The sequence below is a fragment of the Molothrus aeneus genome, chromosome 14, assembly GCF_037042795.1.
Source record: "Molothrus aeneus isolate 106 chromosome 14, BPBGC_Maene_1.0, whole genome shotgun sequence".
Taxonomy (NCBI): domain Eukaryota; kingdom Metazoa; phylum Chordata; class Aves; order Passeriformes; family Icteridae; genus Molothrus; species Molothrus aeneus.
In genome coordinates, this window is record NC_089659.1 from 13617336 (window position 1) to 13744406 (window position 127071).

The 127071-nt window shown below is 52.4% G+C and overlaps 3 protein-coding genes across 4 annotated transcripts; 2 read left to right on the forward strand and 1 right to left on the reverse strand.

The window, feature by feature from the left end:
* The first annotated feature begins 14415 nt into the window (after positions 1-14415).
* Positions 14416-55672, forward strand: AR (androgen receptor). The gene is made up of 8 exons (XM_066559343.1): positions 14416-15332; positions 32173-32324; positions 39324-39440; positions 45495-45782; positions 47883-48027; positions 48731-48861; positions 49047-49204; positions 49474-55672. Exons 1-8 carry the CDS (start codon positions 14422-14424, stop codon positions 49627-49629), a joined length of 2058 nt encoding a protein of 685 aa, XP_066415440.1. The 5' UTR covers positions 14416-14421; the 3' UTR covers positions 49630-55672.
* Positions 55673-59492: 3820 nt separating this feature from the next.
* On the reverse strand, positions 59493-111857 carry OPHN1 (oligophrenin 1). Of its 2 annotated transcripts, none has more exons than XM_066559816.1 (24): positions 111661-111857; positions 96107-96202; positions 92155-92216; positions 90669-90740; positions 83204-83305; positions 82191-82301; positions 81473-81577; positions 80418-80547; positions 78981-79081; positions 77343-77434; positions 77146-77224; positions 76476-76509; positions 75122-75184; positions 74020-74094; positions 72314-72398; positions 71927-71985; positions 70459-70564; positions 69574-69733; positions 65830-65977; positions 64573-64866; positions 63749-63914; positions 62770-62820; positions 62008-62058; positions 59493-61821 (listed from the first exon to the last, which is right to left on the reverse strand). In XM_066559816.1, the coding sequence occupies exons 1-23, from the start codon at positions 111812-111814 to the stop codon at positions 62016-62018; spliced, it is 2388 nt and encodes a 795-aa protein (XP_066415913.1). In that variant the 5' UTR covers positions 111815-111857; the 3' UTR covers positions 59493-61821; positions 62008-62015. The 2 variants fall into 2 exon arrangements, with proteins under 2 accessions (XP_066415913.1, XP_066415912.1); XM_066559815.1 differs by having other exon boundaries at positions 64573-64869.
* Positions 111858-112276: 419 nt separating this feature from the next.
* On the forward strand, positions 112277-118624 carry YIPF6 (Yip1 domain family member 6). Its single transcript, XM_066559817.1, has 7 exons — positions 112277-112344; positions 113152-113280; positions 113783-113861; positions 114193-114235; positions 114918-115043; positions 115146-115303; positions 115985-118624. Exons 1-7 carry the CDS (start codon positions 112306-112308, stop codon positions 116101-116103), a joined length of 693 nt encoding a protein of 230 aa, XP_066415914.1. The 5' UTR covers positions 112277-112305; the 3' UTR covers positions 116104-118624.
* The last annotated feature ends 8447 nt before the right edge of the window (positions 118625-127071 follow it).

The following is a 127071-nucleotide window of genomic DNA, read 5'->3' on the forward strand; positions in this document are numbered from 1 at the left end:
AGAGAAACTTCCAGAGTGGATAAAACCTAAAACTATTGAAAATGGAAGCAGATAATTGCTAACCACTCTGGTATTCGTTACCCTCCCTCCATACAAACACAACACTCACTGCTTCCTCCATTCGCTCGTGTCCTTGAGCAGAATTTCAGTTGCATCTGCTAATTTTTTTAAGCACCAAAAAAAAACCAGTTTTAAACCTTTTTGTAAGTGTCTGAATGTTGTGTTTTACACACACACAGCAGTTTCTGCATTCACACCACAAAGGAGCCAAAAGGCAGACGGAAACGAGCTGGAATAACAAGAGCTGATATCCTTGCTGTCTGCTGGATGCCGGCCATAAAAGCCAAAGCCACCCACCACAGGCTGTGAGGAATGAGAATTGCTGCTGCAGCAGCGCTGGGGAGGCTGAGCCCCCCCTGCTCTGCCTCTGTCTGTGCACCAGGGTCACCCCCTCCAGCCCAGCCAAAATACGGGCAGGCAGCAGATGCTTCGTGCAGATCCTGCAGTCTAAGGAGGGGAAAGTTCCACCTCTCTCAGCTCCCTTCTAACTAGGATGAATCCTCATTTGAACTGAAAGCTCTTTTGAAAATGTGGGAGTTTGGTTCTGGGAAAAACTGACCCAGACCAGGGAGCTGAGGCACTGCAGAACTGAAATTCAAACAGCATCTGTGTCAATGTCTGAGCTGTTGCCAGTGGTGCTGGTTCTGCTGACTGACACCTCACCCCAGTGAAAGTGTGTGCTCTGGGCAGGACACTGATGGCACTTGCCTCATTCCACCATTACTGGCCTCATGACTAATATCCTTTAATTATTTCCCAACCTGGGGGCATCAAGCCTGGAAGAGAGGACCACAGCAGAGCTTAGGTACAAACCTTGCTGGTTATACGTAAAAGGGAACAGCTCCCACTGTTCCTGCTGGCTTCTTTTCCTAGAAATGGATGCAAGACTTGGAGAGAAAACAAACCCTGTTGATAGTCTCAAGGACAGGAGCACAGCTGAGTTCACAGGGCCCAGGATTCTGGCCCTGGTTCCACTGCTGTTCAGGAATTCTCTTCAGTAACAATTGAATAAACCTCAGACTCCTCCTTGCTCTATTTTCTGCTACTTTGGCTAATTCTCCATTTTTAAATGATCCAAATGACTCCCAAGTTTCATTATATGCCTTTTGATATTTTACTTTGCCACAGTTATGATCTTTTATTGCCACAGATTCCCTGAGCTCGGGGGTCCCTGGGAGCTGCTCCCACAGGCTCAGTGATGCCTGTTTGTCCATGGGAACATGCAGTCAGTGATTTGGCTGATGAATTAAAACCCTCATGCACTGCTTTGCTTTTTTTTTTACAGTTTTGGGTACAAAGTGGAAACTTTGGGTTTATTTTGGTATGTGCTTTTAAAACTTGACTGAAAATCTGTAGCATTCTAAATTATTCATTAACTTAAAATTTATGTTTTTCTAAAGAAGAGGCAGAGGTATGATGGAGGAAAACAAAAGAGCACTCTTCAGGTTATTCCCTGAGTAAGAATGAGTCAACTAAATAATTTGATATTTAGACAAGGATTTTCAGTGCATCATCTGAATTGTTCAGTACAAAAGAAAAAGTGAAGGAAAAAACTCTGTTGGGAGGATGAATTCTTTGTGGTGCAGCAGACTCAAGCTCTGCCCTAAACACCGTCCTCACTGATGGGCAGTTGCACATTGGTGGTCTGAATTCTTTGAGAGAATTCCAGAACTAGAATTGCATCTGTGATAAGACTACCTCTCTAAGGCCCCTTAAAACACCAGCTCTTTACAAATGCATTTCATTTCACAGAATCACAGAATCACCAAGGCTGGGGAAGACCTCCAAGGTGATCCAATCCAACCTGTGCCCCATCCCCACCTTGTCACCAGCTCAGTGCCATGACCAGGCACTCCTTGGACACCTCCAGGGATGGGAACCAGCTCCCTGGAAAGCCCTTTCCAATACTTTACAGCCCTTTCTGTGAAAAAAATTCTTGCTGAAATTCACCTGATTTCCTAATTTTTGAGTAGCACTGTTGGGCTCTAGTCCTTTTCCTCCATAAATGTGACAAATGTCATGGGGTTGGGTGTTCTGGCAAAGTTTCACAAACACCCCAAGCCTTGATGGAAATGGAGAGGGAGGAGAGGAGCAGAGCAGATCAGAGATAGATAAATTAACAGCAGAAAAATGAGAACAACTGAGGCTTGCAAGTTTACTGAAAAACCTCCAAAGACCTGGAGAAGGAAGAGGGATGGGTGTGGACACGTGCTGGCAGGGTTGGGCAGGAGAGCCTGTGAAGTTTCAGGGGTGAGGGGCTGCTCCATCCCCTCAGGGCCCAGCAGCACACCCAGGCTGGGGGCTCAGTTACCCACACTCACTCTGAGCCAGCAGCCTGGGCTTGCAGGCAACAAATCCTTCTTGTAAGGAGTGTGTTCCTGGGATGATAGATCATTCACAAGCTTCATTTTGTGCCTGCTTCATAAGGCAGAACATGCTCCCTCTATATTCTCCAGGGTTCTGGTATTGATCTCCACCAAAGCAGCCCCAGAAGAATGAAAGTGCAATCACAGCAGTGCTGGAGAGAGTTACAGCCCAGGACCTGTGGCACTTTAATAGACCTGCCATAAATGAACGGCAAGGCAAAAACAATGTGCTGTGGGAACCATAAATATGTGATTATGAAATAACAAAGCAGGATTCCCAAAGTGCTAACAACCTCCTGGCATTCCATTTAATAACTATAAATCTGCCATGGCTTCAGTTAAGTGAATTCCCCATAGCTTATTAAACTCTCTGTTTACAAGGAGAGTAATTACTGTGACTTTTAATGCAGAAAGGAGATGCCCAGTCCAGAGCATGTAAAATCGAACATGGATCTCACACTAAGCTGAAAGGCTCCCTCTGACATTTTGGAGGAAACTCCCTGAACTGTTCTCAGGCAGGAGGATGTGTCTGTACCCATCCCTGCACAACCTGCAGCCTTTCTGCAGGTCTATTAAACCTGCAGCCTTTCCTGTGGCGGGAGCAGGAAGGGGTTAAAGTCTCATGGCAGTGTGATGTGGGCAGGGATGGATTGCAATGTGCAATGTGCCAGCTGCAAACTGAATGGGGAGGTTTCCGCGGGAGCAGCAAGGTCAGATCCAGCAACAGGAGCTGAGGATTTCTGGGTTTAACCTCAGTTCTGGATTTGGCTGCTTCATCAGTTTGGAGAAACCAGAGGACTTCAGCATGGAGAGATGGAGGATCAGAAAGCTCAGCCACCTTACAAGGAAGTTTGGCAGGTTAATTAGGGTGTATTTCCTAGTGCTCTGCATGTGAAATGTGCCAGGACATACAGCTGATAACATTTACAAATGGCCACAGATAAACTGAGAATGCTTTAAAATGTTTGTTACAAATTCAGTGGGAGCAACAGGAATGGTTCAGATACAGGAAAGGAATGGGAATGGTGCAGAAAACCAACCAAATACCATCTCTCAGGCCATGAGGCTGTCGAGGAGTGAGAGCCTTGACTCACTTCCACCATGGAGAGTGAGAATTCCTGAGGGTGACAGGCAATTACCAAATGGACTCTCAAGGACACTGGGCAGCCACTGCCCAATCCTGGAATCTGGATTGAAACTGAGCAGCAGGGAATGACCTGGATTATGCCTCAGGGAGGAGTGAAGGATGAGAATAAGACTGACGTCAACCCAGTGGTCCTCGGAAGCAGTCACTGAATGGATGTTTGGGTAAGAAAACAAACTGGATAATGAAAGTAGCCTCATACACAGTGGCACGGGATAGATACTGGAGTCACAGAGTCACATACAGAATGAGGAACTCCTCAGCTGGTTTATGCTAACCCTTCCTGGAATTCTTCTGAAACAGAGGTTGCTCAGATCCTATCAGGTTCCTAAGTTGTGATCCCTGATGGGGATGAGAGGGTGGAGGAAGCAGAAGAGTCCTGTCCTTTTCCCTTTCCCGTGCACATCACGCTCAGATTCCTTTGCTCCATCAGTGCAAGATGCCCGCAGTGGCCTGAAGGTTGTGCAGAGGCACAGACCTGCCTGGGACCATGCTGAGAGTCCTGACCAAGAGCTGTGCTGGGTCCCTGCAGCAGCACAGGAGGGTCCAGCACACACTGCACCTCTCACAGGTGAGTTGGAATGATGGCAAAACCCTGGAAGAAATCAGAGACCAAACTGGTTTACCTTGGACTTTTTCCTTATCTGAGTGCCCTAAGAGCACCATTCTTACTTTATACCCAATCCTAATAATGATTAAGCTTAATATTCCCCTTTGCTATTCCCAAAACTTCCTTCCTGTGAGATCAGTTCAAATGTGGCTTTTCAAACCCTCTCTTTCAGGGAACCCAACAGACCCAACAAATGTGTTTGGGGGTGTTTTTATTGAACACAATCTGCAAAAATATATCTTACCTTGTTTCCTCACCATGGCTGCACGTGGGCTGTGAGCTGCTCCCACACGTGGGAAATGGGAAATGGATGAGCAAGGAAAGCCATGGATGCCCTCCAGTTCCAGCAGCAGCACAGAAGTGATTGGAGGAGTAAAAGAATAAACAAATACATAAAGCAGCATTGAAGAAAGGTGAGGCATGGGGAAGGGCTGGCCCACGCAGAGGGACAGATTCACAGAGGGAATTCTCTCTTTCATGCCAGTAGCCTTACACAAAGGAAAAGGAGTTTTCTTTCTCCTTGAAAAACAGCTTTTCCAATAGAGCAGCCCACGAACCATCCTAAGGAAAGGGAGAGTTGACATGAAAGGTGATTCTTTCCTCAACATCTTTTTACTTTATTTACCATTATATAGTAGCCTATGCAGCTGCTGGTCCTCCATTTTCCCCTCAAAATTGACAATTCTTCCAAAAGCAGTAAGGTCCCACCCTTAAAGTGATTGGAAGCATTCCATGAGACTGATTGCATGCAAAACCTTCTTTCACAGCTGAGAGGAAGATAGAGCTGGATAAGGAACTGTATTTCACTTTGCCAAATTAGTCAACACAATGCAGGCAGCAATCACTCAGTAAACACAAGGCAGGACCTGGCACCCTCTTGCAGATGGACAGGCAGATAAGGCAGCACAGGGGCAGCACATCCCAGCTACCCAAAGGGCAGCACTGAAATTACTGAGGGCTGGAACCAGAGCAGAGAATCTGTTGAAAGTCCCTTTCTCCGCAGAGAAAAGGACAAATTGGAAATACAATCAATTGGCCCACTCCACACCTCTGAGACACTCTGGAGCTTTTCGATAGAACTTTAAATATTTGCTCTTGCACTGGTAAAAACAGATTCCTTTCACGTTACTGTTTTTCTGAGTTCTTAAATATTTTTTCCAAGAAGATTATGAATAAGACTCCAACCCTCTCTGCAGCATTGCAACACAGTCTGTTCTCTCCTTTGAATCAGTTCTCTGATTCTTCTGGAATTCCTCGTCCCTTGTTAGATTCCACCAAAAACTGCAGATATCTTGGATTCTACATTAACATCAGGGCCCAAAAGATTGTGGATCTCAACCACATGCAGAAATCCCATTCTCAGATCCCCTCCCTGGCCTCTGTGGCCTCTCTGGTTACACTGGGGTGTGAAACAGCCAACTCACATTTCCTTGCTGTTTGCCTTGTGGCTTACTGACCCAATGCTCAATGTGTTTGTGTTCCAGGTCTAACAGAATTATTTATACATAAACCAGACCCATTCTTGTTTGTTCAAATCAGTTTTCTCATTGCATTGTTGTCCTATGACAGACAACTCAGTCCCAGGACTGGAGGATCTTCCAAGCCCCACTGGACACAGCAGAGGATGATGCACATCTGTGGCTGGGGACAAAGGCACCTGCCACGTGTGAGACAGGGACAGCAGCTGGGCTGCTGGCACCAGGAGAGCTCTGCAGGACTCACTGGGCTTAAAAAAACCACAGAGGTATTGAGGGGTCGCTGTCCTACTGCAGAGCTGTAGGAAGATCAAAAAGGGAAAGGAAGGATCAACTGCCACGAAAAGAAGGAGGCAGAGAATCCTCTCCTGATGGTCTAACTCATTGTTCTTTAGCTGCCAAAAATTCTACAGCCTTTGCCTTTCCCTTGCCCTGTGGTAAATTCATGAATATTAATGGCGAAATTATTTCTTGGCTCTACTGTGGTCTTTGGGACATGCACATTTTGCATTTCTTCTAAACTCGTTTTTCTTGGGCTGAAAATGCTAAAACCATTTTGGCTGGGTGGTGGTTGTTGTTGCTGTTGTGTTTTTTCAGGTGAAAAGCAGCTCAGCTCAGGTCCTGTTCAGCAGACAGAAGAGATTTAAGGTGCCCAAAGATCTGTTGTGAGGCAGGACCCAAGCAGTGGCAGTGGATTTGAAATAGACTGCTCAAGATTTGTTTGCCTTTGTTTTGGTAACATCAAACAAGACTTTGTCTAATAGCACAGAAACGATGAGCTGATATGAGTTGGTGTGAGCAGCACTAGTAAAGAGGAATGAAGCACTAAATAATTGGTTGAAACCCTTGGCTTGCCAGAAAATAGGCTAAACAAGGTTGGCAGACACCTCACAGAGACTGCGATGCAAGGGAATGCCATTTCAGGCTGTGCTCTCTCTAACTCAGATGATTTTCCCAGGTTTTGCTGCAGATTTACAAACACAGTGCTCATACCCCAGCAGACAAGAGAGAAATCCTTCTCCCCTTTCTAAATCCAGGGAGACAGTTCACATTTTATCACAGCCAGAAGCCTCCTGCCTTTGCAGAAGTGATGGGCACTGCAGAGCGTGTCCTTAAGGGACCACAGAATGTGCCAGCCTGAGGGAAATGCTGGGTGTGTGTGGATGTGCTGGACCAGCTCTGTAATCCACCTGGGCTGGGCTGTGCTGCAGCACGGAACACCATCCAACAGTGGTTTATATTCTCAGTGGCAGATGCCTGTTTGGTGCCAGCAAGCCCAGAAAGTTGATGCTTTGGGCTGGCTCTAGGTTAGAACCTGATGCTGCACCAGGCTGTTTTTGCAGGGTTACAACTGTGTCTAAATGGAATTGAAAAAAGAAAAGAAAAGAAATAAAATTCATCAAAACAAGCAAAATAAAGCTCTGCAGGAACTGACTGAGGCATGGCTTAACTCCCCTCCTTTTCCTGCCAGCTGTGGCTGATGTGGTCTCAGGCTCAGGAGAGGAGACCAGGAATGAGATGTGGTGCTTGGCTTCCAGCTGCAGAGGCACATGCAGCCATCCCTCAGGCCTCCCTCAGGCAGGAAGGAGCCAGCAGCTCTCTGCATCTGCAGGGAGAGGGACAGCAAAGTGCCTGGGGGATCACAGCGGGGGCAATTAGTGACCTGGTAATGAGCTGGGCTTTCTGGGCAGGATGGACACCAGGCCAGCCTGGGGATCTGTCAGGATTGCAAAACCTGACAGCACAGAAATGGCATTTCTAGTGTCTGTTTCAAAGAAGGGCTGGGTATCAGGGGGATGGATTCCTTGGGGGCAAGGCTAAACAATAAAATACAAATATGCACAGGAATTGCAGACCTCTGTGATTAACAGGGAGCTACGTAACAACAAGAAAAATGTTCTCCCTTATTTTTCTGTTAGTACAGCTGCCAGTTTCTTGATGAGACATCTGCTGATGATTTACAGCCACGGAGACTTCCCAAGGAAACAAGCAACAACAGTTTATGGAAGTACCCAGAGAGCATCGCATGAAAAACAATAATGAGCTCTACAAAGGAGGCTTTGGGCAATAGGGTTCCAGATACAAATTAAAATTTTTAAAGTCAATACATGTAAGTTATTGGTTGAGCAAAGCCCAGACCAACACTCAGTTTGGGAGCATGTCTGGTCTCTGTCCAGTGCCCTGAAGTGGCAGAGAAGAGTTGCAAGCACTGGTGTAAACTCTGTTCCCAGTATGGGACCAGACTGAGGTGTGTGCACACTCTTCTGTGTGTGCTGCTGAGGCTGAAATTGGAGCAGCAAAGGTAAAACCTAAGGAATGAACCCCCCATGTCACTGCCCACAGCAGCAGCATTACAGAAATTAAACCTCTGCCCAAGGTGCAGAGAGCTGGGAGTCTCTATGGCCTCCTCAGGCCCTGGAATGATGTCACTAACAGGTTTTTACACTGTAAGTCAAAAATTTTCAATACTAATTGAAAGGCAGCAGGAGATAAATCACTGAGAACCTGTTCCACCAGCAGGTTAATTTTGTGCTGCGGGAGAACACGTGGGGAACACAAACCCATTTGGCCTCTCTGGGTTCTCTGTAAATTATTCTCACCTATGTGTTAGAGCTGTCCTGGTGACTTCAGACTCCTGTGCTTAAAGGTTTATTTGTTTTGATTCACTGGAGGCACTTTGGAGACACTACACTACCCATATTTATGACTTTTTTCCAGGTCATCTAAGAGAGGCATGCTGTGATGAATACTTCATCTCTACTGGCTCCCTTGGGGGATGCACTATTCTAGTTTTTCCTTTATTTTACTACCAAGCACACTTCCTCCTTGTACCAGAGGGGCAGGGAAGTGCTTCAGAAAGTGCAAGAAGCAGTGAACACCAGCCAGGCCTGGATTTACCTCTCCAGGGGTGAGCCCAAGGACACCCCTGATGCATCTTTCAGGTTATCCTGGGGTGCTGTGCAGTCTCCAGTGGGGAAAGCAGTGGCAGCATCTCAGGACCTGCCTCCCAGTGAGTGCCCCAGTGTGTGTGTTGTGCAGGAAAGGAGCCACACAGAGAGGAGAACATGGAAACTCTCCCTTTCAGAAGCTTGGCTGGCTCTAAAGGCTATAAAATGCTTGTCACACCAGCCCATGCAGGAAGAGCTCCATGCTCAGTGGAGGGAGGCAAGGAGTTCAGAGTCAGCAGATGGGGAGAATGCAGACAGAAGTCAAGGCACAAGAGGAATGAGTTAAAAAGGCATGGGATGTTTTCCTGATGAAAGAATGGACACCTCAGAATCCAAGTACCAGTAAAAATATGCCTATGAAGTAAATTATGCAGTGTTTCACTTCTAGGACATTGCATCAGAGTTTTTGTGAGCTGTGCTGTAGCACCATGAAAGAGGTGTGTTGTTTTATTGAAGTTTCCAATGGGCAATTTTCTTCCCACAGCAGCTTTTACATTTGATCAACACAACATCAACACAACCTCAACCTCTCAGTCCCTCTCAGCTGAACCCTGGCACACACCTTTCCTCTCTGATATTCTTTAGATGTGTTTAAACAGCAGTGTTGGAAACTGGAGTGTACAGTGACCTCTGAGGTGTGCTGGGGAAGGGCTGTGCCTGGTGAGCACAGCAGCATTTGGAACTGTAGATAAAGGAAAACATTCTGACACTTCTTGAAGTCCTCAAGGTATTCAAACACACAGCAACAACCAAACACAGCTCCACACTGAAGCTTGCATGAATTCTGACCTGCTGAGGGCAGCCCAAAGTGCCCACAGACTTCAGTGAAGCCACTGAACCTTCATCAGCCTCTGGCATCTACTTTAGGTGGGCATCCCTGCCAAGCAATGGAAGTGGGCTTATCCCAGGCTTCTCCCAGCTGCAGGCTGGGAAAATGGATCTGCCACTGTTGTTGCCTTGGACCAGATTTCATACTGGAACTCATCACAAACTTGTGTATCACCTCCCTGGCTCCTGAGAAACTCCAAACTCTGCCTAAAAGGCAATTGTGTAAGACATGGGAAACAGTTCAAATGTGTGTTTCATTAGGAGTGAAGATTTGTCTTGTTCTCAGCACTGCAAGGATTGATCAACTGGACCAAGCACTTCAGTCATCTCACTAAGGTGCATGAACAGGCTGTTCTGAAAATCAGCCTCCAAGCTGTCAGAGAAGGAAAACATGCTAGTGATTCTCTGGAGGTAACAGGGATGAATTTGGGCAAAGAGAAGAAAAACACTTCAGGTGGCTGTAACTGTTCCAGAAGCATTACCTAAGACATTGCTTAGCCCTGTATTTAAAGCAGGATTTGTTCCAAGATGCAAACAAAAGCGTTTGAGAGGCACTGTGCAGGTCTGCCTCCCTCTGATGCTGCTGGGCTGATGCCACCCCTGGGCAGGGTTCAGCCAGGGAGTCCTGCTGGGAGCCAGGTCTTTGTCAAACTCTTCTTCTCCTGGGTTTTGAGAGGTGACAATGCTCAATCAACCCCCCCTGCTGAGAGAAGGCTTGCAGGGTGACACGAGCACAGCACAGCAGGATCCTCTCACTGATCTGTCCCAAATGCTTGATCAAAACTCACTGAGGGCAGCAGTGAGGGGCAGATGATTCCTGCTCCAGGGGCACCTGAGCTTTGGGCTTTGTTGGCTAAAAGCAGCATCAGTGTTGGCCACTAAGGACAGGTGCAAGGAAGAGTTAAGCAACCTGTGCCCTAAATCAGAAAGGTGCAGGCTATGAGAGATGTGAGACATTATTAATGTTCAGAATTAAAATAGATGAAAATAAAAACATTGTCTGCACCTTCATGCAAGGGCAAAAGTTAAAGACTCTTAACCCAGCCATGTGAACTCACATACCTGTCTGATGAGACAAGGCAGTCAGCAGTCCAGCATTGACACAAATGGCTAAACTATTTAAAATCTTAAGAAAACTGTATTGTTGTATAGCTCTAAGCAGCTTAAGAATAATAGAGTGCACAGGATAATGAGGAAAGGTGTGGGAGGCAGCATTAATGAGCCTGGTGTTCTGCAGGCTCCTGCCTGGTTGCTGTCCTCAGGTGTGGGTGGTGGAAAGCTGGGCTGGCTGCTCCTGCAGCCCTAATGGGCTCCCACCCTGGCCACAGCATCCAGGGGAGTACAAGCCAGTCTCCCTCACCTGTCTGTGCTGCTTTCCCCTAAATCACTGTGTCTCCCATGCTGAGAGGCAATTAATGAAAGCAGATCCCAACCTGCACAGGCACCACTGAGGCTCAGAGTGCCTCTGGCTCATCCAGCTGCCTCTGCCCTGGTGGGAGTGGGACACAGCACTCGTGCTTGTGATGCTTTCTGAATCTCTGCCATTATTTTCAATGCTCCACAGAAACGATTCCTCCTTTTATATGCAGCTGGAAAAAAACTCCATGAGTTCACCATTTAGGGGATGTTGGCAGGGCAGGTTCAGAGACAGGTTCACAGCTGTTGACATCTGCTCACAGCTGGGATGGTACAAAAGGAGGAGTGTAATCAGAGTAATTCAGTAAGTGATGGCTAATGGGTTATGCCTGCAACTGGCTTCAAGGAATGGAAGCAAAACTGTCAGACTCTGTGTTACTGGCCTCATTTTACTAAAGATTAATGGTGAAAAATGATTGATTCTGTTCCTGGCAAGTTCTGTGGAACTGTCCTGATAACATTTGAGCTCTCTGTGGCTGTAGATTTGAGTTCCTAGAGAATCATCTGGTTTTAAATGTTTTTTCAGGCAACAAAACAAAGGACCACCTGTTACTCTTGGGTCTAGAGGGAAATTTTTCATGGAATGGTCCCTATCTCTGAAAAACGTTGTTTGCTGCAGTTCTGAGCAGTCACACAGGACATTCTGAGCCAAAGGATTTTATCAGAAAAAGTTTTTTCTTGGTGTCCAATGTTTTTGACAGCACTTTGTAAATAATCACCTTGGTACTGATCCAGCAAAGCACTTAAGGGAATCCTTAACCTTAAGCACAGGAGTATTTCCTAGATTTCATTGGGACTATTTATACACTTCAAGACAAAGATGTGTCAAAGTGTTTTGCTGGATTGGGTTTCCTCAGCATCTCCCCCTGCCCAAGCTGGAGCTCACTCTGCTTTCTATGAGGCCAGGCAAAGTGCCTGTTCTATGACACACAGTCGAGTCCACCATCTTTGATTTTTTTAACTCCTTGTGCATTTAAATTGACTTTGAACTGAAAGACCAAACTGTTGGTGACATACACAGCTCAAACCTCAGCCTGTGCAGAAAGTCTTATTACCTGTATGGGATATTAAATTCACACTTTAATAACACATTTTCACAATTCACAATAACACAAAATCATATTTACAGATATAAATTACCTGAATATGTGTTGCTGGGAGAATGGGAAAGTATAATTGAAATCCATATCAAATTCAAGCTGAGAAAAGGACATCTCTAGAACACTGTGTGATGACTTTGGCAACCAAGTACAAAGATTAAAATTCACAGAGCCTTTAAGCCTAGCATATGCAGTCGTGCACATATACAGCCAGAAAATCCACTAACATTTCATCAATTTTAAATGAAACGTGAGGACCAAGTTAAAAAAAAAATCTTGGAACATGCCTGTTCAAGAAATAAATTAAAAACATCTTTACCACAGATCATCAGTCAGAACTGAAGTGTTGGCTCTGCAGGCTGAAGTACACAAACCATTTTGCAGTCTCGCTTTCTGCACCTCTGCAGTGATCAACATTCCAAAAACCCCAAGCAACATTCAGGCAGGGGAAAATCCAGGGCCCTGGATGCTGCAGAGAGGGGAAAGGGCAAGGCAACACAAACAGCACCACAGCCAAAGCTCCAGGCCAGGAGCTGAGGCCCCAACAGGTCCCATCCCAGACAGGATGGTTGTTTGAACATCAAAAGTCTGAACTGTGGTGCTGAGGTCTTTGCAGGTTGTGGTGTTTCAGGGTGTACAAGCTGAGGATGTTTCCTCCTCGTGGGAACAGTGGGGTCAAGCAAAGCTCTCTGGTCACAACCCATGTCTCATTTGAGGCATAGAGGCCCTCGTTCCTGCACTGATCCCACGCTGCAGCCCCAGCCCTCAGCCCTTCTCAATACAGTTCTTGAGGCTGACAGTGAGAATCGTCCCGTAGGTGTTTTCCACAGTCTGTATGTTTCACTCCAGGAGCCTGTCAACTCTGAGAGGCTGGAACAACAAAAACACTGGAACCCACATCCACCGGGCAGCAGATATCTTACAGCATCTCCCTTGGTTTTTACCATCTCAGGTGTTAGCTGAGCTGCCTTCAGTGCTTTAGGGGCTGTGGGACTTGGCAGCAGAGCCCAGCCTGGCGTTTCACCCATATGCCAGAGCTGATGAGGTTTCTCTGCAAATGCTCTTCCTCACTGGGGGCCAGGGAGAGCAGGGCACAGTCCTGGGCTCCCCACGGCGCGGGGAGTGGCAGCCCCTGCCCGCAGCCGTGCTGGGCTGCAGCAGGCACCGGCAGTGACCCCGTCCCCACGGCGCACATCCCTCCTCCTCCTCCTCGCCCGGCTGCTCTGATCCCCCAGGCAGGATGGAGGACATTGCCAAATTTTGCTTGGCTGGACTTCGATTTTTATTTTTATCTTCCGCAGCTTGTAAAAAGGCTTTTAAAAGATGGGATATGTCTCTCTGTTTTCCCCACGGGCTCCGCTTATTTATGACATTTTTCCCTTTGTCTTCAAAGGGGCTCAAAGTAACGGGCTTGTTTTAAGCTCCCTCGAATGAAAATGATTCCATTCCCAGGTTTCCTGGGGATGGTGCCTCCCAGAAGTTGCTTTAGGATTGCTATTCCAGGACCAGTAAGGGGAGCTCAAGCCTTGTTTACGGTAGGTCCCGCACTAATTCTCTCTGCTAGCGAGGTGTTTTTCATCCCAGTGCGTGACCCGGGCGGGGATGCCCCCGGGACGGTTCGTGCTTTGCCAGGCGGGGGCTGTGGCACGACGCGGGGCACTGGGAGGTGGAAGCGGGCGGCCGGTCCTCACGCAGGAACCGAACCAAGAGGTGCGGGGATCGCCTCGGGCCCAGCCGAGGGTGGGGAGCTGCTGAGCGCCGGCACGCCAGCGCCAAAAGGAGCATTTTTCTGACCAAGTCCGCCCAGCTGCGCCAGCTGTCAGCCGGGGGGAGAGCGGGGGAGCAGCCGAGCCGGCCTGGGGCGGGTGGCCCGCACGCACCCGCTCCATCGGCAGCTCAGCTGGGAGCCCGGGCGGCCGCCGCCCCCATCCCCGCCCCGTCCCGCCCAGCCGGGGCGCGGGGGCCGGGCGGGCGCTCACCCGGGGCCCGCGGTGCCGGGCGATGTCCCCAGCGAGCCGGGCCGGGCCGGGCACGCTCACCCAGCTCCGAGCCGCCCGCCGAGGCGCCAAGCCCGGACACTGCGGCGGGGCTGCGGCTCGGCGTCCGCGCTGCTCCGGGGCCGCCGCTGGGGCCGCGCCGAGCCCGGGGCCGGCCGGGCGCCGCTGCCGCCGCGGCGGTCACAGAGTTAATCGCGGCGGAGCCCGGAGCGGGGCGGTCTCCCCGCCGCGCCTCCCTCCCCGCGGCCGTCCCCGCCCGCCCCTCGCTCCGCCGCCGCACCTGCCCGCGCCCCCGCCGACAACTTTCCCTGCCTGTTGCGCGCACCGAGCTCCGAGCCCGGCGGGCACTGCCATGGGCGCCGCGGAGCAGCGCCACGGGTAGGCGGCCCGCGGGGGTCGGGCCGGGAGCGCTGCCAAGGCTCTCCGCCCTCGCCTCGCTCCGCCGCCGCAGCGATCGCTGCCCCGCGCTCGGCGAGCATGGAGGTGCAGCTGGGGGTCGGTCGCGTCTACCCGCGACCGGCGGGCAGGACCTTCCGCGGGGCTTTTCAGAGCTTTTTCCAGAGCGTCTGCGACGCTTTCCAGCCGCCGCGAGAGGAACCGGGCGGCGCCGGGCAGCCGCCGCCAAGCGCGCCCTGCCCGCCGAGTCCCCGAGCGCCGCCGGACTCCCCCGCCTGCCTGCCGCCCCCGCCGAGCTGCCTGCCGCCCCCCGAGCCCCGCGCCCCCGGTAAGGCGCTGCCGCCCGCCGGCCCCGCCATGGGCTCGTCCTTCCCCTGCGCCGGAGAGCTGAGGGAGCTGCTGGGCGAGGCGGGTGCGATTCCGATGCTGCCGCCGCCCGAGACCGCGCCGGCGGACAAGGAAGATCCGCTGGGCGACAGTGCCCGGCAGCTGTGCCGCGCCGTGTCCGCCTCCATGGGGCTGGCGCTGGAGGCGCTGGAGACTCCGGCCGAGCAGCTGCCCCGCGAGGACTGCATGTTCGCCGTGCCCGCCGGGCCGCCCCGCGCCCCGCGCCCGCCTGCCCGCGACCCCTCTCCCGTCTTCGAGGCCGCCCTGGCCGCAGAGCCGCCCGCCGGCCCGGGGCTGCCCCGCGGCTTCGGCCGCGTCAAGCTGGAGAGCGCGGCGGGGCCGGCCCCGGGAGGCGGCTGGGGCGGCCCGTGTCGCTTCGGGGCTGAGCTGGTCCCGCCGGGCCCCGCGCCCCCCTGGCCCACCTTCTTCGCCGAGGAGGGGCAGCTCTACGGGCCGTGCCCCGAGCCGCCCGCCGGGCCCGCCGACTGCCCGGCCGATGCCTGGTACCCACCGGGCCGGGCGCCTTTCGCCGCCCCCGCCCCCGGCATCAAGAGCGAGCTGGAGCCCTGGGTCGAGGGCTACGCCGGCGCTTACGGCGATCTCCGGTGAGTACCCGCGTCCCGCAGCCCACCGGCAAGCGCACCCTGCACCGTGCTTCCCGCCGGCATCCTGCATCCCGCCAGTACCGGCATCCCGTGCCCGCATCCCTCTGCCACCTTCTGCACCCCGCGCCGCCCCAGCCTCCCCGCCGCGCTCACCGCGGGTCCCACCCGCTATGTCCTGGCTGTTCCCGCTTTGGTCTCCGCTGCCGAATCTTCCCTTTTGCCACGATGCTCTCCTTTGGGACTGACTAGGCGAGATCGCGCCAGGAACGCCGCGGTGCACGCCTGGTGTCCCCGCCGTCCTGTGAGGCCGTTGTGTTTATCTCGTTTCCTCACGCATCTGTTATCCCGCTGCTCCTGCCGCTGGGAGCGGGCGAGATCGGGAAGCCCCGAAGCACGGACGGATGTTGACATCGAGTTAAAATCCTCCCAGCAACTTGTCCCAGCAACTTGTCCCGCCGAGAGCTGCCTGCCGGGAATGCACTGTGCAGAGCAGGAAACCCCGAATGTAGTGGCAGAGAAACATCACCTGTGCTTCGGGGCTGTTTTAAGTACAGGTAGAAAATGTGTTTTAAAGTAGAGCTAGAACAGGTTTTGGGAACAAACCAGGGGAGAGGAGATTTTTTTTTTTTTGAGAAGTAGGATTCAATCAAGAATAATTTTTCTTGGTGGATTAACTTAAAAAAAAGTACATGAGCCATCTCTGTAAAATACCTGTACAGCATTTAAAGCAGTGGGCACCTGCATTCTCACGTGTCAGCACAACAGAATGTGGCCAAGTTGATGGAAATGGGAGAAAGGGCTGCCCAAGGGATTTTCTGCTGGCTCGGAGGCAGCCCCATCCAGGAGTATGTGGGGCCTCAGCTGGGGTTTGCATTGTGGGAGTCCTGCATCCACACACTCACCCTGTGATGCTTGGGATGCTGGGATTAAAGGCTGAAATGAACAATTAGATTTTACCTCTAAATTAGCACCAGGCGAGTCCACTGCCTCTGGGCTTGTTTCTGTTTTAAATACCCAGAGCTTCATTTGGGTACCAGGGCAATTTCCATCCACACGCTGATTTACTGGGGGATTGTACAGAGATGTCAAGGGCTTGGCAAAAGAAAAAAGAATAAAAGTAATGACAGGTCAGGAAGAGTGCAGCTGGGAGCATCATCCAGCTGTGAGCTTCGTACGTGGCAGGCGCTATGCAAGCTCTGGGTGTGTCTCTGGAGTATGCATAAATCTCTGCTGGAATCAGTGCAGAGGAGGCAGGGAGGAATCAAGTTGGGAAAGTTCAGCATTGGGGTGCTGCTGATGGCGGTGCAGGTTTGCTCCGTGCGGCAGCTCTGCCTGCGGAGCAGGGGGATCCTGCACAGACAGAGAATGTCACACTGAGGAGAGCAGGTGTGACTCCCATGCAGGTCTGCAGGCAGTCTTGGAGGCTGGACTAGGCAGCAGCAGGTACATTTTGCCCGGGTCTTGCCTTAGAGATAAGCACCATCTCCCTCATTCCTGTGGGAAGTGCTGTGTACTCCTTTTCCTTGCAGCTCTGTTGGGTGTGCTGTGCCTTAGCAGACTTCTGTGGGATCAGCAGGGTTGGAGCTGGCACAGCAACCTTTACAGCACCAGTGTCTTGTCCTTTGAACTCCAAGGCTTGCACAGCACTGCCCTGCTGCTGCAAAGGTGTAATGGAGGGACATTGTCTCTCTGTGCTCAGATGCAATTTCCAAACGCCGTAAGGAAAGCGGAACACTCGGCGTGGTCTGGCTCAAGCCATGTGTGTTAATCGCTGCTAGGTTTACATTTTATCCTAGCAAAGTCTCCATTAGCTTTACAGCGTGCTGCTGGCCCATTCCTGCAGCTTTGCATTTTCTCCTGGCTCTGTGGGTGCCAGCACAGGATCAGCCTCTGCTGCTCTGGAGCGGGGGATCGTGTACCAGCATCCCAGACAGCAGGGCCTGGGGGAAGAAAGGTTTGTGGGAGCTGAGAGGCTCTGTAGTAAAATTCCCTGATGGAAGGATGACTGGTGTTTGGACCTGCACCCTGTGCTTTCTGGTGCAAGGTCTGATCTCCTGCCCTACTTGACCTTGCACATAAAGTTTTCCCCTTGTACCCTCAGAGGATGTAGCCTCAGCATTCTGTGGGGACAGTGAGGGCACTTCTGGGGCTGTAGAGGAGCAATGGGCACCTCAGAGCCCTGTCCCTCAGGGTGCTGCTGGGAGCAGAGGCACACACAGGCCCTCTTGCTTTGGAGAATAAGGAGCATTTCAAGGTGTGCTGCTCCTACTTTCTTTCCTCTCTGGATGGTCCTGCTGTCTGCCAGCAGGATCATGGCTCTTCCCTCACAGATGGAGTTCTCCCAAGCCCCAGTTCTACCCTGCTGCAGTTGGGATCAGGTATGGGTAGGTATTTTTTGAGTTAAACACCCTTCATACAACACTAAAGCATGAGCACATCTCAGAAACACAATTAAGAACCACAATGTGGTTACTAACACAATTGGGTTTAATTTAAAGCTTTTGGTAGAGTGTCCCTGACTGTGCCAGTCAGGCTTGCATGTAATTAGCAAATTAATTGGATGTTTTGTTACTCTGGACTTGGAGCTGTTTATTTTTTTGCTCTGGTTGTTGCATCATTACTACCAGCAGTATTTGAGGTGACAAAATAACCTGTTTCAGGAGCAAGATGGAGCATTGTCAGAATAAATCCAAGGCTCTGCCACCAGAAGACAAATTACAGTGGCGGATTGGAGGGGGTGGCCTCCAGTTTAAAATGAAATGGAATCAGAGAAGGAGCTGTTACTGAAGCAATGGAATCAAAGGGGAGAAAAGGATTTAAGGGGCTTTTGGCTCAGGAAGATCTGCTGTCCACGTAGCTTCAGACGTTTTTAAGTGGCATTTGCTATCACTGCTGTTACCTGGTGCTGATACTGGTTGGAATCCTGGTGTTTGCTGCTTACATCTGCCTTTGGTTCCCTTCCCTAGTCTGGCTGTGGTCAGTTTGGGCCAGTGCCACGTGTTCATTCATCACCTGGCTCGATGGCTCTGTAATTGTTTCTGCTCTGTAACTGTGATAGGCTTACAGATAAAACCTGCAGTAATTCCTTCCTATGGAGGGAGGAGATAAGACTGGCAAAGAGATGAAGGAGTGAAGGGCAGCTGTTACAGTGAGAGATGGAATGAGGCAGGAGGTCGTTCTCAGGGTTGCTCTCACTCCCAGGCTGTGCCCGGCAGCAGCTGCTCTGGCATCCCAGCCCCAGGAGAGCTCTGGGGACCCCCAGCACTGCACTGGCAGAACTCCAAAGCCCTTGGGAAGGGGCTGACCCTCCTGTCTGCTGTTGTCAGTGTGACCTTTCTGCTCTGGCAATTGGCCATAGGATGCAAATATGTCTTTGAAGACAAGAGGAGCATGGCAGAACATCACGTGGGCAGCCAGTCCTTTTGGCCCCTATGGATACATGGACAGGGAGCCTCTGGTGGCCAGGGGAGTTGGGGATGTGCTAAAGCTTGCTGTCAGTTCCTGATAAATGGGGAAGAGAAAAGATAAACAAATTTCTTCCTCAACACCTCTCACCCTTTCCTTGCTCACAGGACAACTATGATAATCCAGCTGGAGCTGGAATAGAGAACTCAGGGCTTGGCGAATGATAGCAGGCTGTGCAGGGTGCATGTCTGTCATGGCTGGAGCTGAGGTTGTGAAATAGGTGATACTCTGGGGCTGGGTAACTGGAGCTGCAGGGATGTTGGAGCTGTGCTCAGCATGGAGAACCCCTCAGGACTGGGGGAGCAGCCAAGGACTGGGCACTGACCTGGAGCACGGCACTGGTGTCTCCTTTTTCTCACTCCTGAGCAAATATCAAATCTCATAAAATGGTCTCCTCATTTTCCCCTCCCTCCTCTGTCTGTCTGTCCCTCTCTCCCCTGCTCTCCTGGGCTCCAGCTCTCCCTTACTGCTGGGAAGAGGAGATGGATCACCTGTCCAGGGCTGGGCTGTGGAGGGCAGACATGTAGGGTGTCCCTGCCCAGCTGCTCTGAGGGTACACAGCATCTCTTTGCCTCTTCACTGCTCAAAGGCAGACTTTGCCCCATCCTCCTCTAAGCTTTCCCATCCTATTTTCCAAATGTCTTGAGCTTTTGAGCTCTTACACCCTCTGGAAGCTGCTTCCACAGTCTTGTGCTTGGTATCGGCAGTGAGTATTCCACCCTGGTTCCTCTCAAGTGCTGGTTGCAGTGGAAGGACAGGCTTTATGTGGCACTTGGTATTGGAAGCAGCAGCTGCAAATCAGAAAATTTTGCCAAAGAAACAATCCACAAAAAGCTTTCAGAGTGTTGGTGGGTCGCAGTCACACAGGTATTTTGTGTGTTTTCCCGAGGCTTCAGGGCTGGAAGCTGCACAGGATCTGCTCATGGCAGCTCTTCTGCTTATGCAGCTTTTACATTCTTCCTGCTCTTTACAGATTCCCTATTGCACAAGTGTTTATCCATTGAACAGATGAGCACCACTCCTGGAGCCAGTCTGGCATAACCATTGGTTTTCCTCATGGGAGAACTCCATTCCAGACTGAGAGCCAGTTAACTATGGGAAGTGCTTTGGTGCTGCTTCTGAGGACAGAAGAGCATGTCAAAGTATTGATTTGGAACAGGAGAGTGTGTTTTGTAGCCTGGGGGACAGGAGTCAGGATTCCCTCTGCAGAAATGGGTTTTTCCCCCAGGACAGGATCCCTACCATGGGCACAGGTGCCAGCCCCTGGGCTGGGCATCAGTGGGTGCTGGATTGGGATCGTGTCCCCGAGGCACAGAGCCCACAATTCCTGGAAGTCGCTGCCTCTGTGCGGTTTCTCAGAGCGAGGAAGGTGTGGGACAGTCCCGGGAAGAATGAGAGCAGAAACACTGTAGCGAGGCAGCCGGAGCGAGCGGCGGGAGCGGCGTCCCAGGGGCGAGGCCAGCTCTCCCCCCGCAGCAGCAGGACCCTGCAAGGCCACGCTGGCTCCAGCAGAGACAAGAGCCCGCTCTGTGTCCGTGCCAGGCGTCACCTCCGGGTCCCCACGGGCGCAGATTGCCCACGGGCAGGGGCAGGAACGGGCTCAGATCAGGAGTCAGTCTCTGCATGGCGAGGGGGGCATGCTCCTGAGCTGGGAGGAAGGCTGGAAACACTGCCATATATTGCAGGAAGAAGTCACAAAATTCCCTAAAATATTGGAAATCTCGTAGTCATGTTTTGGTGTAATGAAAACAATTTCATTAGACGGCGTTGAGAACAATTTGTAGTAGAGAGCAGTAGCTCAGTTCTTTGTGTTTTTCTGTCATTCCTATGAATTCCACTCTTGGCACGGACCTTCATTCATATTTTATAAATTGCTGTTTGAAGGTGGCTGTCCCAGTTTGCCAGTTCTCCATTGCCAGTTGCTGTCTAGACTTGGAGCACTCACTGGAGCCTGCTGGGTTGGTGTTTGCAGTGGATACTTTCTGCTAGTGATTGTGGACTAAAATTACAAAAGAAAGAAATTGTATTTATTTTATCGTCCTGTGAACATTTAAAATTTATCAAATGAGTGTTTGCTGAAAGAAAACTATTCAGTGGGAGACTTTCTATGACTTCTAGTAAAAACTGTTTGTTTCTGAGAGCTGCCCTGGTAGATCCCAGAGATCTGTGCATCTGTGGATGGCTCTGGAACATTGAAAATATATAGGAAAAATGAAGAATCCTCCTTGCACAGCTCCTCAGCCTCATTACTGTGTGCAAGTTAATTTTCTTTTTGGAAGATTTTCTGCAAAAGGCACGTCTGCACCTCAGACTGATGCAAAGCAAGTGCCACAAAGCCATCACGGACAGCCTGGGCCAGCTGGGGAGGGCGGCTTGGTGCCACCACATGCACGTAGTGATGTGGCACAGGGGGCACAGGCAGGTCCTGTTGGGGTCATCATTGGGTCACACATGGGCATTGACCAGAGTGATCTGCTCTCACCTTGGATGAGCCCAGCTCTGCACCGTGTTCATAGGAAAACAGCGATGGCAACACTTCCTGTGGGGGTACTGGATCCTTTCCAGCTCTTTCTTTTCCTCCAGAGATCCAGCATGCACAGGAGGCAGATCTCCCATCTCCTGTTGTAGCAGAGCTTTTATGCCTGGTAAACAATTAGGAGGCAGATTTGGTCACATCAGCCCTTAGTGGGTGGCTGTGCAGGCATGCCCAGTGGTGGCCCTGGCGGTGGCTGGTGGCCCTGGTATCGAGCGTTGCTGCACACTGTGGGGACCAGAGCCAGCCCTGTTTGTTAACAGTGCTATGAGGGAGCTCATTGAAATGAAAAGGAACTGGCCCAGTTGTCATGGCAAAGACTTGTGACGGAGGTTCTCCATCCATATTCTCTCGCTGTTACCAGTGCTGCCTGCCTTCCCTGATCTGCCTGTGCTGCTCATCCACGTCCAATCACCCTTAATCCCCTGCCTGCTCCAGGTGAGGGGCAGAGGGGGAGGGATGAGCCTCTCTGGGGAAACCTCCTGGTGGAGGGAGTCCAGCTCACCCTGGCCAGGTACCTGCAGTGGGCAGTGCCTGTGCTTTGTTCTGCTTTAAATCCAGCCATTGCACCCTGATTCTTCTCACCAGCGTTTTCAGGTGAGATTCAAAGTATCCTCTAACAGTAATAAAAACACTCCCAGCAGTAGAACTTCACTGCTGAAGCGCTCAGGAGCAGCGATTCATTCAGCCTCCAGGCAGCTGTGGACATGGGAATTGTCCCTTTTCTGGGGGCCGAGGTCCGACAGCAGCCCCAGGTGTGTGAGTGCCGCAGCCCTGGCTGGGTGCTGGGGTCCCGGGGGGCTGTGCTGGCTTTGTGCTGGCTCCTGGGGACCGTCCTGCCGCAGCCTGCTGGACCTTGCACCCCTGCAGGGGCCCGCTCACCTCCGCTGGCCCCGGTGTCCCTGTGCAGCTCCGGGGCCGTGTTTGCAGGAGCCGGGTTACGGGAGTGCAGCATCGCGCAGGAGCCGCCGCTCCCTGGGGACCTGTGCGGAACGGGGCAGGCTCGGTTTGCCTGGGGTCAGCTTGGCTCAGCTGCTCTCAGGGCGCTGCTCGCTCCCCGCTCAGTCTGATCAGAGGCCAGGAAGAGCAAGGTCACCCGCTGCGCCCTGGCTCGGAGCTCCCCAGCCCCCGCCCGGGGATGCCGCTGCAAATAGTGACAGAGAAGTCAGGTGCTGACACGTCCTCAGGAGTGGTGGGATTGGTCTGTAGGGATGTGGACCTCAGATTAAGTGATTTGCAGTAATAGAAATAATCTGAAAAGTACATGCCAGTTCCCCAGGTATTTATAGATTCTGCCCTTTTCCCAGGCCACCCGGCCCCAGGCAGCTCGGGTGTCCACAGGGCTGGATTACACCCGTGCTTTCCACAGGTGTCCTGGTGCCTTCCCTGTGCCATCCAAAGGAGAAGAGAGCCCATCCTAATAAGTAAATAATGATTCCTGGGCTGAGCCCCTGGTTCTGCTGAGGGGGCCAGTCTGTCGTGGTGCCTGGCAAGGCAGCTGTCACTTCCCAAACAACTCTAGGGGCAAAAGAGATGGCTTAACTCAGGATGGGAGAGTCAGTGCAGAGCCACCAATGCTGGGACAATGACAGGGCTGGCCTGGGACACCCTTGGTGTGGGGAGGGAGTGCTGTGAGCAGCCTTAGCTGGGGCAAGCAGCTGGGCACAGGAACATTTGCCATTTGGTGTGTCTGTCCTGAGATCTGTGTGCTCCTGAGACACACTTGAGGTGTGCCTGGGCTGGCAGAGCCCTGCTTGGGCTGTGCAAAGCAGGAGAGCTGTTTGAGAGCTCCATGCAGAGCTCCAGCCACCCCTCCTGCACTGGGCATGGCAGCAGTCCTGAGGATTTACCTTTCATGTCTGTAGCCAGGTGTCTGTGACAGGCACTGCTGGGGGGATGTCCTGGCTGCTGGCTGCCTGATCCAGCTCCTGCTGGAGCCTGGGGAGTCTGGTCATAGACTCAGGGAATGGGTTTTTTGGAAGAGGCATTAAAGCCCATTTCACTGCACTCCCTCTGTGGCAGGGACATCTCCCCTAGACCATGTTGCTCCAAGTCGTGTCCTGCCTGGCTTTGTCACCTAAGGATGGGTGGTGCATTCTGTGAGTGACCTCTCTCTCTGCACCAATATGCTCCAGCAGGGACTGGACATGGGCTGGCTGTAGCCAGTGGCTTTGGGAAGAACCTCGGGGCAAATCCTTCTGTGTTACAGCTGCATCTTCACCTTCCAGACCCCCATCCCACGGACAGCTTCTGGAATTGCTGCCAGCAGGAACAGTCCCTACAAATGCCAGAGGGGAGGCTGCAGATCTCCAGAATACATTTTACAGAGGATGTGTTCAGTCCCTGGGATGAGGTGGGAAAACCCCAGGGTTTGCTTCCTCCCCCTTGTGCTCTCTGTGCCTGGGGGTAGATGGAGGGGGATTCTTGTCTCTCCCAAAATGACACGACACTTCTGTCTCTGCTGCTTTCACCAGCCCTCAGCATTTTGGCTGCTCTTACAGATTTTAGCTGTGTTTGCTTCTTTGCCGGTTAGAAATGGCAGAAAAAAAAACCGCTTTGACCTTGGCCTGTGTGCTGAGAACAGAGCCCAGGCACAAGTCTCTGTATCACAAATTTCCTGGTGAAGGCTCCTGCCTCCTCCCCCTCGCGCCGATCCCGCACATCTCCCGACCTGCTCCTGGGAGGGCTGGGACAGGATATCTCGGCAGCTCCACTTTCCTCTTGAAAGAGAAATACAGGGAAGGAATTCTTGTGCTGATTGGGTTGATAGCTTTCATCTGGGAAGCAATGGGGTGCGTCAACTGGAAAATGAAATCCCCCTGCAAAGAGAGCTGGGGTGATTTACTGTTTCTATTGAATCGTGTGTTTGCCTGTGCACATTGTGGATGTTCATAATCTTCCCGTGAACACCACACACAGATTATGTGTGTGTTCTCTGTGCTGTGAGGAGCATCCCCACCGCTCACCCTGGAGCCTGCAGCGTTCCCTCTGCACACATGTCCCTGGAGGGCAGGCACTGTGCCATGTGCTGCCCGCAGGAAGGAGAGGTGGCTGGAGCCCTGGGAGCCTCTGCAGGCAGCACAGGGCTTGGTGTGGGACCGGCATTGCTGCTTCTCCCTGCTCAGACACTGAGAACCAGCCCCCAGCTCAGCCCCACTCCCTCTCCTGCTGCCTGGCAGTGCTCTGGGAGCAGGGCAGGGCTGGGGGACGTGTCTGGAGCCATGGGTCCAGTGGGGACTGTGATCCCCGTGGGCTGGCTCTGGGCATTGTCCCTGTGCATGCTCCTGTGCTCCAGAACATGTGACATCGTCCTGATGAACTCAGCCTGTTCACATGGATTTCGTTTTTCTGGCTCTCCGTAATTGGCTTTGTTTTCACGTGTTCCCTGTGGTTAAAAAGTCTTTTCCCTGATAATAGGATCTTCCCCTTACAAAGAAATCTATTACTTCCCCGTCTGCTCCCCAGTCCCCTGGAGCATCTTTAAATGCTTAGAAAAACAATAGCAGGACAGAGACTTTTCCCCTTTCTTGTTTACAGCACAGCCTGTGCCAAGTGCCGGGTCCTTGATTCGGCGCTGTGTTGGGGGTGGTTTGAAAAGGGAGCAGAGCACAGTGCTGGGAAGCCTGCAGGACAGAAATCCCACTGGGGCTGTGCTGAGGGCTCGGCAGAGCTGAGCTGAGATGGGAGCTAAGGTTCCAGGGGACAGCTGTCCTCTTCTTGTTCAGTTCTCCTTCCCTTTTGCCACGTGGGTGCTTAAAACCTTGGATTGCGGCCTGAGTTGAAGCAGTTGTCATGTCCATCAGGAAGAAAGTGGCAGCCCGGGGTTAGCAGGGTGGCTGGCCAGTCCCTCTGCCCTCGACTGCAGTTAGTGGAGGGGGCTCAGTGTGTCGTGCAGGATCCCCTGTGGGGATCTGTTAACTCCAGGCCATACTGTGCCCTCCTGCTCTGCCCTTGCCCCCCTGTGCAGAGCTGGGGTCAAGGCGGGTGCGCAGCCACCGCGGCTGCGGCGTGTCCTGAGATGACTATCTCACTGCTTGCTCACACAGACTCAGGAGAACACTCTCAAGGCTGGGAGGCCTAAAATTAGATGTGGCATCTGTGTTTTGGTTTGCAGGCGGGCTTGAAAGAAAATGATTTTTGGCTGCTTTCATTCCTCGCCTTCTTGGAAGAGCACGGGCAAGGGGTAGTGGGCAGGGCTTTGGTCCCTGGTGTGCCATGGCTTTCTCTGGACATGGCTGTCCAGCAGGGCCAGTCAAAGCTCCAGCATGGATCCCTGATAGCAGGAGGACCACCCATGCCCACAGGTCCCTGGAGGCAGCCGGGTGCAGGGCTGCAGGGCTCTGCTCTCCGTGTTTTCCTGGGAATGCTCTCAGCCTCCAAAACAGCAGGTGTAGCTGCCTCTGCCATATGTCACTAAAAGTGCAAACTGGCATCAAAGCACTGTTTCCCAGCCCATGCCTGTCTAGATACAGTGGGTTGTAGGTATGTGCTGCTGGAGTTGGTACTGGTGCAGCCATCCATCCATCCATCCATCCATCCATCCATCCATCCATCCATCCATCCATCCATCCATCTTCCATCCATCCATCCATCCATCCATCCATCCATCCATCCATCCATCCATCCATCCATCCATCCATCCATCCATCCTCCATCCATCCATCCACCCATCCCCACCATCCTTCCCTGCTCCTGTCCCAGTCCTGCCCTGCTCCTGCCCCAATCCATGTGCAGGTGTGGGCAGCTGTGAGCAGCGGGCATGCCACGAAGGCCGGGATGGGGAGCAGGAGGGATTGGTGGGTGTCAACCAATGGCTGTGAGTTGCTGGGGAATTTGCTTCTCTGTTGCCTGTTCTGCTGAGACTGGGGCTAAGAGTTGCAGGGAGACCTGGCACTAAATATGTGAAACCTTCATTTATAATTAGTGTGTTTATGTCGGGGATGAGTCACAGCACGATCCGCTTGGAGGACGCGGCGGGAGGATGATGGTGTTGCACAAGTCGTGAAGTCTCCTTTAGAAACTCTGCTTTGCCAGCAGAGCTGAAGGGAAGTTCTGCAGATAGCGCTTGTATCCACTCCCAGACATAATAAGGCAAAGGATTTTTATGCCTCTGCAGTTGTGTCTCTGCAAAGGTTTGGTCTTGATAGAAATGTGCCTAAAAATAACCCAGTGCTGCTGGTGAGTGGTGGGACCAGCGCTGCAGTGCTGCTGCAGTGATCCCCACTGCAGGAGGGGTGCAGGGGGCTGCTCCCCGAGATGGGGGGCTCTGCTGATTGCTGCCGTGCCCGTCCATGCCAGGGCTCTGTGCTGTGCCCGGGGGAGGGTGCTGGCTCGGGCCTTGTGCCTCCCCAGCTGGGTGCCAAATTCGTGGTATTTGCGGTCTCCTCATGTTTCCATGCCGGGTCCTGCCCTTCTTGCTGACTGGTTTTGCCTTGTGCTTCCTACAGTGGAGAAATAAAAATGCAGAATTTGCAGCATTGGTTTCCTTAGCAATAATTCCACTGCCAAAGGAAGAGGGGAAAATATTTTGTGTTTTAAATATCTGAGTCTGGGAATGAATCCTGGCATCCTTCAGCAGCCCAGCTGGGAGCTGACCACTGACCTCAGGCCATCAGCACAAGTTGATCCTTGTTGCCAAATTAAATCCCAAATTCATTTGGAGTTCTGTGAGACTGATTGGAATCCTTCTGCCTGGGGTTTCCCTTGGTAGCCCTGTACCAGAATCTGTGGTTAGCTGGGGTGCTGGGGGACCATGGTGGCCTTGGGGGTCACAGAACACACAGAACACACTGGTACTGTGTTCTGTTTCTCTGGAGATCTGCCTGGCACACCAGCTGTGAGAAAAGGCACTGAGAACTCGCATCCCCTCTTCCAGAGCATTTTGTAAGCATCAGCGCACTTGATTTTGGAAGAGGGAAAGGTGGAAGTTCTCCTGTAGGTGAAGATGTTGGTATGTGGCACCACAAGTCTGTACCCTGGATGCTTTCCTGGGAGCTGTAAGCCTGTACCTGCATATGGCATGATAGCAGTGTCTCTTGGAGCATGAAATATATGTATCAACTATCTCATTATTTGTGATTTTCTTTACAGGCACATTTTCTTTTTGTGAGCAGAAGAGATGGATTTGAAAAACGGAAGATTATGGTGTAGCTTAAACTAACTGCATAAATATCAGTGAGGACAGAGTGTTTCCTTGGAAAATAAGTAGGGTTCTCTGTGCAACAAGGATGCCAAGGTCCTGTCCTTGGTGACTCAGGTGGTTCTGCAGTCACTAGGAGGACACAGTGTAGGGCTCTGATGACCTCGGGAGTGCTCCTCAGGGCTGCGGCCTGCCTGCAGCCTTGCTGCTCCTTGTTTGCTTTTTTGTCCCCTTTTGGCTTCATAATCAGGTGAGTTCCCATCTGAAGGGACCTTGCACTGTCCTCGTGCCATCTCTTTTCATAGGTACGTGCTCTGTCTGGGGGATCAAGTGTTCCATCTTCTCTGAGCTGATTTATTTAAGCTGCTCCCTGAGCCTCTGGATGGACATCAGGCTCTGAGGCAGAAGTTTTGGTGTGAGCTGCACCAAATGTGGGCAGCAGCCTCTGCTGTGGCCACTGGTGAGGTGCAAAGGCTGCAGGGTGGCTTCTCCCAGGCTTTGCATTCCAGGTGTAGCAAACCTGCTACCTTTCACCTTTGCAAGCTTATTTTCTGCTTCTTCCTTGTGGAAGATTGAATGAAAGGTGGGAGCCCAGGATGGCCATTAAATGAGGAGACTCCCTGGCAGGCTGGGTTATGTGCACTGTCTCAGCCAGTCAGGACAGCTGGGGCTGTCCCCTGAGTGCAGGGACAAGCAGTGGCTGTGTCCATGCAGCTCCAGGCCTGGGACAGCCTTCATGCACCACAGAGGAGCACAGGAGAGAAAAGGGCTGGGAGCGGTGGAACTTCAGCTGCAGGGGGGATGCGCTGTATGAAAAATAAACTGTCAAAACAAGGAAACAGAGTGTTTGAAAACAAAAACCCAGAGTTTAATTTGGGGATTTGAGAAGGGATTTGTGCAGCTGTGCCTGTGGAAGCTATTTGTGCCCCTTGGGCCCGGAGGCAGTGCCAGGGCTGGAGAGCCAAGCCTGCTCCTGTGAGTTGCTGGTGGGAGGACATTTGCTTTCTCTGAGGTCTGCTCCTCCTGCCAGCCTGCCCTGCTGGGATGCTTGGAAAGCCCATTGTCATCTGCTAATAATTATTTAAATCTGGTGAGGATCCTGTTCCTGTGTGTGTTTACCAGGCCTGGGGCTCATGCTGCACCCTGCTCTGCTCTCAGATGCTGTCGTGCCTCTGCTGCCATTGCACACAAAAACAAGGCATGAGCAGACTGGAAAATACTCAAGGCTATTTAGCAGAAAGGACATGAATTCAGTGTACAAAGCTGCATGTTTATAGATTAAATGGCTGAAAGCATTTTAACAGAAGAATGCTTTAAAGTTTCTATGCAGGTCTTTTTATCTGGATGAGTGTGGTCTGGTGGCTGTGAATGCAGGCTTGGCTCAGCTCTGGCTGGAACCAGCAGCAGCCAAATGACAGTGCAAGGGGACACGAGGATGTGCCCAAAGTGGGCAGTCATGCCCTTTGCTGAGCATGGGTCTCGCCTTTTGGTGGGAGTCATAGAACTTCATCCAGGCAGGTGCACCACAGCTGCACTGAGGGGAAGCCAATTAAACTTAATATTGCATTAGAAAATGTCATGCACAGGTAATGCTGTTTTAAAGGCAGAGATCCCCCCTGATAACATCAGAGGGTCTCAGAAATGACAATACTTGAAATGGCTGGGGAGGGTTCTGGGTCACCTATGAGTGCTGGCTCAGTTCTGGTCTCAACACCCTCCTGAGCATCACAGACGTGCAGATTTTGGACAGAGCATCATGAAGATGCAAACTCCCTTTCTTCAGGGAGTAAGGGACCAGAGCTCTGGGGCTCCTGTGTGGGATGAGCTGGGGGTGTGTGGCAGCTGCCATCATTGTGTCCTGGTCTGCCTTAGGGCAGTTGCGCCATGGCTCCTTTCAAGCAACCTGTGGCAGCTTTTTCTGAGATGGAAACTTCCTTTGTGGACAGGGAGAAGTGGTTGGCTCCTCTTTCACCAGTGCCTTCTCTTGGCTTTCTGGGGATGTTGTGAAATGTGGCTGTTTGGTGAAATTTAACTAATGACAAACAAATGCTTCATCACATGATAGTTCCTACTCCCCAGAAATATTTGCGTGTGCGGGGAGCTCAGCAAATCCTCAATTTCCTTATAGAACCCTTCTGAAACGAGAGTAAAACTCATCTTAGAGCTGTAGAAGAGATACCGAGGTTGTTTTTCCCTGCCCCCAAAAGCCACCAAGCTGCTCTGTGACAGCCACGACCTTGGCCTTGGGGGCAGCTCTGTCTCCGTCGTCGCCGTCGCCGTCCCAGTTGTGTCTGCCCCGGCCGCTATCGCCCTGCTTGGGGCTCTGCACCAGGGCTGACACTTGCCACACTTTGTGCCAACTGCGAGCCCCCTGCAGTTGTTTTGGTCTGACCTGAGCACTCTTGTGGCTCTGAGGGCCAGCACAGCCCCACAGAGTACAAACTTCCAGCCAGAGTCCCTCCTGTGGCCTCAGCGGTGGCGAGAGGCTGTGGCACTGCTGTGCACTGGCACCTTGGGGCAGGTGGCACCTGGGGCTTTGCCCAGAGTGCTGCCAGCCCTGCAGCTTCTCCAGGCACCTCTTTGGCTCATTGGCCTGTGTTGTGTATTACCTGCACGTCTTGAGAACACCCTGTAAATGTCCCTAGGAAACTGGGAAATGGATTGTTAAGGGAACCATTAGCATAGCTCATTCTGAGTTGCTAGAACATTTTCACATTATGTTTTTCTTGCAATTCTCTCTCTAAAAATAAAAAAGAAAAGGCAAACTGGTGCTGTTTTGAAATCAAGGGCATTCCTGGGCAGATGCTTCGGCTCTGGGCAGTGGCTGCTGGCAGGGAACCGCGTTGGTGCTGCAGGGCCTGTGGTAGAACCACTCCCCACCTGCCTAAACACCATCTCCTGCCCCTTGGGGTGTGGGGCTGTGCACACCCTGCCAAGCCTTGCCCCAGGAGGAGCCTGTCCCATGGCCAGGACTCACCTTCCATGTCAGCCAGTGTCCTGCAGTCTCCATCTGTTGGTGGCAGTGGGGACAAGGGTGGCTGAGCATGGAGGGGTGTGCAGGGAGCCCTGCCCAGCCTCGTCCCTGGCAGGGGCACATGCATGGAGTATTCTGGATGCACACCTGCTGGAAGGTATTTCTGCATTTGCACAAATCTCCCCATACATGAGCAGCTCTTTAAAAGCTGTTTCAGAAGCCACTCAATTGCAAACCTGCTTTGCAGTTTCAGAGAATTAATCCTCAAAAACATCCCAGGGTCCTCTGGGAGTCACATGTCTATTGTCACGACACCTGCTGCTCATGGCACACAGTGCAGAGCGTGGGGGAGACACAGGGGAAGCCTGATGGAAACAGGGAAATGAGCACTGTTGGATTTCTGACTGCACAGAGAGGAGAAAAGAGGTGTTGGGCCATTAGCAGGAAAGCCTGTTATGTGTGAACCTAAAACACACTGGATAAATAAGACATTTTTAGCCAGGCTTTTCTATGTGCTGCTGGTATTCCTCAGCAGGGCCTGCTCTCCAGCAGCCCCTCTCACCCAGTGCCAGGGCTCTGGAGCACATGGGGGGATGTGGGAGCACCAGGAGGGCAGGTGGGATGCCATGTAAGACAAGAAAGGAACATGTATTTTGCAACAGGATTTGACTATGGCAGGCACGGTGCAGCCAACTGTGTCTCCTCCATTTAATCAGTAATTCCAGAAAAGCCTTGGAAATGGAGATGGCTGGGGAAGGCTGGTTGAGCTGCATCTACACATAAGTCACTGATTGCTCCTGTTAAAGAGATGAGAAATCACTCAGAAGGTTTCTGCCATAAGAACTGAGGATTAAATTGCTGTTCCAGTTATTGAGGTGGGATCTGCACAGCTCCCAGGTGAGGGACAGGCAAGGACAGTGGGGCTTTTTTGGATATAAAGGTTTTTTCAAGAAGTCCCATCTTTGTCACACTGTTGATGTAACCTGATTTCTCAGAGCTCACCTACAAGCAATAAACAATGCCAAAAATTAAAGGGGATCTAATTTTATGAAAAAGTTGCTGTGACTTGGAGACTGTTAAAATCTAATTGCCTCATTCAGTGGTTGCAGATAAATGAGTTCTGGTAATTAACTCAACGTGCTGGTGCTTCCCAAACTGCCTGGACATGTTGGCTCCTGATTTGGATAAGCCCCTCTCCTCCTACCATGCCCTCTGGAAAAGCAGTTTCTCCAAGGATCTGATCAAACAGATCAGATCAGGCTGGGGAGGGGACAGTACCAGCTGAGAGAGGAGAATCTGGGTGTGTGGAATGGTGAGGTGTTGGAGAAGGGGAGTGCGGTGCTGGGACATTTTGGCATGGTGGTTAACGTGGCATCGAGTGGTTGGCAGTGTCGTGCTCTGCCTTGTTTGGTGCATGAGCTTCATTACTGAAGCCAAAATTCCATGAGCACTGCAACAGCCAGTCTCAGTCACCTTCTGTCCCTAGGCTGTGCTGTCACTGTGGGTCACTGTCACTGTACTTTGTCACACTTTGTCACACACTGCACGCAGTGGGCAGGGTCTCTGCATGGTCAGGGCCAGGCTTGGCTCAGTTGTTGCTTTGCTCACCCTCTTGCTGCTCAGTGCTTGGCTGATCCATCCCTGCAGTTCTGCCATGACCCTGCTCCCCTCAGCTTGCCCTGAGCACATTTGCTGACCCTTCTCTTGTCCTCTCTGCTTTATGCTGCAGGTTGGAGCCGGGCCGTGACCATGTCCTGCCCATTGATTATTATTTCCCACCTCAGAAGACCTGTCTGATCTGTGGAGATGAAGCATCTGGGTGCCACTACGGAGCCCTGACGTGTGGGAGCTGCAAAGTGTTCTTCAAACGGGCAGCTGAAGGTAATGGGGACAGGAAAGGGAAGGTCACTGCCCCACTGTGGTGGCATTCTAAGATTTCTTAAACCAGGAAGGGAGAAAAATCAAAGATAAATTGATTTTCCTCTCTGGCGTTTGTAATTTCATTTCACAGATTGTTCTCAAAAAGTAGCCAAACCGGTTTGCCAAAATATAATTCTTTCCAGTGGCATTGATCAACCTCATCTCTGAGAAGGTGTCCCTGCCATGGCAGGGATGTGGCCCAAGATGGTCTTTAAGGTCCCTTCCAACCCAAATGTTTCTGTGATTCCATGATTATCTTAGTGACCTGGTGAGAGCCTGGAGCAGTCAGTTCCTGCTGCTCTTCTTGACTCCCCAGAGTGCTTTAAGCTCCCATCAGCCCACCTATGGTCTCAGATGCACAGGGGAGGCTTTTCCTCTCCTGCAGCCCTTCCAGAGGGTCCCTTCTGTGAGTGCCCACAAAACAGCACAACCCTGTGTCCACCAGGAGCCCTGCTCTGACCTTGGGCTCTGTGATCCTTCTCCCCAGCCCATGAGAAAGCAACTCCTCCTTCATGTCCAGCTCCATAGTGTCAGGGTCTCCAGGGATAAATGTGAGCCCAAATGTTCCCTCTCAACAGCAAGGTCTTTGCAACACCTTTCCTGGGGAATGAACAAGCAGAAGCTCCCAGCCCAGCTGTTTCCTCAGGCTGTGCCTCAGCAGTGGCTGGTTCCTACCTGCAGTTCAGAGTTGTGGTTCTTGGGCAGCAGGGAGAGCCTCTGGTGTGGAAGATGAACTGTCCAACAGTGTAACGTGCCTGTGGTCACTCATCAGCCTTGCTGTCGGAGAGATGAGCCAACACAAGCCATCATCTTTCCTTCTTGCTGATACAATTTATGTGGGCAGCTGTTGTCACTGGCTGTGGTGTCCTCTGGAGAGGGCGGGCAGCAAAAAGAGGACGGAGCTTCTGTCTCACCATGGCCTTCCCCTGTGCCCAACCTCTCCTGCCCATGAGCAGAGGTCCCAGGCTAGGGGTGCTCACCTGCTGTTGTCAGAATGTTGCTTCTGCATCAATTAGATCAATTAGCATTATCCTGCCTCTTGTTGGAGTCGTGTTTCCCTCATTCCTCTGTGCCAGGAGCCAACTTGTCAGTGCTGGTTCAGGGAAGAATAGGGGCTGTGCCACAGGGGACATCAGTGTTGCCAAAAAGAGCAGTCAAACAATTAAATAGTTAACAAATTTTGCATATTTCTCCCAAGTAAATCATTTGCAGATCTGTCTCTGCTGCACACCAGCTCTGTGTCAAGCCAAGTGGGTTGGCTTGTGCAGCCAGAGTAAATAACAGATGCTTGTTTAAGTCAGCAAGTTATTGTTGATTTATAGTAAGTGGAGGCTTGGCTCTCAGTCAGATGAAATGCTGCTGGAGTGCCTGTGTCTGCGGGTGTCTGTGGGAGCTGTGCTCCCCTGGCACCAGGGTGGGTCACAGGGACCAGAGGTGCCCACGGGCAGAGGGGCAGCCTGGGCTGCTCTGAGGCATGTGCTGTGGGGTTGTTCCCTCTCCTGGTGGTGTTATATCATTAATTTAAATGTTACTTTTGGTCGTGTTTGGATTGGGCAACAGCCCTTTGTCTTTCCTGAGGAGCCATATGTGTGTGCAGGGGGCTGCCAAATTGTCAGGTTTCATCTTATGCTACCCTGAGGTACATGGCTAAGTCTTTATTTTAGGGAAGTGACAATAAATTTGCTCCTTTATAGGTACTGAATGCAGAGATGGCAGGTGGTGATTTCTGTTCTAACTTTTGGTGAGTTTCCAGACAGATCTCTTCCTTCTTCAAGCTGAGCAGCATTACTGAAAGCTGATATTTCAGCGCATTCTCATGTTTTAAAGTCCATAAAATGCCTCTCAGAAAACCTCCAAGTCTCGCCCTTGGAGACTTTACAGCAGTAGATCAAAATGCTTCCCCATGAGAAAAGAAACCTGTTACCTTCCTGGTGCTGGTGTCAAGCCACAGCCTTCAGTGGAGGGAGCAGCAGAGGCTGTGACTGGAGCAGCACAAACAGCATCTTGGAGGGGAGGGAAATAGCTGGGCACATCATTTCCTTTTTATTATATTCTTCTGAGATAGTAGTGAGCTTATCTGGCAGGGATTCAGGGGTATTTAAGGAGGTTTTATAGACATGCACTGGCTTCTAAGGGGTGAGAAAGGAAAAAAGATTAAAAAAAAAAGGTTGTGACACTGATTCTTCTTCCCTTTGGACACACTGAGAGTTTTATGGGCAGGAGCAGGTCACCCCTGCTTTAATGGGATATTTGACAGATTTGAGGGGTTTCACAAGTTCAGTTTCAACTGCTTTTCCCAGAAAAATGCTGAAGAGTTAATAGAAAAGGCAGGAATGTTGTCTTGTCTCGTTTTGCTGGCTCTTGTGATTCACAGACTCTCTCAGGATGTCCAGGCTGTGTCCAGGCCAGCCCTGAAGCACACCCCACAGATTGGTGGGGACTGCCTCACCTGCAGGGTCACCAGGCTCGATTGGTGACCAAGCCCAGCTCTCCCTTGCAGTCACCAGCCCCAGAGTCCCAGCAGGGAGAGTCCAGAGGGCTGGGAGGCTGCCCTGTCACCAGGGCGCTGCTCCCCTGCTGCCACAAAGGAGGGCTCCCCCTCCTCATCTGCTGAGCAAAAAGTTCATCCAGCTCAGCACAGGTGTTGTTTTTCCCTTCAGGCAGGACACCTCTGGGTGTGGTGAGCATGGCTGGCGTGGGTTGAAGACATGGGAGTTCAGTCCTTGTGATGCCGCCCTGGTCCCTGAAACAGAAAAATGCTTCAAACAAGGCAGCTCCTGTGTCAGTGAGCAGCCCAGGGGTTCCTGCTCTCCCATTCTGTCCAGGAGGGGGATCATCCTTCCTTGCAGACCTTCCTTGTCCCTCTGAGGTTTCTGAGATCTGCTGGTGACTTTAGCCAGCCCAGAGCTGCCCACACAACATTCCTGGCAGTGTAGGACTGGGATGCTTTGGGCTGTGCTCCTGATGGGGCTGTCTTTAAATAGCAGAGAGCTAAATGAAAAAAATAACACAGTATTTGGCAATTTTCCTAGCAGGCACCCGGCCAGGCTGCTGTGCAGGCTGCTCTGAGTGCCTCCATCATTCTCCATATGGATTAGTGTTCTATGTTCTGACCTGCTGAGGATTAGCCTTACACCAGAGAGATGTCTCTGGGCCAACTCAACAGTTTCTTGCCAGATTTAAAGATGACACCAAGTTAAAGTAAACGTTTGCAAAGATCCTTGCTATGCTATAAAAAACTCTCTCCTCCTTCCCAGGCTGATGTGACATGCAAAGAAATTGAGTCTGCAGAAGATTCAGTGGTGCTGCAGCATCATGATGCTCCAGTGGTGGGTTTCTCATGACTGTTTGGGTGTTATTTGCCTTAAAATGTCATGGGGAGAGCAAAAGATGGGACGACCAGAGCACAGGGAAAGCTCTGTGTGCTTTCCCTGTGCTCACTGGTAAATACAGAGGGCTATTCAGGAAACAACTTTGCACAGGTACTTCCTCAGAATGGCTCAGTGCTGGCTCCTGGGAGCTTTGTGGCTGAGCCCTCCTGAGTTATTAATAGGAGCATCACGTGGGAAGGTGCCAGCACCAAACACCAAACCCCCAGGCTCAGTTCTGGGCATGGCCCTGCTGGGGCCCCTCAAATCTGACAGCCCCAAGGAGCAGAGGCTTTCCAGGGGAGCTCTGGAGCCTCCCTGGTTCCATGAGACCCAGGGGAATTGCTTTCGCAGAAAGCTTGGCCTTATCCCCCAGCTGTTAAAATTCAGTTTATGTCCTGAAATATGAGGATCTCTGTCTTCCAAAAGGCATTTACTGGTTTGTCACATTTACGGTCGTATATCTTGCTCCAGATGTTTGCAGAGATTACTTTGTTCTCTGGAGGAGAAAGTTAGTCTGGGCACAACAGCTCGTATGGCAACAGGCTGTTAGATGATTCCTCTGGATTGAGCAACTCACCTCCATAAATCATTATTTTTATCAAGAAGACCTGGAGAGCAGCTCTTCCCCTTGGCTCCCAGTGTGTGCTGTGGTCCCAGGAGATGAGTGGCAGGGCTCAGAGGTGGTGGAAGAGTCCTTCTGCCTGGTGTGAGGGGGCCCAGGAGGGGGCCAAGGGGGGGGACGTTCCAAGCAGAGGGGACACAGGCACTGCAGTGTGTTCATGGTGGGGGCTGCTGCAAAGATGCTCTCTTGGGGTGCCTGTGCTGGTCTGGAAGGCAGAGAGTGCTGGGTGTGACTTCCCCCCTCGCCTGTGCACATGTCAGATAGGACCTGTGGGCAGGGGAGGATGTGGGGCTTCTCTGGGTGACATCTGCAGTGTCCTCAGCTGGGCAGTGGTCTATAGGGGAAGGACAGGCTGGGTGATGGGCCTTGCAAAGAGTGGGAATGCTGGGGAACAGAGTGGGTGTGAGGTTTGGACCTGTAGGCACAGGTTTGCAAAGCAAGAGCCTCTGCCTTGGAGTGGCAGGAGAAAACACCTCTGTTGTTTGCAGGGGGGAAAAGAAAACAAAGAAGTAGTTTCAGTGTTAAACTCTAGAAAGGAAAAACCAGCACATTTATCTTTAAATAAAGAGCAGCTGATTGCAAATATCTCACCTTGCTCTGGAATGAAGAGAGTGAATTACCCTGAAATTAGAAACAGGTCTCTGTGTGTGAGAAGGGAAGGAACTTCCCTCCACTTCAGAGGGAAGGAACTCATCTGCTTACCAGCCACCCTTCTCTGTTCTCCTTCCTTTTAGAGCTGGTGGTTCCTCTCCTGGTGGTTAAGGGGAAATCTCTGCATCCCCAGGAATTAGGGTGAGGTGAGCTCAGCTCATTCTCACACCCAGCAGCAGCAGCACCATGACCTGCTGTGGCTGTTGGGTTCTCTTTTTGTTACTGGAGAACAGCATAAAGTAAACAGGGCTCACTTGTGCAGGCCCAGACAACAGAGAGCAGGTTCCTGCCCCAGAGAGCCTGTCCATGAACCATGAGGCTGGCCTGGCCATGTCAGCAGTCTCACTGTACCGTGACCGTGGGGAGAGCTGTGGCTGCAGCTCACAGCCTGTGCTGCCCTCTCTGGGGTGGCACTGCCATCCTGCAGCCTCCTCCAGCATGCTCTGTTTGTCCTCTGGGCCCCTCTGCCTGCTCCTGGCTCGTGGGAGAGGCTCCCTCTCCATGTCCCTGCTCAGCAGTTCTGGAGCTGGGAGGTGCTGCTGAGGGGCAGATGGGAAACAGCACAGTGGAGCAAGGTTTGGACTCCACTATCAAACCTCATGTGTGCTCCCTCCCCTGGGGACAGAGCAGGGTGGGGATGAGCCCACGTGTTGGGGTCTGTCCAGATCCTGGGGGTGAGCCTGGGGCTGTGGGGTGCTGCTCCTGACACAGCTGTGCCTGATCCTGGAACACTCTTGGGGGGCTCAGGCAGCCAGATCTGCTTCCAGCTCTCCATTCCCCAGAAAGTAGGGCACCCGTTTGTGAGTACCTAAGAAGGTTGAGTGGAGCGAGTGTGGCCTCAGCTCTCAGTGCCCCTGGCACAAAAATAACTGCAAGTAACCCAGTTTCAGCTGAAGTTCTTTGTTACTCATCCTCCTCCTCAATGAGCTGCTGAAAGGGAGGATGGTGTTTGCGCTCCCCTTAGGGTCCTTAGGTTGTCATCCTTTAGGTGTCATCCAGGCTTGCCTCAGTATCCCTCCCATGGGAAATGAGCCAGCGAGAAGGTGAGAAGAGCTGTTCTGAGGAGAGTGTTAAAATGATTTAACAGGTGTGAGATGTGGTGAGTAATGCAGGTGATGGCTGAGGCACAGGGGTGCGTGATGATCCACTTCGAAGAGGGCAGTTCTGAGAAAGTCAAACATGGGGTGTTTGTGCAGCCCCTGAGTGCTGTGGGAGGAGTGGGCTGGGTGCTGAGCCCTGCCAGGGGGGGTCTGTGGGGGTGACAGTGGCAGCTGGTCCTGCCAAAACTGTGGCCAGGCACGAGTGGGGGGACCCAGGAGCCCCAGTGAAAGCCTCAGGCAGTGGTAGTGAGGGCAGCAATGGGGGGGGGGTGTGGGGGTTGTAAAATCTGTGCACCAAAATTGGTGCATCTCATGTCAAAACTGGCACATTAATAGGTTGGATTCAGCCTCACCTTATTCATAGACTTCTGATGACTCCAGAGGGCTGTTCCTACAGGAATGCCGAAAGTAACCCCTTGCAGGACAATAAATAAAGGCCATTGGCTGGTTTCCCCTGTGGGCTGCTTGTGGGTCTATAAGCTGCACCTCTCTGTGGTGTGCTGAGTCCAGTTTGGTTTGGAGCAGCCTGAAGAACATCAGATAAATCCTGATCCAGTAAATGTGTTCAAACTTGACAAGAAAAGTGATGATTCTTGGCTTGTCTGGCAAATGGGGCAGTGAAAAAAAGCTGTGGCCTGGAGCTGCACGAGCTGCTCTCTGAGCGAGTGCAGGCTGAGTCTGAGGTATGGCTGACTCTCACCATAAGGAACTTCTGAATTTCCTGCACCTCCCCAAAACCCACAGCTGCACAAGGTCCTCTGTATAGGGAGTTGCTGGTCCCAGTTCCCTCCAGGCTGACTGCAGATACATCCCAGGGGACAGGGTGGCATCAGACTCACCTGTGGAGCAGCAGCTCCCCAACCCCAATATCTGTAGATACAACAGACCCAACTGGTACCAATGGGTTGCACAAAAAATAATTCAGCCCCAAAAAAATCTGTAGAGCATCGTGGTTCTGAGGGGACTGATAGGTGAGTATTGTGGCAGAAGGATCAAACTGTGGGGTTTGTTCTGGGAGAAAACCCCCAAAAGCCCTGCAATGGCTGATGGATGGGTGACGTTGGATGACATTGGACGGATGGATGACACGGATAGATGGATGACATTTAAAAAACAAGAACCAAACTCTCCAGGCTGCCCTTGGTGATCCCAAAAGAGCCCAGCCTGTCTCTCTGCTGGCACCCAGCACCCATGCTGTGTCTCTCTGGTGTTTTAGGTAAACAGAAGTACCTCTGTGCCAGCCGCAACGACTGCACCATCGACAAGTTCCGGCGGAAAAACTGCCCCTCGTGCCGCCTGCGCAAGTGCTACGAGGCCGGGATGACGCTCGGAGGTACGGCCAGGGTCCCCCCTGGGGCCCTCTGTGTCACCTGGGGGATGAACAGTCAGTAAGGGGCTGGAAAATGAGGCTGATGGATACACCCTCAGCAAATGTTTTCAGGGTTCTACTAGCAAAATGGGGAATTTCAATAGCTTTTATTTGTGTTTCAGGAAAAGTTATTTTTCCCTCATTTCAAACCTTGTGAAGCTAAAAGAATTAAACAGCAGGATGAGTTGGTTCTGGCTCCTGGAGCCTCAGAGCAGAGCACTCCCCTCTTTTGATGGGATTATTCCAAGGCAGAAAGGAGCAATTTCTTGGTGAAATTACAAGCTCAGTGTTTTCTTTTGCAGGATGGAAGCTGCTCCTGTGTCCCTGATCCTTGTTACAATTTTTCTCTGTTCCCAAACCTGTAGCCCTACTAAAACTAACAGGGTGCTGATATCCAAAATCTGAGGTATTCTGCTCATAGTCTATAAGCTAGTGTTGATCACTGGGTGTCTCCTTGTGGAGTACATTTGGTGAAATTCTTCCCTGTGTGGTGAGGCCCTGGCACAGGGTGCCCAGGGAAGCTGTGGCTGCCCCATCCCTGGAAGTTCCCAAGGCCTTGTAAACTTGGACAGGGCTTGGAGCAAGCTGGGATAGTGGAAGGGGTCACTGCCCATGGCAGGGGGTGGAACTGGATGATCTTTAAGGTCCCTTCCAAACCTAAATCACACTGTGATTCTGTGAGGAGGAAAAAATCCTGGAAAAGGGCGCTGAAAGACCTGCCCTGGCTGGGAAGCCCTGGATTGAGGGAGCTTCTGGGGCTGCAGAGAGGAGCCCTGGCAGTGCCAGGCACAGCACAGGGGGACAGAGGGAGCCCAGACTGCTTGGGTGTGTCAGCATTTTTGGGTTAAATCCTGACCCCATTGCTGGGATGGGCTGAGCCTCCAGACCTGCTGGGCTGCAACAACACTGTCTTGAAGGACTTGTTCCTGAAGTGGCTCTGATTTGTGACTCACCAAGGAGCAGAGGGTTTCGTTTGATTTCTCCCCAAAGATCCCAAAAGGCAGTGCAGTCCTCCCTCCCTTTCCTTAGCTTATTTTAAGTGCTTTTTTCTGGTGAAGTTTCCATAAGTAGGAGAAGACATACATCAGTGTAACCCTCTTCTGCAGGACACACTGACAAAATTAATGCTAATATGGATACCCCGCTCCCTTCTTTTTTTCTTCAGCTCTTTGGGTCACCCTGACCTGTTCTGCCTGGTCTATTTTACATTTGGTTTGGATGTCGGTGTAAAGGCAATTGTTACAAACAGGCAAGCTTGTGGTTGCCCACAGTAACCTCTCCCACAGCGGAGGCAGGGCGTTTGAAATCACTCCCAAGCTCCAACCAGTTGCTTTTAACTGGTGGTTAATTACAGTCACTGATGGGGTACATCCCTGGTGCTCTGGTGGGGGAGGAGGAGGAGGAGAAGGAGGAGAAGGGGGAGGTGGCACACTGAATGCCTCCTGCAGGCTCTGCTCTGGAACAGGATGGCAATGTGTTGAAGCACTTCATTATTGATTGAGATCACAGTGACCTGCAAGCTGGTATCCACTAAGTAGGATCTTCTCTCTATAGAGAGGGAAAAGATACTGTAGAGAGGGAAAAGGGAAAAAAAAAAGAGCAAAAAGCCAGTGATAATGCTGTTTTAGTGTATTGGGTCCTAGTGGTGTGCTGGCCTGTGCCCACCATCCCACTGCACCTGTGCCTGCTGCTGGGGAAGATGCTGCAGGGATCCTGCCAGCCCTGAGCTCAGGAAATGTCCTGGAATGGGCACAGCTGCAGGGACTCTGCCAGCCCTGAGCTCAGGAAATGTCCTGGAATGGGCACAGCTGCAGGGATTCTGCCAGCCCTGAGCTCAGGAAATGTCCTGGAATGGGCACAGCTGCAGGGACTCTGCCAGCCCTGAGCTCAGGAAATGTCCTGGAATGGGCACAGCTGCAGGGACTCTGCCAGCCCTGAGCCCAGGAAATGTCCTGGAATGGGCACAGCTGCAGGGATCCTGCCAGCCCTGAGCTCAGGAAATGTCCTGGAATGGGCACAGCTGCAGGGATCCTGCCAGCCCTGAGCTCAGGAAATGTCCTGGAATGGGCACAGCTGCAGGGATTCTGCCAGCCCTGAGCCCCCCAGGAAATGTCCTGGAATGGGCACAGCTGCAGGGATTCTGCCAGCCCTGAGCCCCCCAGGAAATGTCCTGGAATGGGCACAGCTGCAGGGATCCTGCCAGCCCTGAGCTCAGGAAATGTCCTGGAATGGGCACAGCTGCAGGGACTCTGCCAGCCCTGAGCCCAGGAAATGTCCTGGAATGGGCACAGCTGCAGGGATCCTGCCAGCCCTGAGCCCAGGAAATGTCCTGGAATGGGCACAGCTGCAGGGATCCTGCCAGCCCTGAGCTCAGGAAATGTCCTGGAATGGGCACAGCTGCAGGGATTCTGCCAGCCATGAGCCCAGGAAATGTCCTGGAATGGGCACAGCTGCAGGGATTCTGCCAGCCCTGAGCCCAGGAAATGTCCTGGAATGGGCACAGCTGCAGGGATTCTGCCAGCCATGAGCCCAGGAAATGTCCTGGAATGGGCACAGCTGCAGGGATTCTGCCAGCCCTGAGCCCAGGAAATGTCCTGGAATGGGCACAGCTGCAGGGATTCTGCCAGCCCTGAGCCCAGGGAGCATGAGAGGTGCCAGGGGCTATTCCTGTGGGCACTTCAAGCTCCTGTGCCCGCAGCCAGAGCTGGCAGCCACCCGTGCTGCAACCATGTGGGTCCTGGCTGGAGCAAAAACACAAAACATGTGTAATTCCTTTCATTTTGTTTAGAGTAGGGTTAGAAATCTTCTGTAGTAACAGCCAAAAGCTTGTGAAAGTCCAGGCTTGAGGCATAGGTGCGTTAATTCAGTCCTAATTCAGGTGCAGCTGCTGGGGGCAGAGCAGAGGTGGTGTCTCACCACACAGTGGGTATTGATTCCAGCCAGGGGGAATTTCACACAATTTTTGCAGAGCCATTGCATTAGTTACAATCAGTGTTACAATCAGGCTGTACCTGATTTTTCATCTGGTCAGCTCTTGATTTACAGCAATTGGATCTTTATTACAACTTGGTTTGCTTGATTAAAACCCCTAATTTTATTGATTTTCTGGCCCTGCAGCGGGTATTTATCACCCGTGACTCAATAACCCTTTTGCCTCGTACACAGCCACCAAAGTGACATTCCTTACCTCCTTGCTCCAAGATGTGTTGTCAAATCTTCAGTGTCCTCATGGCTTCTGCAGCTTGCCAACACCTATCAGCCCTTGTCTGCTGACCTCAGCCCATCTGTTCTTAATGTTCATCCCCATTTTCCCATCCATACATTGCCATATGGGCTGGTTGAGTGAAAATGGTTAAGTCTGGTTTTGGGGTGAATGAGCCACCCTTGTAAGAAACAAACCTGTCTGATGTTGTTTCAACACATTAATTGCCTTGAGATGTATCACTAGGGAATTTGCAATAATTCAGGAGCACTATCTGCTATTACATCCTTCAAGTTCTTTTCAGTCATGTAGACCTGATTGACTCAGATCTCTTAAATGTGTCTGCCACAACCAGTAATTTTATTATTATCAACTGAAATTGTTGTGCCAGACAAGATTGATAGCTTGACAGGTTCTGCTTTTGGCAAGCCTGGTGTGAAGTTCATAAAAACAGCAAAGGGCAGCAAGTTCTCAAACAAGTCCTGTTCTGCTCCTTGCTGTCCCGCTCGCAGCTGAGCTCGACGTGTGCTGCAGGATCTCTCCATTGTAGCCAGTGCAAGAGCAGCTTCTTCCAGGTCTCCATATCTTCCCTAAGTCCTGGCATCATGAAAATTGGTGCTGGAGCCCAGAGTGCTCCTTCCTCAGAGCTTTAGAAAGGCCTGTAAGGGAGATGCTTAAAATGTGCATCACTTTGGCCATCACTCTGAGTGTGCTCCTGGGGCTTCTTGCACTGCTGAATATTTTATTGTGATGTATAATTGTGTCCTTTAAGCTTTTTTTCAAATCCATCCAATAGTTCCCCAGAGACCCCCAGGCCAGCTTGCAGGGCTTGGGGCAGTGCTGTGCTGCAGCTGTACCTTGAGGCTCTCTGGGCCCCTTGTCCCGGCTGACAGCCAAGCAGGAACATCCCAGTATTAATCACATATCCTAAGGTTTCTCCTACCTTGGTTTGAAGAAGTGCAATGTAGACTTCTACCCAGCTTAGCTCATCCTAGAGTAAAAGCATTACAGATGTCTATAATTCCAATTTTTAAATTTTTGTTTATATTACCTGCTGAGTAGGAGCCACCACCACAAAGGGGTTTGGCACAGGTGACTGAGTAGAAGCCAGTCTTTACCTCTGAAGGTTTTCTCCACCTGGTAATGTCAGTATTTCAGTGCTCCTGGAATGCTCAAACCCAAGGCCTGTCTGACAGCACAGCTAACACCCATTGTCACAGAGGAGTCTGGTTTGTGGCTGCAGTTTCAGAGCCAATGCAGTAGGTATTTGCTGTCTTCTCACTTCAGTCAGGATCTTTTCATACTAGATAATTAAATATTAAAGGAAAAAACCCAAGCATTTAAACCAAATGTGTGTTTTGTACATGTGGGCTTCGCTCACACACATGACCTGGGGCAGTGGTTATTTCTAAACCCAAACTCTGTCACAGGCTGCCCAAGTGGTGTCAGCATCCCTGGGGGGATTTAACAGATTTGTGGCTGTGTCACTTGGGGATGTGGGTTAGTGGTGGCCTTGGCAGAGCTGTGACTTTGGAGGCAAGGGAGAGGAGGCTGTATCAAACGAGTGGCTGATGACCAGAGGCCATCACACTGTGCTGCAGCACTGTTTTCCTCTTGCTCTCCTTTAATTGTATTAATACTTTCTCCTCCCTTTTTACAGAGAGGCCTGTCTTCATTGCCCATACAGCAGATCATACAGAGTACAAAAAAAAAAAAATCAACATTTGGAGTTAATTTACAGAGCTGCACTTTGACTAGACATTTTTATGTTTTACTGCTTATTTTTCTAATTACAGCTGAAAGGAAATTCGAGATAAGTATCATATAATGAAGGAGCCAAAACCCCAAGGACAACTGGTTTGATGTTGTATTACCTGCTGAAGCCATGGGCTTTTGTTCTCTAATTAGCTGGGGTTTGGATTTGGTGAGGGGTGGCAGGAGCAGGCCACCTGTGCTGAGCAATGTCATGCTAGTATCAATGAGGGGAACATGGACTCTCCAAAACCTCTGGTATCACACCTCTGGAGTGCTGCAGCTGTGGTTAAGAGCCAGGTGTGTGGGGAAAACACCTTTTCATGTTGGGCACAGGCACAGGCACAGTCACCTGCTGCTTTGGTCCCCCTGCCAGCTGCCTGCTCTGCTGATGGGGCTCGTGAGGCTGCACAGCAGAGTGAGACCACCTGGCTTGGGTCCACTCCTGCTGGGTGGAGACTCCAGGAAAACAGCCCTGGAACCCCCTGCTGGCTTCTGAGATGTGTTTTGTGTAACATGTGTGCAGTGTGTTTGGGAGAACCTGGCTGTGGGGCAGCAGGCATTGCAGGGAGGAGGCTTTTATCTCAGATGCATCCTGCTTCTGCCCTGCTCTGGGATGGCACAATCCCACTTGGGCATGCAAATGCAATGTTTTTTCTCCCTGGAACATGACTGTATGCTGAGTTTATCATCTCGTGTTGCTCCTCTTTTTGATTGCATATGAGCAGTAGTTTGAGTTGAGTCAAAATCTCTTCTCTGTCTTCCCTGGATCTTCCTCTCTGTTTCTAAGTGGGAGTTAGAGACAAATCGTTGCAGGGGATGTAAATGATGTTGGTTCTTTTCCATGTCAGATTAACAACAAAATGGATTTTGTCACACTGTGTGTTGTCCTCTTAGGTGAGAGCTGCAATGCCAGGGCACTCCTTGGGCAGTGACCACTGAGGGAGGAGCTGCTGCTGGTCATCACTTTTCCTTTCCTCGTAACTACAACGATGGAGCCAAGAAGCCCTGACATGTTTTTAACATGTTTTTAAGTATCACACTAAACTGTATCTTTCCCACAGCCCGCAAGCTGAAGAAACTGGGTAACCTGAAGGCCCAGGATGACATGGATGGAGCCAGCTCGTCCAGCCCAACAGAGGAGCAAGCTCCCAAGCTGGTGATGACACGAATTGATGGCTACGAGTGCCAGCCCATCTTCCTCAATGTCCTGGAGGCCATCGAGCCTGGGGTGGTGTGTGCTGGCCATGACAACAGCCAGCCTGACTCCTTCTCCAACCTGCTGACCAGCCTGAATGAGCTTGGGGAGAGGCAGCTGGTCTACGTGGTCAAATGGGCAAAGGCTCTGCCAGGTGAGAAGGAAAGCAAACAAATCCCCTGCAGCTCCAAAGCCCATCTGCACTGCTGGGGGCAGGTGCAGAGGGGGTGGTCTGCAGCCCCTGTCCCATCACACAGCTCCTGGGGGACCATCTCCATGGGCAGTGTGTGTGTCCCCTGCCTGTAGCAGCGTGGGACTTGTCTCTAGAGGGGCTGATGATGGGAGAAGGAACTGAGGGGTGATGGAATGTGTTGTAATTATATTCTGAGTTCACACAGCCCCTGGTCAGTGATACCATGTGGGCACTGGGAACTTCCCCCCATGGCAGGGCTGCAGCTGGTCTGGGCTCTGGATCCTGCTCTTCTCCCCCTCTTTCCATGGAGGTTTTGCTCCACTTCCAAGCTGTGTCTGCCAGCCCTGCAGAAGTGCCCTCTAGACAAGGATCAGCCCTGTCCCAGAACACCCCTGAAGTGATGAAAAGGGTAAATAGCAACAACATGGCAGAAGGGCATTGCAGAATCCCAAAAGGCTTTTCCTGGCAGTCACTCAGGTTGCCCATGTGATGGCCTGGTGTGATATATTTGTGATGCCTTCGGAGAAATTATAGGGGTCAGGAATTTTCCAGATTCTGGTCAGCAGGTGTAGTAAATGGAGCATCCTGGTGAATGATGTGTTCATTGAGCTGGATTTGCAAGGCGTCTCTGCAAGGTTGGTGACATGCTGCCTGTTCCACCTTGTAATCCTGGAACTGGGTGAGTGGCATTGCAGAGGGCTGAGCTCAGTCTGGGCACAGCATCACCCAGCTCACCTCCCAGCATCCTGGAAACTGGGGCGTGGGGCCAGGTCCTGCTGCTTTCTCCTTTCTGGCCCCATTCCTCAGGGGACACCAGAGAAAGGAGGAACCCCACTCCTTGTATGTGTGGGGTGATACAGCGAGAGGAGGAGGAGACTGAGGCACAGTAAGTTTGCCACTCTCTGCCAAACCCTGCTGATGAGCTGTGGTCAGGTGTCTGACATTCCCAGGAGTTTAGCAGCCCCCTAGACTGGTGCTCCCAATGAGATATTGGTCTGCATACCCTTAAATGTAGAGTAGCCCATTCTGTTTCTGCTGTTCTTGAGTCACTTGGCTTGTAAAACCAGGGACAAATCTTGCTTCCTCTTTGGCTTGTCTACACCAGACATCAGGATCCACAGAGACACCACCAAAGCCACCTGGCATCCAGGGCTGAGGCTCTACCACTGCAGTAGTGCTGATGGAAAGGGAGAATGCTGTGGGAAATGTTTTCTATCATAACCAGCCCTTTATCAGAGGGTTTTACTCTTCTGAACTGCACCTGATGCCCGACCCCTCAGTGTGTAGCAGTGTCAGCTGCTGCCCTGCTGCCCCTGGGGCCAGCACTGACTGTGCCAGGGTGGCATCTGGGCAAGGTTCATTCTCCAGCTTGTTTGCCTTGAAGAGCTCTCCAAAGCACAGAGATCCTTGCCTCAATGGGTTGTAATTATACTCTGGAGCTGTTAAATTGCTTTAGTATTTGATTGAAATAATGTATGATTGCCTTGAAACTCAATTATATTTGCCTATTTACGAGTATGTTGAAAAAAACAGCATTGGAGGTGGTGTAAGCATGCCTGGGGTTTAACTCTGGGCTGCCATCTGGGAATGGTAATTTGAATTTAGTTGCTATTTTCGTTTCTCTTGCAGTGTAGCTGAGGTTTCCATGCTCATTCCCACAGTCAAGAGATCCATGCAGTGTGTATGGGGCAGAAACCAGAGCACCTGTAACAATGGTGGGAGGCCAAGGGGCTGTCTGCTGCCTCTGAGCATCACATTAAAGTCCAGTTACCTAAATTGGTGCAGTCCTAATGGAACTTTCTCCCCTCTTTGTCTCTGAAGTTCCCTTTCTTCCCTTCCAGGGGCAGGTTTGTGCTTGTCTATCCTTTATTCCCAGTCAAGGTGGGAGCTCCATGTCATGACTCATGTCCTGAGACATGAGCTGGCTGAGCTTGGGCTGTGGACTGACCACCTTGTCCTAAGAGGAGTGCTGCAGGAGAGCTGGAGTCTGCCTGGAAACTGCCTTGGAAACTGCAGGAAGCCAATAGTAATTTGTAACATCCCTCCCTCATTGTTTATTAGGATTTCGCAACCTGCATGTGGATGACCAGATGTCAATAATCCAATACTCTTGGATGGGCCTGATGGTGTTTGCTATGGGGTGGAGATCCTTCACCAACGTCAATTCCAGGATGCTTTACTTCGCTCCAGACCTGGTCTTCAATGAGTAAGTGTGAAAGAACAACAGCCTAGCTCTGGGCTTTGGGTCAGCCCAGGTGACAAGCTACACTTAGAGCAGTTACGCTGTGCTGCCCAGCACAGCCCACCCTGGCTGTGCCCATCCTGCTCCCCACTGCCACCACCCATGGTGACCTCCAAGAGCAATGAGGGCATTATGATGCCCACCAGGGCAGCAGCAGAAGCTGGGTGAGGGAGTGCTCCATTTCTGCCTTTGTGCTATGGGGTTTGAATTCCAGCTCTGGTGGGTAGCTGGGGTGAGCAGAGATAGAGATAAAATGTACTGTAAGGTCCTGGTGGGCTCTCCTTATGTGCCATCAGTTTAGAGCTGGGGAGGGTTTGCTGGCAGACAGATTGAAGAGCTTGAACCCAATAACCAAACACAGCAGCAGCAAATTCCCACCTGCCTGGGAGCTCCAACTCATCCTCATATCCCTCACAGACAGAAATGTTTGGGAAATCATTGCAGTCGCTCTTCAGACAAACGCTGCAAGTCCCTTGTAGCCATCTGTGTCCAGTGAGGATCGCACACAGGCATTCTGGAAAATGCTCCACTCCTGCATGTGGCAGAACTCAGGCCCTTGGCAGCAGGCTGTGCCAGGCAGGGGCATTTTCTGGGTCAGGGAGTGTCCTCCCTGTCACACACGTGCATGTTGGGCTTGGTGCCATCTGTGCCCGTCTCACCCTGCCAGGTACCGCATGCACAAATCCAGGATGTACAGCCAGTGCATCAGGATGCGGCACCTCTCCCAGGAATTTGGATGGCTTCAGATCACACCCCAGGAGTTCCTCTGTATGAAGGCTCTCCTCTTCTTCAGTATTAGTAAGTATCCACACCCTTCCCTCCACAGAGCTCCAGCGCCTTGAGGCATCTGGTGCTTTTCCTGTGCCTGGACTTTCACTTCCCAGGAGGAGGCTGGGGATGTGTCCTGCTTCAGCCTTCCTCCTGCTCTCCTATTGTTGTCACTCTCTGGACTCCTCTCACTGTTTCCTTCCCCTCCCACCCAGTTCCAGTGGATGGCCTGAAGAACCAGAAGCTCTTTGATGAGCTCCGCATGAATTACATCAAGGAGCTTGACCGTATCATTGCCTGCAAGAGGAAGAACCCCACCTCCTGCTCCCGGAGGTTTTACCAGCTCACCAAGGTCCTGGATTCCGTGCATCCGGTAAGAGAGGACAGGAAAATGTCCATCTGTACACATAATGTCCATCTAAAAGCATAAGAAACAATATAAAAAAGAAACTTCTCACAGAGAAAATGATCATTCCCTGGAGCAACCTCCCCATCATGGGAGGAGTTCAGATGCAATTGAAGAAAGCACTGAATAGTCTCATCCAGTTTCCCTTTCCCAGGGAAGGTGGGACCTCTGTCATGTATCTTCCCAGAGAAAGCAGTGCCCAGGGACTTGTTTAACCATCTCTCTTCCTTTCCCAGATTGCCAAGGACCTGCATCAGTTTACATTTGATCTCCTAATCAAGGCACACATGGTGAGCGTGGACTACCCAGAAATGATGGCCGAGATCATCTCTGTGCAGGTTCCCAAGATCCTGTCTGGAAAAGTCAAGCCTATCTACTTCCACGCACAGTGATCTTTCAGAGGGACCCCCGTGCTGCCACCCCCATTCCAGCCATCTCCTGCCTGTTACTTCTGCACTACTGTCCTGCAGTGCCTTGGGGAATCCCTCTGTGGCGGTGGCCAAGGGGACAGGCAGTGACAGACCTGCTGGGATTCCTGAGATTACTATTTTCCTGAGGTACCTCTGAACTGAACCCCTGGCGCCGACCTCTGCCTGGCACCAGCTGCTGACGGTGATGGACAGGGACTGGTGGGGGCAGTGGCACCATGTCTGAGTGTTCTCCTCTGTTTGTCACTGTGACTCCAGCAGCCCAGGGCCACGGGACAGCAGAAGAAGTGCCAGTGGTTGGTGGGTTTGGGGTGATTTTTATAAAAAGAATACTACAAAAAGCAGGTTGCAGCTCCGCGTTTGGGTGTGGGTTATGTCGCCAGCCTCCTTCTGGATGTTTTGTTTGCACTATGGTGCTGGGAAGCAGATAAGTTCAAACATTGCAGAAGAGAAGCAGAGCAGAGCTGGGGGACAAGGCAAGTTTGTGGCTGAGGAATTCACGGGCCCTGCAGCCACTGTGGGATCTGCTGTGGTCAGCTCAGCCCTGGGACTGGCCTGCACTGCCGAGACACGAGCGATGGAGAGGACAGGCTGCAGCACAAGGCCTCCCAAGGAAGATCACCTTGGAAATCCCCCAACGATGGCTGCCTCCTGTTTTCCACCTGGGATGTTTTTCCTATGGCCTGTCCTGCTGAGTCTTGGTCTGCCCTGCAGACCCCTGGGTGCTCAGCAGTCACATTCCTGTCCTTGCCAGCTGCTGCTCCCTGACAAAGCTGAACCCACCTCTGAAAGTGCCTGATGCCCTCGGACCTCACACCTGCCTGGCTCCCCTGGGCACCTGCAGCCCCTGCCCCCACACCTGCTCTGCTCCTGTCATGGCTCTGCAGACCTGGGATTCCAGCTATGCTCTTTCCCTTCATTTGTCCCAAATATTTTGTCCCAATTATTTTTTTCCAGTGCCAGCAGATGACAGTTCTGGAGCCAAGACCAAGGCCAGGGTCTATGGGACCTGTGAGACCATGGGACTCCTCTCTGAATCCTGTCCATGGAGAGGTGGCTGTGGGAACTGGCTGCTGCCACCAGGGCTCTTTGGGGGGGCTGCAAGGGAAGCACCAAGAGATCCCCTGTTCTTGGAAACAGCACATTCAGCTGCTGCTGATGGCAGTGGGTGATTGCAGCCCAGGAGGACATCACTGTGCACTCACTGTCCCATATACTTGGTCCTGTATGCACCACACCACCCACACACCATCTCTTACACACCACCCACACCCCATACCATGTGAACTGCCCCACACACCATCCCTGACACACCACCCACACCCCATACCATGTGAACTGCCCCACACACCATCCCTGACACACCACCCACACCCCATACCATGTGCACTGCCCCACACACCATCCCTGACACACCACCCACACCCCATACCATGTGCACTGCCCCACACACCATCCCTGACACACCACCCACACCCCATACCATGTGAACTGCCCCACACACCATCCCTGACACACCACCCACACCCCATACCATGTGAACTGCCCCACACACCATCCCTGACACACCACCCACACCCCATACCATGTGAACTGCCCCACACACCATCCCTGACACACCACCCACACCCCATACCATGTGAACTGCCCCACACACCATCCCTGACACACCACCTACACCCCATACCATGTGAACTGCCCCACATACCATCCCTGACACACCACCCACACCCCATACCATGTGAACTGCCCCACACACCATCCCTTACACACCACCCACAACCCATACCATGTGAACTGCCCCACACACCATCCCTGACATACCACCCACACCCCATACCATGTGCACTGCCCCACACACCATCCCTGACATACCACCCACACCTCATACTATGTGCACTGCCCCACAGACCCAGCCTGTCCCCAGCACACACACAGCAGCCAAGCCTCTGTGCTCTGTGTTTTAGTTGCCCTCTTCCTGCACATCCTGAGTACATCAAAACTACCTGCCCAGACCCAGACAGGCTGTCAGTGACTGCACACACACACACAGGCTGGTGCCAGGGTCACACATGCCATCATGGGCTGTGACATGGCCTGGCATTACCAACCCAGACATCTACGAGGGATTCTTGTGCCAGCACAGACAAACAGCAAACTCTGCACCCTCCCAGGGCAGTGAGCACACCCAGAGCCCTGTGCCCACCCTGTGCCCAGCTCTCCAGGAAATGCCATCATGGTGCCGCTGCTCCTTTACACTCTTGGAGTAAAACAAACAATTTCCCTGATGCTTTCCAACCTTTTGATGGGATTTTCATTATAAGAAGGAGTGGGGGAAAAGCCCCTATGGAAGGAGAGGATCTTTCTTTGCAATGATTTTCCTTCTTCTGCTAGATAGGGCTCTGATCCTGCTCCTCCTCCTGAAGTCCTCTCATGGAGGCAGGAACAGAATCCATAGGTGAACTTTCTGGCTGGCAGCCAGCAGGTTGCTGCTCTCAGAGGCCCCTCCATGCCAGGGGGCTGCTGGCATTTTCAGTGCTGCTGTGAGCTACAGATATTTGCAAATGAACCAGTAAAAAATTCCAGCTGGTGCATCCCTGTCTTCTGGAAATTTCCCTGGCTCTTCACAGCAGAGCTCAGTGAGCAGATGAGTGGTGATTCCCAGTCCCTGTTATCATCTCAGGCTCCAAGCAGTTGCAACAGCAATTTGGGAGAGCTTCGTGCTTCACACAGGCTCGTGTCAGTGAAGGTTTGGTTGGTTAATGAGTATCCTGCTGGGTGTTCTTCTGCTGGGAGACTGCAAAGAGGCCAAACCTAACAGGAATTTGCCCACCCTGCTTTGCTGGTGGAAGCACCATGTGAATGAGAAGTGGGGGAGCAGGGAAAGGATTCTGCCTGTGCCCCGTGTGTGTCAGCCAGCACAGCGAGTGCTGAGCGAGGCAGGAGCTCATGGGGAGCACCCCCAGCCCAGGACAGAGGGGCAGTCAGGGGCATTGAGGTCATGTTCTCTGTCTCTTCACTATCACAGTAAACTTCTGCAACTTGTTAATTCAAAAGTTGGGTTTTTACAATATGATTACCAGGAAATGTGGGAGCCAGGACTCGCAGCACCTGTGTGTGTATTTGCTGGGGGAATTAATGCTGTTTCCATGTGGATTTTCATGAGCTGCTGCAGGAACTGGGGAAGAAGAAGCTTTAAGAAATACCAAAGTCCAACTCCTGCCATTTATCTTTATGCTTTTTGTTTTCTTTTGCATTTTCTTGTCTACTTTTGCTTTAATAAAGCAAGGAGAATTTCACTGTGTTCACAGTCCCAAAGAAGCTGTCCCTGAGGCTCTCCTTGGGCTGAGCCCTGGAGTTGGGACCCCCTGGGTGTCACAGCTGAAGTCAACCATCTCCATGTTCCCCTGTGGATTCTTGACTCTGATCTGGCTCATCTCAGAGGTGTGGGGGGTTCTGAGCTGGGTCCTGGCTCAGCCCATCAGCTCCTGCCCAAGGCAGCAGATGGAGGACAAGGGATACAGACCTTGGCATCTCCCTGGGAGCAGTGTTTGTGCATGGATGGGCACCATTCCATAACAGAGGGTGTCTGTGAGGGCAGGAGGTACACTTCTTCAGCCCTGTGTCATGCCAGAAGCAGTGAGACAGATCAAATGGTGCCATGGCATGCAGCATTCCCAGGGCAGGTATCACCGACCTGTGCCCACCTGAGCCTGACAGGCTCCTGCCAGCACCCCCTGCCTCAGCAGGAGCAGGAACCAGGACAGCAGCTCTGCTTGGACAGGCTGTGGTTGAGTCTGGAGAACTGGCAGCATCCACATGCCACTGCTATAATGGCCCTTTGTGCTTGGCTCAGGGAACAGGGTACTCAGTGAGGGAAGTGAAGCTGGGCCAGGACCCTCCCTGCAGTACCACTCCTTGCTCTGGGCCATGGAGTTGTCCCTGTGGTCTGTAGGGAATGCTGAGGGTACCCAAGGTGTCACCTGCCTCCCAGCCAGCCCAAGAGCTGCTGCCCTCAGTCACCTCCCAGCACTGGCCAGCCCTGCAGTCCCTGTGGTGTCCCTTCCCTTGCTGAGCTCTTGCCCTGGATGTTTCAATAACATAATGTATGCTAAAATTATCTATCTCTGTATAAAATAAAGGCATGGCCCATTTTCTATTGCTAAAGATATCTATTTAGTGACGTGCTCTAAGAGTCCTCTCTGGTTGCACTCTGAGGTACTGGATGCTCTGCAGGACATGAGTCAGAACGTGCCAATTTAATGGAGACTTTTAATTATTTTTCTGGCTGGGTGCTGCCCAGTTTGCAAAGGTCCCCCTTTTTGTGGCATGCACAGAGCACACACTAGCATAGGCTGGGGTCGGTATCACCTTCTCCAGCCTTCCTGTGTCTTCTTGAGGTTAGACAGGGACAGTGTTTGCATTGGGGAACAATGGAGTGTCCCTTGTTTCTTCCCTCTTTGACTTGCACCAAGTGTCCTCACACATTTGGGCAGAATGCTGGGGTCACAGAGAGTGTCTGTGTTCCACCTGTGTGCAGGCCCAGGGCTGGCTGTGGGCACTGGGGGTGGCTGTGGGCAGGCAGGGTGTCCCAGCCCCTTCGGGTGGGTCAGAGCCTCCCCTGCCACTGGTGCTTGCTCCCTGTGCTCCTTCCCTTCAGCAGCAGAAGGATGCTCTGCTTGTGACTCACAGAGTAAATCTCTGCACCCACATAAACCCTTAGCACGTGGATAAAAGCTGCTCTCTGTGCCGGATATTTGGTGTTTTGTGGCAATTTTATGCTGTTTCTCTTTGTTAACATGTCTCTGTAATAATAAGAGTTCTCTATTTGATATATTTTACTTTCTTTGTAATAAGCCAAAAAGCTCATTGCTGGTGCCTTTTTGCCTGGGGGGGCCTCCCAGCCCACAGCTGTGTTCTTGGGAGTAACAAAGGCCAGTCTGCAATTGCTCCTTCCACCAGAGCTGAGGGAAAGACAGAAGCCAATGCCACAGCATTGCCAGAAAAAAAAGAGCCTTGGAATGGCAGAGAGACTTTGGGGTATGATGCTGGTTCTTTCCTGGGGCCTGGCTCCAAGGTGAGGGCTGACCATGATACTGGGCACGCCTTGGCCCCATTTCCATGGGGCTGTGACCCTGGAGACCCCACAAACCATATGATGCAGGTGCAGAGCACACAGCCTGGTCTGGCCCAGTTTGGAATTGCAGTGCTTTGCCCAAATTATAGCATGACCTGAGGGTAAATTATCCCAGAGAAGGAATTAGATGGATTGCTGACACAGCTGGTTTTTCTGGGTTTTTCTTTTTTTTCTTTTTTTTGGAACTGAATGCATTGGATAAGGAAGAGAGAGCCCCAGAGTGTTTTGGTAGGACTGGACTGTGGTGACAGATGCTGCTGGGGCCAATGGGGTGCAGTGCAGGATGCCCTGGGGACAACTGCAACTCACAAGTCCCCATGTGGGACTGAAGGACGTTTATATGTGTAACCAAAGAGAGGGGCCTGCCTGGCACCCAGGTAAAGAAACCGTGCTGGAGGTAAATGAAAATTCTCCTTTCTCTTTCAGCCATGCCTGGGGCCCACGTAGCCCCCAGCCATGCCACAGGGTGGCCTCTCACGCTTGGTGTTCAGTTCTTTTTGTAACCTGAAAATCCGCTGTTGTTCTGAGTCCAATAAATGCAGAATCCGGTTTGCTGGAGCTCTACCCTCTGCCTGCATTTGGCTTTTGTGTCGATTTTGTGCATGAAATCGCTGTGGGTGTGATGGCTGCCAGCAAGCAAAGGCGCTGGGAATCAGTGGGTCATTTGGCAGTAGATGAGGCTGTACATTGGATCATTGCAGGCTTTCTTTCACACTCAGATTTCACTTTGAATCACGTCTGAACTCGTAATTCAATTACATATCAATTGGCTAATCCTTTCATATATTCCTCTTTGGGTCTTTTAAATTAAATTTCAGTTGATTAATGTATTTCTCAAAGCAAGGAGATAATAAAGGCCAGTGTCCTCTTGCTCTTGTCATTGTTTTTGGTATCTTTATGAACAGTTGTAAATCCATTCTTCTGCAATGTCTTTATAAAATTGACCTATGCTCTCCAAGTAATAAAGAATACGCTTATCAGCCACTTGTTAATTCAAGGCACAGATGTGAATCCTTCCCAGGGCCAAGATTTGATTCACTGAGACAAAGCAAAGAGCTTGGGGAAAAAAAAAAAAGCTCTCTGGGCCACAAATAGCTGGCAATGCCTGGCGTGTAATTGCACAGCAGCAGTCCACACAGTGTGCCCTGTGAGCTGAAGAACAGTGTGCCAAGAGATTAAAAACCCTTGGGTTCGTCATCCACAAGGAACCTGATCCCATCCCTTGCTCTGAGTCACAGTGAAAAATTATTGTGTTATTTTCAAAATTCACCCTTTATGGAGACTGAGCAGGCCTCAGCTCCTCGGGGCTGGTGTGGCAGATTGGGTACCTGCCAGCATGTCAGTCCCAGTGTCACCTGCCAAATGGCCACTTGGACACCAGGGACATTCAGGAGCCACTGGTCCAGTGCCTCATGGGTTGAGAGACTTGGTCCCTCAGTGGCTACACTTCCTGGGCTTACACTGGCCTCCGTTTCCAGTAGCCCCAAACTCGTGTGGCTTGAACAGTGTCTGTGGGAGGACAGTGAGGCCACCACTTAGGGGCTACTGGGTCAGAACTGAAGCTGAAGGACAAATTCACCTCACTCAACTCCTTCTGCCTCGCTATGCTCCAGCCACCTCTGCTGCACATCCTGCATCCCACATCCCACACCCTGCATCTTTCCTGCACAGCTCACAGGACCTACAGGTCACAGGGAAGCTGCTGACCTCCCTGACCATTCCTGTAGCTGTGGGGCCTGGCAGCAGGGTGACAGCCACCATGTCAGCACTGGGGGTGAGCAGCATGCCAGCAGGCTCCAGAGCTGCCCTTAGAGATGCCTTGGCTCCCCAGCAGAAGAGCACGCCAAGCTCACAGGAAAAAGTCCAGTTACCATGAAGAAGTCAACTGAAAACATGGAATCATTGTGAAAACCCAAAAATGGCCTCATGCTTTAAGGTCATTTATTTGTTCTTGTCCTCATAGCAGAAAGCGGGATGTTTTTAAAACAGACAGAAGTTCTGTTTCCAAAAATACTGACGAGTTGTCAAAAAGCCCTTTCATCAGTTCCCCTCCCTGGGGGTCTGGGAATGCCAGCACTGTGACCCTGCTGTGCTGGCAGCCAGCCCTGTGTGCCTGCCATGGTGTCAGGGCTGTGCCTGTGCTCCCAGGACGGGCCAGTGGCAGCCACAGGCCTCAGTGGGGTCACCCTGACTCGAGTGCCCTGACATGAGGGACACCAGCCAACGCTGGGGTTTGCTCCTTACCCAAAACTGCTGCTGCCTCCCTCTGCCAGCGGTGGGCAGGTGCCAAGGGGAGGGCAAACAGGGCCTGCTTGGCATGCCCTGTGTCCCAGCCCATAGGAGCAGGGTGGGCACAGTGGCACGGTGTGGCAGCATGGTGTGGTAGCCACCAGGAGAGCCTGAGGGGCCAAGGTACTGAAGGGAGCTGGGATGTGCAGCACACAGAGTGAGGAAGGATGGAGCTGTGGGAGGATGGAGCTTGTGGGGACTTGCCCCTCTGAGCCTTCATGGTCATGGCCCATTTTATAAAGGATATCAAGAATCTTCAGAAGTTCTGCCTTGTGGGAGCTCTTAGAGACACTGGCAGAGGCTGTTAAAGCACTTCTTAAACTTCTGAAAACACAGAGAATGGAAAACATTATGGCCTTTAGTGGTTCAAAGTGTCTCCTGATTGTTTAAGCCAATCATAGGATTTTTTGGAGGCTTGACCTGATTTACAGCCATGTGTACGGGCCAAGAAACCTGCTAAGGGCTGCCAGGAACCCGCCCAGCACAGGGAGCTGCTCCCAGCTCGGAGCATCCAGATGGGTAATGGTGCAGTGGGATGGGTCAGGGAGAACTACAGAGCTGAAAACTGTGGCTCTGATCCTCCAAGGAATCCCACGTGGGTGGATTCCAGCACCTTCATGGGTCTCTGTGTAGCACATAAATTTCAGATGTCAGTACTCAACTAAGTATATTTCAATTCTAAATTTATCACACAAATGTGTCTGCTGCAGAGTCTTTGGCCTCTTCAAATCTTCCTCTGGGAAGAACTCACTGAGGCTCAGGCTCAAGCTTTGGAACTGCTTATTTTGTTATCTTGTCTCTGTAAAAACCTGAAAGGTTTTACTTGTGCTGGAAAATAATTTTCTTGCTCATATTAAATCCAAATGTTTTCTGTAAGAAAGCAAGCCAGGCACCTATGGGTTGGCAGACAAGGATTATTGGGGCAGTGCCTCAATGCTTGTTCCAGTCCACAATCACTTCATACAAGGCCTAGAGAGGAAAGGAAACAGTTTAGTTCCCCAAACGCCGCTGTTTTGAATGCATCCAGCCCTGGAAAAGTTACAGACCCACAAAGAAACTTTTGAGAGAAACAAGAAGCCAGAAAAAACAAGCAGAAAACCCTCCAGCTGCTGCTCCTGGTGCATCGTGTCCATGCCCGCCTTGGGAGCTCTCCGGCTGCTTGGGCCTGGAGCCAGGGCACAGCACAGAGCTCTTGGAGCTGGCAAACCTGGCCTGGCAAACCTGGCCTGGCAAACCTGGCCTGGCACAGAGCTCTTGGAGCTGGCAAACCTGGCCTGGCAAACCTGGTCTGGCAAACCTGGCCTGGCACAGACCTCTTGGAGCTGGCAAACCTGGCCTGGCAAACCTGGCCTGGCACAGACCTCTTGGAGCTGGCAAACCTGGCCTGGCAAACCTGGCCTGGCAAACCTGGCTTGGCAAACCTGACTTGGCAAACCTGGTCTGGCAAACCTGACTTGGCAAACCTGGTCTGGCAAACCTGGCCTGGCAAACCTGGCCTGGCAAACCTGGTCTGGCAAACCTGACTTGGCAAACCTGGTCTGGCAAACCTGGCCTGGCAAACCTGACTTGGCAAACCTGGTCTGGCAAACCTGACTTGGCAAACCTGGCCTGGCAAACCTGGCCTGGCAAACCTGACTTGGCAAACCTGGTCTGGCAAACCTGGCCTGGCAAACCTGGCCCGTGCTACACCAAGGGCCTGCGGGCAGGGGCCGGGCCCGCACAAAATAATTGCAGGAGGATCCCAAAAAAACCAAGCAGCCCTGAGCAGGGTGTGGGTGCGAATGCTCCCCTTCTCCAGCTAGGAACCCTCGTGGCTGTGGAGGCAGCTTGGTTGCCCCTGTGCCCCCAGGAACACCCTCTGGAGCGGTCACCTTCAGGCTTCTTCAGAAATCCAGGCTCCAAACCTGGCTGCAAGATTCTCATGTCAGAGAGAGAAGCTGTTCTCTCCTGGGACAGGGCTCACTGCTAAAGAAAAGCAAGAGGCCTGAAAAGCAAACACTGATGTGCAATGTCAGGGTCAAAAGGAGGGGGAAAACAGATGTGAGGAGGGGAAAAGAGTGTTGGATCGATAGAAAGAAGCCATTGGTGGTCACAGGAAAAGTGGAATCTCGGTGACCCATGGCACAGGACGCTGTCCAGGCACTGCGGCAGTGCAGGAATATTCAACTTTGGCAGGGCAGCTTCTCCAGTCAAAAAAATGCAGAAAACCAGCTTTGGAGACTGCAAACCCAAAGTGGGGCTATGGCAGAGCCCAGGGCACTCCCAATCTCATGGACACAGCCCTGTGTGGCCTCCCTGGAGCACAGAGCTGGGCCCCCACAGCAGGGCCTGCCTGCAGAGGGGGCACAGTGGGGGCAGCACTTGGGCCTGGGGTGAAGAGGAACAAAACACACGGACAGGGTTGTTTCACTTCATGGAAACTTTATAAACACTTGCAGTAACCTAAGCTTGTACACATCACAATGGCTCCAGGGCTGATGCTGGGGGCTGCCATGCTGTACAGGGTGATTCCCAGCTGTCACTCCTGGGCCACTGGCAGCAGGGACTGTGCTCACAGCAGAAGGGACTGGGCCCCACAGTAGCAGGAATTGGACCCCACAGCCCCCTGACAGCACAATCAGCATCCCCACCGCTCCAACTGCTGGTCCCCAGTGTTCATCTGCACCCACAGGTGCAGGAAAAATCAGCACAGACATACAAGTGACAAAGAATTTTAAAAGGACGCCATGAAATAGTCTGCAAGAAGCTGCCTCTCCCCACGGCTCACACTGTCAGACTGAAACCCAGCCACCCTTGGATTCTCCCTACCCATGGAGCCCAGCTCTGTCCTGAGGTCTGTGCTGGGCAATGGGCATGAGCAGGGTGAGGATGTGACTGCCACTGCTCCCACAGAATGTCACCTCCAGTGCCACGTGCATCAGCACAACCCAAGGAGCTTCCCAAACTGACAGGCTCGAGGGGTCCCCAGACAGTGTCCCAAAGCAAGAAAGACAGTAGGGAAATGCTGTCCTTTTGTGTGGGAGCCACAGGCCCAGTACCCCAACAGGACCAGGGGGTGATGTACTGCAGGCAGGTGGCCCCACTGCCAGGCTGGTCAGAGCAGCTGGCTCCAGCTTCAGCTCCATTCCTGTTCAGAGATCCCTGATCAGAACCCCTGTGCCTTGTCCTTGAGCCCCTGGTGAGGGTCTGCAGTAGGAGGGGCCCAGCACAGCCCCAGGGGCTGCCAGTGCATGTGGCACAGCCTCAGCTGCCACAGCACAGGGCTGGATTGGTTTTAAAGCCACTTTCATGTGCCAGGCCTAAAGGAGGGAGCAGCTGGGGCACTGCTGAAGCCAAGGGAGTGAGAGCACCATGGACATGACACACGTGAGCTGTGTGCCATTCAGCAATAAGAGACACAAGGTCACACAGAGGCAAAGTGCCAGGAGGTGGGAAGGACCTGCACCAGGCAGGACACCATGCTCAAGGGAATGGAGCACCTGGGAAGCAGCTGTGGGAATGTTTGGCCACTGGTTTGCAAATGCTCTCAGCACCTAAAGAAAACCATTCAAAAGGAGGGAGTCATCTTTGGGCAGATGGAGGAAGCAGGGAAGTAGCTCTCTGCCATGCACAGCCCTGGAGCTGGGCCCTGGTGGCAGCTGGAGCAACAGACAAGCCTCTGCTGCTACAGAGGTCCTGGCCAGGGACACCTCCTGGGCCAGTGGGCATCATCCACAGGGCCATGGCTGAGGGACAGGCTGGCCATCTTGTACTGGAAATGAATAAACAAGCAAACAACAAACTGGGCCATTCTTAAAAAAAAAAACAAAAAAAAACCAATGGGTTTGACCCACAAACAGTGAGTGTCAGATCCTCAGCACCTCTGTGCTGGCCACCACAATCACCCAGGATGGAGACTTCTTGGTGGGCCTCTGAGAAGTGGATCTGGTGGGAGTGTGGCTCATGAAGAGGAGGCAGTGGAGGAAGAGGAGGGGCACCTGCTGGCCCCTTCCCCCAGCTGCACCCTTGGAGGCTGCTGACTGAGGGTGCTGCCTGAGAGCTGATCCCAGGCAAGGCTGTGGCCATGGCTCAGGCCAAGCCCCTGGCCAAGCCTGTCTGTCAGTGTAGTGTCCCATGCCAGGGATGTCCAGGAGGAGATGAGGAGACATCCCACAGAGCTGGGCACAGTGATTGCTCCATCCCTGCCCATCTTTTGTCACGATGGGCAGTGTTGGCAGGCACAGCAGTCCCACACAATGACACTCACCAAGTGAGGGACACAAGCACAAAGGAAGGGGCTTCTCAGGGCAAGCAGGGCAAGGGGGGACTGCAGCTGTTTTGCCCTTGCATCCAAACAGAGGGACTCAGCCCTTGTGCTGTACAAACACCCTTTTCAAGGTGTGTTTCCCAAAAGTGTGCAGGTGAACAGGGGCTCCACTGTCCCTTCCACAGACGGTCCGTGTCCCCCAGGCCTCCCCATGCTGCCATCACCTGCATGGCACACACAGGAGAGGAGAGGGAGGAGAGGTGGGAGGGCAGGGAACAGTTCAACACAGATGTGTGGGCAGGACCTGCTCTCCATCGTGGTCCCCCTCTCCTAATTTCTTGAGCCACTTGTGGCTTGAAAATCATCGTCCAGTAAGATAGCTGCTCTCCAGGGCACTGGGGCTGGCAAGGCTCAGCTCTGACTCCTGGGTCACAAGCACAGAAAGTCTCCTGGGTCCAGCTGGGCTGAGGTGTGCTTACAAAGCCTGGAAGAAGAAAACAAGGTCCATGTTCTGTGCAGCAATGAAAATCAACCTGTAATGGCAGAACCACTGGAATCCCACATAATATTTTTGTTCTCTCCACAAACCCCATAAATGCTGATGTGTCTTACAAGTCTGCTTTCAGTTTATTAAAGCAGTTTATTTCAGTTTGTTGTCATAAATACGTACCTTTAGCTTCAGCTCTCATCACTTGGGATCCTGCCTTGTGGTGATGAAGAACTGCGTAAAAGGAAGTAGAAGAATAGAGAAAAATGAGTGCAAGGAGCAAGCTCCAACTCAGCTCCACAAGCTCCTCGAGGCTGGGTAATGGGCAGGGAGGGGTCTGTTTTGCAATAGCACAAATATTTTCTCTCAGTACCTGCAGCAGCAGTTCTCAGACTTACACACAAACCTGCTCTCTCTTGGGCAGAGATTGGCAGCTTTTCAAAGCAGGAAGCTGAGGGTTATTTGGACAAATATTATCACAAATGGCACCTGCTGCCACTCAGAGCTGAGGGCTCTGCCCAGACTGTCCCCATAACCCCCTAGCTCCCTGTCTGTACACCCCCTGGGCTGGACCAGCCATGCTCTCTTGGCAGCTGCTGGGACTTAACCAGCCCTCATCACCTCACCCATGACCTGATCTTCCCACAAGGCCTGAGTACAATGGGCACTACATCACACAGATCCACACACCTGGTAACAGGGATCCACAGGGATGTTTCTCGCTTGGCGGATTTAACTTATCAAGTCTGTATCTGGACTCACATTTTATGCTTTGTGCTCTTTGTTTAGTTTCAGCATTTTAGCTGAGCCCCATCTGCTGTTTGTGAGTACAAGACAAGGCAGGCCTGGGGCTGGGGCTGTCTGTGCTGGCTCTGCCTCAGAGGGAGCACCCTGTGCTGCAGGGCTGCTGCTCTCCACATGGAACCTTCCCCGTGCCAGCCTTACCTGCCTGTTCTTCGGGACGCTGTCTCAAAGAACTTGGTCCTAGAGGCCACCCTGCAAAGAAAACAGGAGAAGTCTCTCCTGATTCGACCTGGCAATTTGCTAATGAGATCTGCTCTGTGCCAGGGAATGAGCTGCAGCATTGGCAGCACTGCAGAGATCACCTTCAATTGACAATTCTTGTGCCAAGGCACAGCCGGGCTCCTTCTGTGCTCGCTCCACCCACACACCACCTGCCAGTGCTTTGGCTGGGCTGCGTACAGAACCATGGGATCATGGAATCATTCAGGCTGGGAAACATCTCCAAGATCATGGAGTCTAACCTTTGACCAGACACCACCACACCAACTAAAACACAGCACCATGTGCCACATCCAGTCATTATTTCTGTCCTCTTGCCTATAATCTTATGTGCATCCATACCCTTTATCGTCTTTCCTTCAGTGTTCATGTGCTCCCACCCATGCTCAAGAAAGAGAAATTACATTATCCCAGAGAAGGAATTAAGGCAGTTCTGGCACAGAGCTGACACTCATGGCACCTTTTGTTTTCTTTAGGTTAATTCCCACTAAAGCCAGCAGGGTTTCTGACTCTTAAAATCTGAAAGAAATCTGAGGATGAGATGAAGCTGAAGTCCATCCAGTTTCCTTAAGATTGAAGTTGGATCTTGTCCTGCCCCAGAAAATGTCTCGTTTGAGAGGTTTGCTGGAGGCAGGCAGGGAGGGGCTCAGCTCCACCAACCCAGGAACAGCAGGGAAGGGGATGGGGCAAGGCTCAGCCCTGGGCTGTGCTTGAGCAGCTCCAAAGCTTCGTGTTTGCCTTCACCGAGGCCCCACTGCCCTCCCTGCCCTCTGCTCAGCTTTCCAAGTGACATTCAAACCTCCACTTGCATCAGTGACAAGGGAACATCCTCAGGCTCCAGCCACTGAGCCCCTGAGTGTCCCCACCAGCACCAAGCACCCTCCACGGGCTGCTGGCTTACACAGATGAGGGCATCTCCTCTGCTGTCCCTGCTATCAGATCTGGCCTCTGTTCCAGTTTTGGAGGGATGGGAGTCCGGCACGGTGGATCCGGAGGTCTCACAGGGGGACGTGTTATCACAGGCTTATCACCATGGGAACGTGGCTTAGGGACACCATCACAGTCACCTGCAGGGATGGAGATAACAAACACTGAGCAGGAAGCTCTGGCAGAGACCAGATATTTATGAAGGGTCACTGAACAGGTCCATGGGTTTAGTTCTGCCCCTCTGCCTCAACACTTTCTCACTGACAGTGGCCAATAGCCAGAATAGAGGGACAGAGTCCAGGGAAAGGAAGTTCCCACACTACCTGTCCCAGAAAAGCTTTCCTGGCACTGGTAACAGGGGCTGGAGCTGGACCTGCAAGGATAAACTCAATGCAGTTGCTGACTGTGAAGCTGATACTTCCTGGGAATCACAAGTGTTCTTAACCAAACCCTGTGCGATGCTGCTCTGGGAATGGGAGAGGAACAGCACAAACTGGTGATTCCTGCAGCTGAGCTTTCATCCTGGACAGTGACACTACCTGTCCTCTCCTCGGCTTCTTTTCTTCCCCAGGATCCAGCCAACCTTACTACTCACTTAACCCTTCAAATTCTTTAAGATTCAAGTCAACAAGGAGCGAGTGTCAGAGTTTACCTGTGCGCACACCTTAGGCTGTTCTGGTCTCCCAGCCACTCCTGCTGAACTACATCGAGAGGACTCAAGGGGAGAGGCCACCACGTGCCCAGGGAGGGCTGACTTGGGCACTTGCTCGGCTCTGGCCAGGCCCCAGGCACACTCACCCTCTCTGCCACAGATGCCCGGCCGGGGTGCTGGCCTCCTGGCCTGCAGTGTAGCGGTCCTCAGGGCAGGGCTGGTCACCACCCCGTTGGCTGCCCTGCCAGGTGGCTTGGCCCCTCCATCCTGGAGCCCTTTCCCCAGCTTGCCCAGCTCGGGCTCGGCACGGGGCTGGGGCCGGCTCTCGGCAGGGGGACGCCCCGGCTCGTCCCCCCCCGGCCGGGGCGCGGGCAGGCGGCTGCGGTGCAGGGGCTTGGGGGCCTCCACGCCGCCGCCGTTGGGGGTCTGGCTGAGCCTCTCTGCTGTGGAGACAAGAGGGCAGAGAGCCGTGGGGTTAGGTGTGCACTGCACTTGATGTGCCTCCAAAAGCCACTCATCCCAGCCCCGTTGCTGTGCTGCAGAACCAGGAGCAAGCAGGAGCTCTGCTATGAACCTGACTGCTCCCTGCAGCCTCGGGGCAGGCCAAGGTGAACAAATGCTTCTGCTCACAGGTCGAGGAAGCATTGAAATGCAAGGCCAGCCCCAACTCCATTAGCAGTCTGGGAGTTTTAAAGAGCAATGTGAATCAGTCATGTTCTGCCAGTGTCACAAAGTGCACTTTATACCTAAACATCATCAGAGCTCTGAAAACTAATGGAGAAAGAGACTTTCCATCTCTTTGGTGACTGTGGAGTCAGGGCACAGCCTGCAGTGACAACTACAGCAAATCAGGTGCAGAAATATGATTTTAAGGTGATGTGTCCTTTGCTGTTAATCCAGATGACTGTAAGGAAATGCTGAAGCTGTTATAGTAAGGTCAGAGTAGAACTTGGTCTAGGAAATACCTTCACTGCATCCTGAAAAAATTCTTTGGAGTTCTTGCTCTGGAACTGCCAGCTTGAGACCTCCTTGGGCCTCCTGCAGCACACCCTTCCCTGGCTACCATCCCACCAACACTCCATGCAGGTTTTTTTGCCTCTGATGCCACAAAACCTCTCCTCTGGGTCTCTCCTGTGCCAAGAACCATCCTTAGTTTAGCTAATGGAGCATGCAGCAGGTAGCAGAAAAACCCAAATCCTACAAAGTCTGACTTGTGACATGATGCAAATAATGTATGAGTGTTTTTGGCTTTCCTTTCTCTCCGAGCAGCCCTCACTGCCTGCCATGTCCAGGACCTGGAAAGTGCAGCCCTGCTGCTGTTACCTCCATTGCTCCTGGAAAGGTGTTACAGGAAGCAGGAGGGGTGAGAAGCAGGTAAGGCATCAGGGAACAGCTGGACTGACCTCCACTCTCCTCCAGAGAGGCATTGAAGAAGACAGGTCTTTCCCTCAGGGGACGCTTGGAGATGGTGATGGGCTTGTGCCGCCGGGCAGCCACCCTGGGTGGGGGCACTGGGGGGGCTGTGGTGTCTTCTGGGGGGCCAGAGTAGATCTGTAAAGGGAGACACATTCAGGTGACCCAACACAAAGGGGCTGCTGCCTCACCTCCCCCTGCAGGTGCCCCTGCCCAGCACAGAGAGTGATGGTGGCCACCACTGACACTGTCCCCACCACTGACACCATTCCCACCACAGACACTGTCCCTGCAGCTCAGCAGGAAGATCACAAACACAGACAATTTGTAGAAGCAAATTCCCCTGGAGCAGATGAGGGAGGCTTTGGAGCTGACCAACAGCAGGATTCCCATTGTCACAGAGATACAATCCCCAAATCATCCAAACCAACCCTGCATCGTTCCAGATCTAACACTAAAACCCTTCAGCTCTTGGTTTACAATGACACATTTGGCACCAGGAAATTACCTGGGATGAAATACTGGCATAAAAGCAATGCTACTGAGAAGTTTCATCTCCTTTTCTCACTGGTAATGTGGCACCTATTTAGTTAGGATTAATTGAGAGGTTCTCATTTATGTCAGGGCTTTTTTTAAGAGCTGAAAAAGAAATACATCTGAAGAGCTGAAACACCCCATCAAGATCCAAAGCAGCTGCTCCTGTGTTCTTCCCAGGGATGTTAATTGAAGTTTTATGAGGCTTTAAAGCCTGAGCTACTACAGAGAGGTGGCCTGAGCTGCTGAACCCAGAGGCTGCCCTGCCTGTCCTGGGAGATGTGGAGCTGGACCCTTCCTGGTTTCAGCCCAGAGGAGGAGAGCTGTGCCAGCCCCACTGGCATGCTGGGTCACCACACCCTTGGGACACATTTCAATATGGAAAAACAGCCTAATTGCATCACCCAGAAAAATCTTACCATTAAGAAGTCTAACATTCTGCTTTGATTAAATGTCTCATTTTGGTAATTCAAACCAAAAATATATTCCGTCTTCTTCAGGCCAAAGAGCAGGGCTAGGAGACCAAGATGGGGGATGGGAGAGGAAAACATGTCCCTGGTTTAAATTTCATGGTCCCAAGTGTGTGCCTGGGGGGGCTGGCAGTGGCAGACAGCTCCCCACACACCATGGTCAGGATGCTCTGGCCCAGCCTGGCTGACTTTGGATAAATCCATGTGCCAGAACCAGGCTTTGCTCCCAACAGCCTGGCCCAATCTGCACGAGGAGAGGAAAAACAACACAGAATCACAGAAAGGTTCAGGCTGGAAGGGCCCACAGTGGGTCATCTGGTCCATCCTCCCTGCTCAAGCAGGGTTTCCCTAAGGAGCAAATGGCACAGGATTGTGTCCAGACAGTTCTGGAATATCTCCAGTGAGGGAAGATTACACACCCACTCTGGAAAAAAAAAAACCCCACATTCAGGGTTTGGTGACACAGGTGGGTGCTGGCTCACTGCCTGCTGGGCTCTGCCCTGGGCAGGGGCAAGACACATTCCCTGCTCCAAAAAAACAAGGTCTGGAGTACTGAAGTACTCTCTTGCTGTGACATAGCAGCACATGAATTAAAAGCAGCTTGTGTATTATTAAATCAACAGAGGATTTCCTGTAGGAGGGAAATTTTTTGGAAATACCAATCTCATTCCTCTATCCTGAACAGAATCCAATCCTCTTTTAAAATAAACATTAAGTTCCCCATGGACACTTATACAGGTACCAAAGAATACTGCTTTCAACACCTGAAACCCAAGCTAAACCAACCACAAATGACTGTGTTTAAGAGGTGGGTGCAGGCTCTGATTTACTTCTAATTGAAAATAAAGTTAAATAACATAAATGTACAAAGATATTGACAGACCCTCACCTTAAGGAGGTCTGTACAGGGAAGAAGGTGTTTCCAGAACAATCAACCTATTTAATTTAACCACAGCATTGAAACATGAGCTGTGGAAACAGCAATTATCCACAAACACTTCATGAATAGTTACTCTGTCCTCAGAGTCTTCAGATTGCACCATATAACCCACATCCCCTCTTCCTCCAAGTCTCATCTGAGCTGCTTGCTCATGTGTGAGCTGAAGACTCTGTCAGCTCCAACACCAAACTTATACACTCAATCCAATAAATGTGACTAACTTAACTTTATTGCTGGAGAAATTAAAAGCAAGCAAAAGGACATCTGACTTAATTAAAGGTGTCATGCCAGCTCTCAGAGGTGGCAGGGTGTGTTGATTCAGACTGTGCTGCAGGCTGTAAGGAGGGGAGCACAGAGCATCATCTCTGGAGCGAGCGTGTGAGATCCCAGACAAAAACCAGTCCCTGCTTTTCTGTGGGAACTTATTACAAGTGTTCATAGAGACCTAAAAAGGAATTGGCTGGTGTTTCCATGAGCTTCTGCTCTGGGTACTCAGAAGCCTGTCTGAGCTCTTCCATCCCATTTCAATCCTTGGCATTGCAGCCAACTCCCACCCCCTCATCTGGTCCTACACCCCCCATGTGGTCCCCACCTGGCTGCTCTAGCTCCACATCCCTGTTGCAAGAACCTTGCTGTTCCAGCTTTGGCTGCCTCTTCCCTTTCCAAAGGGAGCTTTCCCCCTGCCCACCTGCTGCCCTGTATGCTGGGAGCTGCCCCAGCCCCTCACAGCAAACAGCATCCCTGAATGAACGGCTCCATGAGAGAGGTTTGGACACTGTGTACTCTGCTGTGAAAAGCTGGAGGACCACACTCCCTCCTTGGAACCCAGGGCTGTTCCCAGGGCAGGAATCTGCTCCCTGCTCAGGATCTGCTGCTCTGGATACAAAGGCTGCTCCAGCTTTCAATATTAACACCCAGCTCCTGTCATCCCCCAGCCACCCGACACCCCTGAGCCGGTGTTGGGTATCTGAGAGCAAGTGTGAGCACAGACACAGTGGAACATTCTGCTCTCCAAAGGCAGAACTCCACATGACAAAGCTGCTGTCTGCACGTGCATCTTCAGCACCACCCCAGCAACCAGAGCCCGGCTGGGCACATGGGCAATGCCCAGGCTGAAATATGAATACCCAGCACAGACCCATGGAGGGCAGATGAGACTGAAGGCTCTCCAGGGCTCTCAGTCCTGTGAGAGCATGGCCCAGGGACATGGGCACCAGCCTCAGCTCCTCTGAAGGCTCCACCCCAGGCAGCAGCTCCCTCAGACTCCCCCTCAGTCGAGGGAGCACCTCCATCAGACTCCCCATTCCATCTCCACATCATCCCTGTGTCTGTATCTGAATGCAACCACACCTGAATTACCTTCATCAACCATTCAACACTTGTCTGCTCTAGTTTTTTTTCCACTGATTTAAGAGTTGTGCAGTGTCTCATCTTGGACTCTGCCCATTAAAACCAATTCTCCTCTGGCCTAGCTCCTGTCTAGCAAAGGAAAGAGTGAAGCCCTGTAATGAGCAGTCATACAATAGGTTTTTTTCAATAAAGCTTTCCCTTGTTTAAAAAGAAAAGGCAAAAATGCCCAGACTTGCTGTTTCCTCTGGGACCAGATAACAGCAACATTGAGGAACACACACCTGCTACTCTTTGCTTCCTCCTGAAGCCTTTCAGAGCAGAGTGTTACATAAAACCAGCCCAAGGAGACTCCAGAAGGAGCCGGAGCTGCCGTGTTGCCACAGCAACAGTCTGCAGGAGCAGGCGGGAGCAGCCGGGGCTGCTCCGGGGCTGCCCCGTACCTTCCCAAAGTGCTCGATCAGGATCTCGACCACGATGTTTTGGAACTTGATGTTCATCATGGCTGCCACGGTGTCCTCCTGTGCTCGCATGAGGGTGGGCCCGAAGATCACCCCCATGTTGGACGGTGACATCAGATTCTCCCGGCTGTGCTCGCACACGCTGCAGAGGGAAGGGAAGGAGGAACAGAGTTTGGTTTGGTTTGTTTTTTTCCAAACAGATCTTATTCCAAGGGAAAAAAACAAAACAAAACAACAAAACCCAGGATACACTAAGAATCAATTCAATTTTCTTCATTGTGTTTTAGAATTTGTTTCCCAGCAGTGACAAACATGGCTCTAGGTCTGACACACACATTTGGCTCGGACAGATGCTGGAGAGAGCAATGTGCTGACAGCATCTTCATTTGATCTCTTCCCACTCCCAGATCCTCTTTAACTCTGCAATCAAAAGTCATCTGCACAACATATGCACAAAAGGAATCATTTAAATCCTATATCCTTTTTATCCACAACTGATTTCTGGCTTTAATTTTCTTTCCTTCTGAAGGAAGAGAACTGAATTTAGGGAGCACATTATGGTGGTTTCCAATACATTTCTGAGGGGTGACAATTTACAGCCCCTGCTCTCAGAGAGTATTTTTATTTTTTAATAATTTGCTGCTCTGTGCATATCTGAAAGGGGATGGAAGGAACAACCAGAAAGAGAAGCATCACTCCATGCAGAGAGAGGGCAGCAAGGACAGTCACCCCCTTTGTGCAATCCACATGGAAATTCACAAGGGGACTACAGTGGGTAAAATTTTGCAAACCCGACCTCCCCAAAAGGCTCATTCTGCTGATTCCATTATTCCCCTTTCTTTAGTTTTAGAGGAAACATCTGCTTACTTGACAAGGTGCTGGATGAGGAGTTCTAACATCTCCCTGTTCTTGTCAGGCAGTTTATAGACCAGTGCATGAATGGCTCCCAGCCTGTAATCCAGGTTCTCGGACTCTGGAAAGCAGCAACACAAAGAAGAATTTGTACCCAACACTTTCAAACTAAATACACCACAGAAATATAAAGCCAAAGGAAACCTGTGGAAGCTGTTTCCCTGTGCAGCATGGGAGCAAAAGGGAGCAGAGGGAAGTGAGATTTCACAGCAACAGGATGAATACTGTGAGAAACAATATGAAGTGGAAAGAGGAAGAAATGGAGCTTGAAAGGGAGCCCAAAGACACACTCTAAAAGAGGCTGGGCATGGGCAGGTCCTCCCCTTCACACCCTTGTTCCACACACCTGGCAGCACACAGCTTCCCTCTGGGAGTCTATGAGCCCAGAGAGCTCTGACACTGTACAGCACCTAAAAATATCCTTCAGGGAATAAACCTGAGTCCCTGACCCAAAGAGGTCACCCTTAGAAGAATAAATAATCAGGAAACAATAAAATACTCTGTGTGAAAAGAATAGTGTGGGGTCTGGGTGGCTGGGAAGCTCAATGGTGCAAGTTTCTGAGGGAGGGCAGGGAAGGGATAAATGTCCTGTCACCCCCAGCCATCATGGGCTTAACCAGCTCTGAAACTAATAAATTCTGGGCTTGACTACCTTCAGCAAGAGGTGGAACATTTTCCTTTCCAAGAAAAATGGGTGTTATTCATTCTCCAGAGGGACAAATGAAGAAGAAGTGGGCATCCCTCCCAGTCTCCTGTGACTTCTGGAGGCACAGTGGGATGAGGGATGCTCTAATCCCACATATTTCCAAATGCCAGCACTCCCATGCTGAGGATGATGACCCTCATCATGCTCTCTGCATCACTGTTTCCCTCACATGGCACTGGCTCACAGCTGTCACAGCTTATCTGCAGTGGCCACAAGGAGGTGACAGCCACAGAGCAGCTTCTTGGCTGACCTCTGTTAGTCCCAGCTGTGACTCAATCCCAACAACTAAAGCAGAGAAATGCCTTCCATGGACTGTTTTCAACATCCCAGGACAAATTTCACAACCTAAACGGAATACCTACTTATCTGGGGGGCAACAGCACATCCCATTCCCTCACAGGTTTTAAAATCAATATATCAATACTAGAGGGAAACAATTCTTGTGGCTGCTTTCAAGTAAGTGACAGCCTCTGGCTCTCCAGACCCCCTGAGACCACAGACCCTGTCTGAGGGGAGGAGCAAAGGAGAGAAGGGAACATCCAGCACCACATCCCCTGCACAGAAAAGCACTTGGAGAAGAGAGCACTGCTCTGTCTACAGCTGAAGCAGTGGGACACCACAGAGCTGGGCTGGCAGAGCTCTGCCAAGTGACTTTGATGGACCTTGGCTGGGGAGAGCAGGGCCAGGGACCATCAGTGGGGAAGCTGTGGGACTTACTGGCAGCCAGGACCAGCTCTTTGTGGAGCTTGTACGTCATGACGGGTTCAGACAGGTTCCTGCAACAACCAGAAAGAAAACTCAGCTCTGCAGGGCACTGTGACCCACTTGTGACCCATCTTGGACCAATGGGCAAAGTGGCTCATCCCTCAGGGCCACCAAGTCCCAGTGGCATTTCCTTCTGCAGTCAATATCAGCGGAAGAGCCCTCCCCATGGGACTGAGGGATTCTGCAACATCCATATTCATCATCCTTCTTCCCAAAGCCTTTGTCACTTTGCCCTTTTCAACAGCCAGATGTGAGTATCTGGCAGCTCATTCCAGCTTTCATCTGGGTCAGTCCCAGTCCCCTTTGCCTCCCTGGGGCAGGTGTGACCTGCAGTGCTACCTGAGATAGAACTTCAGTGAGCTGGTAATGGTCTTGATGTCCCAGTCTCCACTCTGGAGATCCACATCCCCAGGGCATTTTGGATCTGGAAGGAGAATGAACAAGTTTAAGAATAAAGTTCATTTAGAGGTTACTAACAAACAGTCTGCTTGGGGTGGGGGATTCCCCTTGAGACACATGAAGCCACAGCAGCACACAAAGAAAGCTCCTAATTCTCATGGCTGGGAAAAGCAGAAAAACAGCACCAGTGTCAGGGTTTTGGAGAGGCTGGGGAGTGGTGCTAATGAGGACAAAGGGGGAAACACAAGGTAAAAATTAAGCAGTGCTGAGAAGCCACTGAGAGCATATTCTCTATAGTTTATTTTTTCCCAAGGTTGGCAGAAACAACCAATTTCAACAGGTCCAAGACAAGCTTTCTGACATCCAAAGTAATCTGAATGCCAGCTCAAATCTCTCACTTGCAGCTACTCCCCTGAAGATTGTTCTGGAAGCATTCCCTCTTGCTGCACAGAGAGGAGGGAGCTCAGGGGAGGCCCAGCAGCATGGAAATACAATTTGCTCCTGCCTCCCCCCCCTACAAACCACATCATGTCTGTGGCACCACAAAGTGAAGGTTGTAGTTGTAGGATGGGGGAAGCTGGAGTACAGAAATAAACAGCACGCTTGTTTTTGAAAATAAATAGGACTAGAGACTAAAAAAAAAAAAATCTCCTTTGAGTGGTTAAAGATGAAATCCTGCTGCAGCAGTTATTTCTGTAGTGTTGGACTTTCCATTATGCTTTCATATGCAGTGGGGTGGCAAGTGGTTACTCAGACCCATGCAGATAAACAAAACAAAAAGGCACTCACTGGTGGGAGTCAGAGGAGAAAACCACAGAGCTGCTCACAGGGAGGGTGAGAATGAAGCAGCAATAGAACCTGAGGCTTAGCAATGAATCATGGGCCAGCAGAGCTGGGCAGATGCCCGAAGTCATGGCTCTGTGAGAACTGGGCATAGCCAGACACCACTATGAACCAAGGTTTTAGTAAACAACATCCAGAGTAGAAGCAATAGGAAACAGCCAAAGCCCTTGAATGCTGCATTAGTATCAGATGTCTGAGCTGGCTTGAGCCCGAGGCACGCCTGAGGGAGGTGAATGCAATCCCTGCCCTGTGCTCCAGCTCCAGGCAGGGCTGGGGAGAAAGGTTTGGCCTTGGTAGGTGGGGATCAACCCCAGAGGGTCCCTAAGAGGCTCACAGGTGACCATGAGGTGAGGGTACAATGGCCTCAGCCAGGGCCCAGCCCAGGGCTGTCCTTGCACAAAGCAGTGCTGCTGAGCCCCTAAACCTGCTCAGATTGTAAACACTTCCCCAGTTGCCAAGCTTGTATGACAGATAGATCCAGCCACAGGAAGGCTCACAGCAGGAATGGACCATTGACTTCTTAACATACATTGGCTCCTTATGGTACACACTGCACACATTGAGGTGTCCCCACACTTCCAGAGAAAAACCTTACACCAGGCTGGAGGGCTCCCTGCAAAGGCCATCCTCCCAGTCCAGCTCATTGTGTTATCCCAGGAGAGAAGGGGAAGATGAGCCTCAGAGAGGTCACAGGGACCAAAACCCATGCTGGACATTTCTCACTGTGGAACCCGATCCTCTCTGTCCATCACAAACAATTCAAGAACAGGATAGTGTCATTGCACAGAATAATCAATTCTTACCAAAAAAGGCATTCAGTAACTTCTGCACCTGGATATTGCTGCCAACAGTCCGGTACACGCCCTCCGTAGTGATTCCTGAGAGGACAAAGCCAAGAGCGTTAGCCGAGGTTTCCTGCTGGTGATCCACAAGCCCCATCTAGTGGAAATGTTCTCCTGCTGCTGGGCTCTGTCCCACACCCCGGGTTCTGTCCCGTATCCCGGCTTCTGTCCCATATCCTGGGTCTTGTCCCACTATCTGGGTTCTGTCCCATATCCTGGGTCTTGTCCCACATCCCGGGCTCTGTCCCATATCCCCGGTTCTGTCCCACACACTGGGTTCTGTCCCATATCCCAAACCTTGTCCCATTCCCCAGGCTCTGCAGGCAGGGTCTCTGCTCACCCCAGCAGCCAAGGCCACCAGCACCACCGTGGTCACCATGTCACAGCCAGGTGAGCACAGCCGGGGTGTGGGACACACCAGCCCACACACCCCATTTCCGTGGGTGCTGCTTTATCATGGATTTGCTCAAACCCCCACGAAGACAAAGGTATTGAAGTAGAATCTGAAAACACTGGCCAGTGCAGGGAATCACTCTCTTTCCTAGCTCTGCCAGCAGGGTCTTTGTGTCCCTGCTGTTCCCCACTCCAGTGGGCCTTGGCTGCCACAGCCCCAGCAGCCCCAACCCCACACCTGGAGATGAATCCACAGCCCCGTCCCACACTGGTAATGTTCACTGGTGCAGGCTGGATATGTGACAGCCCAGAGGATGAGCTGCCACCCTTTCACCTGCTTCTGCTGCTTCACAGACTGGGGCTGAAGCAGCCTGTAGCCACCCCTGCTGCCAGAGCTGTTCTCCTGCCCAACACTGGGTGTGCTCAGGGCCAAAACTGAGAAAACCACAAGTGAAAACAGCAAAAAGGTGGAAGTTCAACCCAAACAGCCTTGGTACAACATTCTGAAGCAGGTGGGATTTCTGCTCCCAAAGAACATGCATTTAACTGAAGAGCACCCATTCCTCAGCTGAAAGCTGCAGTCCTGTGCCAGGGGCAAACCCTGTGCTGCAAGAACCATGGTGTGACTCGAGGCCATGGGAGGCACAGCCAGGCTGGGCGAGCTCCTCACCTTTGGTCTCCACTGCATTGATGCACTTCCGGACAAACTTGAAGCCCACCTCGTTCAGCTCCACTGTTTTGGACAAGGAAGCTGTGTTAGCTGCCTGAGCCCTCCTGGAGACCCCTGGGACCCCCCAGCCCCAGCCCTAGCTTTTCTTGGCACCCAGAGCCTCAGTGCCCCAGCACAGAGTGCTCACACCTGCACCCACACCCCCTCAGGAAACACCGGTGTTTTGGACACCTTGACAAGGAGTTTTTAGTTCCACATGTTCTCCCATTTTTCCTCAAATTTATTTTGAGTTGCAGCACTGCTCCCTACCCCTTCTCTGTCTTTAATAATAAGGTATTTAATAATAATAATAGTGTAAATTATTCGGATTGTGTCTGATAAAGACTTAAATAATACTCTCCAGAGCAAAATCTGTAGTTAAAGTTATTCCTCATCATGGGACTGTGTAATTTCTGCTTATCTACATCAGTAGGATTAAAAAGCAAAACCAATCCAGCTTGATGCGCTGAGAAAAATGAGCACAGGGCTTCCTCCACTGAGCTGGGTAATCCTATAGGATCCCTGCATTTTCAGCAGGTTGTTTATACTGATTCTGTCTGCTCTGAGCAACAGCAACATCAAACTCAGACATCTCTTAGCCCTGCCCCTTGAATAAGCACAGAACCACCTGGTGCTTGATACTGAGGGCTATGATACCACTGGAATTTTTCTTACCAGCTTTAATCTATGACAAATAGAGAATGTTTATTCAGTGGAACCCTAATTCACATTCCTCCCAGCGTGTGATGTGAACATGGCCACAGAGCAGGCTTGTGCTCATGCTTCTGGGAGTGCTCCCCCCGTGCTCATTAGAGCCAGCTAGTTACAGTGCTGATGAAGTGAGCTCTGGGACAGAATGCAGGTTTCACCCAGCTGACAGAGCCCCAGAGGGGTTCCAGGGCTCTGCAGGGTATCTCAGTGCTCCAGGGCTCTGCAGGGTACACCCCACTGCTGACAGGGGGGACACAGCACATGGTGGTGGGTGGGAGATCCAGGGAACTCAATGCCACCTCTATTGCCCCATTACAACCTTTGTTACATCCTCAGAATCTCTCACTGAGGTTTGGAGGTGCAAACTGAACCTCACATCCCACTACTCCTGGCTAAATAAAAACTGCTCACTGCAGTTCTGTGCAACTCGTTCTCATCTGGGCTTGGTGCCAGGCACTGTGGTGTGAGAACAGCAGTGACACTGCTGTCACGGAGCAGGGACAGTGCTACTCAGCAGGATTTGAGGATGAGTGTATCTGCAAGGAAAATTCTGCCTGGCCTCGAGGCTGTGAGAGCCCAAAGAACAGCAACAGAAGTGACTCACTTTCTTCCTGCTTCGTGATGGGACTGTGATAAATCTGAAAAAAGGGCGGGAATGGGGGAGGGAGAAGCAAAAACATCATCAGCATGATTTGGTATTTATTTCTAAAAGAAAATGCAGCATCCCATAAATCACCCCCAAATTACCCAGAGGCAGTCACAGCCAAAAAAACAACGTCCCATAGAAATCTCATTTTATAATTAGGCAAGAACCCATTATCTGCACAATCAAGGGTTTCTGCTGCCCCCCTGTGTTTCAGTGGGGCACCTATTGCTGGGGAAATTCTCTGTTCTGTAGGCAAACCACGGGGCTCTGAGCTCTGCTCAGACTGAAGGAAGGGGACACCAGAAGGCACAGAAAGGTGGGAGAACGTGGGTGCAGGGTGGCCAGTGACACCTCTGAAAAGAGCTAAGAGCTGCTAAGAGCAGGGGCAGACCAATCATCTCCAGCAGGCAGTGAGGAGCAGGAGTGAACCAGCCCTGGAAAGGCTGGGGTCTGGCACAGCAGGGAACACCCCGAGATTCCGGGGGGAAGCCCAAAATCCCCAGCGGGAGCTGAGGGAAGGGCAGGGAGCCCGTGGTGAGGGTGCAGCAGTGATCCCGAGCAGCAGCCGCCGGCAGAGGACACTGCTGGGCAGCGCATTCCAGCTGGGAACGGCTCCAGGGACACTCACCGGCTCCTTCCCGTCCATGGCCTCCATCCACAGCCTTCGGTTGGCTTCTGACAGCGCCTGCAGCGTGATGGTCCCGGATCTGCGCCGAATTCCCCCAGGGACAGGCAGGGAAAGGAAAAAAGTTGGTTTTAATAGACAGCAAAGAGGGATTTGCTGCAGGCCTGGGGTTTGGGGCCACCAGACACAAAGCCTCTCACCTTTCATTAGTTTCAATGTCAAAACAAAACCTTTTGTCTATGGAGTCAGTCTTTCTCCTTACACAGGATTTCAGGGTCAAGTCCAAGGTACCCTAGGACAGAACATGAAAGGCAAGGTGAGAGGACAGAAACATGGGAGATTTTGGGCTCCCCAGGCCCAGCACAGCACTGCCCATGGCTCCTATGCTGACATTCCAATGGCACTGGTACCAGGGCACAGGTGTTCCTCCCACCATCATCACAGGCAGATGAGGCTCTGAGTTCCAGGCTTGCTCTCAGCCAGAGAATGTTCTGGACTCAACAGCACTACCCCACACAGCAGCACTCTGCCCCTGCAGGGCTGGAACACCTCTCCAACCAACCCAGAGAGGCACTCCCTGTCTCTGAGGCCAGGACCACGCTCACCCATGCTCTGACACAGCTGGGGTCTAATTTTTACCAGGGCTGGTCATCAGTACCAGTTACCCACACCACCAATAAACCAAATGGCTTTACACAAACACTGTGGGGCCAAGGGAGGGACATTTCCCCACCCCAGAGAGAGCAGACATGCTCTGGAGAGGCTCAGCTCTGGCCCTGGGTGTTTGTGTCCCTGCACTCCACAGCAGAGTTAATTCATAATTCAGTTGTGGGTTTGTGGCCAGCTGTGACCTGATGGTGCAGGCTACCAGTGTTTGGGAAAGACACTAAGTTTTCCCAGCTCCTTCCTGCAGTAATGGGCCTTAATAGACATGCTTATAGCATAAATGACAACAAATCTCTCCATACAATAGTTTGGCTATTTCTTTGCCCAGCTCTCTGCCAAGGGGTTGCAAAACATCTATTTTATTTTCCTGCTGCAGTGTGCAGAGCCCTGCCAAAAGCAGAGCATGAGCTCACACACTGGAGCACACACGCCTGGCTGGGAAGGCCCCGGGGACCACTTCATGGCAGAGGAGGGCGGGGGATTCAGCTGGAGGCACTGGCTGAGCTCCATCCTCCCACCCCTCCCCTGTCACGAGGAGGGACTGAGGGAACTCCCAGCCTTTGGTAAGCCAAAGCACTTTCTGAAAGAAGCAGTTACTCAAATTGCTGCCTTAGTGCAGTTTGGAGCTGCACTGTTACCCCTCTTCTCTTCCCACACTGTCCCAGTCCCGAAGAACCAGTGCTGAGAGCAGAAATCAAACCACAAACCACTGTGAGCACGCAGTGCTGTGAGGAAATGCTGCATTTGGAAGCAGGAACTCCTGTAGTAACTTGAGTCATTCAGGCCCTTCAGTGGCTGCCACAGTTCTTGTGGCTTCCAGCCCCTGTGCACAGGGAAGGATCAACATCAGCTGGCCCAGAGAAGCACAAGTTTCACCCCAGACTGAACTCATGGGCCAGCACTGTCTGGTATCTCTCATGTCACACGACCCACGTCTGCTGCCAAACCCTGCAGGGCCTGGGCTCCCAGGGACACAGTGGAGTGAGACCTCTCCTCATGGGGGTGCCTCTTCCAGGTGACACCAAACTGCCCTGTGTGGGCAGGGAGGGGACAGAGCCCACTCCTCTGCTCTGTGGCACCTGCAGGGTCAGCTGTCACAGGAAGGGAGGCCACACATGGGTGGAAGGTGGGCCCAGTGGTTGGGCCAATGTTTGCAGACATCCAAAACTCACCTGCTTAGCTCCAGGCTTCTGGTCTATGGGTGTCATCCGTAAGGTTTTGGCCTCTTTTTCATACTGGCAGTAATACTTCACCCAGGAGATGCCCAGGGCCCCTGCAGAACACAGGAGAGGCTGGAATCAGGGACAGGGCTGTAGCTGGGTGCAGCCAGCAAGGCATGGTCAGTGCTGCCCACGTGTCCTCCCTTCTCTGGGGATGAACACTGACAGCCCTGGGGACATCAACCTTGCAGGTGTCTCCATGGGCAAGAGTCAGGAGGAGAAGAGGAGGAGAGGAGGAGGAAGAGAGAAAGGGGAGGAGATGAAGAGAGAAGCAGGAGGAGAGGAGAAACAGGAGGAGGGGAGGAGGAGAGGAGCACAGGGCAGCAGCTGCCTCCAGCACTCTCCCAACTCACAGCTGGTGAAAGGGCATTTGTGGGACTCTGACCACAAGCCAGGCTGGTTTGGCCCAGCCCAGCCAAGACCTACACTGGCAGGATCCTACATGTCCTGAATGTCTGTTTCACAAACCCCACTACTTTTTCCTGTGGGTGAAAACTCAATAATGAAGACAACAGCAGCTTTGAAATACTCTGAAGTTCCTATTTCCAGATTCATAGTCACTTTCCTCTGTTTTCTTACCTCAACCCCTTTATAGGAAATAATTCAACTGGTGTTTTTTCTATAATTTGTTAAGTTGCAGTTGTCAGGAAGAACAACTTTTCATACTTGATTCATAGGGAAGCATAAACAGAAGCAGAAAATAGCCACTGGCCTGCAGGAACATGCCACATTTAGGATCTAAAATTACTGAGTGTGCTTTCTTTTAAAAGCAAGATAAACAGACATAAAAATCTATGTATAAATAGATTTCTACGTAGGATTAAGAATGAATGCTTACAAAGTTGTCTGTAGCCCCAGAGGTCACAGTTTTGCACAGACTTATGTCCTCTGAGCATTCCTGCTGCATGGCCATGGAGAGCTGCAGCCAGGTTTTGGAAAAAGCTGTATTTGGTCTGATTTTATTCTGCTCAGAATTACAAGTTTTGCTCTCAGCAGCTTAACTCAGCACTGGTTCCACCTTGGCTGCGTTCAGCTGCTCACAGAGGCTGCCAGAGGGAGGTTGGGCAGGACACCAGATTCATCCTGGTAAAACACAGCCAAGACAGAGCCTGCCAGAGCTCCAGGCTCTGGAGTCATAAATCCCATCTCATCAGAGTGCAGGGCAACTATCCCTGTGCTGTCACAGATATGTCACTTGGACAGAGCTCTGTGCCACTGCTTCCAGTGCTGCCAGCTGAGGCTGCCAGTGCTTCCCCGGGCATTGCAGGCAGTGACAGCTCAGGCAGTGGCAGAAGGTGACACCCTGGGCTTGCTGTGCCTGGCTGGGGTGACACCCAGTGCAGCCCCATTCCCTATTACATCCAGCTGCATCCCAGAGCCATTAATTACATTTCTCCTGGGTGTACAGGTAGCCCTCAATGGTGGGCTGCCCAGGCAGCTTGCAGGTCAGGGGTGCTTCCTTCATCCTCTTCTTCAGATCTTCCAGCTCCTCCCGTGTGCTGGAAAAGTGATTCCTTGTCTGGGAACAGAAAACAAACAGAAGCATATTCGAATATGAGCAAAAAGTGAGCTGCAGGTTATTTATTCCTGGATAAATCTGAGGTGCTGTAGCAGAAATGAATCCATTCCCAAGGTACAAAACATGGAAACCACTCCACAAATCCACTGGAAACTGGCTATAAGAACCACTGAGCTCTAAGGGATGACTGAAGAGACACATCATGTGCAGAGATGGTGCTGAGTGACACAGCTGGGAGGCCACTTGTTCCCTTAATTAAGGAACTTGAGCACATTTCAAGGCTGGCTGGAGCAGAGGAGCTCCCATTGCTCAGGTGTATTCCCCTCCCAAAGGTGTTGATCATGCTACAGTGCTTAGCATGAAAGAGTCACATCAACAGGGGGTACAAAATCCAGGCATTTTGATGGAATACTACTTGGACCAATTAATGAGCCAGCAGCAAAACCATCCTGGCTCAGATTTATGGCTGCTGTTCCACAGAAATGAAAGTCAGTCAGGAAAGACTGAAGATAAAGGAAACAGGACTCAGATATTCTACCCCATGAGCACACTTGGCCAGCAGAGGAGCTTACCAAAGCATGCAGCAAGCCTGCAGGAAGCCAGTACCATTAAGATCAAGGTTAGAGGCCTTCTTAGAGTACAATTTCAATCTCCTGATTGAAAGAAAATCTCAGGCTTGTTTATGCACCAGGTTAAATGATGCAACTGCAGTAGCCCTTTCCAGAGAAAACAATTTCATAGACCTGTGAACCGTCCCATGAAGAGAGGGGAAAACCCATGTGAACTGAGAAGGAAACAACTGTATCTGCAACAATGCAAACATGGCCAGACTGCTTGGGTGGAAAGACCTTGCCATCAGAGGTGTGTAAATACAAATGAGAACAGAAGTCACACAGAAAAGTCCTTCAGCTGGGCAGGGACTCACATTCTGCAGGCTGAGCTGGAGCTGCTGCTTGTATGGGAGGAAATCCTGTGTCAGCTCCACTGTCAGGTTGTTGTAAGTGAAGAGGCTGTGGAGAAATGCCAGCACCTGCAATGGAGGGAAGGGACACGCTGAACTTCTGTGTTTGTAATGGAAGGAAAGATGGACAGAGTGTGGGGTTTCAGAAATTACATATGCAATTATTTTTTCCTCACAACTTTGGAATGCCAGCCTTGGCATGGCTTATCCACCAGAGTGTCCCTAAAGCCCAAGCTACCACCCATATCTGTCTGAATAAAACACCCAGAATGAAAGACCCTGCAGGGAGACCCAGAGCAGATCTGCAGAGATATCCACAGGATCCCACACCCCACTGCAGCTGGCACTGGGGCAGAGCCACCACCCAGGGCAGGGTCCCTGCACTCAGCCACAGTCTGGGACTCTGCAGGCCAGGCTGGGACAGGTGAGCAGGGCAGGTAACACCTCTGTCACTCTGCAGACAGACAGCTCTTACCAAACCCAGGGGGGCCAAGTCATAACAAGACCTGTAGCTCTGTACAGTGTCCAGCCTGTCCCTCAGGATCCACAGACAGCCAGAAGAAACAGGACTGGGGTTTCACAGCGCTCCTGCCCCACAGGACCTAATCCAACCTGGCAGCTCATCCCTTGCCAGCACATCTGAGCATCAACCAATGAGACTGAGAGCACAGGAAGCTCCTACCGGCTCCACAATACTGAATTTCTTGCTTTCTTGTACTTCCTGGATCTGGTACACATACTCAAGGGAGGACTCAAAGAAATTGTGTCTTTCTTTGTCCACCTGAAGGTCAGCCTAGAAGAAAGAGGGAAAGGTGGAAAAAGAAAATACATCATCTGTAGTTTGAAAATATTGGACTCACTTTTGTCTGTCAGCCCACACATAGTTCTGTCCTCACTGAAATCCTGCCTGGTGTCCAGCCCAGTTGTGAGCTCTAACACTGGATATTCTTTTAAGTCTGCCCATTTCTGGCTCCCTTTCATTCAAGGATCCAAAACCTCTTCTCACTCTGCAAGGAAAAGGCTTTCCCAAAGCTCGTTTATTACTTTAGCACAAACCTCTTCCCCTGACAAGGCCACCATCTCCACCCTCTTGCCTGACTCCATCTGTGTCCCAGAACCAGCAGTTCTGGAGCTGCAGCAGTGGCAGGAGCACACAATGAGCTCACACACAGTCTGCCTTGCAGAGAAGCTCGTAGGTTGATGTGACAACTGGTCTGACAGATCTGACCAGATCCAGCTGCCTTTCCTTCCTTGCTGCAACATGCCTGCAGCAGCACCAGCTGGAAGGAACCCCCTTCCTCTGCCCGCCCCCACAGCCACCCAGAAGCACCAGCTTCTGGCAGGACACCAGGCCAGCAAAAGGAATAATAACTGGTTACTTTTCAGCCAGAGCACTTCCCCAGGTGAAAGGGTGGCCAGCCCCCAGCTGTGCCAGTGCCACTGGTCACTGCCCTTCACCATCAAGGTGACAACAAGCAATGACAATGTCTGAAGCCACTACCAGCATCCAACAGACACAGGAGAACTGAGCTTGATTTCCCTGGTCTCACAGAGAAGTCAGGCCTTGGGTAGATTTCATTGATTATCAGTTTCAATTAGTTACTTGAAGGGATGATTCCTCTCCCTTTTTTTAAGAACTAGAGCAGTTGGTGCTGTTGCTTCTGGACCTAATTCTGAGAAAAATTCCATACACACCTCCTGTAACTGAGATTCCTTCTTTTTGGAAGACAAATGCAAGTGGCGATCCAGCATAGAGTAAAACTTCTCACCATCCTTCTCGAACTTTTTCTTTCTTTCCTGTAGATGAAAAGAGGTTGAAGCAGAACCAGTTACTGGCATTTTCCAGATAAAAACATGCATCAACACCGAGATTGTTTGTGCAATTTTGTATTCCCATGGACAAATTTTGGTCAACCCAGCCAGAGAACAGAAGGCCACTTCTCATTTGCTCTGATTTCACAGCCCCTTGCCTACCTTGGATGCAATTACACCTCAAGACCCACTCTAGCAATACAAGAAGTATTTTTTCATGCCAACATCATGGCAAAAGCCCCACTCTCAATCTCTTCAATATCCAGTAAACTGAAGATGTGCTCATACATCAAAAACCTGTTCACCACTTCCTGACATGCTGTTCACACAGCCCAGAAACAACTGGGCAAACACTGCAATGTCAGAGGCACAGCAAGGTCGAGAAAAGGTTCATTAGATTTTGGCAACTTTCTGCTCTAAAGAGTTTATCATTTGTTTCTGAGAGTACCAGAAGGAAAGCAGAAGCCTGGCAGGTCATCAGGCAGGCAGGAAATCCTCATCTGCCCTCAGCAGTGCTGCAAAGAGAGCACAAATGAACAAGAGCAGCAAACAGAGAAGGAACTCAAGAAGGAGCCCCTGAGAGCAGGCAGGGAGCAGCAGGACTGAGCACCAGGCTCTTGGCTCCTGCCTGCACTGACTCTGACATTGGAAATCACAAAACAACCAGAGTAGGGGCCAGGTTGACAAAGATCCACTTTAGATGGTATCTGACATATCAGGGATTCCTGGGAGGCAACTAAATTACTGAAATCAGGAAATTCCAGCCTGGCAGCAGCCTCAGTGCCAGGTCCAAGCAGTTGAGAGCTGGTGTACACACAGTGCAGGTGTGTATGGGATGCCCAGATCTTCTGTCTGGCTTTTGAAAGCTCAAGAAAGTGGAAGGCAGTTCCAGCTTCCTGGGGAATTATTGGTATCTTTCAACATCTATCCCCTGCAAGCCCTGAAATCCTGTTCTCTTGCCCCCACTCACAAATGCATGGCATGGATAAGCAAGCATACACCAGTGCCACAGCCAGAGCAGATGGGCTCTGCCAGACTGCTGGGTATTAGGAACTTTCCTCATGAATTCAGTAGTGACCACAGCTTCCCCTGCCTGAGGTTTTGCTTCCCTGTTCCAGTTTGCTTCCCTGTTCCAGCCTATTCCATCTGTCTGTCAGGATGCCCTGCAGCAGGATGCCTGGGGGCTCCCAAAACCCCTGGGCTCAGCACAGGTGGCTCCCAACAATAGTACCAAGCCTTCCTAGCAGCTGCCTTCCAGGGAAGAGGATTCTCTCCCCATGAGTCCTGCCATGGCTGTAGTGAAAGCACAATTACCATGAGGAAGTGGCACCAACCCCTGCTTCTGTGTGTCTGGAGCAGGGCAGGCTTAGCCCAGCAAACCTTTTCACCTCAGCAATTGCATATCCTGCTGTGCAGAGCCTGGGATTACAGGACACCTGAAGGGAAGTGCATCCTCTGCAATCACCCCCTGCAGTATCAGGTACTGTGACTCTGTGTTAGCAGCCTCACACACCAGAACAGAGAGATCTACATCAAATCCAGAGGAAGAGAGAGCCCTCCAAGGGTGAATCCTAATTTAAGCAGTGCAGCAACTGTGGGGCTGAGGCCAGGAAGGATGATGAAAACAAACCAGCACCCTCGTGACTAAGGCCCTGATCAGCAACTCCAAACCCAGAGCAGCAAAAGCGTTTGTGGAGCAGCAGTTCCTGTGTCTGTAAGGTCAAACTCCTGGGCTGTCTGTGCCATTAAGGCCCTGTCTAATGCAGCCAGGAACTTTTCTTGCTTCCATTTCCTCAGTGAGAGCCTCCAAGCCCCAAGGCCACAGAAGTGCAGGGAAGCAGAGCTGTGGGGCTGCAGGCTCCTGATGCCACCTCCTCACATCCCAGAGGAGATGGCTGTGCCAGCAGCAGGTCCTGAGATAGAAAAGCAGGTGCTGCCATGGAAAGCTAGCTCCAAACCCAACCAAGGGCTCCACTGTCTCCAGCAAGGTGGTGTGCAGAGGTGGTGGTGGTGGCAGCACTGGGATGGTGCCATCCCTGTTCCTCAGCAGCAGCAATGGGGCTGGAGCCCACTCCAGGAGTTCTCTCCCACCTCTCACCACCAGCAAGCAGCGCACATAGGGTGACTCAGCTGTCCCCACCCTGTGGAGAGGCCACCAGGGGAGACAGCCACACTGCAGGCCAGAGCTGGGACCAGCCTCTCCTGCTCTCCATCAGGGAGGCTGCTCACCTGTACCAGGTGTAGCCATGATATTTTCTGAAAAATCCTTTCCTTAAGATTTTTCCTCCTGAGAAGCTGAGAGGCCTCAGGAACAAAATGTAAACAATAATTATCTGCTGCTGTGGAATGCAACAGGTGCATCTGTGATCGGTCTCATGTGGTTGTTTCTAATTAATGGCCAATCACAGTCCAGCTGGCTCAGACTCTCTGTCCGAGACACAAGCCTTTGTTATCATTCCTTCTTTCTCTACTCTTAGCTAGCCTACTGATGGAATCCTTTCTTCTATTCTTTTAGTATAGTTTTACTATAATATATATAATAAAATAATAAATCACCCTTCTGAAACATGGAGTCAGATCCTCATCTCTTCCCTCATCCTCGGACCCCTGTGAACACGGTCACAGCCAGGAGCTGTGGGAAGCACAGGGCAAGGGAACCACCAGAGCCTGGTGCTACCACAGCAGGGCATGGCAGAGCCCGTGGGCAGGGGGATGTGCCTGTGGATGCAGCAGCCTGGGAGCACGTGGCCCCTGGCTTGTCCCCAAGGGGAGGTGACATTGCTGTGGGAGGCTGTGGGGCCCGTGCACGTGGCCAGGAGGCCATGGAGGAGGCCATGAGCTGTGTGTGGCTGTGGTGCCCACACAGATGGCCACAGGAGGCCACAGCCTGCAGCCACAGGGAGACCACAAACCACCAGGCAGCAGCTTGGTCACCAGCTTGTGGGCAGCTCCCTGGTGGGTTCTGAGGAAGAGGGGGCACCTCTGCTCAAGGAAAGACTGGTGAAGAGAAAGGAAGAGCCTGGGAGAGCAGTGGAGCTCCTTCTGCAGCAGGAGCTGGGAAGCCAGACAGGAACTGCTCTGGGGAGTGCCTCCCCCTCTGGCAGCACCCAAGGCAGGCAGGGGCACACTGGGGACATGGAGCACTGAGCTCTTTCTGGGGATTGAAGGGACTGGGAATGATGTCCAGGATGGACCCACGTGTGACAGGACCACAGTGCAGCGTGGCATTTTGGGCCACTAAGAGGGAGCTGGCCAATCATACCCACCCTGGTAATTAGCATATAACTGAACAGCAGAAGGATGACCTACAAATCCTTCTGAGTTGGCTGCTGACCAGAGCAAGCCAAGACAGAAAAAAAAACAACACAAAAAAATCACCCAGACTGAAGCACAATCTGGAAACATGAGCACAAATTAGTTCCTCATGAATATTCATCAAAGGGCAGCACCACGTTTGCATTAAGGTTTGCCAAGAGGCACCACCCACCTTCTGTTTATCGCTCACTGGGAGACACCGAGCAGATCCTACCGAGGGCAGGCAGGAGGGGGCTCTGAAACACCCTGGCAGCTCTGGCAGGCACTGCTGTGCCCAGGAATGGCACAGCCCAGCCTGTGCTGGGAGCTCTGGAAGCACTGCTGTGCCCAGGAATGGCACAGCCCAGCCTGTGCTGGGAGCTCTGGCAGGCATTTCTGTGCCCAGGAATGGCACAGCCCTATGTTGGGAGCTCTGGCAGGCATTTCTGTGCCCAGGAATGGCACAGCCCTATGCTGGGAGCTCTGGCAGGCATTTCTGTGCCCAGGAATGGCACAGCCCTATGCTGGGAGCTCTGGCAGGCACTGCTGTGCCCAGGAATGGCACAGCCTGTGCTGGGAGCTCTGGCAGGCATTTCTGTGCCCAGGAATGGCACAGCCCTATGCTGGGAGCTCTGGCAGGCACTGCTGTGCCCAGGAATGGCACAGCCTGTGCTGGGAGCTCTGGAAGCACTGCTGTGCCCAGGAATGGCACAGCCCTATGCTGGGAGCTCTGGCAGGCACTGCTGTGCCCAGGAATGGCACAGCCTGTGCTGGGAGCTCTGGAAGCACTGCTGTGCCCAGGAATGGCACAGCCTGTGCTGGGAGCTCTGGCAGGCACTGCTGTGCCCAGGAATGGCACAGCCCTATGTTGGGAGCTCTGGCAGGCACTGCTGTGCCCAGGAATGGCACAGCCTGTGCTGGGAGCTCTGGAAGCACTGCTGTGCCCAGGAATGGCACAGCCCCTGGGACAGCACTGCCTGCCTGCTGAGGCAGGTGATGCAGGAGCAGCTCTGGCTGCTCTGTGTGTGCCAGGTCCTGCCCACACCCCAACTGCCACCAGCACTGGGGTGACATTGGAGCCCCTTGGCAGCTTCAGGTCCAGCTCATCAGGGGGAAAAGGGCAAACAGACTTGCCAAAACTCCCCCTTAATCATTAGTTGCTAATTAGGATCCTCTGAAATTCCCATTTTCAGGGAGGTGGGGTGAGTGGCAGGTGAGAAGCCCAGCTCACGGGCCACTTTTCCTCTCCCTAAGGAATTAAACACACTTTTCCTGCTGGGAGCCCCCACCTCCATGCACACCTGAGGGGTCTGGGTGCAAGAACAGTGGATGCAGGATCATCACAGCTCAGTTTTATAAGGCATCTGCAGTTAATTCAGAAAGAGATTTCTAAAAAGTTGAGGGGTGTAGAAAGAGCAGTTCTGTCAAAGCATACTCAGTTCATCCTGGTGTTTTCCCTCACCCACTGCTTTCTCTCAAATGCTCCTTAGGCCCCGCTCCCCCAGAGATGAAAGCAAGTAGAAGTTATTAACCTCCCTTTCTTTTAAAATTATAATTAATGAAATTAATAACAGAATTTACTAAGACCTTTTAGGAATACATTATCTCCTATGGAAGAAATTTTGACAAACACTGCAGCTATTCAGCATTCCTCCTGCCCTTACAGTACATCCCAGCAAGCTTTTCTCTCTGATTTTTTTGGTTGGCTTTGTGTTTTTTTTTTAAAAAGCTGTCTCCTTCCAAGTGAAACTGGAATTAAACTTTCCTATTCAAATCCTCCTCAGCTCAGTAAGTGTGGCCAGCTTCTTCCCCAAGGGTCCCAGCCCCACAGCGTGGATCTGAGCCCCGGGGCTATGGAGAGGGAGGGATGGGACCTCCATGTGCACCAGCTCCTTCCCAAACTCACCCCCTGCCCTGAGTGCCAGAGCTGGGAAATGGGTCAGCTCAGGGGGTCCCAGAGCCTCCCTTTTATCTGTGCTGTGGCAGGTCACTCCCACTGACAGCAGGTCCCAGGGGAAGCAGCGACCCTGGGGCTGTGGCGGGAGGGAGCAGCTGGAGGGGTCCCGGCGCAGCCGGGGCTGCCCCGTGTGCGAGCACAGAGGAGACTCCCCTGCTCCCGGCTGAATGCAGACTCAGATGTGCTGCTCAGACTGGCTGTGCTCCAGCCAGAGGCATCACAAAGCCTCGATTCAAGGGCTCTTCCTATTTGGCTGCAGCAGCTCGCAAAGGGAACAGAAAACATCTCACAGAAGGCGACGCTGCCAAAATACGGAAACTGAGCAGAGGGCACAAATTCCCTGTGTCATGTCTCCAGGCTGCTCCACAGCCTGGCCTGGGCCTCTGCCCCATGTGCAGATCAGAAAGGGTCCATGGGGTGATGGCAGGCCCAGCATTGATGGGAGGAACCCACACTGACAGAGCACAAATGAGGAGCCTCACTGGTGCTTCACCCCTCCTGCTGCTGGGTGGGGATGACCCAGAGATGCCGTGGGTCAGGCTGGCAGGTGAAGGAAGGCTCTGTGCCCAGGGTGACACCTGAGGGTGCAGTGTGGCATAGGCTGCTGTCAGGGAAGCGTCAGAGCTGAGGACATGAGGCTGGAGCGGCTGGGGCTCGCTCCCAAACTCACACCCTCTCAAGGCTTTGGGGTGGCACTGGGGACAGGGGTACCTCCCTGTGCATCCCTGTCACCATGGGCACAGCTGGACCCTGGCACGGGGCAAGGTGCTGTCCTGTGAGCCCCTGCATGGAGCCACAGCGCAGCCCTCTTCCCACCACAGTGCCCTGGCACCTCTGCAGTTCATGCTCCTCACAAGAAACAAAACCCCAAACCAAACTCCAATGGCTGAGCCACCTGCAACACCCCCCTGCCCTCTGCCACCTCTCCAGCTGCTCTGAGCAGTGTCCTGCCACTGTAACCACCCTGTGCTTCCACACAGAGTGCCCTGCTCATGCACAGGGGCTGAGGAGGGGCTGCAGGCTGCCAGGTGAGTCCGTGTCAGTGCTGGGGCTGTGGCACCAGCCCTGCTGAGACCTGTGCCTGCCATCAAGAAAGGGAGCAGGACATGGGCACAGGCCTGTGGGTGCAGCCAGCTCAGCTCTCGGGGCACAGCACGCTCTGGGCTGGGGGCAGAATGGCCCTTACACACCTTAAGGGCTCTCTGGGACAAAACCAGCCTGAATGACACGAGAGCAGGGGCTGTGGGCAGCACCTGTGCCATGCTCATGGCTGCAGCTCTTCAGAGGGCTCCACACACCAGCCCTCAGGGCATGGCAGAGGGCAGGAGGGCCATCAAGTATCTCTTCTCAAACCCTGTATTTATTAAAAGTCAAAGCCTCCAGATGGGCTGGGCTGAATCCAAGCCTCAAGTGTTCTCCAAAACATCTCCATTTCAGAGCTGGGCCAGAGCCAGCCCCATTTTAAGCTGCTGCTGAGTAACATGGAACCTGGATTTCTTGATAGCAGACAAGGGAAAAATGATCTTTTGTGCTCCACATGTGCAGAATTTGCTTTTTATAGCTTGTTTCTTTAAAAGTTTGGTCCATCTGAAAGACTCATTAGATGCTTTATGTAAATATTTCATAACAAAAGCCCTATGACTATAATCAGGTTCTGCTTGCTGGCCTCTCCTGTTTTCCCTCCTTCCCTTCCTCCCTCCCACTCCACCACACACTTCTCTGCAGAAAGTATTTTCTTTTCAATAGCACTGACTGAACAAAGGAGAGAGGGGGTAAAGCAGCAAGGAGGATCTCCTGGCTGAAACAAGCACTCCTTGCCCAGGACAGAGGCAGTGCTGGAATCAGGCCAGGAGAGAACCCAGAGAATTCAGGAAAAGATTTTGGAGACTCTTAAGATTGAAAAATCAGACTAAAAGTCACAGCACGAACCCTCAGCCAGCAGCTGAAAGCCAGCATTGAACAGGGAGTTTCTGAGTGCCTGAAGTCAGAATGCAGTAGAGCAACTGCTTGTTAACAACAACAGGAGAAAAATTTGAATTCAAAGACAGTAACAGAAAACAAATCTGTTTACACTGAAAACAAACAAACAAACCTTACCTTGGTGAATCCTATCTGCTCCTTCCGGAAGTTTTCCAAAGGTTTGATCAGCAAATCACTTGCATTCTGCACCTACAGTGCAAAGAAAAAGCATTTTAATTGCAGGGTGCTGATCAATTTTCTCCTAAACAGAGGCTGAACAGGGCTAGAAGCCAAGAGCTCTGAGATTTTAATGTTTTTGACTGGAAACTTCTTCTCTTTCTGTACGTGAATTCACTTAAACCATCTGTACCTGCTCTTCCTCATGGGTGACACACTGCAAACCCCAGCCACATCCCAGGAGGCTTTGGGGACATCCTGTGGGTCACAGGGAGTGTCCCCCACCTCAAATAAAGGATGGGGTTCCCTTGTCTTGAGATTCAGCCAGTGGGTTATCCGTCACAGAGCAGCTGGGGAAAAGGGAAAGCCTGCCTGTGTCTCTTCCACTCCTGTCTCATGTCTCAGAGATCTTTCCTGGATGGTGCTCTGCCCACCTCTACCATGAATCCACATGAAAGTGAGCTCATCCCAGTTTGTATCACTGGCTCCAGCTCCAGCCTGGCACTGGGACCAGCCTGCTGTCTGCTCCCATCCCCACTTCCCTGACAAGCTCTGCCCCAACCTCCAGAGAAGGGAGAGGGGGACAGAAGGGGACAGGACACCACACAGCACAGCCCCTCAGGGAAGTTAAATCTGATGAACACAGTGAGTGAGTGAGTGTGAAACCTCCTGAGGGAGCTGCTGTAAAACAGAATTGATCCTGCAAGTAGAGGGGAAAAAACCCCAACTTTGAAAATTGGACAGTGCCCATAACCCCTGAGACACCTTCCACTGCTCCCCCCACTGCCAAAGGAGCCACTGTACCTGGGATGTAATTCATAATAAAGAAGTATCTCAGTGCTTTCCTGGTTTCCTGCTGTTCCTTGCCTGCCCAGGGACCCTCTGGCCCAGCCTGGCAGGAGCTCCTGCTGCTGCACGAGGCAGGGGAAGGCAGAGCCAAGCAGCACATTCCTGGCATGCTGCACGCTCTCCACCGAGCCTAACCTTCATGTTTTTCCTGGAATTAGGAGTGAAATGGGAAGCCAGCACTGGCTCTGGAGGAGCCTGGAGAGCTGAGGACACATGGCAGCAGGAAGCTGATGGCAGTGCATTGTACTGCAGGAGCTGCACCAGCACTGATGGGCTCAGGGACACCTGCTTTCCTGCACCCAACAAAAACTGAGCAAAACCACTTCTGATTCTTTAACCCTTGGTTTCCCCACAGTGTGCAGCCCCTCCAGCTGCAGGGCCTGAGGCTCTGTGCCTGCCTGAGCTGCCTGGGAGAGCCACAGCCCCCCAGTCCTATTGCTGTGCCTGCCCATGCTCAGGGAGCATGGACAGATGAGTACAGAGCACGTTCCCAGTGCTCCCAGCTTCCCTCTGATGAGAAGGCTAACACAGAGGCACATGGTGCTGTGGCTGTGATTTGGCATTCAGGAATGACAGAGCCCAGCTCCCATCTCCTTACCATCATGGACCTCTCCAGCTCCACTTCTTGCAGCAGCTCTGCAAACTCCTTAAAGGACTCGGCTGTAAGAAAAGAAGAGGCTGGTCAGGGGAGCTGGGATGTGGCACTGGATGTGGCACTGTCACACCCTGTGTGACACATGTCAGGACACCCCAACTTGGCTGCACCCCCAGCATGGTCATCTAAAGGCTGACAAAAAACCAAGAAGAGGTGGCTCCTTTTGACAGAAACTGAGTGAGGCAATGGCAGGTGCAGGCTGGCTTGAGGGGTATTTATGTATGCAAGGGACAGGAGGGTCTCCTGCCCAGGCAATGAAGGAGTGAAGTCCCTGGGAAGATAAGAGGATGTTAATTAGCTTTTATTAGGAACTGTGTCTGGGCAGGACAGGGGTGCCTGGCCTGCCCAGACAGCTGCCATCAGCACCAGGATGAGCTGTAGGTGCCACCTCTGTCACAGGAAGAGCTGCAGGGGCTTGCCAGGACCAGGACAAGTGTGTCAAATAAAAATGGCCTGGAATGACAAAGATCACGTACTGCACCAGGAGGCACAAAGTCCATGTACAGGAGGAAAGGCAGCAGGTGTAGACGTGGTCACAGACACTGACACCACTCCCCAAAATGCCAGCAGTGAAACAAAAAGATCTCATTGATAAACAGTTGGAGTCCAACTACAATAAAACTGGCATTAAACCTTTCCTTTAACAAACTGAAATAAGAATAATTCAACCTGGGGAGATAAAAGACTAGGTGGGAGCAGCTGACCCCACACCAAGGGGGAACATGCAGCCCCTCTCCCTGCCCATCAAAGGAGAACTTGGGAAGGGGCTGAATTTGTTCCAGGGGAGGAAACCCCTCAGCAGCAGAGCACTGACAGTGCCAAGCCAAACTCCCCTCTCTCTGGGCTGCAAGGCAAGGCTGAGCAAACACCTGCCCATGCAGGTACTGTGGCTGTGTGCTGGCTGCCTGGGGGAACAACCTGATCACCCCAGTGTACCTGGGAACTACCTGGGAGTTAGCTGGGAAAGTTTCCCACAGTTCCAGCCTGCTCAGCACAGCGTGGGACAGGTCTGGTGGGTCCCAGGCTCCCTCTTGTCCTGGTGGGAACATCCCAGAGTGGCTCTGTCAGACCCCAGAGCTCTGCAGTTCAGACCCTCCCTCCCTGCTGGGCTGGGCTGGGCAGGGCAGCACACGAGGGGGCACAGCAGCTGTACAGCAATGAATGCAGGCACAGGATTAGCTTGTCTCACAGGTCAGGGAGAAGGTGCTCCTGTGCTCCCTGGGCAAGCTGAGAGTCCTCTCCCCTCAATCACAGCAGCACCTTGGGAGAGGTACCTGTCCTAAAATCCAGTGTAAGGATTCATTCTGCAGCTGCTGAGACACACAAAAGGGAAAAACTGCAGCCTTGTGCCATGGGCCCTCAGCTGCAGTGGCACAACAGACCTTCCTGATGAGTCAGGAGCTTCTGAGCTCTCCTCCACTGAGGGCTCCAGCACCCAGCAATGCAATGGCCCTACAGCTCATGGTGCTCACACCCAGGGCCACACGTGGCTGTCACTGTGGCTCCCCAGGATGGTGGAGTGCATGCACACCAGGGGCCTGAGCCAGGAAAAGAATTATCACAGGGATTAAAAATCCAGCCCCAAACTTACAGGGAAATATGTCAGTGCCTAAAATGTTCCCCAGCCATTTTTTCCTTTTGATCTACAGGAAGAGCCCAGGAACATGTTTCCTGGCTCCAGTCACAGAACAGCCCACTGTTGACCCTGCACCACACACAAGGCTCAGATCCTGCTGCCAGCCTAGCAGTGCCTGGGGTGGATCTGTGCTACTGGCCTGGGTCAGAATTTGCCAGCCCATCAGGGCAGTGTGGAGCAGGGGGGTCACCAGCAGCTACAGCCTGCCCAGCCACAGCTGGGAACTGACACCTGGAAATGCCAGAGCGACTCTGCTGAGCAGCCAGAAGCATTCCAGGAAGGTCCTTACAGGATTCCAGGTTCCTGTGCCTGGGAGGGAAGAACATGCCACCCCATCTCACTGCCCCCTCCATCTCTGCAGGAGCTGCTGATTTGGGTCCTGTGAGGTGACAGTGGAGGAGCTGCAGGAGGGAGCACAGGAGGGGCTGCAGCTGTGGGGTGACACAGGTGCATCCATGGCCTTTCACATCCCATGGGGAAAGTGCTGCTCACAACAGACAACATCAGCCCAGTGTTCTGACTGCCACCTGCAGTGTCCCCACTGCCACCCGCTCGCCTGCCTGGCTGCTCTGTGCCCACACAAGGAGAGAGCAGTGTGACTTTAGCTCTCTTTACAACCCAAACATGTTCTCTTGCAGTGCGTAAGAAGTGCCTGTAAGTGTTCTGCTCCACTCCCATACCCTGCACATGAAATGAGCTCTGCACTCCCACGCAGACCCCTGGCACCCTGGCAGATGGAAGCTGCTACGGAGACGTCAACGCCCCAGTGCTGTGTCAGGAATAAGGAAGCCTCAACCCCTGCAGGCACACCAGGGCCTGGGTGAGAGGAGGAACACAGCCCAGGCTTCTTCACAGGCAAGCTGGGGACCTCTTCTTGAAAAAGCAAAACAAATACTCCCCAGCAAAACTGAAAGGAAACATGCTCCTTTCACCATGGAGTGTTTTACATCTGCTCTCTTGCTCTCCCCCATCCTACACTCCCTTTATTCAACCTCTGTCATTCCCAGCAGCCTTGCTTGGTTGTTGGAGCTTTGTTCCTTCCAGCCAAGAGGAGGGACACTCCTTTCCTTGCATGGCTGTTTGCCTCAGACCCCTCAGCTCCCAGGAGGGGCATCTACATGGCAGAGTTCCCCCCTCCCTGACCTGTGTGTGTTTGGAAGCTCAGACCTCTGCTGCCATTACATTTGGAGGCTGACTCATTTCCAGTGGGTTTCACCCAGACACTTTCCATAAAGGAAACAAGCCTTGGAGGGGCAGGCTGCAGTCTGCTTAACGTGGCTTTAAATACAACAGCCCAAGGAACAGGCTCTACTTCCTTCCCCTTCTGACAGCAGCTGAGAGATCTGACACCAGCAATGTCACACTGCTGCCACTCTGCAACCACTGCCTGACAAAAGCTGGTTTTCTTTTTTTCCCCTATGTGCAGCCCTTGGGAGCAGCCTGGAAAAGACCCTGTGCCTTGTGCCCCACCCCATGAATGCTCTGTGAATTCTCCTGCCTGGAAAATGCCCTGTGAGCCCATGGGCAGCCCCAGCTCCTCAGCCCAGGCAGGTGGCCCAAGTGTTTTGTCTGATGGGGCAGGGTGAGAACCTTGGAGGCTGAGGATGCTCTGCTGTCCCTCCTGCAGCCCTCTGTCACCCCCACAGAGTCCACTCACCATTCACGTGAAACGTGCAGGGTTTGGGGCATTAAGGCCCCCGGGCTGTGGATGCTGAGTGACTCCCAGAGCTGAGCTGGGGGAGGGCAGGGATGTAACCCAGCTCCAGGATCACTAATCCCCAAGCAGATGTGCAGGCAGCAGCCCTGCAAGGCTGCCCAGGGCACAGATGGCCATTGTTTTCCATTTGAGACACATCCAGCAGCCCTTTTTCCCAGCAGTTTGCAGCCCGGTGCCCTTGCAGGGCAGCGTGGGGCAGTTTGTTCCAGCACAGCAAAGGCAGCTCTGGGAGCAGCACCCAGAGCTGGGCTCCCAGAGCTCTGAGAAGAGGGGCTGGCTGGGAGGTCAGCACCACACTGCCTCCTCCCCAGCACCTGGAAGCATGAAGCAGGCCTGGAGCCATGGAAAACCTCTGCAAATTATCCGCTGAATTGGGAATGTGAAACTCGACCCGTGACTGTTCAACTTCAGAAAATAAGCTGTGGAAGAGCTGCCTGGAACCCGGCTCCTGAGGCTGCTTAAAAACCATCAGGCAGGCTAATTCCTAGAGAGGGAGACTGTTCCAATTACTGGAAGTCAGCTTCAAAAAGCACAGAACTCACCAATATTGATCTCATCATCCGTCAGTGTGTCACCAATGAAGTCGAACTGGAAGGACTGCAGAGTCTGGGAGAACTTCTGCACTGCTGAGGAGTATCCTGGAAAAGGACAGAGCAATCAGCTGTGGGTTTCTGCAATTGTTCTACAGAGGCTGCATGTCCTAGGAATTTATCCTGAATGGAACAAGACCAGAGGAGGGTGGTTATGAAAATCCACAGGCATTGGGAATTTCAGCACTGCAGAAAATGCTGCAGCATTAATAACCCTCAGAGGCTGCAGAGAGAATTGGATTTGGGTTTTTTCTCGCTCTGAAAAAGCTTCTGCAGCACTAATGGATGCACCACACAGTACAACAACTGATCAATGGCCTTGTGTCCAGCTACAGACAGGAAGGGACACTTCCCTGCAGGAAAACCTTCAGGAGATACTCCAGGGCTCTGTGTGCACTAGCACAGCTCCTTGGAGCACAGGGGCTGTTGGACAGGCTGGCCACTGTTCACAGAAATCGTTTCATAATATGAGAGAAAAATCTGTAGAGTCAGAAAATAAATGTGAGGGAAAAGGCAGGACTAAAAATAACTGTTCCTCTGTGGGGTCATGGACACAGACAGCCCCTGAGGGAAGGACAGTGCCACAGAGCACACAGCTGAGCCAGGGGCACCCACAGATGGCCCTGGGACCTGCTGCTCCTGCTGGTGAGGAACAGTCGGGGCTGGAAGCAAAGAAATTGCCTGATGTTTCCTGTGGCTCAGTCCAAATTATTTTTGGACCTTCCAGAGAGGTTTCTGGCCCAAAGGATGCTTTGTTTCTTTGCACCCTGTGTGGCTGCAGGACGTGTCTGGACGGCGTCTGCTGGCATTGGCAGAGGGGCCCTGGGACGTGACAGTGACACCAGCACAGAGCCTGACCCAGGGCCAGCAGGGACAGCACACTCACTGCATCGACCACATCATCCTGCACAAAGCTACAACAATTCCTGAGAGACAAACAGAAGGAGGCTGCACTTGCCTGACCTCAGAGAGGAGCGTGCAGGCAACAAAACGAAAAGCAAAGGAATAATGTTAGCCTGTGATTTACATTGCTGCTTCCCCTAATTTGGGACTCCAGCTATGGGCACAGTCCCAGGCTGGACTCCTTTGTGGCAGTGCACAGAGATGGCACTTTCAGAAATTCATGAAATTACAAGTGGGGAAGATGTGACAGCACAGACCTTATGGGCAACCAGCTCCTACCACTGCTTTGCCAAGCCAGCACCATGATTGCTGTATACAGGAACTTGGTGCACATGGATGGGTTTTTTTGATTTGAAAATAAAACTTACTACTATGGTGGCAATCATGGGATGCTCTGAAATGCTGCTGTGAAGGGGAGAGAAAAGTTGGACAACATTGAAATGAATGTTGAGGAAAAGAAATCAAGTGGTCTGGACCCTGGCAGGTCCCCAGACTGCCCTGCTTCCCCTGTCCCCAGGTCAGGAGCTCCTGACCCTCCCCAAGGTCCCTGGGCAGGCAGGGGTGGGGGCACTGCTGGGTCCCCAGTGCAGGCTCAGAGTGCAGTCCCTGCTTCTCCCTCAAAGGCCTCGTTCAGCAGCTCCCTCGATGGGTCAAACCTTGGCTCCTGAATGGGCAGATTCAGGCCTGAATGTCGCTATTTAGCCCCAGCTGCCAGGGGCTGGAGCACGTAAATGGGTGAACTCTTACAGAACGATGTCATTGACTTGATGGAAAACCTCAGCAAATAATTCCCCCTCAGTGCCCCAGTGCTCACTCAGGCCAGGCTGGAGGCTCATTCAGCCCTTGCTCAGGGGAATCTTTGTTCATGCCCTGCAAATCCCCGTCACCATCACTGTCCCTGACGCTGCTGTGGCCCCATCCAGCCCCTCCCCTGCTGCTGCTCACATGTGATCTTCAATCCCTCCCTCCCAACACCCCTCCCAGCCCAGTGCGTGTCCTTGAGCCCCTCTGAAAGCAGCAGCACCCCCATCTCTCTGTCTGTCTGTCTGTCTGTCCCCTCCATGGGTGCTGGCTGGGGGCAGGTGACAAGGCACCACAGGTCCAGTGTACCCTGCAGCACACACAGGTCCCAGGGGTGGTACCTGGCAGGGACAGAGGGTCTCCATGTGCTGTGTGTCCCTGTCAGCCCAGGGGGGAAGGAGGGAGGGAGGGAGGGGGCTGTGAGCCCGTACCCTGCGTGCTTGGCAGGCTCTGGAGCAGCTCCTAATGGAAACCAGGCTTCTCCAGACCAACCCAGCTCGACTCCCACACGTAGTGAGCCTTGGCTGAACACTGGCTCCTGACAGAGCTCCTGTGTGCATGCACAGGGCAGCATTGCTGCTGCTGCAGCACTGCCACAGCCCTGGGGTGTGAGTGGGACACAGCACAGGGCTCAGACTGCTGGCACTGCCACAGCCATGGGGGTGACAGGGACACAGCACAGGGCTCAATGACTGCTGGCACTGCCACAGCCCTGGGGTGTGAGTGGGACACAGCACAGGGCTCAATGACTGCTGGCACTGCCACAGCCCTGGGGTGTGAGTGGGACACAGCACAGGGCTCAGACTGCTGGCACTGCCACAGCCCTGGGGTGTGAGTGGGACACAGCACAGGGCTCACTGACTGCTGGCACTGCCACAGCCCTGGGGTGTGAGTGGGACACAGCACAGGGCTCAGACTGCTGGCACTGCCACAGCCCTGGGGTGTGAGTGGGACACAGCACAGGGCTCACTGACCATGGGTACCAGAGGATGGGGGCTGTGTCCCTGCAGGGCTCATCACCAGTCCCTGAGGCAGAGAATTGGTGTCAGTGCTCAGAGACACTCAGTGGGACGTTGCCCCTTCCCTCGGTGGCACTCAAATGGCAGTGGTGACAGTGGTGACACCTCATCAGGCAGGGCAGGGGGGCTGGGGAGAAAGGGATAAGCCATGGCCACAGGAAAGAGGCTTGACCACAGGAAGGAGCCAGCAGGAAAAGATTTGCTGTGGAAAAACGGGGCTCCATCCCACATTGGGAGAGATAAGTCTGTATTCTCCCTTGTTTTAACTGTTGGAAATGTTTTCCCCCCTACAAGCACTCAGTTGCCAAAGGCTGCTGCCCTGCACCCCCAGAGCCTGGCAGGAGGGAGAGGCAGCTGCAGGGCCTGTCCTGCTCCCCCAGCACCAGACCCAAGGATCAAGGAACAGTGCCATGCTCCAAGCTGGAATATCCCTGCAAACAGCACACCAAGGCCCAGCACTACCCCACAGACCCTGCCTGCTCAGCCTGTTTCCATGGAAACACACCAAAATGAATTTCATCAGGAGTCCTCAAGGACTCCTCTCCCTTCCAGCATCAGGAAGCAATGCCAAATATCACCATTTGTGGTTACAATCATTTACTCTCCTAGTCAAAATGAAGTTCCATCCCTGCAGAGAGTGACCCCAGCAAGGCTGCAGGGCAGGAGCAGGGAGCACCAGTGCCAGCCATGCCAGCCTCAGGAGGCACACACAGAGCTCAGGGCTGTATTTATGTGTGAATAAACACACCTGCAGAGCCAGCAGCTCTGGAAGGATGTGCCTCACAGCTTGTTCAGTAAGGACCTATGATTCTCACTTCAACCTTTGACAGCAACCACAGGTAACCAAAAACCACAAACAAAAATGTGCTGCTACCGCTGCAAAAGCCACAGGTTTCTGACAAAACACAAACACAAGCAGAGCCCCAAACCAGGCTGTGCTGCTGCTTCTTCCTCCAATGCTTAGAATTTAAACCAGAAGGAAACCATCACCACAGAAAAGAACCCTGAGGGAACAGGGTGAGCAGACACAGACAGAGAATGGGGCACAAAGGTGCTGCTTGAGGGTCTGCAATGCTCAAGGTGTCACAGGTGCATATCCTTAATTAGCTTTACTAATTGCAACCCAGGTCACAGCCTGTGTGACTGCAATGGTCCTCTGTTCCCAAGAGAGGAAACCATGCCCCTGAGCACATGGAAATGGAAGTGGCTGTGACAACCAAGCGGTGACAGCTACGGGGACCAGCAGGATCCTGAGCCAGGACAGGAGGGCCCTGCCTGGGCTGCCTCATTTAACACCACAGGGACACAATGGGACATTGGGTGTGATATAGGGGCAAAAAACAGCCTGTTTTTAGAAATAAACACTTTGAAAACCAACAGGACATCTCTAGCTGTGCAGGAGAGTGGGTGTGGAGGGTACACATCACATCACTGGTCAGGGCCAGGCTGCCAGCACCCTCACCCCTGTTGCCCACACCCCAATAGCCCTTGTTTAGATGACACTCTGTGCAGCAGCTGGTATACAGCATCACTCTGCTTCTTCCTAGGAAACAGCCAGGTGGGAATTGCTGCTCCTCCAGAAGCTCAGGGGCAGAGCAAGCAGTGGGCTCAGCAGCCCTTTGGCTAATCCCCATCCCCACACGCTGCTCCCAGGGAGCAAATTAAGGAGGAAAAAACAAAATAAAAATACTGCCCCTCAAGCTCATCATCTTTGCAATCATTGGCCATGACACTTTCAATGCAAAGGCAGTCCTGAGTTTAATCTGATCCAGCTGAAGGCAGGAACAGCTGAGCAGTGGTGGGGCTGCAGCATCCCTGCCCTGTTCCTAGGAAGGGACAGGATGTCCCAGCCCACACTGGAAGGTGGGAAGTGACTTTCACGGGTCCTCCCTGCCTGCACCTACACATGGACAGCTCGGGGAAGAGCAGCCAGCAGAGATTTCCATGGGGGGAAAGGCAATTCCTGAGGTTCTGCACGTGCCCAACCCACAGATTGCAGTGCCAGGGCAACTCAGTCACAGCTTCAGCAAGCCATGAATAAAACCCATACGGAATCAACAGGAAAAACACAGCCTGGGTTTGATCGTGGCAGTGCAAATAACCAGAGCAAAGCTAAGCAGGAGCTCCATCTTTGCATTTTGCTTTCTTCTTCTCCAGCTTGAAAACAAAACTATCAAAGCTGGCCACACACTTTCCTTTCAAACAAGCAAACAAAAGACAATAAAAGTTCACTCTGCCCTTAAACAAGGGCATTTTAAGACATGGAAATTTTTGGGTTGGGATCTCACACCTGGAAATACATTTTTGTCAGGGAATCGTTGCAAGACCCTGACACACAGCAGCTGAGGTCACACCTACATCTCCTACCAATGGTCCCTACGGATGATTTTCTCCTCCTTGGTGGAGAGCTGTGCACAGCACACATACAGCATGAGAAATTCCACTTCTCCCAGCATGCAGAGAGATGGCCATGATTCCTAAGGAGACAATAATGTGCCCATTGTTACCAACTCCCGCCAAAGAATTCCCCAGGGAGTTGCATCACTAAAGAGAGAGAGCTGATCACCATCACCTGAGGAGGAGGTTCTGGACACAATACCCAACCCACTGCTTCCAGGGAATTCTCTGTCCTTGCAGCAGAGTTTTAGGAGCCAGCACACAAAGAAAGTGGCCAAGGGGCCAGACTCTGCTCCAAGGTATTGGATTTGCACTGTGTGTACCACCTGCATGAAGCCCCCCAGTCTCTGTCCCACAAAAAAAAACCTCAGCCTGGAAAGCCATGAGCTCCCCCTCTGAGCCCAGATGTACCATCAGGATCAGGAGTAAGGAGCCCTGACTCATGGAACACTCCCAAACACTCCACAGCTGCTCAAACACAGAAACATGCTAATTTTCTCAGATGAGGATACAAACATAACCTTCCAGTTAGCCTTTTAGGTAGTCCCAAATCCACACAGGATCCGGCAAGGAAGGAATGCAGCCCAGAGGAGAGATGCTCACCACCAGGGATCACAGAGTGGCCCAGGACAGGCAGTGCTTGGCAGTGACCCAGGGCCAGCCGTCCGCAAGTGCCCCTGAAGGCTCTGTGGGGACTCAGAAATCCTGACACATTGGACAAAGGCCATTTTCCCCACACTGACACGGGTTTTCCACTTGCCAGGAGTAAGTGGCTAGCATGAAGTGCTAAAAATAACTTGCTATATTTAGCTGTGCTTTACAAATCTCTTGTGAAGGAATTGACTGGATGTTTCACACTGTCACACATTTACCTCTCCCTTCATTGACTGAGCTGTTCATAAGCTGCTGCTTCCCTTACACAGCCAGTGCAGCCCAGGCTCCAGGCATTAGAGCAGGGCTGTACTCCCAGTAAAAGGACATTTCTCAGTATCTCTCCCTGACCTTTTGCTCTGCTAGTTGGTTACCTGCCCTCTGGACCATCACCTCCACTCACAGTTTCTGTTTCCTGTCCTAAACTTCAATCTTCAATCTTCAATCCCCCTCCCACTCTCCACAGTTTCTGTTTCCTGTCCTAAACTTCAATCTTTTATTCTCATAAATTCTTCTCCTTGCCAAGCCAGCCTTGTGGGAAGTGCCCAAACGAGCTTGACAGGCTTATTTTCTTATTTACTGTTAAATTAAATACCCAAGGACCCAGACAGCAAGGGTTCACACTCATCACATAATTCTCACGCCTGCTTTATCTCCCTTATTGCCTGAAGGAAACCGGCTCTGCAGAACCTGCCATGCTTCAGATGAGCTGGCAAAGGTTATGAGGCTACACCTCGAAGCTCAAGGCAGTTAAACACACAGAGGGGCTCTTTCCTGGATGCCTGGAGCACAAGGAGATCATGGGTCTCCTCACCCATAGCTTGGGAGTTTGGCAACATATCAGCCCAAAACCCCAACCAAAACACAAAGCAACCAAGCAAGACTGGAAGGACAACAAAGTTTTGGGGCATATTGGTCTGTTTTGGAGAAAACTGGGAGGGAGTGATGTGGGATACAGCTTCTGGGATAAGGATGCACTCTCACCTTCCCTTGGATTAAATTATCCTGCATCTTCTTCCCAAGACCTCCACAGTGACAGATCCATTCATCAGGAAGAGAATCATGCAGCAGATGATGCCTTCAGAATTTCAAAGAAAAACACAGAGCACAGCATTCTCCCAGTGACACTCACTGGCTTGTACTGGTTTCCCAGAGAGCAGCACTTCAGGCTGTATGTTTAATATTTTTATAAGGGACAGTGTGCTGGATGAATTTTTTTTCAATGATTTTTGCTTCTGCAACACAAGGGCAGCACAGGACGCTGCAGCACAGCCTCCTGCCTGGCCCAGCTCAGCCAGGGCACTGCTGCTCTTACCACAGCAGCAAAAACTCCTGCTGGCATCAGCACTTCCCTTAGTGCTCCTCAGGATGAGCCATGGGTGAAACTGCACTTTGGAAGCCTGAGCTTCTCAGAGATTAGTTTTTTCCCCTTTGTCATTTTGCTGGCCTTTCAAATCAACCTTGCAGCCCTGCAAAGCTGGAGGAGTTGCTTCAGCAAAACTGGGAAGAGACACAGGGCAGCCAGCCCAGAACACGTGGCCAACTGAAATGGAAGTTAAGAAAAGATGAGCTGCCTTAGAAATCAGCAAAAGTGCAGTAAGAAATAATGCAACTGTTTTTTAAACAAACGCTGCTGGGGTTGCAGAGGCAGAGGAGAGTCACAAAAGAACAACAGTGTCACAGTTGTTTGGTTCACCACAGACCAAGCCCAACCACGGGGCTGGTGCTGCCACACCTGCAGGAATTTCAGACGAGCTGGTGTCCCAATCGAGTGTCAGCACAGCAGGGGATTGCTCAGCACTGCCCTGGGGCACAGTGAACCCGGGTGTAGGAGGGACAGCCACACCTGGGGGACAGCGCCCGGCTCTGTGGACTGGTGCAGCTGCTGGAAGTGGTGGCAGCTCCTGATCTGGGCAGTCAGCAGCTCCCAAACCCCGCAGGGGAGGCTCCAAGGGTGGCAGCACTCTCAGCTTTCCTGAGGACTTCCAACACAGAGGCTGCTGGGTGCAGCAGGGATGGCCAGGTGAGTGCTGGGTGGGGATGGTGCTGCCAGGTGAGCCCCGGGGATGGCATGGCAGCACCGGGTGACACTTTGGGGCTGGAAGCCAAGCAGGCAGCCAGCTGGAAGCAGGGTGAGGCTGGCAGGTGGCTCTGGCTGCTGCACCTATTTATACACCTGATGTGGGACATCACTCTCTCATAGAAGGCAGTCACCACCTTCAGAATGCCAGCCTGGGGACAGGTCCTCAGGCTGGGGAATGAAGAACAGGCTCTTTGAAATATAAAAATAAAAATACACGAAGCTGAGCCATGGAAAACAAATGGATTTTGCCCTCCCTTGGGAGGAGTGAGCTGTCAGGGAGGGGCAGCAGCCGCTTTCCCAGGGCATCAGAGGAGCAGCAGGGATCCCTGCAGTGCTCCAGGCTGTCACTATGATATTTTCTGAAAAATCCCTCTGCCAGGATTTTTCTCTTGAGAAGCTGAGAAGCTTCAGAAGAAAAGAAAAACAATAATTATCTGCTGCTCTGGAATGCAACAGGTGCATCTTTGATCGGTTTATGTTGGTTGTTTCTAATTAATGGCAAATCACAGTTAGCTGGCTCAGACTCTCTGAGAGTCACGAGCTTTTGTTATTCATTTTATTCTATTCTTTTCTATTCCATTCTATTCTTCTATTCTATTCTTTCTATTTTTCTAGCTTTCTAGTGAAATCCTTTCTTCTATTCTTTTAGTATAGTTTTAATATATAATTTTAATATGCATATAACTTAATATATATAATTTTAATATAATACATAGTTTTAATATATAATTTTCTTAATATATATTAATATATATCATAAAATAATAAATCAGCCTTTTGAAACATGGAGTCAACGTCTCTTCCCTCGTCCTGGGACCCCTGTGAGCACAGCCACACCAGCCAGAGCCCCAGCTCCCCGAGCAGGCTCCTGGCACGGAGCTCTGGCGTGAGCAGCAGAGAGGGTGTGCTCCAAATCCGCGGCTCCCCGCTGCACAGGCAGGACGGACACGGGGAAAACAAACATGAAAACAACGGACTCTTATCCGGGGCAGAGCACGAGCAATCCCCACGGAGACGTCTCATGATCCGCATCTCCCTGCAGCCCCCCTTCGCGGGCAGGGCAGGCTCCGGCGGGCGCTCGCTCGCTCCAAGCCCCGATGATTTCAGAGTTTCCCTCGATAAGGGCGCAGCGGGGCTGGGCAAGGGCCAGCTGAGTCACACAGCACAGCCAGGGAGGGAAAAATCCCTGAGCCACCAGGGCGGCTCAGCAGCGAATCGGGGCGGGGAGGGACGCGCATCCCTCCGGATCCAGGCTGGGAATGGGCATCCCTCCGGATCCAGGCTGGGAATGGGCATCCTCCGGATCCAGGCTGGGGAACGTGCATCCCTCTGGATCCAGGCTGGGGAATGTGCATCCCTCCGGATCCAGGCTGGGAATGTGCATCCCTCCGGATCCAGGCTGGGAATGGGCATCCTCCGGATCCAGGCTGGGAATGCTCATCCCTCCGGATCCAGGCTGGGAATGTGCATCCCTCTGGATCCAGGCTGGGAATGCACATCCCTCCGGATCCAGGCTGGGAATGCTCATCCCTCTGGATCCAGGCTGGGGAATGCTCATCCCTCCGGATCCAGGCTGGGAATGCGCATCCCTCCGGATCCAGGCTGGGAATGCACATCCCTCCGGATCCAGGCTGGGAATGTGCATCCCTCTGGATCCAGGCTGGGAATGATGCCAGCCTGTCCTGCAGCAGCTGGCACCTCCTGGGAGGCTCCTTGGCACTGTCAACCTGACCAACCCTGGGGCAGCCTGACCTGCACACTTAGGGGGGCTTTGCCAAGAGCTACCCCCACTCTGGGCACTTTGCAAGGACTTGGGGGTCTGGATTTCCACATCAAAGGGTCCCCCCCAATGCTCTGCAAGTCACCAGTTCATCCTTGAAGTGTCCACAAGTGTCCCTTGTCCATCCTCACAGCTACAAGGTTTAGTAACATTAAAAAATCTATTCTTGTTTTAAACATCCCCAGGCTCTTCAAAATCAGGCTTGGCTGAGGGAACAGGCTAACAAGGAGTGAGATCAGACTGAGAGAGCAACTGACTTCTGGGCTGCACTTATATTTATAGACTTTATCTCAGGCTATTCTGCTGCTCTTATCATCACTTGAACAACTCATGACTGCACGTTCACCTGCACGGAGAATTCGGTGACAGGAAAGGACAAGGGGCACAGAGACTGTGTTTGAATGTGCCCCAGGAGAAAACAGCCTGGCCTGGGATCACTGCTCCCATGCAGCAGCTGTGAGACACAACACAGGCCAGTGTGGACAATGCACAGAACAGAAACAACAAGGTTCCAGAAGCTTTCTGATTCACATGTGTCAGAACCTCAGACAGAAGCTTTATGTGTTTGGAAGACTCATTTAATGCTGAGTAAGGAAAAATAACTGCTGCCTCCTGAACTTCTCCAGCAGTTCCAAAGCTGCTGCATTTTGGTGCTCAGTACCTGTAAATAGTGCTGATTGCTCACCAGAGTTTTTTTCTATGAGCCCACAGTTCTCCAAACCTCTGTGTTCCTGCCAGGCAGTGCCTCACAGCCCCCACAGCAGCACCTGCCCCTCTGTCCCTGGAGAATGGCCCAAGCTGGCACTGCAGGCTCTCCCTGCAGCCCAGATCCATGGCTGGGCAGCCAGGGATCAGTGCCAGAGCCACGTTGTGTGGGCAGGAGGATGCAGCATGGCCAGGATGTGCCACAGGTGTCTGGCAGAACAGAGCGGACACAGCACTGTCACCCCACAGGACAGAAAAGCCTGGGGGCAAGCATGGGATGTCACATCTGTAGTTATCAGTGTGCCACCAACAGCATTAGGAATAAAATATTCCAACAATACCTCAAGCAAAAAGCCAGAAAAGCTGAGTCCTCATACAGTGACTCAAGAGGAAACTCTTAGGTCAGCAGCAGGGCTGCTGTGAGCCGTGGGCTGTGAGACACACAGAACATGGATAACACCCACATCCTCCCAGGGAAGGAGCCAGAAAAGCCAGTAGAAGATGGATGGAGCAGAAAAGCTCCCTGCATGCTCATGTGCAGCACAAGAAAAAAATATCCTTAAACACATGAAAACGATTTTGCCTCTTGTCCTGGCCCCTTGTGCTGCTGTAGGCAGGCGAGTCCTTGGGAAGCATATCTGGGCTGGAAAAAGCCATCACAACATATTGCACATTGGTTGGTGTAAGCTGGGCCAAGGCTGGTCCAGAGCCCTCCCACCAGCCCCTGAGCTGGCAGGGACAGGGCTGCCTTGGTGCTGCTGCCAGCCACCCCTGTCCTGGGCTTCCTGAAACAAACCAAGCCCTGGGTACATTTGGGCATGGATGGAGCAGCTGGAACCAGCAGGGGCCAGGGGGGAGGCTCAGGAGCTCAGGACTGCAGCAGGGAGGGGAGGGAGCAAGGGACAAGGAGCCAGGCCTGGGAACATCATGGCACAGCCACGGGCAAAGCAAACCCAGCCTGCCCAGCCAGAGCTGCTCCAGGGGGAGCAAACCCCAGCAAACACCTCCCTGAGCCCCAGAACACGGGCTGGGATCTGCCTCACAGCTGGATCTGGTAGAGCCTGTGCTGGCCCCTCATTGCTCCTGCCTGCACTGAGGATCAGCTCTGGCGCTGGGGGTGAGTTGGCTTTTGGGAGGGTTTTTGTTCTTTTGCTGCTATTGTGTTTTAGTGTCTGGTTAAAGCCTGTCTGGTTTTGATTTGCACCAAGTGGGGCCCTGGTCCTGTGCTCAGAGCTGGGAGCTCAGGAACAGGAGCTGCTCCATCAGCAGCTGTTGGCTGCAGAGGTGCCCTGTGCCCAGCTGAGCTGAGGGTGCCTGCAGGGTGCAGAGGCTCCCAGGGAGAGCTGGGCTCTGGCTATGGGTGTGATTTAAAACAGAGCTGGGAAGTCAGGAGACAATTTTACAATTTACCAGCAAGTTACTGGTGCCCTTACTGACTGAAATCCCCAGTGGGGATGAGGAAGACCAGCAAGGAGCCAAGAAGAGATCACATTATTGCTGGAGGAGAGTGATGTGTTTTCCAGCAAGTCATTTTCCCCCTGCTCCTCACTGCCTCATGGCTGAGCTGTCTTTGTGGGACAGGACATTGTCACTGCAGCTGTGCCTCCCAGCAAAGCTGATGCTTGCCTGGAGAGCTGCAGCCTCTCCTGGTGTGGGACAAACTCCTTCCTCTTCCCCATTTGCTAGAGGAGCTTTAGGGCTGTTTGGACACAGTTCCCAGGATCTGGCTGTGCCATGCTGCAGGAACAGATTCCATTGCCCCACAGCCTTCCCATGAAGCAGGACATGGGGCTCTGGGGAACTGGGCAGACAGGCCACTCTGGGTGGCTTCAATCCCATTAAAATAACCTGTTCCAATGCTTCAACCCCATTAAAATAACATGTTCCAATGCTTCAACCCCATTAAAATAACCTGTTCCAATGCCATGCTGCTTCCCACACACCACAGCATCAAACCCCCAGGCATCACTTCCAACAAGAGCACAGAAACCTGTCCAGAACAGGTCTGCCATGCTGGGGGACACCAGAGCTCCCTGAGGGGACACGCCAGTTCCCACACACAGCACAGCAGGACCTGCAGGGGTGATGGTGATGATGATGATGATGATGATGATGATGATGGAGGGACCTTTTCTGGGTGTCCAAGGAACCCCATTCAAGGGGAAAAGCTCACACAGTCCCTGCACATTCCTTTGTCACTTTATCCTTCAGGATGAAGTGCTCACAGTACCTGGGGAGGCTGGGAAGTGCCAGTACAGTCCCAGGCACTCTGCAGAGCTCCAGGCTGGACAGAAATCAAGTGCAAAACCACATACACAACATTTGCATGAGAGCTCACAGCTCTTCAAGCTTCAAAGGACAATTTTCACCATCACAGCACTCACAGGTACTAATGAGAAAAGTCTCCATCTGACATTTCTCCAACTCCATTTGATATTTAATTGGGAGAGAAGATCAAAGACCAGGGGAAATAGGTGGTTTTGCATTATCATACACACAGCTGAGCACAGTGAGCAGGAGAGATTAAAGAAACCCACACTGAAGCACAGAAATAAATGCTGTAAAGCAGCCATTCTTACAGCCACAGTGATGCCATGGAGCCACAACTTCTGACACCCTAGAGCCCTGAGCAAGGCTCCTCTGTCCCACCAGTGCTGGGCATGGACAAGAGCTGAATCCCCAGTGCCCACCGCAGGCCCTGATCCTGGCCAGCCCAAGGGGATGGGACAGACACCTCCCAGAACCTCTCCCTGCCAGACCAGGGACAGGCCATGGTGTCTCAGCACTGCCAGGACAACGTGTGGGACCAGCACTTGGCACTGCCAGTGACTCTCCATAGTGCTGGCACAGAAAACAAGGGATGCAGCCAACTTTACACCAAAATAATTTCCATTTCTGACTAAAAGCATTATTTTCTATCATTGGCTTTCACACCCAAGAATGTTACAAATGAACAACATTATTCTCTGCTTTAGTCAGTTTAATTCCCCACTTGGCAATACTGAATACTTTGTCCCCTTGTGGTGTCCTGTGTATTTGGGACTACTCAGCTGCTGGGGGGGGGTGTCAATACCACACTCAAAGGCAGCACTGTTGGGGCTGTGGCTGCAGGATGACCCTCCCCAGGACATGGTGGGCTGCAGGCCCCTGTTAGAACTCCACCCCTGGAATTTTATTTGTTCCAGCTGGTGACACATCAGTTGGATGGAGGGAATGGAACCAGTTTCCCTTAATCCATGGAAGGCCAAATGAATTTAAAGCCCCCTAAAGAGCTCCCCTCATTCAGGTAACCTGGCCTTGGACACTTCCAGGGATGGGGCAGCTACAGCTTCTGTAGGTAACCTCTGCCAGGGCCTCTCCACCCTCACAGGGAAGAATTTCTCCCCATTATCCCATCTAACTCTGCTCTCTGTCAGTGTGAAGCCATTCCCCATTGTCCTGTCACTCCATCCCTTGTCCAGAGTCCCTCCCCACCTTTCTTGCAGGCCCCTTCAGGTACTTCACCCTCTCTCCTCATTGGATCTCACTCTCCTGATGATACCACCACCACTTTAGCATCCCAGCAGCTGAGGGCACCTCCTCCCCACCCTGTCAGGGGGCACAGAGGGGCTGTCAGCCGTGGCTGTGCCACTGGACATTGGGATCTGCCAGCTGGCCCTGGTGAGGCCATGCCCAGTGAGTACCCCAAGTTCCCACCCACAGCTCCACACGGGTAGGATTCAGAGATATATCTATTTTTTGTAAGTTATTTGTTGACAAAACACAGGGAGCTGATGGAAGCCCAGGCAAGACTGGCCCCAGCACCTCCCTGGCAGCTTGCTGGATCAGCTACAAAAACATCCCACAGCATTTCAGGCAAGAAATCCTCATCCCTGGGGGTTCTCAGTGCTGTCTGGGTGTGCTCTGCTTTCTTCTGCTTCTGCCCTTCCTCCCTGGCCAGTCTCCCTGGGCCGGGTCTGCTGACCCAGCGAAATCCCTCACATCCCTGTGCACTACAAACACTGAAAAGGGAAATGGTTTTGAACAAAGTGATGAAGAAAAGCATTTCCATTAGCAAGCGGGTTTGTTTTAATCCCTCTGCCCTCTGATTTCCATTTTGTTGGGGGTTTTTCTTTGCCCTGGACTGTGCAGAGATTTGAGTTTTTGTACTCACGTTACGTCTCACAGCCCTGTGACGTCAGCAGTTTCAGTCACACCAGCTTTTGTTTCTGCTGCTTCCAGATGGGCAAACACGGGCTATTCCAGCCACAGCCTCGATAACAAGGAAGCTCTGAATTATTCTGAACAAAAGGGCAGCAGCTAAACCTATTAACACCAACTGAAACCAACCAGCTGGCAGGAAAACCGTGTGTGACCAGCGTGGATTGTCTGTGTCCCTGCACTGCCCCCATGGATGCTCTGCTGGCCTGGATTCTACTGCATGGATAACAGCAGAGAACCATGGAATCATCTGGATTGGAAAATTTAAGATCGTGGACTCCAGGGAGACGACACAGGGAAGGTGGGTACGAAGGTGGATCCACAGCTGTGGGGAGGGAAAACAAATCCAAGCAGTCAGAAGGACAGTGTCAAACACGTGGGACTCGGCGGTTTCAGGTGACACAACCTGGCCCAGGTGCTCTGCTGATCTGTCAGCACTTCTGAACAGGCGACTCCCGCAAAGTCAACACTGAGATCGACATTTCATTGGGAAAAACGCTCACCGCGATTTGAAGGATGACAGAACGCCGACAACAATGGGAGGATTTCCAGCAGGGCCCCTCTCCGTCTCACGGGGGTCCCGCAGGGTGTCGGGATGGCCGGGGACGGACGCGCCCCGTTCCCCCCGCACCCGGGAGATGCGGAGTAACGGAGCAGCTTCCCCGAGCGGGGACCACCGGCCCCAAACCAGCGCATCCATGCTGCCAAGGCTCGGCCGGTGTCAGCCCAGCGGCACGGGGGATCCGGCCCGGCCCGGCCCTGCCTGGGGACAGCAGCGGTGGCCCCGGGGGTGGCACTGCGGGGACAGGGACACGCCGGGGGTGGCGGCTGCCACCCGGAGAAGGGCAGCCCTGCCCGGAGCAATGCAAGGCACGGCCCCAAAGCGGCTCCAGCCGGGACATCCCGAGCCCTGCCCAGGGAACGGGGCACCCCGAGCCCTGCCCCGACCCCCGCCCCTCCCGCTCACCGCGGATGGCGGCGATGAGCGCGTTGCCGTCCTTGATCACCTCCTTGATGAACTTGTTGGTCCGCTCCAGCTCCTGCTCGTAGCACTTGAGGCGCTCTCGGAAGTCGGGGCTGTCCAGGTAGCAGTCGCTGAACTCCAGCGGCGGGTGCCCCATGGCCGCGGCTCGGCCCGGCTCCGCCGCGCTGCGCCTACCGAGCGCTGCCGCTGCCGCCGCCCCGGGCGCCCCGCGCCGCCGGCATCCCGCGGGCCCGCCCCGCCCGCCGGCCCCGCCCGCCGCTCCCCGCCCGCTCCCGCTGCCGCGCCTCGCCCGAGCGACCCCCGCCCGCCCGCCCGCCCGCTGAGCTTCCGGCCGCGCCGCTGCCGCCGGGAGGTGTAGTCCGGGATGAGCCGCCCAGGGCCGCCGCCCGCCCGCCGGCCCGGCCCGGTTCGGTTCAGTTCGGTTCGGCGGCTCCGCTCTGCTCCGCGGAGCCCGATCCGGGCCGGGCGCTGCCACCGCCCCCCGGCCGCTCCCAGCGCGCCCCCTGCCGGCGGGGCGGGGGCGGCGCCGCCCGCACGCGTTGCCATGGACGCCCCGGCGGCGGCGCGTGACGCGACGGCGCGCGGTGATGACGTCGAAGTAGCCTCCACGTCGCCCGGGCGGCCAAGATGGCGGCCGCGGAGGGGAGCGGGGCCGGGGAGACCCTGGTGAGGGCGGCCGGGGGGAGCCAGGGGGAGTCGGGGAGAACCGGGGAGAACCGGGGAGAACCGGGGAGGCAGGACTGCGGGCGAGCCGGGGACGTTCGGGCCTCCCTCTGTCCGTGAGCAGGGCCGGGCAGCCGGTCAGGTGCCGGGCAAAGGCGCAGCGGGGTCTGGAGGCCCGGGCGGGCGGCGGCTCATCCGAAGGGCGGGGACGGGGGCGAGGAAGACGACAGGGAAAGAAGACAGGAAAGGGGACAGGGTGGGCGCAGGGCCGGGGGCTGCCGGTCTCCTCCGTGCCCTCCGTGCCCCGCCTGCCCAGCGCCTCCCGCAGAACCGGTCGGGCCGTGCCCTGTTTGCCTTCGCCTCCGGGCACCCCGGAGCTTTGCTCGCCCGCAGGCAGGGAGGGCTTCAACCCCGTTAAACTGGTCCCTGAGCAGCCTCGGTGTGTGCCCGGGCTGGGGGTGTCCGTGTTAATGTTAAATGTTAATGTTAATCTTAAATGCGGGTACTCGGGGGTGGTGCTGCTGTGCAGCCCTCAGGCATCACCTCCCTTAAAACACCGCTTTTTACTTATTTCAGTTACTGCCGGAACAGAGCACAGAGGGTGGACTCTGGGAGTGGCAGGGGACAGGCTCACACACACCTGCTCAGCTCTTCTGTCACTGCTCACATCAGGCAGCGACAGCCTGGCCCTGCTGCAGAACCTTTTCTTTGTTGTATCCCTGAATTCTGAGCAGCGCTGTCCATCCCCAACCCATCTGCAGTGCACACGAGCATGTTTGCGTTTGTTCCTAAAGGTTTGTGCCCATTCAGTTCCCAGGTCTGGCAGATGTGTCCATATCCCAGGACATTCCAGTGGAAGGGGAGATCACTGTCCCTGTGGGATCTCACTCTCCTGATGAGGATTTCTCCACGCTGGATGAACCAGTCAAGGACACAATTGTGAGTCTGAGCCCGTGGCTGGGGTAAAACTCAGGTTTTCTGGTGGTTTTGGCAGCTGTTTGGCAGCTGAACTCAAAACATAAAACAAATTCCTGTGGGTCAAAAAGTGTCTGAATTGTGTTCCAAAGTTTCTCTGTGATCCTGAAATCAATGTGAGGGCAGAGACCTCAGTGGGAACTTGTGAGAAACTCTACCGACTGAAGATGTTTTTTATTTATTCTCTTTTTCTAGAGGAGCAAGCAAGTTGTTGGTTATATTCTGGTGCTATTAAAAAGTACAGTATTGTGGTTGCTGAAGAAAAGGATGTGATGCTGTGGTTGTTAAGGAGTGCAGGAAAAGCAGTCATTGTTTGCTGCAGAGGGTGCTACAGAACTTGTTGGATCGGATCCTTTCCTGATTTGAACATGAACATTCATGTTCCTTTACTTGTGTCTCTTTGCTTTAGCTGGGAGCTGTAATTTTTGTGAGGGGATAAATGAAAGTGTTTTTATGTTTGTTTCAGATGAGGGACCTGAAGGCCGTTGGGAAGAAGTTTGTCCATGTCATGTATCCCAGGAAGAGCAGTGCCCTCCTCAGGGACTGTACGTGCTGGGGCCCTTCCAACCTGCAGGGGATGGGGATTCAGGGGGGCTGAACACCCTGAGCAGCAGAGCTGGCAGCTGGGGTGTCACTAGGGCTCTGGGGCAGGGTGGCCTGGGCCACGATGGGTGCAACTGGGAGCTGCAGCAGCTGCTGGGTCTTGAGTGGATTTTATTATAGATCATGGGGTAAGATGCTGAATAAGAGAATTGTAAAGCAGAGAGATGTGGCAAATGGCACCTTGGGAGTTGGGCAAGGGGCTCTGCCACTCCCAGGAGAGTGTAACTGAGATGGTTCTGTGTCTTTTGTGATGTGTTTTCCCTCTCCCTGCAGGGGATCTGTGGGGCCCATTGGTGCTGTGTGTCTCCCTGGCTCTGTGAGTATTCTGGGGGAAATTTGGGGTTTTGTAGCCTGGTGCATGAGGGAAATGAGATGTTAAAAATTACTAATTAATGTGTTAAGATCAATTTCATCTGATCCCTCTCTGTCTTGTGCAAGCACTGCTTGGTTGGGTTCTCTGATAAAATGTGTTTGTGACGCTTCAAGCCCATTAGTACCTCCTGTCCCTAAATTTAGGATTTAGGGATGAACTCTTCCTGGTCCCCTGGCCTAGGAATGGTTTTACTGAAGGTGTCTCAAGTTGTCCTGATTCAGCTGTATGCCTGCATCCTGTAGTTATTCCAGGGTTTCTCTGAGGCTGGCTTGTTCAATCACACACTACTCTGCTGCCTTGAGAGGTACCAAAACTTTGGTACCTTAATTTCCATCTCAGAAGGGAATCAAGCCTGTTGTCCATGGCTTGATTCCCTTCTGAATGCTTTCACAGCCCTAAAACAGGGAAACAAATGGACTGAAATCACTTCAGTTGAGCCACAACCATTTTCCTTTCCTGTGCAAAACTGAGGATATGATGAAAATATAAAATGGATGACAAACTATGGGGCCTGCAGCATAACTGGGATCAGTGCTGGGGCTCCTGCTCTGGCACCTGCTCCAGTCTGGGAAAACTCATCTGTCTGTTCCCCAGTGCAGCTGTTTTTCCCTCTTCCCCACTCCAGGATGCTGCAGGGTGGCTCTGCAGACAGCAAGGATGACGGGGGGCCTCAGTTTGCCGAGGTCTTTGTCATCATCTGGTTCGGGGCCGTTGTCATCACGCTCAACTCGAAGCTCCTGGGAGGCACCATGTGAGTGTGGGTTTGTTCTGTAGAGCTTCACTCACTCCAGTGCACGGAGCTCTGCCCTGCCTGGCCTCACTGCTGTTTCCCTTTTGCTGTCTCCCTGTGCAGCTCCTTCTTCCAGAGCCTGTGTGTGCTGGGTTACTGCGTGATGCCGCTGACCGTGGCCATGCTGGTGTGCAGGCTGGTGCTGCTGGCGGGCGCGGGCACCGTCAGCTTCATCATCCGCCTCATCGTGGTGGGGGCCATGTTCGCCTGGTCCACCCTGGGTGAGTCCTCCCTGGGCCTGGGCAGCTTGATCCCTGTGCATTCCCTCGGGTAGAACCAAGGGTGCTCTAGTCTGAGGTAGCCCTGGGCTGTTGAAGGGCTGTAGAAATAGTTCTTCCAATCTGAAGCTGGAGGGCTGTAGAAATAGTTCTTCCAATCCTTAAGCTGGCAGAGGTTCAGCCTCTGTCTCTGCTCCTGGTGATTTCCATGGTCATATGCAAATTGCCTTGGGCGGCACGATGATGATTTAGTATTAAATTCTGTGAGACTGTTTGGTGGTTTATTCTATGATTAAGTTAGAAATACTATTAGAAAATGCTGATTTTGTAGAGATGCATTTGCACGATTTCTCCTGTTCTTTATCTGTAAGTCTGGCTCTCATTGTACAGTGTTAATCAGCATTTATGGCCAGGCTGGTTGGGGCTTGGGGCTTGGGCTGGTGGAAGGTGTCCCTGCCTGTGGCAGGAGGTGGAACTGGATATCCCTTCCAAGTCAAACCATGCTGTGATTCCATAATTCTATGACCTCTCATTCTGTACGACAGAGGAAGTTGCACTTGGTGATTACAGCCCATTGCTTTGAGCAGTGGTTTTATTTTCAGCACAAGTGCAGTGCAGATCCCGGCTGTGAGGGGGCTGTGACGCTTGTGCTGCTCCTGCTTCACAGGTTTTGTGTCTCTGCAGCATCCACGGCGTTCCTGGCAGACAGCCAGCCCCCCAACCGCAAGGCCCTGGTCGTGTACCCCATCTTCCTCTTCTACTTCGTCATCAGCTGGATGATCCTGACCTTCACCCCGCAGTGAGCACCATCCCAAGGGACTGCTACACTGACTGGACTTTCTCATGGACGCTGCAGTGAATCCTTGGCTTTATCTCTTTCTAATTTATATATAGGGATACTGTAAAAAGGCAGGTTGTGGGATAAAGCCAGAGGACTGCAAAAGTGCTCATTTGTGTGTCACTCTTTGTGAAAGATGCTGAGGTCCAGCTGCTGAGGGGTTTATTTAGCCCTGTTCTGTACTGGTGTTAAATAAACAATGCCCACTGGGACAGGGATTGTTCCATCTGAGGAGAGAGTGGGAAATCCTGGATTTTCAAGCTGCTGGGAGATGAAGTTTTTGCACAACTTGGCAGATTTCCTGCCCGTGCTTGGATTCTCACTGAAGATAAAAATGCCTTATCAAACCATAGAACTTCACTGCAATGATGTGTGGAGAGGAAAGAGATGTGTCTGACTCCTTTTCATTCCCTTCTAGAGTGGTGGGATGTGCACCCAGGCATTGTGGGACTGGGGCTTTCCCTGGAAAGGAGAGTTCAGTCAAAACTCAGTTTTGCAGGGAATTGGAGCTGGTGGCAGGGAGTTGCTTTTGCCTATATCCAGATTTTGTGTGTGTCCATCCTTTCATGTGGCAGGAAAGAAGGTTCCAGCTTGGTGCCTTCAGCACTGCCTCTGTGAGGGGACTGTGGGCTCACTGCAAGCTGCAGACCTGTGACCAGAGGGAACAAAGCTCAGAGTCCTGCAGAAATGCTGAGACTGCTTTGTAGCAAAGTCTGGGCTCTCACCCTGCATTTGGGAAGTGAAAATTCCTTGGGAAGTACCATGAATGTGTATCTATGATAAAAACAAGGGGTTCTGTGCAGAAAGTTGAGGTTTTGCTGCACAGGCTGTTTGAGTCATAAAAACCATACCAGGGCTTGGGCCCCAAAGTGTTAAAACAGCTTGAAGGAAGGAAAGTAAATGGTACTAGAGGTGTTGGTTGCTCTGAAGCAGGATGTGAATTCTGCTCTCACCTGCCTCTGTGGGACTGCTCCTTTGGTTGTTCATGGGGACAGCAAAGAAATGCGTGCAAATGTGCATTTTTGTTCCCTTGTACTTCCCAGGAGATATCAGACACTGTTCTGTGGGTTGTTTTGTGGGGTTTTAATTTTGCTTAATACTTTAATAAAAGGGAGGGGGCTCCACCAGTCACTGCAGGTTCATTGTGTACCTCTCCTGGGTACAGTGTGCAAGAGTCAGGTGCATTTTGGCACAGACATTGGGAGCTGGGACTTACTTTGGAAACTACAGAAATGATTCCTGTTGTCTGTTGTTCTCATTCAGCAATCCATGAAATATCTGGGGTGAAAAAGCTGCTGTAAAATGTCCTTTTCCTTACATTTGTGCAGACAGACTGAAACTGAGGTCTGTGGGTTCTGCTGAGGTGTGAATGTGCCTAATTTCTACTTCTGTGTGCAAGAGCAGTCTGTGCTGTAAACACTGGCAGTGGGTGGGAGTTGGGATGGAAATTGCTGAATTTCAGATTAAAAGTGCATTTTTGCATTAGTGGATAATGAGCTGCTGTGTGTGACAGGGCCTGGCTGTGGCACCAAGGGGCTGGAGGAGAGCCGTGGTGGTTGGCAGACATGGGAACCATGGAAAGGGGAATTTTTAAGCTTCCATTAAATTATTGCTGGTATGGAATGTGGTTTTTCTTTTAAGTGTGCAGTTTTTTGTTCAATTAAATATGAGTTCAGCTTTTTGAAGCTGAAAAGAAATATTCAAGGGAAATGGATGGTAAAGCTGTTGATGGCTATGGTGGGATTCCTTGAGCCAAATCTTTCTGTCCTACAAGAATTTAACCACACTTTCAAAGAAATCCTTGGATTCTCTCTGGGTCTTTGACTTGAGCTGCTGTTCTATCTCAAGGATAATTGGAGTAGCATTTAATTGATCCAGTAATATTTTGAAATTTTTTACATTTCTTCAGAAAGTCAAAAAGCCCAAACTGGGGTTTGTTCCTCAGCCACCCTGGAGGTCCTGCAGAGCCCCTGCTGTGACAGAACCACATGGGCACGTTAAACTCAACCAAACCATTTTGGTTCAGGGAAGCAAAATGCCTCGAGCTTGTTTGATATTTGCAGATGCTGGAATTAATGCAGCTGGTTGATTAATGCAGCACTTGAAAGTGCTGGTGTCACCTGTGAGTGATCCCTGAATGTCCCTCATCCTGTCCAGCACATCCCTCCCAAGGGCCCTGCAGGGGACTGATCCCTGTCACAACAGAGGTTTCATTTGTGCTGGAAATGTCTGTGGTAAGAACTGTTGTGCTTTCCAAGGGGAAAGGCTTTTCCTTCTTGTTTAAAGCTGCTGGGGATGGGTGACAAGGAGCAGCAGCTGTGTTGCCTATAATGGGGTGTTTGAACTGCTCTGCACAGAAATGGCTGATTTCCAATGCACAAACCAGGCTTTCTTTCCTACCAGGATTTTTTAATACTGTTTATCAGCAGAAGTTGTTATATATGTTTAATTTTGATCTATTTAATACCAATAAAAAGGAAAATAAATTTTTTTGTTTTAACTTGAAAAATTCAAACAGGCTGAAAGTCACATGGGCACTGTGAGGTGTGGATGGATGGAAGCTCTGTGCTGTCTGTACCTATGGCACCTGGCCTGGCTGGGGCAGGAGGGGGAAGCTCCCCAGTCCCTACCCTCGTGTCCCCTGTCCCCACACAGAGAGCAGGACACGTGTGCCACTCGTGCCAGAGCCCCCGAGGCTGAGCCAGGACATGGCCCTGGCCAGGATGGGATCCTGCTGGTGCTCACACCCTGCTCAGGGAAGGAGCAGTGGTGCTGCTGTACCCCAAAATCGGGGTTCCACTGGCTTCAGGGCTGGGAGGTCTCAACAGCCACCCAGGGGACCTGGGTGTACCTCAGTGGTGCTGGCCAGGGACCACCGGGGACAGTTGGTAGGAGGGGACCTGATGGGTCAGTAGATATTAAGGCCCATCCCTGACTGGCTAATGAACCAATGGCAATTAAACCCATCCCTGAGCCACAGCAGGGTTTGAGGCAGTGGCCAGGGTTTGTCCACGCTCTTGCTGACAATGAGGACATCCATGACACCATCCTGGCCAGGAAGCCACACTCCGAGCTGGTGGCAGCAGGGACACCTTGTGCCGAGCGCGGGCTGCGGGGCTGGGGACAGGCACCGTGGGCCAGCGGTCACCAGAGGGCGGCAGGACCGCGCTGTCCCTGGCAGCTTTCTGCGGCTTGGTTGCCACCTCCAAGGGACAACCGTGGCTCCCGGGAGCTCCGGGGAGCGCAGCTCGGTGCCGCAGCCAGGACCGGGCTGGCGGGCAGCCCCGGCAGGTGAGCACCAGCCACCAGCCCGGTGGTGCCTCACCTGGCCCCGCTGCAGGGTTTCTGCCTGCTCAGTGATGGGCAAGAAAACACTTCAATTCAACAAGCAGTGGTTTTGTGTGTGTGTGTGTTTGTTTGTTTGTTTTAAAGACAATTTACCAATCCTGGAAATGTCCCTGTTCCACTGAAAAGAGGTGTTCCCAAGTGCAGCTCTGGGCTTTGTAGTTACACTTTGTTTAGATAAAGCTCAAATTTAGCATCTTTCTCCCCCAAGTGAATCTTTTAAGGCAAATATTCTGCATGCTGAATTGTACCCTAGAGCAAACAAATGGGGCAGGTGACAGTGGAAGGACGGATTTTCACAGTAAAATCAGGAAGTATTACCCACTGAGTGCTGCTGTTGACAGCTGGGACTGTGAGCCTGATTCCCGACCTTTGGCTTTGTTGGCAGGGCAAGCAGGTGACATGGCTGCACGAGCTGGAAGGCAGGCTGGAGGCTGCTGAATCTCCACACTGCAGGTACTGAATGCAAGGGCAGTGCCGGGGGGATGGGACAGGCTGTGTCCAGCACGGAGGGTTCCTCAGTGGAGATGTCAGGGGAGCGTCACCGAGGGCAGATGTGACAGCCCAGCATGGGGGCAGCTGCTGGGACAGACACAAGGGTCACTGCATTGCTCTGCTGTCACTTTGTCTGGGGCAATGCCTGTGCTGGGGGGCTCAGGGTCTCTGGGAGACAAGAGTGAAGGTTTGCTCTATTTATTCTGAGTCCTAGTTGGAATAAACACCAATAATAAGTACACTTCCTGATGCAGGAAGGACAGGTTTGGTGTTTCTGCCCCAGTTACTCTCTCTGAACCTTGTCCCCTCTGCCCACGTTTCAGGGAGGGGAACAGGGCAAGTTTTCTTGAGTGCCACAGCTTTCCCCATGCCTGGTGCCTTGTCATATCTGTGCTCTGAGCCCTCTGTGTGTGAGCAGCTGCTGCTCATGCTGATGGTGGAAGCAAGGGAGCATTGTCAGAGTCTTGGGGACAGTGGGCACGTGGGCAGGCAGGGTCCTCCCACCTGGAACTCTGTTCTTCCCAGCTATGCCCAGGTGGGAGGAGATGGAGTGATTCTCTGCCTCAGCCAAACTTCCCCAGCCTGTGCAGCTCCTCCCAGGAGCCTGGCACACACCTCAGACAGCCTGAAATCCATCCCAACGAGCCCCCTCCAAACCCCCTCTCTTCCCCCAGTGCTGCATTGCCAGCAGTGAAAAGGGCATGAGGGAAAGCACACCTTCCTCTGAAAGTATAGGCGGAATCTGGTATTTTAAGAGAGAAATGAAGAGTACAAACCCAGCTGGTCGAGTTGTAACTGTGGGTCTGCATGCTCTGGTGAGGAGAGCATGGAGGTTCCTGGAGTGAGGGCCATAACACCCCTTTCTAATCAAATGAAATCGAAAGGAAAATGAGGAAAAGCAAAATAAATGTAGTCTCCTGTGTGGCTCTTGCTAATGAGTTTTGGTTTTGCCTTGCCAGCTCTGCCAGTGGTGGTGAGGGTTCCACCCACGGACGATGGAGCCAAGGAGCACTGGGCACCAAGCAAAGCCACCAGTGTCCCCAGGCCAGCAGGATGAGCCCCTGACCCCATGCTCTTCCTCATCAGCTGAAGATGAGGAAGCTGTCTATGGCTTCCTCTGTCCAAGGAGCAGCAAGTGCAATGCTGAGGATGTGCCTGGTTGTGAGCTGATCCCTGACAAATCCTCGCTCTTCCTTTGGGGATCTTTTCCCAGGAAAGGCAGGAGGCAGCAATCAAGATTTATCAGCCCCCTGCAGGGACCTGCAGGGCACAGCAGGGATGCTACAGGCCACAATAAATTTTTCGGCAGCAGTGAAGTGTTGGCCTTTGGTGAACATTCCCAGACAAAGCCTGGGCACACGCTCAGGCACAATGAAACAGAGCAGGTGGGGCTGCTCAGGGCAGACCTGGGGAGAGCCCACATCGCCCTGGATTGCAAGGAAGATGAGATTAATGCCTTCCCTGTGTCTCCTGGGGAAGTGAAGACACGTCCTGGACATCTGGTAAGTGTTCCACATGGTGGCTGTGGGTGCCTGTTCCCTGTGCCCCATTCCCTGCTCCCTAGAGCTGCCCAGCTGGTCCTGAGGTTGGGATGCTCTGGCAGACACAGATGCTTTGTCTTCTCTTTTCCTCTAAACTCCTGCTTTAAGCTGGTGATGTGCAGTTCAAATCCACTGTGTTAAGTTGCCTTTGTATCCTTTAACAGTTGGTCTTACTACCCTGAGGAGTTTCTGCCTAAATGGGAGCTGGATTTCTGTTCATCCTGGGGTTGTGGCCAAGGAGAGCAGGGAGTGTGCCAGGGGTTCAGGGCAGAATATGTTCCCCCAAGGCCCTGCAGGGAGGAAAAGCCTCCCTGGCCAGGGGAACTGGCACTGGCTGTTTTCCTCTATGTTTGGTCTGGGCACTGTGGGCTTTTCTCTCAGCTCCTCCTGTGCCTGTGGGCCCAGAGGCTCCTGGCTGGGCTCCCTCACTGCAGTGTCTGTGCTCCTTGGGCAGCCTATTTGTCTGTCAGGTCCCAATGACATCTCTGTACCCCTCTGAGTGCCTGTGCTTACAAGAAACTCATGTGAGCATAGTGCCCCTCAAGACATCTGGTCCTGGTTATTTGGGCTGCAGAGAGCTCCAGGCTCCAAAGCCCTGGACCAGAGCAGATGTGGGGCCAGTGGAGCCATTGGAACAGCCTTGTTCCCATGGTGTTCTCCTTCCCCATCCCTATCTCTGTTCTTGTGCTTCCCACAGCTGCTGCAAGGCAGGAGCCTGATAAGCTCATTGATATCAACAGGAGAAAGGCAAAGGGTGAATTTCAGAGCTCAGCAAGAACTGCTGGAATTCACCAGGATTGTTTTCTGGTTCTTTTCAAGTCTTTTTCTTGTGTTTTGTGTCACTGTCTCAGGATCATAAACAGAACATGCAATTATTTATCCTGGGCACTGATTTAAATCCTTCCTCTCCCCATAACTCAGCCCTCCCTTAGCAAAACCCACGGGGCTGAGGTCTGGGCTGGGGCTGCTGCCTCTTCTTTCTCAGGGCTTTGGAATTCTTCCCAGCAGCAGGAACAGGAGCCTGAGACAGCCCAGCACAGGGTGTGGGGACAGCCTGCTCTGCACCCTGCCTGCAGCCAGGATCTGTCCCCAAAAAACCTCTTCTACCTCTTGGTTCCCTTTGGGGTGGCTGCAGCTCAGCCCTGTGGCACGGGGCTGAGAGCAGGATCTCTCTCCAGGACCAGCCTGGCAGCCCCTGCGGCCACAGGGGGCGAAAGGAATTCACTGTCACATAATGGGGCTTTGTGTGTGTGAGGGTTGGCATAAAGGGTTTTCTGAGGCTGCCTCAGAGCCTTTCCTGGCGTCCCCAAAGAAGCCTGGCAGTGGCACGTGGCTCCTGTCCAGCCTGGAAATATCCTGGGGTGTGGTGCCCGGGGGCATGGGATGGGCATGGGATGGGCACTTGGTGTCCCTGAGCATGGAATGTCTCTCCTTGTCCATGCCTGAAGGAAAGCTCATCCTTGGGCAGTGGTTTTGACTGAACAGGTGTCAAGGAAGATGTGCCTGATGCTGTTTGCTGTAAATCCTGCTCTGATGCTCCTTTCAGAGAGGAGCACCACGTCTCTGCCAGCCCCCACTGCTGCTGCCTGCCTGTGCTCTGAGCCTCCTCAGCTCTGCTCTTGGACTGCTCACAAGACCAGCCTGGCTCTGGTGGGGTTTGACAGCAACCCCAGGCTCTGAGGGCACCTGGGGAGGGTCTCCTACCACTGGGCTCTGCACTGTGGTGGATCCAGGCAGTGGGTCATGGTGGCAATCCTCTGGACACCCCAGAGTGCTGCAGTGTGACAAACTGGGCACTGGTGGGATTGCAAAAACCCCTGGGTCTGTCACCTCCATGCTCCCACCTGCTCTGGGGCTGCATGCTTGGAGATCAGGGGATTTGATTTTGATTGTTGGCACCCAGGAGCTGTGGAGTCCCCCATCCTGTGCCCCAGTCCTGATGCCATGTCCCCAGCTCTGCCCAAGAAGCTGCACTGGACAGGGTTTACCTCTGGATTTGGGTGTGGGAAAGTTGGTACATGAATGGCCCAACCCTCCACGAGTGAGGGGAGATGTGAATTCATGCCAGAAATTCAGCTTGCAGACACCTGCCCTTGAGGGAGCCAGCACAGCACCTGACAAGATTCCTCTGTCCTGGGAGTTAATCCCAACCCTTGGCCAGAATTAGGGCTGGGATCCTCCCCAGACAGCAGCTGTCACCAGAACTATGTGCAAAAATACCCAAGGAGCTCAGTTTATTAAATGGCATTTCATGGTGCCAGCCAGAGGAGGAGATGTCCCTGTCACCTGTGGTTGTTTTTTAGCTGCTGAGTGTGCTGTGAGTGGCAGGTACCAGGGCTGAGTGTGAGTGTGAGTGCACACTTGTGCTGCCAGCCCTCTCCGTGCCACCACGGGAGCCTCTCTGCCCCAGCTAATAATAAGAGCTGCTGCAATTCCTCGGGCTGCTCTGGTGCCTGCCTTGCGGGCAGGGGATTAATGTCCCAGGATTAATGTCCCAGCCAGGCTCCAGCAGCTCAGTGCTATTCCCAGGGGTAGGAAAAACTGCCTGGTGAGCATTCTGCTTATGTCCCCTTTTGTACTTCAAAATGCAGCCTGATTTATATTTCTTGTTTCCACAAAGGCATCTTGAAGAGAACTAGAGAGCAGTAGCAACAGTTTTTGCTGGAGTTCTGTCCTGCATGGGAGTTTCTGTAAACACACCCAGATAGTAACTCTTGGGTGCTTGAATACAAATGGAGTTAAAATTGAATGGGAATATGGTTCTCAAAAAATCTGTTTCCTTCTATATTGCTTGTGTTTATTAGTAATTTGTGTATCTTGTCTACAGTATCTCAAAAATGTCACCATTTCAGTTATGCTCTTTTAAGTGCATTTAAATAGCCCCCAGGCCCCTATTGAGCTTCCCAATCTTTCTGGCTCTGGGAATTGGGGCAGGAACACCCCCCAGCTGGTGCAGCAGAAATTCCCCAGAACTGTCCTGGACTGTTTTTTTTTTTAGTAAAACTGGGAGGTTCTGCCAGTCTGTGAGGATTAGTCAGCTGCAAAGTTTGTTTGGTTTTGTGTATGTGCTAAATCAGTTGGTGTTTGTGAATTCTCTCACTGGTGTTTGCAAACTGGGCATCCTGTGTGGGGAAATGCACAGAGCCGTCTGTGCCAGGACCCTCTGGGGACAGGGAGTACAGGAGGCTTCCTGCAGCCCTTGGCTTGTCTCTGGGAGTCCAGTGCACATGTGGGCTAAGCAAAAGTATCACTGGCTTTGGAAGGTGACACTTCAGCAGGACACCAGTGCTGGGAGAGGGGACATCCCCCTGTGCTGCCCCAGCCCTCGGGAAGGGCATTCTGAGGGGATGCCATGGGCCTGGCTGGCTGCTCCATCCCTGTGGGATGGGGGATTGATGCCTTTGGCCCCGGGAGGCTCTCCAGGGTACTGCCCTGCTCACCCGAGCGTTTCCTTCTGCCACAGGAGCTGCACGTGGGGATTAAGTAATTGCCTAATTGCCCGTCCCAGAGAGAAGCTTTCCCTCAGGGCTGGAGCTCCGCTGCAGCCTGTGGTTTGTGTGGCAATCCCCGTGTGTCCTGAACCCTCCCAGTTGTCCATGCCCAGCACATCCCACCCCTGAGCCACTGGAGACCGGAGCACATCAGGATTATTTTAAATGAGGAGCTTTTTAATGGAGAAGCAGCAGTGGCAAGTGGGGCAGGGGGCTCACAGGTGGTGTGGGGCAGCTGTGGGACTGCTGGGAGCTGGGCAGTGTGCTCTGCTGCCCTTGGCCATCTCTCAGCTGCCTTCTTGTGCTCTACTCGTGGTGGTGCCTCTTTGGTGGCATCAGAGACATTTGTCCTCTTGGGCTGGAGCTGGGCACGGAGCTCTGAGCAGGGCTGGCCCCACAGTGCAGCCCCAGCCCTGGGGAGCTGTGGGATGCCATGGGGTGCCATAGGGTTCTGTGTGCTGGCACTTCCCCGGCACAGCCCTCGCTCGGGGGCACACTGAGGTGTTCGGTCCTGTCCTTGCCCTCTCTGCCTCCCCACTTGTGCTCCTGGGGGCTGCAGTTCCCCGTGTTCTCCCTCCCCCGTCCCTGTCTCACCGCCCTCATGGTGTCACAGCCCCAGCACCGCCAGCACCCGCCCCGTGTCCGGCCTCGGGAGAAGAAAAGGGTCCCTGTTCCCGCTGTGCTAATGGGGAAACGCCAGCTCGGCAGGAGCTGCGCCCTTCCAGCCTCGGGAAATGCCTGTGCCCGGTGGAAAGTGGAAAATCCCCGAAAATCCCCGTGTGCCGCGGGCTCGGGGCTGGGCCGGCCCGGGGGAGGCCCCGCTCACAGCCCGCGGTGCCAGTGCGGCCTCTGTGGCTGCGGGGACCCGGCCTGGGCTGGCTCTGATCCTGGGTGACAGCCGCCACAGCAACAGCTCATCGGCACTCAGAAATAGCCCTGGACACGGGATCCTCCTTCCAGGGAATGATCTGCTGTGGGAAGAGGCTGTACCTGCCCTCCAAAATTCCGGCCCTGTCCCGTGACTTTTGGAGAAGGCAAGATGTGTGTGGCGGTGCTGGGGCTGGTTGGTGACATCCTGGTGTCCTGGGCACTGTGGACAGCTCTTAGAGAATGTCTACAGGGTGACATTCTCCTTAGAATCAGCTTCTTAAAATTAACTCAATTTTAAAATGGGTTCTCATGAGGGTCTGAGGAGGATAGTGACACACACACACACGCACACACACATATTTATTTATAGAATGAATGGATATTGCTTTTGCTTGTCCTGTAAGCTCGTCTGCACAGTGGGTACATCAGGAATTTTGGGACGAGCCAAATGCAGCAATAGGGTCAGTCCCCTGTCCACTCAGCAGAAATACGCATTTGGTGTGCACAGCTCCTGCCACTTCCCCATGGGTCCAGTCCCAGGAGCTATTCCTGCCGAGGATAGTGTCCTGGCATGCTGAGGAAGGATCCAAGATGTAGCATTACTGGGATGCTTTTGGGATGACCGGGTAGGAAGAAGCTACACAAGCATGCAGAAACCGCTGTGGTTTGTCTCCCAGGCCTGGGAAGGAGACAGCTTGCTTCTATTTGTGCTAGCTCGGCTTTTTTAGCTTCTGGAGGAAGTGGGAGAAGGACCCGATGCTGCTGGAGCCAGCAGGGGCAATTCTCTGGGTCCTGGCAGGGTTATGGCTGAAGCAGCAGGGCCTGTCCTGCTCCAGAACAATGCACGGTGCTGAAGGGTTAGTCCCTGGTGGGAACAGGAGCCCAGTGCCACCAAGCCTGGCAGTGCCTGCCTCTCTGAAGGGACAGTCCCTCCTGTGACAGCTGCCTTCAGCCTCACCCAGGCCCAGATGTCCCAGAGCCTGTGGAATCATTGAAGAGTCTCCTTGGACTCCTTGGAATGATGATGGCAGAGCCTTTCACAGGACCCTGTGCTGGCAGTGCCCTTCCATGTCCTGGCCACGGTGCTGTTACCCTGGCAGCCTCAGCCCCAGGACAGCAGTGCTCAGAGAGCTGGATGGGGATGTCTGGCAGTGAGCAGTGCCCCAGCTGCCTTCATCCCTGCAGGGGACT

What these genes read in the sequence shown, in the direction of transcription:
- AR (XM_066559343.1), top strand. Translation starts at nt 14,422, where the DNA reads ATGGAGGTGCAGCTGGGGGTCGGTCGCGTCTACCCGCGACCGGCGGGC. An exon ending in GGCGCTTACGGCGATCTCCG is followed by an intron (nt 15,333 to 32,172) that starts GTGAGTACCCGC and finishes TTTATGCTGCAG; the next exon opens with GTTGGAGCCGGGCCGTGACC. An exon ending in CTTCAAACGGGCAGCTGAAG is followed by an intron (nt 32,325 to 39,323) that starts GTAATGGGGACA and finishes CTGGTGTTTTAG; the next exon opens with GTAAACAGAAGTACCTCTGT.
- OPHN1 (XM_066559815.1), bottom strand. Translation starts at nt 111,814, where the DNA reads ATGGGGCACCCGCCGCTGGAGTTCAGCGACTGCTACCTGGACAGCCCC. An exon ending in AATTCAGTATTGTGGAGCCG is followed by an intron (nt 81,578 to 82,190) that starts GTAGGAGCTTCC and finishes CCTCCATTGCAG; the next exon opens with GTGCTGGCATTTCTCCACAG. An exon ending in CCTGTACACCCAGGAGAAAT is followed by an intron (nt 79,082 to 80,417) that starts GTAATTAATGGC and finishes TGTGTTCTGCAG; the next exon opens with GGGCCCTGGGCATCTCCTGG.
- YIPF6 (XM_066559817.1), top strand. Translation starts at nt 112,306, where the DNA reads ATGGCGGCCGCGGAGGGGAGCGGGGCCGGGGAGACCCTG. An exon ending in GCGGGGCCGGGGAGACCCTG is followed by an intron (nt 112,345 to 113,151) that starts GTGAGGGCGGCC and finishes GTGCCCATTCAG; the next exon opens with TTCCCAGGTCTGGCAGATGT. An exon ending in CAGTGCCCTCCTCAGGGACT is followed by an intron (nt 113,862 to 114,192) that starts GTACGTGCTGGG and finishes CTCTCCCTGCAG; the next exon opens with GGGATCTGTGGGGCCCATTG.